The sequence below is a fragment of the Panthera leo genome, chromosome C1, assembly GCF_018350215.1.
Source record: "Panthera leo isolate Ple1 chromosome C1, P.leo_Ple1_pat1.1, whole genome shotgun sequence".
NCBI lineage: Eukaryota > Metazoa > Chordata > Mammalia > Carnivora > Felidae > Panthera > Panthera leo.
In genome coordinates, this window is record NC_056686.1 from 21410217 (window position 1) to 21527945 (window position 117729).

The 117729-nt window shown below is 42.0% G+C and overlaps 3 protein-coding genes and 2 long non-coding RNA genes across 12 annotated transcripts; 4 read left to right on the forward strand and 1 right to left on the reverse strand.

The window, feature by feature from the left end:
- The first annotated feature begins 7905 nt into the window (after positions 1 to 7905).
- Positions 7906 to 43596, forward strand: GMEB1 (glucocorticoid modulatory element binding protein 1). 5 transcript variants are annotated; one of them, XM_042954051.1, is made up of 11 exons: positions 8596 to 8953; positions 9799 to 9911; positions 15108 to 15261; positions 22604 to 22716; positions 23423 to 23547; positions 24601 to 24704; positions 30016 to 30173; positions 32760 to 32891; positions 34178 to 34315; positions 38335 to 38457; positions 41552 to 43596. In XM_042954051.1, exons 3-11 carry the CDS (start codon positions 15134 to 15136, stop codon positions 42250 to 42252), a joined length of 1722 nt encoding a protein of 573 aa, XP_042809985.1. In that variant the 5' UTR covers positions 8596 to 8953; positions 9799 to 9911; positions 15108 to 15133; the 3' UTR covers positions 42253 to 43596. The 5 variants fall into 5 exon arrangements, with proteins under 5 accessions (XP_042809984.1, XP_042809985.1, XP_042809986.1 ...); XM_042954052.1 differs by lacking the exon at positions 8596 to 8953 and adding an exon at positions 9206 to 9485; XM_042954050.1 differs by lacking the exons at positions 8596 to 8953; positions 9799 to 9911 and adding an exon at positions 7906 to 8012.
- Positions 43597 to 48582: 4986 nt separating this feature from the next.
- LOC122228762 lies at positions 48583 to 55963 on the reverse strand. Its single transcript, XR_006206740.1, has 2 exons — positions 55902 to 55963; positions 48583 to 48788 (listed from the first exon to the last, which is right to left on the reverse strand). It is a non-coding gene; the product is annotated as an uncharacterized LOC122228762 (long non-coding RNA).
- On the forward strand, positions 55332 to 55769 carry LOC122228761 (40S ribosomal protein S21-like). The gene is made up of 2 exons (XM_042954055.1): positions 55332 to 55477; positions 55685 to 55769. Exons 1-2 carry the CDS (start codon positions 55332 to 55334, stop codon positions 55767 to 55769), a joined length of 231 nt encoding a protein of 76 aa, XP_042809989.1.
- Positions 55964 to 57846: 1883 nt separating the features above from the next.
- YTHDF2 (YTH N6-methyladenosine RNA binding protein 2) lies at positions 57847 to 92454 on the forward strand. Of its 4 annotated transcripts, none has more exons than XM_042954046.1 (5): positions 57847 to 58174; positions 58682 to 58706; positions 59328 to 59398; positions 62392 to 63978; positions 91606 to 92454. In XM_042954046.1, exons 1-5 carry the CDS (start codon positions 58148 to 58150, stop codon positions 91627 to 91629), a joined length of 1734 nt encoding a protein of 577 aa, XP_042809980.1. In that variant the 5' UTR covers positions 57847 to 58147; the 3' UTR covers positions 91630 to 92454. The 4 variants fall into 4 exon arrangements, with proteins under 4 accessions (XP_042809980.1, XP_042809979.1, XP_042809982.1 ...); XM_042954045.1 differs by having other exon boundaries at positions 57849 to 58174; positions 59328 to 59407; XM_042954048.1 differs by lacking the exons at positions 57847 to 58174; positions 58682 to 58706 and adding an exon at positions 58806 to 58864 and having other exon boundaries at positions 59328 to 59407.
- A 14268-nt stretch (positions 92455 to 106722) lies between these two features.
- On the forward strand, positions 106723 to 109492 carry LOC122227630. The gene is made up of 3 exons (XR_006206161.1): positions 106723 to 106928; positions 107054 to 107151; positions 109172 to 109492. It is a non-coding gene; the product is annotated as an uncharacterized LOC122227630 (long non-coding RNA).
- The last annotated feature ends 8237 nt before the right edge of the window (positions 109493 to 117729 follow it).

The window sequence follows — 117729 nt, forward strand, 5'->3', positions numbered from 1 at the left end:
TGGCAGGACTTCCTCCTTTTCTCTCTTTGCCTCTTTTTCTGATTCACTCCCCATCTGTTAGTGGGTTCTGGCTTCTGCGAATGTGATGCAGAAGATAGGGTAAGCTGTGGGGGAGGGGAAGTAGATACAAAAGGGTAGGCAGTCCTTAATAAACAAATATTTTAAAAATTTTTTTCAATGTTTATTTATTTTTGAGAGAGAGGAGAGAGAAACAGGGAGACAGACACAGATGCATGCTCCAGGATCTGAGCTGTCAGCACAGATGTGGGGCTCGAACTCACAAACCTCGAGATCATGACCTGAGCCAAAGTTGGATGCTTAACCGACTGAGTCACCCAGGGGCCCCAACAAATATGTTTTGAGAGCTATCTGGTACCAGGCAATGTTCTAGAGGCTGAATAAAACAGACTTTGTCTCCGCCTTCAAGGAGATTCCATTACAGGGTTTATATGCATGTGAGTGACAGGTTAGGGCTAGAGAGGGGGATAGGGTAGAAAAGGAAGTGAGAGAGGGGAAGGAGAGTGGATACAGACAAGGAAGATGTGCCTGGTGTCAGTAAGGGCTATAAAGGGGATGTGAGAGTGACTGGGGAGCAGACACAACTGGAGACAGTGAGGACAGGGCAGGCCTGGCTCAGCGGAGATGAGACCTGGAGCACAGAAAGGAGCCAGCTGAAGATGTGGGAGAAGAGCATTATAGGATTCTGTGGGGAAACAGCACGGGCAAAGGTTATGAAACCCATGTGTCAGAGGCACTCGAGGAAGGCCAATGAAGCTGGAGAAGGGTGAGAGAGAGAAAAGGAGTCAAGCGGAGATCCCAGAGCCAGTTCATGAATGGTCTTGTAGACCATGATGAGGAGTTCAAGGTTAATTCTAAGGGGAAGAGAGGCCATTGGAGTAGTAAACAGTGAAGGCTGGGAGGCAGCATGGCAGGAAGTGGGGAGACCAATCAGGAGGTTCTGGCTGTAAGGCAGCAGAGGCAGGTGATGATGGTGGTGTGGACCAGGTGGGGTTCAGAGAGGAGGCGGTATCAGAGGGGTCTCTGGGAGGCGACTGAGTGATGGAAGTATCATTCTCTGAGGTGGAGGAGGTAAGAGGTGGGGGAAGGGAGGATCTAAGGTGAGATAGGGTAGAAATGAGTCAGGGTGGACATGCTGACTTTGCAGTCAGGCAGTTGGAGGCACTGTTCCAGGCTGGAAGCGGATGCCTGGGAGGCGAGACCAGACACTGCTACCTGGGACCCACAGGCCACACCTCTTTACAGATGGACAATGTAGAGCCCAGAAGAGGTCTGACATTTGGTTTTGTTTTCATTTTTTTTGAAATTGGTTATTGACACTTACATATCCAGAGACATCAAATAAAACTTAGGATTTCTACCTCCTCTTCCAAATTGGGCAAGCCACACTGGGTCCACATTCTGGTTCCACGGCAGACTGGTAGAGGAGCTGCTGCCCCTCCAGATCGGGCACAAACTCTCCAGCTGGTCCACCCCCAGCTTGCCTGCTCAACGTCTGGTCCTGGTGGCATTGATTTCAACCTCTGGTATGGGTAGGAGGTGACACCAGAGAAGGGGAAAAAGTTGTCCTGGCACACAGCCTGGACTTTGGATGGATTCACTGGAAGTGGCAGCTTTCCTGTGTCTCAGCCTCGCAATGCCAACTAATTTCACTGAGCCTGTCTTGCCTCTTCTGAAACATGGGGCTAACACTCGCTACCTAGAATTTCATCTCTGGGAAAGCTCCTAGCACATTGGCAGACACAGAGAAGGGGCTCAAGCAGTGTTTGCTCCTTTCAATCTGATGAGCAACTAGTCTCAGGAAATCAGAATGGCTGGGTCATAGCATAGGCTGAGGTAAAAAGTCCAGATTCTGGAGATGCTGAGTGGCTCAGTCCATTAAGCGTCTGACTTTTGATTTCAGCTCAGATATGATCTTGCAGTTGGTGGGTTCCAGACCCATGCTGGGCTCTGTGCTGACAGCGTGGAGTCTGCTTAGGATTCTCTCTCTCTCTCTGTCCTCCCCCAGCTCTCTCTTGAAAATAAATAAATAGGGGCACCTGGGTGGCTCAGTCGGTTGAGCGTCCGACTTCAGCTCAGGTCACGATCTCACGGTCCGTGAGTTCAAGCCCCGCGTCAGGCTCTGGGCTGATGGCTCAGAGCCTGGAGCCTGCTTCCGATTCTGTGTCTCCCTCTCTCTCTGCCCCTCCCCCATTCATGCTCTGTCTCTCTCTGTCTCAAAAATAAATAAACATTAAAAAAAAAAAAAGAAAATAAATAAATAAACATTAAAGAAAAACAAAAGTCCAGATTCTGGCTCTACCACTTACCAACTATGCAACCTTAGTTGTCCTATTTGTAAGATGGGGACACTACTCTTACCTACCTTCTGGGAATTAAACAAGTTAATACAAAGTGTTTAAAATGGCATGGCACTCAGCAAGGATTAGATTGGTTCTTACACCTGGATGGCCATTAAAGTCTTCTAGGGACATTTAAAAAAATATTTGGGGCACCTGGGTGGCTCAGTAGGTTGAGCGTCTGTCCGACTTTGGCTCAGGTCATGACTTCACGGTTCATGGGTTCAAGCCCCACGTTGGGCTCTGTGACGACGGCTCGGAGCCTGGAGCCTTCTTGGGATTCTGTGCCTCCCTCTCCCTCTCTGCCCCTCCCCAGCTCGTGCTCTTTCTCTCAAAAATAATAAACTCAAAAAACATTTTTTAAATAAAAAATATTCATATCTGGGCTCTATCCTCGGAGATCTCATCTGAATTCATGTGGGGTGGGGCCCTGGTACGGGTATTTTATAAAATCTCCACAAGTGATTCTACATGCAGCCAAGAATAGGAGCTCTACAGTAGAGAGATAATTAAGAGCATGGGCTCTGCAGCACAATTGCCTATGTTCAAATCCAACCAAGCCATTAAATAGATGTATAAATGTGGGCAAGTTCTTAACCTCTCATGTTAAACTGGGTTAATAAAAGGACCTGGGAGGTTGTATAGACCTTAAGTGCTTAGAGCAGTGTGTGGCAGCTAGCAAGCCCTTGGCAGGCCTGGATATCAGCACTCCTCAGTTGCCCTGCTATTTCCAAAATGAGTGCAAACACCGCAGGCCTACGTCCAGCTCACACTCATGGTCTCCCCACCCGGGCCTGGATACCTTGAACATCCCTCTCCTAACCCTGTTAGCTGACCCTCCCCCTGCCAAATTATTTTTATTTTTGTCCCTTCTATTGTTCAGCCTTTTTTATTCCCCCCCAAATTAACAGAATTATCCCCCCAACAAAATTGTCTGCTGAAAAATCAGAGAGACCCCCCCAAGGATGCTAGAGAGGAGGGCAGAGCTGAGTGGCCATTCAAGTGTCTCATATTAAAGAATAAGAAGAAGGAGAAGAAAAACCACCATCAATGTTTAGGAAACAATGTTTAGTGGGGGACAAAAGCACAACACGGAACTGTACATTGAAGATACTTCATCCAGGTAAAGAAAAAAAAATACATAGAAAAAAATTGAAAGGAAATATGCTAGATGCTAAAGAAACACTTTTTTCTCTGCTTCTCCATCCTCTTATGTACGTTACAATTTTGTATAGTGAATGTGTAATTCATAGGAAAAACAACTAAGTGAAAAAATAAAAAAGGAAAGCCTTCACATGCTTTCCTCTTAAAAAAAAATTATTTATTTATTTTGAGAGAGAGAGAGACAGCATGAGTGTGGGTGGGGCAGAGAGAGAGAGGGAGAGACAGAATCCCAAGCGGGCTCCATCCACACTGTCAGCACAGAGCCCAACGCAGCACTTGAACTCACGAACCATGGCTGAAACCAAGAGTTGGACACTTAACCAACTAAGCCACCCAGGCACCCTTTCTTTCCTCTTAATCTTCTAATTGCCTTATGTCTTAGTTCCTCCTATCAAAAATTTTTAATTTTCTTAAATTTTACTTATTTTTAAAAGATTTTAAATTTAAATCTTTTTAAAAGTAATCTCTACATCCAATGTGGGGCTTGAACTCACAATTCCAAGATCAAGAGTCACACGCTCTTACCAACTGAGCCAGCTAGGCACCCCCTCTATCGAAAAATTTTAAAGAATGGTCTCCACTGGCTGGTTCTTTCATTTCTCCCATTGACTACTTGATCCACTACAATCTGGCCTCCTCCTTAACTCTGGAGGTGACTCCACCCTGGAAGGATCAGCAATGAACTCTTAATTGCCAAATCCAGGGGCTTTTCCTTTTTCTTTGCCAGAGCTTTGTGCAGTATCAGACATGATTGGTGCTGTCCCCTTTCTGTAAGCTCCCTGCCTGCCATCTGGGCTTCCTTTCTCCCCTTTGTCCACGGACCTAATTTTCTGACCACTTCTGGTTGGTCCCTGCAGATTCCTTTCAGCTTAATGTTCCCTAGGTTTGGACATCTAGCCCCCTACCTCTCTGCACACTCTTCTTGGGTGGCCTCATCCACTCTTGGCCTGTATGATCCCATTTACATGACAGCTCCTATATCCCAGCCCTCGCCTCTTGCCTCGGGTAAGTCAATCCAAATTCCTTCTGAACACCTTCATTTGGATGTTCCTCAAACAACTCACATTGAACAAGTCCAAACCGACTCATCATTTCTACTTTCCCTCAACCCCAACCAACTCTTCCTGCTTTGTTCCTTCCCTGGAAGTCATCATTGTCTCATTCTTTCCCTCATTCTCCCCATGTCTAGTTGGTCACTAATACCTGTTGGTTCCAATTTGAAACTGTGTCTGGAACCCATCAGCTCCCTGCTGGTATGTTTTCCTCTGCCCTGCAGGAGGCCCCCTCTTTCCTGCCTGGATCATAGTAGTCTCCCTGAGATAGCTTCCATTTCCTGATCTTTCTCCTCCCCAGTCCATACCTTATAATTTTTCTGATTATTCATTCCTTCAGTCAGTCAACAAACACTTGCTATGCACAAACTCTGCTCCAAATACTATGAGGGGTAAATCATACAGATTGACCCAAAATAGGTAAATAATCTAGGGGATTTCTTTCTTTCTTCTTTAAAGATTTTATTTATTTTGTTATTTATTTATTTTTTGGAGAGAGAGAGCGCAAGCAGAGGGAGGAGTGGAGGGAGACGGTGAGAGAGAATCCCAAGCAGTCTCCATGCCCAGCATGAGCCCTACATGGGACTTGATCCCACAACCGCAAGATCATGACCTGAGCTGAAATCAAGAGTTGGACACACCGACTGAGCCACCAAAGTGCCTCAAAGTGCCTAAAATCACAAGCCACCAAAGTGCCTAAAACCACAAAAGATTTTATTTTTTTAAAGTAATCTCCATACCCAACATGGGGCTCAAACTTACAACCCCAAGATCAAGAGTCACGTGCTCTGCTGAATGAGCCAGCCAGGCACCCCTCTAGGGGATTTCAAATTATGGGGCTGCTACAAAAGTAAGCAGGGGGATTGAGAGAAAGTAGGGCATGGGGAGGGGAGTTCTCTCAGAGGTGGTCTTTGCCCTGGAATAGTCCCCCCAGATCAACATGACAGTTGTCCTGATGGAACTGGGGGCAGCGATGATAGAGAAGAATGTGGCTGGGACACAACTTCAGGTTGGGAGTCAGGAAAGGCCTGTGAGGAATGAAGGATGAGAATGAGCTCTGGAGACCTGAAAGAGGCACTTTCCAGGTAGAGGGAAGAGCTAGTGATAAGGCCCTGAGAGAGTTCCCAGCACACAAAGGAGCCCAGGATGTCTGGTCTGGGGCACAGTGAGGGGTGGAAGGAGGAGGGCAGGAAGATCATGCCTGGGGGCCCTGGTTAGGGGACTGGGTGTTATTCTAAGTGGAATGGGAGGCTATTAAAGAGTTTTTGGCAAGGAAGTCACATTTGACTTTGTCTCTTCAAAAGATTACTCTCTCTAGGTGCATAGGGTGGAGTGCATCTGGGGTTGAGGTGGACAGTGTGGTTGAGACTGCAGTGGCCTGGTCAAGCCCTGTGGGCTGGGTTGGGTGTTAGCAGTGCATTCGGAGAGAACATAAGCCTTCTTTGGGTCCCGAATACCTGCAGGCTGGCTTCGTACTCCTTATGACAACCATCTGGTTCTAGCCTCCCTCTTCAGCCCAGCTCCCATCATTTCTTGTCTTTGCACCTGCTGTACTTTTTGGAATGCTCTTCCTCACTTTCCCTTTGATGGACTAGTCATTCCTGAGGCCAGGCTCAAATACCCCCTCCTCTCTAAAGCTGTTCAGGAATTTTCCAGGGAGAGCTCTTTGAACTTTTTCAGTGCCTAGTTTGTATCTCTAGGATAACATCTAACACACTGTACTGTCTTGTATGTTTACAATTCTGTCTCTGAAGAAGGTGAACAAGAGCTTCTGGAAGGTAAGGACAGTTCAGTGAGTGTTCAGTGGGTGTTCAATGCATGATCAAAAGATATAGATGGTCCCACTATGGAATAGTTCACATAGGTCCAGACTCCAGTCATGACCAGCCCCCATTATATTCAAAATCATCTGATAATGTGTAAGTCCTTGATCATAAGAACAGATACCAATGTGGGCACTAAGTCTCCTTATTTTGATACTGGAAACAGCCCTGAGAGGTTGGCACAGTGGGAAAATCATCTCTATTTTACAGAAGAGTAAACCAAGGCTTAAGAGAGGTGAGACTTGGGGCGCCTGGGTGGCTTAGTGGGTTGAGCATCTGACTCTTGATATGGCTCAGGTCATGATCTCACCATTGGTGAGACTGAGCCCTGAGTGGGGCTCTGCACTGACAGATTCTCTCTCTCCCTCTCTGCCCCTCCCCCACTCAGGCTCTCTGTCTTTCTCACTCTCTCAAAGTAAATAAATAAACATTTTTTAAAAAAAGAGAGAGGTGAGACTTGGTCAACATCCCTGAGCCCCCAAATTCAGTTCTATCGTTGACCCCTGGGCATTCTTACCTGTCCTTGAATCAAGAACTTGTAAGACTTCCTGTTACCTCTTCCTGGTGGAGGGGACATGACAGGAGGAGGCAAGACGGGGAATCAATTCTCCTACCCCCTTAAAAAAAAGTGCCCATACCACCACCTCATTTGTTCCTAATAAGAGGAACCATCTCAGCGGTTACAACCAGGGACTCTGGAGAAGGAAGGGCCTGAATTGAGACCCTGCCTATGCCATTTAAGGTTATGTGACCTTGAGGAATTAACTAATTCTCTTACCCCCCTGTTTTGTTTTATCTGTAAAACGGGAGTGAAAAGAAGCTACTTAGTAGAGTCGCTGGGAATATTATAGGAGACAAAAGCATCTTCCCCAACGCTTGGCCATATAGAAAGGTTTTAATACTTGCTAATTACTGTTACTGGCTCCTAGAAATTTCCTAAGCACTTTTCACGTATCACCTCTTAACACTCACGACAACCTTATACCTTACGCGAAATACAGGTTTGGAGCTGTTAATAATACCCCTAAAGAAGTTAAGACTTGAATCCATAACCTCACTACCAGGCAAGGCTTGGCAAATGCGTGGGTCAGAGAATGCAAGCAGCTTGCTCAAGGACTCGTGACCAGTTACTGACTCTGTACTCAACCAGATCTTTGATTCCGAATTGATAGTGGGGCATTACTTCTGAAGGTCTGTAATAAAACTGGATTTGGGGAGGTGAAATGGGCAGTCCTCCAGAGGAGTCGAGAGACCTGCCTTTGCCCCTGATTGCGGATGAGATGAACCTTTAATTTAGACCTCCTTTTCCTCACCTTGACGTTGGGGAAGAAGAGTTATTAGGGTCCCCAGAGCCCTTCCCAATACTGACTCTCCAGAGCAAAAGACCCCTTCTCAGGTAAAGGTTCATTCAAATTCCTCCGGCTGAGATTCATCCTCCGCGGGGCCCGCAATAAGGACGCGTCCCCTTTAAGGCGCCAGCTCGCCGGCGGCGGCGGCCGGAAGTGTTGAAGCTCGGCCTGGCGGCGGCGGTGGCAGTAGCGGCCGTGGCGGCCTCTGCGCATGCTCCGTCGCCCGCCCGCCCTGGCCGCTCGCCGCCCGCCCGCCCGACGGAGACGGTGAGGAGGGGGAGGGGTGGGCGCGCGGGCGCGGGCGCGGGGTGGGGTGGGGGCGGGGGGGCGGGCGCGGGGGCCGCGCGGCGGCCGGCGAGGGCGGGCGGGCGCGCAGGGGGCGGGGGGCTGCTGCCTCCGCGGGCGCCTCCCCACGCCCTGTGCGTGCCGCCGCCGCCGCCGGGGAGCGAGCGGACGTCGCGGCGCCGCGGGGGGGTGGGGGGACGCTGCCGCTGGGTCCGCCCGAGCAGCCGGGCCGCCCCCAGCGCGGCCGGCCGCGCCGCCCGGGCTCGGCCCCTGGCCGAGGGCGGCGGGCGCCGGCGAGCGGGGCGCTGGGGGGGGGCCCAGCGCCCCCGGACCGAGGGCCCCGGAAGTCCTAGGCTGAGGGGCCCAGAGGGGCCGGAGCGACTCCGGACTGAGAGGCCCGGACGCCCAGGACCCCGACGAGGGGTCCGGGGATCCCGGGGTATCCCTAGAGGCGGGGCCCGGGGAGCAGCTGGCCCTTGGATACAGAGCTTGGGAGGGGCCTGGGTCGCGCTTGGCCGGGGGTGGGGTGGGGGAGGTGGGGGGAAGTAGGGGGTGGGTACGAAAGGTGAAGGAAGCCTGCACGCCCGCCCGGGAGGAGACCCTTGGAAGCTTGGCGGGGGAGAAAGAGCGGAGAGTGGGTTCTGCGGAGGGAAGGAGGCCCGAGTTTCACCCGAGGGGCGCATTAGAGGCCTCGGCCTTTCAGTCCAGGGGAAAAGTGGCAGGTGCTGTTCCGAAGGCGTGGTGACAGTATGGGTAGTGTGAGCAGGGGACGAGGAAGAAGAGCTCCAGGGGAAAGTGAACAGGCCCCTGCCTTTCCGGAGATGAGGGGGCGGTAGGAAGACGCCTCAGCCTCCTCAAGTAGGAAGGGGAAGGGTCCAAACCTGTGAGGGAATGAGAGACTGAGGATCTTCTGAAGTATATAGGTAGAGAACGGAACAGTCTGGGATGTCAGGGGGTGGGAAAACCCGTGTTTTGGGGACCGGAGAGAAGATAATTGAGGGGAAGAAATGACATTTCTACTTTCAGAAATGACAGGGGAATTGGCCAGCTGCCTCCTAATTGAGGGGCAGGAACGGTGAGAGCAGAATCTTACCTGAGAGTCCTGGAGAGTGATGATCCACCAGACCAGACTAAGGCGTGTCAAGCCTTGACCTAGTAGGGATGGGGGGGCGGGGGCGGTGCAGGGCTTGACCGTCCAAGGAACAGGAGGAGGTCTGAATTCTCTTAAGATGAGAGAAATGTCAAAAGCACTTCCTAACAGACACAGAAAGGGCCTTGTTTGGTGTCTATTTAGGAGAACCAAGAACTGGGTTTCCTCAACCTAGGGATTGGGGAAAGGGAGGATCAGATCGTTCTAGACTCTCAGAGGGATTCTTCTCCCTTGCCTCTGGTAATGTTACCGAAGTGCTTTTGGAGGACCTTTTCATTAAATGTTTGGACTGTCTTCCCTAATTCGTAAGCCTTTTATCAATTATGGATATTTAATATATACTTAGTATACACTGACTTGATGACTTTTTTCATTAGTCATGAGTCAACCATTCATATTTACCTCAACAAACCTATATCAAGTAGCTAATTTGTACTCAACTTCATTGGGTTAGCTTGGGCCCTAAATTGCTCTTGTCCTAGGCAGAAGTCCCCTAGAGTCTAGTGTGATGACGCTTCAAAGAACCCTTTGTCCCATCGCTTCCCCAAACACGTATATAGTAGTCTTCAAAATGTGACCTGTCCCAAACTTCATTTGCTTTGGCTCTGTCCCTCACAGTGGTCCTGTGTAGCCTTCTTGTCGGCTTTATTACATTTGATAGCACCCTGGATCACCTACCGAATGCGTGAGAAGGAATAAAGAAGGAAAAAATCAAGGAGTTTTGGCATCAAGTAATAATAAAGTTTTAATTTTATTGATTATATTGATGATTATATAATTTATTATAACTTGGGAATTTCTTAATAGACTACACAATCTACAAAAATTATAATACAGTATGGAATAAATACATTCTGGGGTTAGAAAGTTTCAGGGTATCTATTTCTTTTACCTTTTCCACTATCAACTCCGATGTCCCTGCAATCATGTGACACTCATGATTTTGCCACGTTTTAAACCTTAGTTTTCAGGGGTGCCTGGCTGGCTTAGTCGATGGAGCGTGGAGCTCTTGGTCTCAGGGTCATGAGGTTGAGCCCTGGGTTGGGTATAGAGATTACTTTAAAAAAAAAAAAAAAAAAAAGAAACCTTTGTTTTCAGAACACAAAAAATGAATTTAATCTCGAGTAGGTCAGATGTCATTTGTTTAGTTTTCCAATAGTTATGTCAATGGTCATGTGCTTACTCTTGATCAAGGTGTCTTTTTTTGTCTTTGAAAAGAACTACAAAATAATTCTTTTCACGTGGATGTGACATCTTTCCTTTATGTGTGTTCCCCTAGAATTACAGTGTCGTGTGATTACACAGTGAATACTCTAAGGCCCCTTCCATGAAATACCCAAAGGAGCAGCTCAGTCATCTTGCCTCAGGAGTTTTTGTTGCTATAAACAAGAGCCACTTTTCAGTTCATACTCACCTCAAAGAGATGACCTTTCAGTTAGCTAGTGTAGTCTGTAGAGTCTGGTTTCAGGTTACTTGTTAAGAATGTGGTATTTAGGGTAATGAGATATATTCAACCTAAACCTGCTTCTCTAAAGAATGTAAGAGTTGCCATGTTGGATCAGACCTGTGTCTCTTACTGACACTGAGAGACCTATTGTGGATGATTGTAATTATCTTCTCGGATAAACTCAGAAGGTTAGAGAACATTCCTCTTGGGTTCTAAGGAGTAGGAGAGCTAAGGAGTAAAATATGAGTTCCTATTGAGGAAAGTATTAATCAAGTAGTTAGTTAACCACTTATTCAGAGTATTGTAGAGAGGACTCAACCTTAGGGTAGAAGGTTAAAACTAGAAGCATCCTTCTAATTCTCCTCCTCTAACCCATTATTTACTTAAGCTACTTAAAAAATTTTAAACCACTGTTTTAATTTTTTTTTTTAACATTTGTTTATTTTTGAGAGACAGAGAGAGGCAGAGCATGAGCAGGGGAGGGGGAGAGAGAGAGAGGGAGACACAGAATCCGAAACAGGCTCCAGTCTCTGAGCTGTTTGTTAGCACAGAGCCCGACGCGGGGCTTGAACCCACGAACTGCGAGACTATGACCTGAGCTGAAGTTGGACGGTCAACTGAATGAGCCACCCAGGCACCCCTAAAACACTGTTTTAGAATAATAATTTCACAAGTTTGTTACATGCTAAAGTATTATATCTTTTAAATTCATTAAATATGTAATAATAACAGAATAGTGCTTGACAATAAATGTCCAACAAATGTTAGCTGTGATTATTTTAATTCAAGCTTTATTTATTTATTTATTTATTTATTTACTTATTTAGAGGGAGAAGCAGAGGGAGACAGAGAATCTTAAGGAGGCTCTGTGCTGTTGCAGATCAAGCTCCAAGCTTGATCCCAAGACCCTGGGATCATGACCTGAGTCAAAATTAAGAGTCGGATGTTCAACTGACTGAGCTACCCAGGCACTCCCAAGCTACATTTTAATGGTTCAAAATTTGAAGATACCTATTGGTTCAATTATTGTAGGATTTGATAGCATTTGTTATGCCTCATTGTATCCCTTTTTGTCTTTTTCTAGACTCTAAGGTCCTAATTGTTTTGATTCTACTGTTGGCAGCCAGCTGAACCAGTCCATTGATTTTGTTTTAAAACAGTTTTTTTAATGTTTATTTATTTTTGAGACAGAGAGAGACAGTGTGTGAGCAGGGGAGAGGCAGAGAGAGAGGGAGATACAGAATCTGAAACAGGGTCCAGGCTCTGAGCTGTCAGCACAGAATCTGATGCGGGACTCGAACCCACGAACTGCAAGATCATGACCTGAGCCGAAGTGGGGTGCCTAACCAACTGAGCCACCCAGGCGCCCCTCATTGATTCTGTTTTTTATCCCTAGTTTTAAACCTTTAAATTATAGAAGTTCAGATAGTGTACTGTAATATCTTACAATTAATTTTTTTCTCTAGTATGCATCTCTTTCCCTTGTTTAGTTCCTGAAGAGCAGGTACTCTCCCTTTTCATATCCGAAGTAGACAGTTTTGTAAATAGTAGTCTGATATTTGAAAACTGGTTATTGTACTCCTGTGTCATGGGTACTGAGCTAAGGGTAGGGGAGCCGTTGAAAAACAAAGGCAATCCTTGCTCTCCCAGGATATAGTCTGGTGGGGAGAGGTTGACAAAGTGGGATGATGGTTATGACAGGGGTGCTGTAGGTACTAAGAACACAATCTCACATCTAGTCAAGGAAGTCACAGGCCTCCCTAAGGAAGTTATTTATTTATTTAAAGTAAACTCAATGTGGGGCTTGAACTCACGATTCTGACATCCGGAGTCTCTTGCTCTAGCAACTGAGCCAGCCGGGTGCCCCAGGAAGTAATGTTTTAAATAAGTTATAAAAGTTTAGCAGTGACTAGCCAAAAAGGAAGGGAAAGAGAATTCTAGGTAGAGGAAACAAGCGTGAAGGCTCAGGTGAGGAAATATGGCATGTTTGAGAAATTGAAAAAAAAAGTGTGTGTGGGGGGGGGCATCTGCTCAGTCAGTTGAGTGTTCAACTTCGGCTCAGGTCATGATCTTGCAGTTCATGGGTTCGAGCCCCGCGTCGGGCTCTGTGCTAGCAAACAGCTCAGAGCCTGGAGCCTGCTTTGGATTCTGTGTCTTCCTCTCCCCCACTTGCACTCTGTCTCTCTCTCTCAAAAACAAATAAACATTAAAAAAAAAAAAAATTCAATGACAGGAGACCACAATGTGAGAGGAAGAACTATGAGAAATGAGGTTAGCAGCGTAGATGGGACAGATTTGGAGGATTCTATAAGCACTGTTAAGATGCTTGCACTTTAATAGCAAAGGGAATCCTCTGAAGGATTCTGAAATGGGGAAATGGCTTGTGGCCTTTAGTAAGATCACTTTGTCTGCTCTGTAGATCATAGAGTGGAGAGCAAGATCAGAGATAAGGATACTGATGCGAAGCAGCTGCAAAAATTCAAGTGGTAGTGTGTGGCTCAGAATATGGTGGCAGCACAGATGGAGAATGGGGGATGGTTAAAAGAGAAATAGATGATAGAATGGATAGGATTTGGTAGTTGATTAGATTTTATAAAGAGAAGAATGAAAAATAACTCCTTAGTTTCTGGCTTGAGAAAATGGGTGGAGGATAGTGCCATTTACTGAGGAGGGAAACAAGAGCAGGTTTGTGAGAGAACGTGAGTTCAGTTTAAGGTGCTTACAAGATAAATTATAAGAGGCTTTTGGGTACAGGTGGTAGAGAATTCAGGAATTTTTTGAATGTGAGAATCACAAAAGGCAGAAGCATAAGTCTGCTACGAGCAATTTTAACTAGATTATATACAAACAAAAATTGATTGAACCAACATGTCAGTGCCATGATGATCAGGGCTGTGGAGACCAGCTGTTTAGAGAAGCAGCACCAGCCCTCATAGAGAGTATAGTGCAGTTATGGAGATAGAGGTCTGTTCAATTAACGACAATACAGAGCACAGTGTGATAACCACTAGAGGAAAGCTACATGTGAAGTGTTGGGGGACTGTAGAAAAGAAAATGGCTTGGCAGGGCCTCTGTGGAGGAGCGGGCTTTGAACTGGGCCTTGAAGGGAGACTGAGATGAGGGAGAAGAGAGTTTGGGCTTAAGGAATAACAAAGGTCTAAAATCCTGAAGGTACATGTTGTCTGTTCAGAGCACGGGCAGAGGCTGGGTTGGCTGGCACTTCAGATTCTCAGGGAATTACAGTTGCAGATAAAACGGGAAGAATATTTTGGGGCCAAATGAGGGAGACTTTGCTTGCTGTGCTTAAGTATGCATATTATAGGCAAATATGAGCCACGATGTGGATTCAGTTGTCTGATTATCAGTCACATATTCAAATGTGTGTCCACCGTGTCCCTACACGTGAAAGTAAACACAGTGCTCTTACCTGTACTCTTTTTAGTGACTCCCTTCTTTACAACTGTGAGGACTAACTACTGCAGAATATTCTGGGGCCCTCTGAGTTTTCATTAAAATTGGGATGATGCTGGGACGCCTGGGTGGCTCGGTCGGTTAAGCGGCTGTCCCTTGATTTTTGGCTCAGGTCATGGTCTGCACAGGTCATGATCTCACAGTTTGTGAGATTGAGCTCCACATCGTGCTGACATTGAGGAGCCTGTTTAAGATTCTTTCTCTCTTCCTCTCTGCCCCTCCCCTACTTTCTCTATCTCAAAAATAAATAAACTTAAAAAAAATTGGGATGATGCTTTGAGTTATGGTAGAGTCGAGGAGCACATGGTGTTGGACACTGGTTTCCCCAACAAGTCTGCAAGGGAGATGTCAGGCAAGATCATCTCGTCATTCAGTCTGAGGCAAAGAGGTAGTAAGAAACTTCTAGAGGTCATACAGTTGGATTCAGTATTTATTAAACAACCATACAATGCAAGTCATTTTTCTTCCTGTACAGTTTCAGTTAGCAGATACTTATGAAGTGCTCACAAAGTACAGAGTGCTTGGTGAAGCACAATGGCTGGTTGCAAAGAAAAGGTGATTTCTAACTTTCTAGGAGTTTACTGATGGGGTTGGAACTAGTGGTGTGCTATAAATCAATTCTCCAGAAAAAAAAAAAAAAAACAAACCCTGATTTGTAGTGCTTGCCAATTTCTGTGGTGTATGTACTCCCAGCATCACTGATTTCAAGCTACCAACTTGCTGTCACTAAACTCAGATTTGGGAAGAGATGTGCACAATTGGTTCTCAGGAGCAGGCTCCAGCACAGCACTGGGTGAATCACATACACTAAGAAAACCTAAATCAGTAAGTGAGTACGAAAGTATGTCTGGAAAGATCAGAGCCTGTCAGCCCCTTCTCACAGTTCCCATCCTTTTCAGAGGACCGTGATCTTAGAATGGGTAGTCTTAATTATCCTGATGTTCCTTTCCTAGGGTTGCTATCTTTTCAAAACCAGACAGTCACTGATGCTTCTTGTTTCTGACAACAGCCCAGCTATCTGACTTCATGTGAAAGATGGCTAATGCAGAAGTAAGTGTTCCAGTGGGGGATGTGGTTGTGGTTCCCACTGAAGGAAATGAAGGGGAGAACCCTGAAGACACTAAAACCCAAGTGATCTTGCAGTTACAGCCTGTGCAGCAAGGGTAAGTAACCAAAGATTTGGGTAGTCTGAAAAATTTGGGAGGTTTAAAGAGTGGGGAAATTTTAACTTTATGGTAGCTTAGCACAATGGAACATTTAGCATCAATCTTTCAGAACGTATTTATAATGTATCGTGTGCTCTATTTGTTATTTTAATACTTATTACAACAGTAAACTGTGTCTTTGTCTCTCTCCCTCTTCTCCACTGTAAGCTCTTTGAGGGTAAGTTACATAGCTCCCTCTTCTTATTTATCCACACAGTTTAGCATAGGGACTTGATACATGTTTACCGAAAGACAGTGTAGTTAGAGTCTGAGGAGTTTAGGCAAGGCAACTGCAAACTTTTCCTACCAGAAGGGATCTGGACCCTAAAGGATGGACAGATTAATCAAGCTTAGTTAATCAAATAATACTTATCGACCACCTACTATTATACGATATATTACAAAGTGTTGGAAGAAATATAGCACATGGTTCCCACCATCATAGAGCTTGCAGTCTAGTTGTACAAACCAAAAATACATATATGTAAATAAAGAGATCACTTACATGGCAAAATCTAAGAAGTGCTGAGTGTCATGGTTAGAAAGTAGCTTGAATTCAGAGGATCACTATGAATTTGAAAGAAGAGATAAGATTTTTAAATGGTCTTGAAGGTTAAATAAGAATTAGATCTACAGAGAGAAGGGAGAGAGAGTTATTTTATCTTGAGGAATGTATAAAACATTCTTCATAGGATTAGAAATGTTCTTGGGGTGCCTAGCCAGCTCAGTCAGTGGCGTGTGCCACTCTTGATCTCAGGGTCTTGAGTTCAAGCCCAATGTTGGGTGTAGAGATTACTTACAAAAAGAAAAAGAAATGTTCTTGGGCAAACACATAATCCAATCCCAATCTACTAAGTAATGTACCTTGTCTTAAATACTTCTGGAGAAAGATAGTTAACCTCTCTCTTGGTAACATAAAAAACTTTTTAGTGTAAGAAATTTCATCAGGTGCCTGGGTGACCCAGTCAGTTAAGCGTCTGGCTTAGGCTCAGGTCATAGTCTTGAGGTTCATGAGTTCTAGTCCTGCATTGGGCTTTCTGCTGTCAGCAAACAGCCTGCTTTGGATCCTCTGTTTCCCTCTCTCTCTCTGCCCCTCCCCCACTAGCATGCACTCTCTCTCTTTCCCTCTCTCTCTTTCAAAAATAAACATTTAAATATATATATATATATATATCTCCATAGTTTGCTGACATTTCTGAATATTGAAGGAAATATTCTAAGATCTGTAAGGGAAAGTTGATATAAATAATTACTGACAGGGGCACCTGGCTGGCTTAGTAAGTGGAGCATGTGACTCTTTATGTCAGGGTTGTGAGTCCAAGCCCCACTTTGGGAGTAGAGCTTACTTAAAAAAATAAAATCTTTAAATAATAATAATAAGTATTGACATATAATGGATAAAGTCATTAAAAATTTTAATCAATTAAGTGGCACCAAAAGATTATGCATACTTATTCCAAATCACTTGTTTGGGATTTCATTTGTTACATACACACACATACTTGTAGTTGTTACCCTTTGAGGAATGGTAACATGAGGAAGATTCTTTTGTGCATGGCAGCTTTATTTTCTCCTGGAATCATTGTTTCTTCTATCTTTTCTAAAGTGCTCCAGTTGTCGCTTTCCTATCCCTTCTGGAGACAGAAAATGCTTCTCAGCTACTTAGAGACTTAATTATTTTGAAGATTAGTTCCACTTATTTTGTGTGTGTATATGTCTTTTTTAATTTTCCAAATGGCATTGTCTTTTCGGGAAAATTCTCGTTGCCTGATTAGACATCTTTGTACTACATATGGACTCCCCAACCTACTGGGTTTTTTTTTGTTTTGTTTTGTTTTAATTTTTTAAAAATGTTTATTTTTTTTTGAGACAGACAGAGACAGAATGCGAGTGGGTTGGGGCAGAGAGAGAGGGAGGCACAGAATCTGAAGCAGGCTCCAGGCTCCGAGCTGTCAACACAGAGCCTGACGCGGGGCTCGAACTCAGAAGCTGCGAGATCATGAACTGAGCTGAAGTTGGTCGGATACTCAACCGACTGAGCCACCCAGGCGCGCCCCCCCCCCCAACCTACTGTTTACACTGAATTTACCATATAAGCTAGTGCTACATTTTCAGGTTCTGCATTTTGAGATGCCTGCCAATCAATGTTTAATTGATTTCTCTAGTTATATTTTTAAAAATTAATTTATTTTTAAGTAATCTCTGAGCCCAATGTGGGGCTTGAACTCACAACCCCAAGATTGAGAGTCCTAGGTTCTACTGATTGAGTCAGCCAGGGGCCCTGTGTTTTTTAATTATTTGGATATTTTGTTGCATTTTAGCAGAGAACAGAAATGTTGATACTAGTGATAAGAAGTGCAGGTGTGAAATAGAGGTTTCCACTAGGGAATGAATAAGTCACATTATAAAAGGGACCGCATTAAGGAATATAGTCAGTGATAATTGTAACAGGGATGTATACGGACAGATGGTAGGTACATTTGTGGCAGGCAGCATAATGTATAAATTTGTCGAATCCATTTTGTTGTACACAGTGAAACTAGTGTAATACTATATGTCAGCTATACTCCCCACCCAAAAAAAAGGTATAAGCCTCATCAATTTAATACTGTTGAGACAAAGATAGAGATCATGAGGTCTTTAGCCTCAGTCACACATAACCTGATTGGCTACAGATTCAACCATGAGGGAAAGAAACGATCAAAGAACATGTATGAATTGCTGGGAATAAATTGGAAAAGATATTCAAAAGGCAAAAAATAGAGATTTTCTATAAATGTTTTTTACTGTTTATTTTTGAGAGAGAGAGGCAGAGCGCAAGCTGGGGAAGGGTAGAGAGAGAGGGAGACACAGAATCTCAGACAGGCTCTGAGCTCTGAGCTGTCAGTACAGAGCCCAATACAGGGCTCGAACTTTCGAACTGCAAGATCATGACCTGAGCCAAAATTGGTTACCTAATTGACTGAGCCACCCAGGCACCCCTCTATAAATATTTTTAGATTTCAGTATATAGAACTCCTCTTGTATGTCTTTTTTAACTTTTACATATATGATATTTTATACTTTTTCAAGTATGCAGTATATACATGTTTCCAGGAATACATTATCAAGCAAAAGTAGAGTGTCTGGTAATGTTCTCTTGATATAAATACATAGAATCTGACATACTGAATAAGATGACACTTTTTTTTATGACACTTTCATAATAACACTAGATTGGCTTTAAAATATGTCCATATTTAACTCTATTATTATTTTTTTAATATAGATACTAAGGTATCTAGAAGGCTTTTAATCCTAGGAGATTTTCAGCATAGAAGATTTGTTCAGCATGTGCTTTCTCTAAAAAAAATAAAATGGCTATTAACTTTTTCAAATATAATTTCTTACACTCAAAAAGTTGTGGGAGCAGGGGGTACCTGGCTGGCACAGTTGGTAGAGCACATAGTTCTTGGTCTCAGGGTTGTGAGTTCAAGCCCCACGTTGGGCATAGAGCTTAGTTTAAAAAAAAAAGTTATCAAGGGGAGTGAAGGTACTATGATTCCTTCATTGTTCTTGGCTGTCCAATTCATTTTGGATTCATAATAGTTTTTTTTTTTAATTTAATTTAATTTTTTAATTTACATCCAAGTTAGCATATAGTGCAACAATGATTTCAGGAGTAGAGTCCTTAGTGCCCCTTACCCATTTAGCCCATCCCCCCTCCCACAACCCCTCCAGTAACCCTCAGTTTATTCTCCATATTTAAGACTCTTTTATGTTTTGTCCCCCTCCCTGTTTTTATATTATTTTTGCTTCCCTTCCCTTATGTTCATCTGTTTTGTATGGATTCATAATAGTTTTTAACATCACCGGGGACTGGTGATTTTAGTGTACTAGGTAAATTTACTGAGCGTCCTGACTAGCTTTTTTTTTCTCCTGTAGAGGACATTCAATCCAAATGTATTGGAATAGTTCAGTTTGAAGAGTATTGGCCCTACTTTCCCTTTCATGCTCAGATCCCTCTCTCCCTCTCTAGCAGAAAGTTTAAAGCCTATATTATAAGCTCTTTCAAATCAATAAGGTACCACTTAGTTTATGTAATAATCTTAATCTAACGTTCAGTTAATCAGAATTTCTTCCCTTAACATTCTGGATAAAAAGAACTTAACTATAGGGGCGCCTGCATGGCTCAATTGGTTAAGCATCTGACTTTGGCACAGGTCGTGATTTCACAGTTTGTGGATTCGAGTTCCGCATTGTGCTCTGTGCTTACAGCTCGGAGCCTGGAGCCTGCTTTGGATTCTGTGTCTCCCTCTCTCTCTCTCTCTGCCCCTCCCCCGCCTGTGCTCTGTCTCTGTCTCTCAAAAATAAATAAACATTTAAAAAATTAAAAAAAAAAAAAGAACTTAACTATATGTGGGTTTTCAGAGAATTAGAATACAATGATGCAGACTTATTTTAAATCTCTAGTAAACATAATTTTACCTCCCTTTGGTGATTCACAAGGCATGTCACTATCTTACAGTCCCTTAACATTTCAACATATTTTATGATTTTTTACTATAGTTGTAGTAGATATAGAGAATTAAGCTAAATCCATTACTATTCTGAGTTGCTTTAGGAAATTTTTTCTTTTTCTTTTTTTTTTTAAAGTTTATTTTGAGAGAGAGAGTGTGTATGCATGCGAGCAAGATGGGGAGGGACAGAAAGAGAGAGAGAGAGAGAGAGAGAGAGAGAGAATCCCAAGCAGGCTCCATGCTGTCAGCACAAAGGCTGATGTGGGGCTCAGTCTCACACACTGTGAGATCATGACCTGAGCCAAAATCAAGAGTTAGACATTTAACCAACTGAGCCACTCAGGTGCCCTAGAAATTTTTTCTCGATAAAACCTTGTTTACTCATAAAAATATAGACTGTGCCCCTACTTCCCACTACAAGTGCAATTCACTGGTTGTTGAAATTATGTATAAATAAGAATTTCTTTTTTTTTTTTTTTAAGTTTATTTATTTTGAGGGAGAGAGAGAGAGCATGGCAGGGAAGAGGCAGAGAGAGGGAGAGAGTGACAATCCCAAGCAGGCTCCATGCCATCAGTGCAGAGCCTGATGTGGGTGTCCAAATCATGAACCATGAAATCATGACCTGAGCCGAAATCAAGAGTCAGCCACTTAACTGACTGAGCTACTCAGGCACCCCAAGAATTTCACCCTAAGGAAAAAAAAAAAAGGATTTTTGCACATATTGGTCAATTTAGAGTGTGTTTACTGAACTTATTTGAAGCAGTGATTATTCATGTTTATCATAATCCTCATTCACCAACCAACCACTTATTGGGTGCTTTGTCGTGTTCCAGTTAGTATTTGACACAGTAGACATACAAAATTGAATAAGTAAATAAGACATAATCTCTGCTCTCAGGGACCTCTTAGACCATGCCCAAGGGAAGGCAGACAGGTAAACAAACATATAATATGAAGTGTTATATGTGTTGTAACAAAGGAGTAAAGTACAGTTGGGTCAAAAGAAGGAAGTAGGTGATTATACTGGAGGGACTGATATGGAAGGAAAAGCATCATAGAGGCTACTGACTACAAAGCAAATAGATGGGCACCTTGCAGGCTCAGTGAGTAGAACATGCAATTCTTGATCTTAGGGTTGTAAGTTCAAGCCCCATGTTGGGTGTAGAGATTACTTAAAAATAAAATCTTGGGGCACCTAGGTGGCTCAGTCAGTTGAGCTTCTGACTCTTGATTTCGGCTCAAGTCATGATCTCACAGCTCACAGGATCGAGCCCTGTGTCGGCTCTGTGGTGACAGCATGTAGCCTACTTGGGATTTTCTCTACCCCTTTCCCCACTCATGTGTGCTCTCCTTATCTCTCACAATAAATAAAAATTAAAATAATAAATAAATAAATAAAATCTTTTTTAAAACCCCACAAATACACAAATAGATTGGGAAGCATGTTCTGGGGAAAGCAGGAAATAAGAACAAAGATAGAAGGTATAAAAGAACATGACAGTTCTGAAAACCACAAATAATTTGGTATGAGTAGGGCTTGGATTATAAGGTGAGGTTTAGGGAGAGCTGAAACCAGGGGCCAGATCTTAGAGCAACTTAAATATCCTATTAAGGATTTGGGGCTTTATTATAATAGCAAGTAGAGGGTTCTTGAAGGGTTTTCCGAAGGGATTTCTGTGATCACTCTGGTAGGAATATAGAAGATCAGGTGGATGCAAGGAGACTAGTTCAGACTAGAGATGATGCAGCCTAAATTAAGGCAGTAGAAGTGGAAAAAGAGACAGGGAAGCTGGCTGGTGTTAAGGAGATACATCTGGTAGGATTTGGTGGCTGAGTATGTGGGAGGTGAGGAGGAGGAGGAGGGAGAAATCTGATGAAATTCCCAGGCTTCTGTCTTAGGCTATAGAATGCTAGGAGGTGCCATTAAGAAAGATAGAGAATAGAAGAGTGGTTTGGGAGAGGAAAGAGAACTTGGTTATTTTAGACATAATGAATTCCACAAAGTCCTGTGGTACATCCAAATGTATTTATTCATTTAGCAGTTAATTATATCCTGGTGTGAAATTTAGAGGAGAGGTCTGTGCTAAAGGTGTCACCATGGGGGTGGGTGATCACTGATACAAGGGGTATTATTCAGGCAGTGCTTTCAAACAAGATGCAATAGTTAATGCATTAAGTTTATTATAAAAATTAAACAGAGGTCATCAGTGTATTTTATTAGGTTATTTGAGCACATTTCTTAGAAGGTAGAGACATTTAGAGACTTTCCCTGAGGTGGTATCTCTAATTAATGCTAGTTACTTTGGGCATAGTTTTTAACTGGGCTCTGCTCATGTCAATAGTTTGGTTATGAGTCTTTGAAAAATGCAGAAGTGCTAAAAAAGACTGAAGTGTCTAGATTCCAACAAAGGACATCAACTTGAGTAGGTCAATGGGTTCTTCCTGTCTTGAACTGTCCAACAGTATTACTTTTTAATCTTGCTAGGATAATTCTATAATATGACTTAGTCTTATAATTGAAGCAACATTTTATGTCAGCAGTGTTTAAATTTAGGAAGGGAAAAGTCTGATGACAGTAGCAAGAGGAACTTGGCTTTGAGGTGAGGAAAGTTGTTGATTCTTGTGCATGGTAGTGGCTGCTAAGCTGTCCTCGGCAGCTTGGAATGTAAATACAGTGGGGAACTAGTCAAAGCACTAACATAGTGTTGTAAAGCGTATTTATTTTATTCCTTTTGAGATAGATTATAAGAAATTTCTTAACTCCATGCTGTGAATATTAATTTTTTCATGATTTATGTAGTTTGTTTATCGATGGACACTTTTACAACAGGATTTATGAACCTGGGTCCGAGAACAACACAGCAGTCGTGGCAGTAGAAACTCACACGATTCACAAAATTGAAGAAGGGATTGGTAAGTCTTTCGTTACTTTCTCGCCTTTGACCCTAGCTTCCGTGGTTGAAATTTGTTGCCTTTTATGCCTTATGTCCCCCCTCCCATACCCAGTATGCCCCACCAATGCCGCAGCCATCGATTTGATGGCGCATCTAGAGATACCACTAAGATGCTAGGGCTGTCAGTTGATTGTTTAACATCAATTTGCTAGGGTGCTGAAAACATTTTTTTATCTACAAAAATTCCACAAAGAAATTGGAGCCTCAAGGTTGATCCTGTCATTAGAGAAGTTGCTGATGAGGATTTATCAGGTGTTGATTGGAAGGCAATCAGTGGAAAGAAACTGAAAAAACAAACAAACTTTGAAATTAGGCAAACCAGATTTTAAATCCTGTTTTCTCACTTCTTAGCTGTGTGTCCTTGGGAAGGTCACTTCACCTTTCCAAGTCCCACATGCCTACATAGGAAACAATCACTGCCTCACAGGTTTGTTGTAAGAACTAAATAAGATTAAGCATGTAGAAGCACATAGGACAGTGTCTGACACATAGTGTGAGCTTGGTAAGAAAGCTGGTATGCCAAACTTCTTGCAGAAGATTCCTAAACAATACCAGCCAATGTGAACTGTTAGCTCCTTAGAGGAACCAGGAAACTAGAGATTTTGAATTAAGCTTTTGGGGGAAAAGTGTTCAATAAATAATTGATATTTTTTTTCCGTTTTCAGATGCAAGCACTATAGAAGCAAATGAGGATATGGAAATTGCTTACCCCATAACTTGTGGGGAGAGCAAAGCCATTCTCCTCTGGAAGAAGTTTGTATGTCCAGGAATAAATGTGAAATGTGTCAAGGTAATTGTCTTTTCTCCTTGCTGGGGCCTGTTTTGGGGCCCCTTGTTTTCAAAGAGTATAGTTTCAGTACCTCTTCTCTCTCGTCTACCGTATCAGTGTTTTCAGTTTTGTGGCTGTAGTCCCGTGCTGTCACGGTAGAAAAAATTAAGGACTTTGGAGGGAAATTGACTTGGATTCAAGTTCCATGCAGAATACAAGATCTATAAGAGCTGAGAACTCGTTTGTCTTGTTTATCAGTGTATCCCCAGCACCTAGAATGATGTTTGGTATATTTATCAATAAATATTTGTTGAATGAATGAATAAATGAATGAAGTCCCATCTCTATGACTGACTAGCTAGGTGACCTTGAATAAGTTATTTAATATTTCAGAGGCTCGTATGTTAAAATACGAATAATCATACGCACAACACACACACATATTATAAGGTTGCTAGCACATGAAATGAGATAATATGTGTAAAATGCCTTACACAAGGGTGCATTATGGTAGAGGTTATTGAAATTTATCACTGATAAAAATAAATTTTCAGGAGAGCACAATGTGGAAATAATTGCTTATTCTGTCCCCAGTGGTAGTCACGACGGTACCCATAGATAGTAGTCACCCACCACCTTTGGTATCATCCTAGAATCATGAAGGATTGCAGAATTTTGAAGCTCTGCAGTGATAATGGTTTCTATGCTAGTCTTTCCACCATATCTTGAATCTTGTCATTAGGGCTAGGTAGGTTATTTCAGTTTATTTAAACAGCCTTTGCAACATTGAACCCAAGTACCTGATTTAGGGCATAAATGGATTTCAGATGTTAATCAGTATATTAATCTCTGATCATCCTCGTGTCTTCTGTAGCTTTGTACCAAGACAGGGCACTATGCCCAGGGAAGGGTCATCTTCTCTGGCACAACAGGGCAGAAGGCTGGAAGATACAAGGCTATGACTTAAGATGCCATCTGGGCACTTTTCGTATGTAACAAGTAGTTACCTTTCTTTCCCTCTTGGCCTGCGTCAGTTGACCTTGATTTATTTTGGATTTTTTCCTTTTCCTTTAGTTCAATGATCAGTTGATCAGCCCCAAGCATTTTGTTCATCTGGCTGGCAAGTCTACCCTAAAGGACTGGAAGAGAGCCATTCGTCTGGGTGGAATCATGCTCAGGTGAGCTTTTAACAAGCACACACCAGGGTGCCTGGCAGGCTCAGTCAGAAGAGTGTGCACCTCTTGATCTCAGAGCTTCACATTGAGTACAGAGATTACTTTTTGTTTGTTTGTTTGTTTGTTTTTTTAATTTACTAGATTACTTTAAAAAATTAAAAAATTAAAAAAAATAAGCACATACCTTTCAACTGACTTTGGGGCACTTAATCATGGTAGAATATAGATAATTCCATATTTTCTCTTCAGTTTGAAATTTTTATTTCTCTGAAGAATTGGCTTGAGCAACCCATGTATTGACTTTCATCAGTTTGTTCTTCAGTTTTTTTTAAGTTTATTTATGTATTTTGAAACAGAGAGAGTACAAGCAGGGGAGGGGCAGAGAGCAAAAGAGAGAGAGAGAGAGAGAGAGAGAGAGAATCCTAAGCAGGTTCCGCACTCTCAGCACAAAGCCTGATATGGGGCTTGAACCCATGAACCATGAGATAATGACCTGAACTGAAACCAACAGTTGGATGCTCAATCGACTAAGCCACCCAGGCACCCCAGCTTGTTCTTAAAATCCCTGTAAGAAAAGGAAGATTGAATTAAATTAATTCTTCCCAGCATTTAAGGCAAATTTTTTCTAATGTCAGGATGTTAGGATCCTTTCTGGACAGAGAAGTTTGGGAGTAGATGACAGTCCTACTTGAGATCACCAAGGGCAGGCAGAGCTAAGCCTGGTGCTGAGGAAGCATGATGACCATGGAAAAGTGTAGGCTGACAAGTTCTGGGATAATATGGTAAAATGGAGGGTGCTGTTGATAAGTAACAGTCATGCTTAGTGAATGCAATCTTTGCCATCATTGAACCACAGAAATAAACTTCAGACTGTGTAATGCCCTTGAGATGCCGGGGTGGCCCAGTCAGTTAAGCGTCCGATTCTTGATCTCTGCTCAGGTCTTGATCTTAGTGTGTGAGTTCACTCCCCATGTTGGGCTCCATGCTGGGCATGAAGCCTTATTTTTAAAAAATGGGGCACCTGTGTAGCTGAGTCACTTGAGTGTCTGACTCTTGATTTGAGCTCAGATCAGGATCTCATGGTTGGTGAGCTCAAGCCCCACATTGGGCTCTGTGCTGACAGCACAGAGCCTGCTTGAGATTTCTGAAATCTCTCTCTATCTCTCTCTACCTCGCCCCCATTCAGGTTCTTTTTCTCTTTCAAAATAAATAAATAAACATGAAAATAAAATTAGGAGCACCTGGGTGGCTCAGTCAGTTAAGCATTGGACTCTTGATCTCGGCTCAGGTCATGATCTCACAGTTTATGAGTTTGAGCCCCTTGTTGGGCTCTGTGCTGACAGCATGGAGCCTGCTTGGGATTCTCTCCTTTACTCTCTGCCCCTCCCCCGTGTGGGTGCTCTCTCTGTCTCTCCTCCCTCTCTCTCAAAATTAATAAGTAAACATTTAAAAAAAAGTAAAAAACAAAAAAAGGATGTGTAATACCATCACCCCCATCTCTTTATACAGCAAATTTATTATTGCAATCCCCCCACCCCCCGTGAAGATTAACATTATTTGGTAATTCTTGAGCACTCACTTACTGATAGGAAATTTTAAATTGTGGTCAAGAATGGAAAGTGCCCCACAGAACATGTATCAACAGCTTTGAGAACATCTTACTCTTTATCTTTAATTTTTTTTTAAATTAATGTTTATTTATTTTTGAGAGAGAGAGCTTGAGTGGAGGAGGGGCAGATAGTGTGACAGACAGAGGATCCAAAGCAAAGTGGGGTGGGCTCTATGCTGACAAGCAGAGAGCCCAATGCGGAGCTTGAACTCATGAACCATGAGATCATGACCTGAGCTGAAGTTGGTCACTCAACTGACTGAGCTGTCCAGGCGCCACTCAACTGACTGAGCCATCCAGGTGCCCCTGTCTTTAATTCTTTTTAAGGAATCTGTCCTAAGAAAAATCTATAGTGCTTGTAGAGATTCAGGCGTAAAAATGTTCATTGCAGGGGCCCATGGGTGACTCAGTTGGTTGAGCATCCGACTTCAGCTCAGGTCATATCTCACACTTTGTGCGTTCGAGCCCTGCATCGGGCTCTGTGCTGACAGCTCAGAGCCCGGAGCCTGCTTTGGATTCTGTGTCTCCTTCTGTCTGCCCCTCTCCTGCTCATGCTCTGTCTCTCTCTGTCACTAAAAATAAATAAAGGTCAAAAATATTTAAAAAAAATGTTCATTGCAACGTTATTTATTATGTTGAAAGTTATAGTCTGCTTTAATATATATTCAAGGTATATCTAAAGTAAACTTGTGGCTCATCTAAATATATATGAGTATATACTATGAGATATTATGATGTCATTAAAAAATGAGGTAATTAAAAAAAAATTTTTTTAATGTTCATTTCTGAGAACACGAGTGGGGGAGGGACAGAGAGAGAGAGAGAGGGAGACGCAGAATCTGAAGCAGGTTCCAGGCTCTGATTTGTCAGCACAGAGCCCGATGCGGGGCTCGAACCCATGAACTGCGAGATCATGACTTGAGCCGAAGTCAGTCGCTTAACCAACTGAGCCACCCAGGCACCCTGAGGTCATTTTTTAAAAGATTTTACTTTATTTGTTTATTTTTAAGTTTATTATTTATTTTGAGAGAGTGAGTGGGGGAGGGGCAGAGGGAAAGGGAGAAAGAGAATCCCAAGCAGGCTTTGCACTGTCGGTGTAGAGCCCAATGTGGGACTTGAACTCACGAAGCATGAAATCATGGCCTGAGCTGAAGTCAGGCACTTAACCAACTGAGCCATCCAGGTGCCCCAAAATTTTATTTATTTTTAAATTTAATTTAATTAAAAAAATTTTTTTAACGTTTATTTTTGAGAGAGAGACAGAGTTCAAGCAGGGGAGGGGCAGAGAGAGAGGGAGACACAGAATCCAAAGCAAGCTCTAGGTTCTGAGCTGTCAGCACAGAGCCTGATGTGCGGCTTGAACTCATGAACTGTGAGATCATGACCTGAGCCAAAGTTGGACGCTTAACCGACTGAGCCACCCAGGTGCCCCTAATTTTTTTTTTTTTTTTTTTTTTTTTTTTTGGAGAGCGAGTGAGCAAGTGGGGGTGGGGGAAGGGGCAGAGGTAGAGAGAATCCCAAGTAGGCTCTGCACTCAGTGCAGAACCCAGTGCGGGGCTCCATCCCCAGGAGCCAAAATCAAGAGTCTGCCACTCAACCAACTGAGCCACCCAGGCACCTCTTAATTTTTTTTTTTTTTTTTAATATTTATTTATTTTTGAGACAGAGAGAGAGAGCATTAGTGGGGGAGGAGCAGAGAGAGAGAGGAAGACACAGACTCCAAAGCAGGCTCCAGGCTCCAGGCTCCAAGCTGTCAACACAGAGCCTGACATGGGGCTTGAACCCACAAACTGTGAGATCATGACCTGAGCCAAAGTCAGATGTTTAACCAACTGAGCCACCCAGGCGCCCCCTAGGCACCTCTTAATTAAGATTTTACTTTTAAGTAATCTCCTCACCCAACCTGGGGCTCCAACTCACAACCCCCAAGATCAAGAGTTGCATGCTCCACTGACCCAGGTGCCCCTGGGTCATTAAAATATTTCTGAAGATGGGGCGCCTGGGTGGCTCAGTCGGTTGAGCGTCCGACTTCGGCTCAGGTCACGATCTCGCGGTTCGTGAGTTCGAGCCCCGCGTCGGGCTCTGGGCTGATGGCTTAGAGCCTGGAGCCTGCTTCCGATTCTGTGTCTCCCTCTCTCTCTGCCCCTCCCCCATTCATGCTCTGTCTCTCTCTGTCTCAAAAATAAATAAATATTAAAAAAAAAATTAAAAAAAATAAAATAAAATATTTCTGAAGAGTTTTTACATGGAAAACTGCTTATGATGTAATGAAAGAAAGAAAACAAAACATAGCATTGGGGGCACCTGGCTGGCTCAGTCAGTGGAACCTGTGACTCTTGATCTCAGGGTTGTGAGTTCAAGCCCCACCCTGGGTGTAGAGATTACTTAAAAAAGTGTGTGTGTGTATGTGTGTGTCTACACACACACGCAATTGATTAAACAATGTGATGACACATATGTGTGTTTAATCACAATTAATGTGATTTTAGTTGTGTTAAAAAACACACGTATGGGGACGCTCAGTTGGTCAAACGTCTGACTCTTGATTTCGGCTCAGGTCATGATCTCAGTTCATGGGATCAAGCCCCAGGTGGGGCTCCCTGCTGACAGTGTGGAGACTGCTTGAGGTTCTCTCTCTCCCTCTCTACCCTTTCCCTGCTCACATGCATGCTTACTCTCTCTCTCAATAAAAACAAAAACAAAAAAACCTAGACACCTATGTATGTAAACTTTAGTAGAAGAAAATATGCCAAAATGTTAGTTATCTCTGTGTTGTCGGATTCTTTAAATGGCAGTTGTTTTCTTTATAGTTTTCTGTATTTTCCACAGAAAATGTTAATTTTTTCTTCAAATATTATTTTAATAGAGACACATTAAAAAAATTTTCATTACAGATGATTTGTATGCAGAAATCAGTGGTTGAAGGAAATTGGGAAGGAATACTTTTAACTTTTATTTTTGTTGTTCTTGGCCAGTTCTTTTTTGCCCAAAAAAACAAGCACATGCCAACTTTCCCCAAATGTAAAAAGGAATTAGAATGCTTGAAAGATCTTTAGTGAAAGCCAAGTCATGTTATAACATAGAGTATACTATAAATAAAATACCCCATGGGTTTGTTCATAGCCTATAATAACAATCTCTTGTGAATCCAGTTATAAGGGCAATTTATAGTAGGATTTAGTATAATCAACTTTGCTCTGTATTTATAGGAGAGTTGCTATCCATCTTTGCTGTGTGTTTATAGGAGAGTTGCTACCTTTTTTTTTAAGGAAAGTAATTGCTGAAGTTTTATGTCTCCAAAAGTAGCAACAGATCTTGCTGGTCTAGGAATACTAATACATCAGAATCTCATCACAAAATTCTTATTCCCCTGTAGCATTTCTCAGTTGTGCTGGGATATGAACTAGTCTTTTCCCTTTTGGGTTTGGTTTCAATGAGATTCTATGGGGAAACTCGGCTGTTGTCAGGAGTGTGGACCTAAAGCTTGGTGATAATGGGAAATGAGAGAATACTCATAATGAGCAGACTAGGAATGTGGGTGGGACCAATGAAAATTATAATCCCAATTAGAATTTTTGCAACCTAATGACTTAATGCTAATCTATAGAGTAGACTCAGCAACTTTGTCCCTCTTTGTCCCAGAGGCCTAGTTCCATCTAGATGAAGTGCAGGCTGAACTGATACTTCTTGTCTCCCTTTGCACAGGAAAATGATGGACTCCGGACAGATTGATTTTTACCAACATGACAAGGTTTGCTCCAATACCTGCAGAAGCACCAAATTTGATCTTCTTATCAGCAGTGCAAGAGCTCCGGTGCCAGGACAGCAGACAAGTGTGGTGCAGACACCCACTTCGGCCGATGGTAGGGGGTAGGAAACCACCTGAAAACCCACTGTGTTTTTTAGTAACACTTTCCCCTTATTTCTCTTTTGTGTTTCCTAATTTCAATTCTCATGAGCATTGTTGTCCCTGTAAAGTATGCTAATCTTGGGTACACTTCCATGCTTTAGAAATAGATCTGTTTTCTCCTAGATGATTCCTGTTGTCCAGACCTCTTTCCGTGTTTCTTTCCTATAATGCATGGTGAACATTAGAAAGATGGTTCAGTGGTTATTATGCTTATTCAGTGGTTTCACTTTGGTGCTACTTGGCGGATCTTTGAAATTAGATTGTTTTGAAAATCCTTTGCTCTACTAGTGGTCAAGGCAGGAAGGTGGATTAAAATAGTGAATGGTTTTCAACTGTTGAGCTGAGATGTATCAAAGATAATGTATGGTTGGCTGGACCGGACTCTAGAGACTCTGATATAAGGATCAAAGAGCTCTGCCTGGAAGGGATCCATATAATCATGTTGAGGCTTCCTCACAAATGAGGCAGGATGGGCATACACTTAACTTTGGTATCACTGACCTTGGGATTAGAGCTCTCTATCTCCAGGGAAGATGGACTCATGTGAGATAATTATTAGGGATTCAGTTAGTCCCAGGGCACCTGGCTGGCTCAGTTGGAAGAGTGCACAACTCTTAATCTCAGGGTCATGAGTTTGAGCCCCACGCTGGGTGTAGAGATTACTTAAACAAACAAACAAATTTAGGGGAAAAAAAAAGGATTCAGTTAGTCCATCTGAAGACTTAGCACAGCTAAGATTCTTAGACTGTCTCAGCTACTTCCAGAAGACTTACATATGTGTTTCACAGAGTCACAAGGACACTAATGGATATAAGGGAAGTACATTTTTAAAAAATGACCTCTCAAGGTTTCTTGTGGTCAGCTCTAATATTCTGTGAGTAACTACTGGGTGAGTAGAAGCCAAATCTCTTGGAACTTAAGTTCCCTTTAGGAAAGTATAAAATGTCTAGCTGTTTGAATTTTTGGTCATGTGATTCTTCCACTTGGAAAGTAAAAACGATGAAATTATTTACTTCCTTTTTATTTGGCAAAAATTCCTTTAGTTTTGATTGTCCATATCAATATTACTTTTTTGCTTCATTATTGATATCCTCTAGCATGGGGAGTCCATACTTGTCCATATATCTACCTGGATCAGTTTGATTTTTCTCAATTGTCTTTGTTTAAAATCCTAATATATGAGGGGTGCCTGGCTGGCTCAGTTGGTAGAGCATGCAACTCCTGATCTTGGGGTTGTGAGTTTGAGCCCCATGTTGGGTGGAGAGATTGCTTAAAAAAATAAAAAATAAAAAAATAAGGGGTGCCTGGGTGGCTCAGTTGGTTAAGTGTCCGACTTCAGCTCAGGTCATGATCTCGCGGTTTGTGAGTTCGAGCCCCACGCTGGGCTCTGTGTGACAGCTCAGAGCCTGGAGCCTGCTTCAGATTCTGTGTCTCCCCCTCTCTTTGCCCCTCCCCTGCTCCCCTCCCCTGCTCATGCTGTCTCTCTCTGTCTCTCAAAAATAAGTAAATGTTTAAAAAATAAATAAATAAATAATAGGGGCACCTGGTGGCTCAGTCGGTTAACTCAGCCTCTGACTTAGGCTCAGGTCATGATCTCACAGTTCATGAGTTCAAGCCCCACGTTGGGTTCTCTGCTGTCAGCACAGAGCCTGCTTCGAATTCTTTGTCTCTCTCTCTGTCTCTCTCCCCCTTCCCCACTCTCTCTTGAAAATAAACGTTAAAAAATAAAATGTTATTATACAATATTAATAGCAAAATTTATTTTTATCTGTGAATCTGGTATTCATGGATCTCTTCTTTTCTGATTTGTTTTGGTCTCATTTCTCTTGCTTTCTCTTATATAGCCTGATAAATAAACGACAGCAACTTTTGATATTCTAGATGGTTAGTATCAAACATGCTTGTAGGAGGGCTCTTGGCTAAGCACCATACTTTTCTCTTAAATCATTTTAGATTCTTCTTATCCTCACTAAGTCTGGGGGAGACAGCCTGGCAATCGTGCTCTCTTTCAGTCTTTCAAAAACATACCTGCTCAGGGAGCAAATTGCTCTTTTGTGATTTTGTAAGTTATCTTTCACTTTCTATTCAGAGTAAGAAGAAAGCATTCTCTTTTGCAAGGCAGGTTTTCTTTAGAAAATTCAGCATTTGGGGCGCCTGGATGGCTCAGTTGTTTTAAGTGTCTGACTTTGGCTCAGGTCATGGTCTCACGGGTTCATGAGTTTGAGCCCCGCATCAGACTCTCTGCTCTTAGCACAGAGCCTGCTTCAGATACTCTGTCTTTCTCTCTCTCAGCCCCTCCCCTGCTTGCACATGTGCACGCATTCTCTCCCTCTCTCTCAAAAATAAATAAACATTAAAGAAAAAAATCCAATATTCATCCTTGCTTACAATTCTAGTTTTTAATATATGGACCTACAGGCAAAAGGCCAGAATGTTAAAATAACAGGTTTTTGGGGTTTTTTTTAGCTATATGAGATAAAGGATAGCTATGACTTTTTCATGAAATTCACTGACTTTACCTCTAATGGACTGCTTTTAGGTAGCATCACACAGATTGCCATCTCGGAAGAGAGCATGGAAGAGGCAGGGCTGGAATGGAACTCAGCTCTCACTGCTGCTGTCACCATGGCTACAGAGGAGGGTGTGAAGAAAGACTCAGAGGAAATTTCAGGTACTTTACTATGAGGCTGAGATATCTTGCAGGGTTTTGTGCCCCTTCTCACCATTATGATTATGGACACAGAAGGCCTCTTAATTACTTTTGCTGGTTTTTCTCATGCATATTAATACTAATTATAGCTGCAAACATTGTGTTTTAATGCATGCAACAACAGCCCTGCACAGTCACATTTTACATAGGAAGAAATTGAGATTCAGAAGGGTTCAGCAGCTTGCCTAAGACCTGTCACACCACCAGTAGTGTCAGAGCTGAATTCAGCTGTTTGACTCTGTAGTCCAATGCTTTTCATCCTGTCAGCCTCCAACTTTGGAACGTTTCTTAGATAAACCAAGCAGCAAGATGTTAGAAGAAAAAATTAGGTAGCAGGTGGTATAGAGGATGATGATTAATGATGATTCACTTACAGGGGACCAGGAGATGTTTCACATCATCCTCCATTCGTTAATTCACTTAAACAGTATTTATTGCTGCCTATTTTCAGTTGACACTGTTGCCAACATAGATGAAAACGCATAGCCTCTGCCCTCAGGGAGCTTATAATCCCCCCTATTCAGCTGTCTCATTTTATTTTTGCAAGTATAGTACTAGCGGGAGTATAGTTGACCTTTGAGCAACGTGGCAGTTAGGGACACCAACCCCCTGTGCAGTTGAAAATCTGTGTGTAAATTTTGACTCCTCCCCTGAGAACTTTACAAGCCTTACTGAAAACATAGTCAATTAGCATATGTTATATGTATTATATACTATATTCTTACAATAAAGTAAGATAGAGAAAAGAAAATGTTATTAAGAAAATCATAAGAAAAAATAAATTTACATCACTTGTACTGTATTATTAAAAAAAAATCCGTATATGAGTGAACGCTCACAGTTCAAACCGTGTTGTACAAGGCTTAACTGTATATCTTTAATTTAATATCTTTATTGTTTAACTTTTAAGATATTAAATACTATTTAATTTTAAATTATTTAAATAAATAATATTTAATATTTGTTTAATGTAATATCTTTATTAGAGGAAGATACCTGCCCCCTATAGCCAGAGCCATGACAAATTGAGACAATTATCTCAAGTCCCTATGTTGCCAAAGAGGCCAAATAACTGGGTGCCAACTCAAGGAGGCAGCCGGTACCCTAAAAGCTTCTTCCCTTTTCCGAGAAATGGCCCAGCAAGAAATTATTTCAAATTGAAGTAATTTCGAGTTTAACTTGTAGACATGTGCCTAGGTGTATGTAGCATCCCTTGTTTACCCTCTGTCTTATCCCTCTTGTGTCAGAGGACACTTTGATGTTCTGGAAAGGAATAGCTGATGTAGGACTGATGGAAGAGGTTGTCTGCAATATACAGAAGGAAATAGAGGAGCTACTCAGGGGAGTTCAGCAGCGGCTCATTCAGGCTCCCTTCCAGGTAACAGGTAAGTACACCAATTCTAGCAATAGTGATCATTTTATTAAATGTTAACAACTATAGACAGATCTTGTTAGCCTCATGAAAACACTGGCATATAGGCATTATGATCCTAATTTTACAGATTAGGAAACTAAGGCTCATAAAGGTTGTTTGTCCATAGTTCATAATGAGGTTTTGAACTCAAGTCTGGTCATGCTTTTTCCATAGGTAATTTTTGTCTTTATAAATGGTGCCAGAAAGCATGCTCTCTATTGCATATATATATATATATATATATATATATATATATATATGGAGAGAGGGAGAGTGTGAGTCAGTCTAAAAATTGGGAAAAATCTATCTGGTTTTAGACAAGTCTCATCTTCTATTAGTTTAAGGTTTCCAGAACTATTGTGTTCAGTTAATAGCTGTTTCTGAATACCCATAGGGTTCTTGCTGCTGTGCATAATGTAAAAGGATGTTCTAATCATCTGATACAAAAGGGTCATGATGATGGGGCACCTGGCTGGCTCAGTCAGTGGAGCATGTGACTCTTAATCTCGAGGTCTTGGGTTTGAGCCCTACATTGGGGGTAGAGTTTACTTAAAAGAGAGGGGGGTCATAATGATATCTCATAACCTTGTGTGTCAGTGAGATCTTAAAGTTGTTAGTTGTGTCTTATTATTATCTTATTGTGTCTTTATAATTCATACATTATATAAATACACTTAAACTTTACAGTAAAACTTTATGTGCTTGGAGTGTAAAAAAAAAAGGCAAGTAATATAGAAAGCAGGGATGACTCTTTTAGATAGGGTGGTCAAGGAAGGTCTCATGTGATGAGCTGGGAGAAGGAACATTCTAGGCAGAAGGAACAAAGACTTCGAAGTTGCAATAGGCCTGATATGTTTAAAGCATTATAGAAGCACTGATTGCACCACAGTGGAATAAGATACAAAAGTGATAGGTGATGAGGCTGGAGAGGAATAGGGAGCAAAGTTTAGATAAGCTTTGTTAGAACTTTGGTTTTATTTTAAGGTGATGCTAAGCTATCATACTGATTTTGAGCAGGAGAGTGATGTAATAAGATTTATATTCTTAAATTTTTATTAGTATTTTTTAATGTTTATTTAATTATTTTGAGAGAGAGGGAGAGAGAATGGGAGCAGGGGAGGGACAGAGAGAGGAAGAGAGAGAGACCCAAGTAAGCTCCACAATGTCAGCACAGAGCTCTACCCAGGACTGGATTCCACAAACTGTGAGATCATAACCTAAGTTGAGATCAAAAGCTGGACACTCAACCGACTGAGCCACCCAGGCGCCCCTATTTTTTATTTTTTAAGTAGGCTTCATGCCCAGCGCAGAGCCCAACATGGGGCTTGACTCACAACCTTGAGATCAAGACCTGAAGTAAGATCAAAAGTCACACACTTGGGGCACCTTGGTGGCTCAGTCGGTTAAGCATCTGAGTTTGGCTCAGGTCATGATCTCATGCTTCGTGGGTTGAAGCCCTATGTTGCGCTCTGCGCTGACAGCTCGGAGCCTGGAGCCTGCTTTGGATTCTATGTCTTCCTTGCTTTGTGCCCCTCCCCTGCTCACACTCTGCCTTTCTCTCTCTGTCTCTCTCTCTCTCAAAAATAAATAGGGGCGCCTGGGTGGCTCGGTTGGTTAAGTGTCCGACTTCGGCTCAGGTCATGATCTCACAGTCCATGGGGGTCGGTTAAGCGTCCGACTTCGGCTCAGGTCATGATCTCACAGTCCGTGGGTTCGAGCCCTGCGTCGGGCTCTGTGCTGACAGCTCAGAGCCTGGAGCCTGTTTCGGATTCTGTGTCTCCCTCTCTCTGTGACCCTCCCCCGTTCATGCTCTGTCTCTCTCTGTCTCAAAAATAAATAAACGTGAAAAAAAATAATAAAAATAAATAAACGTTAAAAAAAATTAAAAAAAAAAAAGAGTCACACACTTAACTGACTGAGCCACCCAGGTGCACCAGATTTATTTATTTATTTACATATATAAATTTACAAATATACAATTTACAAATATAAATTTTTTTAATGTTTATTTTTGAGAGAGAGAGAGAGAGTGTGCACAAGCGGGGGAGGGGCAAAAAGAGGGAGACACAGAATCTGAAGCAGGCTCCAGGCTTTGAGCTGTCAGCCCAGAGCTTGATGCAGGGCTTGAACCTACAAACTGTGAGGTCAAGACCTGAGCTGAAGACAGATGCTTAACTGCCTGAGCCACCCAGGTGCCCCTATTTATAATTTTTTATATATTTATATATTTTAGATTTTTAAAAGATCACTTTCGTTGCTATATGGAGAACAGACTGTATGGAGCAAGAAATCATTTGGGAGACTTCTGAAGGAATTGATCTAGACAAGAGATTATGGTGGCATGGATTAGGGTGAATAGTGGTAGATCTGGCAAGAAGTAATCATATCGGGGATATATTTTGAATGTGGAACTGACAGGTCTTGCTGATGGATTGGATATAGGGTAAAAGAGAAAGAAAGAAATCCAGGAGGACTCATACATTTTTGGCCTGAGCCATGAATGATGATACCATTTCCTGAGATGAAGATCAGTGGGAGAGGACATCAAGTTTTTGTTTTTGTTTTTAAATGTTTATTTTGAGAGAGAGAGAGAGAGAGAGAGCAAGTGAGTGTGGGGGAGGGACAGAGAGAGAAGGGGACAGAGTCTGTGGCAGGCTCCAGGCTCTGAGCTGTCAGCACAGAGCCTGATATGGGGCTTGAACTCACGAACTGTGAGATTATGACCTGAGTCAAAGTCAGATGCTTAACCAACTGAGTCACTCAGGCACCCCTGCTTTTTTTTTTTTTTTTTTTTTTTTTTTTTTTCCCCCAGTTAGGCTCCATGCCCATTGTGGGGCTTGAGCTCGTGACCCTAAGATCGGGAGTTACATTCTTTTCCAACTGAGCCAGCCGGGTGCCCCTCAAAATTTGTTTGTTTGTTTTTAAAACTTTTTAAGTTTATTTTGAGAGAGACAGAGAGACGGGCAGAGAGAGAGGGAGAGAAAGAATCCCAAGCAGGCTCTGCACTGTCAGTGTGGTACCCAACGCAGGGCTTGATCCCACGAACTGCGAGATGATGTCCTGAACTGAAATCAAGAGTTGGACACTTAACCAACTGAGCCACCCAGGTGCCCCTCAAAATTAGTTTTGAGTTGAGACATCTGGCTGGCTTAGTCACAGCATGTGACTTGTGATCTCAGGGTCATGAGTTCAAGCCCCATGTTAAGCATAGAACTTACTTAAAAAAAAAGAAAGAAAAAAATGAATTTTGACTTGCTAAATGCTTATGAGGCCTTCAAATGGAGATGTCACTGAGCTAGATGGAATTATGAATCTGGTATGCAGGAAAGAAGTCAGGGCTGGAGACCTGCATGTGGGAGTTCTCAGCATGCATGTGTTATTTAAAAGCATGGAACTGAATGAGATGACTGTGGAAAAGAGTTGTAGGTGGAGAAGTGATCTGAGTTAAGGAAGTAATGACCACAACTAGTGACAACTCTTTCAAGAAGTTTTGTATAAAAAGGAACAGAGATAATACTATGAATAACCTTGCATACTAGTTCCCATTCCACACTTAAAATATGATATTTCTAATCTTCGTATCTGTCTTGCCAAGTAGTATTATTAATCCCCTTTGTTTCTGATGAGAAAACTAAGGACCGAAATGACTTATCCAAGTTCATACAGATAGGAAGAAATTGTAAACCCACGATTCAAACTTAGTTCTATCTAGCACAGTCACCGTGTTTTCTAAACCAAAAGTCATAACTTACAGCCAGATACAGGATTTTTTTCTTATTTTTGTATTCATTTATATGGAAATATGTATAAATTTGTAACAATTAAATCAAAGTTAATTATACATGTGATAAATCTTGGCTAATTTTTTTTAGAAATGCAATTAGAATAGTCCCATCATTTCTGGGTTGTTTCATATTTATAAGCAGAACAACAGAAAGCTGGGGGAACACTTCTGTTTTGACTTGACAGGCATGTCTTTGTTTTAAATAGATGCTGCTGTTCTCAACAATGTAGCACATACATTTGGCCTGATGGACACAGTAAAGAAGGTTTTGGACAACAGGAGGAACCAAGTAGAGCAGGGAGAAGAGCAGTTTCTCTACACTCTGACAGGTGTGTATAACTTCTGTCTCTTCTTAATGATATTATACTAATATCCTTGAGTCTTGCCATTTCTTTTTGGACTTCTGTTGGGACTGGCTTCTTTCTTTCTTCCTCCTTCTGTATCTTTTGGAGGATTAAGATGTCTGCTCAATTGCTCCATTAATCCAATAACATTAGTGGCAGAAGAAACAAATTGGCCTTTGTCTTTGTTACATTATTGATACTACATCTTTTGATAAATATAAATTTAGCACCTTCTCCATTATTTGCAGTAATCAGAACTTATGAACACATAAATAATTTAACTCTTTTTATCAAGTAATTAATTTGTGCTAGTGCCAGACTAGGTTTTAGAAATATCATGTTGACTGAGACAGCCCCACTCTCCACATGGTCTTTAAGTAATTCAAGGAATTATCAGTAGTAACTGAGGCATATAGTGGGTATGGTAGAAGAAGAAAGGGAGCTGTCACTTATACCTGGAGACAATTAAGAAAAGGTTTTGGGGAGGTAAGGCAGGGGAAAAATATAAAACAAGTCAGAGGTATGGATTATCACCCTTTGAATGATGTAAGATATATTATAGTCATGAAAGCAAAAGGCAAAAGATTATTCAGCAAGAGAAGAACAATTTATGTTGTCTTAAATTTATTTTTGTATTATAAAATATACGTTAAATATTTTAAAGTTCATTTATTTTGAGAGAGGGAGAGAGAGAACGAGCATGTGCGTGCGCATGCGTAGGGAAGGGGCAGCGAAGGAGGGGTGGAGAGAGAGAATCCCAAGCAGGCTCCACAGGCTTAGTGTGGAGCTAGATGTGGGGCTTGAACCCATGAACCATGAGATCATCACCTAATCCGAAATCAAGATTTGGACACTTAACGGACTGAGCCACCCAGGTGCCTCTTTTTTATATTCTTTTAAACTACTTCCCAGGATTGGGGCGCCTGTGTGGCTTGGTTAAGCGACTGACTTTGACTCAGGTCATGATCTCATGGTTCATGGGTTCCAGCTCTGTGCTGGCAGCCTGGAGCCTGGAACCTGCCTTGGATTCTGTGTCTCCCTTTCTCTCTGCCCCTCCCCACCTCTCAAAAATGAATAAACATTAAAAAATTTTTTAGGGGCACCTGGGTGGCTCAGTTGGTTAAGCTTCCGACTTCGGCTCGGGTCATGATCTCACGGTTCTTGGGTTCGAGCCCCATGTCGGGCTCTGTGCTGACAGTTCAGAGCCTGGAGCCTGCTTCATATTCTGTGTCTCCCTGTCTCTTTGCCCCTCCCCCTGCTCACACTCTCTCTCTCTCTCTCTCTCTCAAAAATAAACATTAAAAAAATTAAAAAAAAATTTTTTTAAACTACTTCCCAGGACTAAGCTTCAGGTTAAATGGTATTAACTGTGTCTCTCTCTCTCTCTCTCAAAAATAAATAAACATTAAAAAAAAAGTTAAAAAAGAAATCGGGCACCTGGGTGGGTCAGTTGGCTAAGTGTCCAACTTGGGCTCAGGTCATGATCTCACGGTCTGTGAGTTCGAGCCCCGTGTCGGGCTCTGTGCTGACAGCTCAGAGTCTGGAGCCTGCTTCGGAGTCTGTATTTCTCTGTCTCTCTGCCCCTTCCCCACTCGTGCCCTGTCTCTCTCTCTCTCAAAAATAAATAAACATTAAAAAAAATTTTTTAAATGGTATTAAAAATTTTTTTATGCATTTTTGTGACCTGTTGCCAAATTTCCAAGATTATACCAATTTATGTCACCATTTTGAGCACACAAACATTGGATGCTGTTACTTAAAATATTCTCTGATTTAACTTTTTAAAAAATTATAGATGTAGTTGTTATCTTCTTGAGGTTCACATTTCTTTGCTTACTACTGACAATGGAAAAAATGCAGTATTGTGTAACTTATAAGGCAGTATTTAAAATTTTTTTAATGTTCTTGATTCCTACTTATTCCTTTTATTCCAAGCAAGGAATTAACTTGCTCTTGGTATTCCATAGGGAACAAAGTGCCCTACAGTTGTAACTGATTATTTGTTGAATGCTTCTCAGGTACTAAGCAATAGAGGAAGTTCTGGTATAGAACCAGACTCACCAGTGGTCACCAGGTTGGATTGTACATTGGGAGAGGGATAGTGATAGACATATTGTAGTGGGAAAGCACACCCACCACTTCTGTGGTTGGTCATCAGAAGACTTTTGCCTTGGCCCAAGTTCTGAGACCTTAAGTCACTTTACCTCTATGGATCCCTGTTAAAATTAATGTGTTAGAGGGGTGCCTGGTTGGCTCAGTTGATTAAGTGTCCAACTTAAGCTCAGGTCATGATTTCATGAGTTCAAGCCCTGTATTGGACTCACTGCTGTCAGCACAGAGCCCATTTCTGATCCTCTGTCCCTGTCTCTCTCTGTGCCCCATCACCTGCTTTCTCTCTCTCTCTCTCTCTCTCTCTCTCTCTCTCTCTCTCTCTCTCTCTCAAATAAACATTAAAAAAATAAACTCTAAGACCTCTTTTAGTTCTGTAATTCCTAGAGACTTCTGTAACTTTCTGTATACTTCTCTGGGTGCTAATGGTAGACTAAGTCCATTGGTAGACTAAGATTACCAGCAAGATGATCCTGTCTTGAAAAACAGTTTAGGAATCATTGTTTTGTTTTGTTTTGTTTTGTTTTGTTTTGTTTTGTTTTGTTTTTTTGGGTAGGGGGGAGCAGCCATTGTAGCTCCTCTGTAGGCCCATGTTAGTTCCAAAGGGATTGTGCAGATATTCCTTATTTTCACCTGTAGACCCAAGGTGGGTATCTATAAGCTGTAAAATCAACTGGAGGCTTGTTTTGCATTTTGGTGACAGGTGACAAAATGCCACAGGTGCTTCTAGGGTTGAGCTACAGTAGGATCACAGCCCGAGAAAGATTCTGAATCGTTGCCCTGCCTATAATCAAGCAATGAAATGCAATGGCTGCAAGGATTTTTTAAATCATCCAGTTTGGTTTCTTCTTTTGAGAACAATGAAGCTACACAGTGGCAAAACCAGAACAAGACCTCAGGTTTCCTGACTCCGTTTACTCTCTCCAAGACTATACTTCTCTCCATACAAAGTCTGTCTTTTTTTCCACAGAGTTGGAACGCCAGTTGGAAGAGCAGAAGAAGCAAGCTCAGGATCACAGGCTGAAATCCCAGACCGTTCAAAATGTGGTACTGATGCCTGTGAGCACTCCTAAGCCTCCAAAAAGGCCCCGGCTCCAGCGGCCAGCTTCTACCACAGTCCTGAGCCCTTCTCCTCCGGTCCAGCAGCCTCAGTTCACAGTCATCTCACCCATCACCATCACCCCAGTGGGCCAGTCATTTTCCATGGGCAATATTCCAGTGGCCACCCTCAGCCAGGGCTCCAGTCCTGTGACTGTTCACACACTGCCTTCTGGCCCTCAGCTCTTCCGCTATGCCACAGTGGTCTCGTCTGCCAAGAGCAGCTCACCAGACACAGTGACCATCCATCCTTCATCTAGCTTAGCACTGCTAAGCTCCACTGCCATGCAGGATGGGAGTACCCTGGGCAACATGACCACCATGGTGAGCCCCGTGGAGCTGGTGGCCATGGAGTCCGGCTTGACCTCGGCAATCCAGGCTGTTGAAAGCACCTCGGAAGATGGGCAGACCATCATTGAGATTGACCCAGCCCCAGACCCAGAGGCTGAGGATACTGAGGGCAAAGCAGTTATTTTGGAGACAGAGCTGAGGACTGAGGAGAAAGTTGTGGCTGAGATGGAAGACCACCAGCATCAAGTCCACAATGTGGAGATTGTGGTCTTAGAGGATTAACTGGGGATCTCAGGGCCAGGAGATATGCTTTGGTTTGGAATTTTAATTATTTGTTTATTTTTATCATTGTCCCACTCATTTCCACATAGGATCCTTTTTTTAAAACAAAATCTCATTGTTCTAACTGAAAATGTTGGGTCCCTCCCTCCCCCTCATTGAAAAACGGACAAAAACAAGCTGTCCTTCCGGAAGTTGAGAGTAGGTCACTCAATGTCTAAATCCTTTTATGCAAAGAAAGTTAGTTCTTTGAGGGGAGGCATCAAGACAACCAGAAACCCTGTCCGGAAAGCCCTTTCCAGGCTAGTCTGTCTGTGTACACGTGCGGTTTTATTTTTGTAAAGATGCATTGGCCAAACTCTGGAACGCAGATCTGACACTGGAAGGCAACCCACCTGCACATGGATGCAGAGGATACTTTATTTTGTATCCTGGAAAGGGCCCTCAGAGGCTAGTGCAAAACTCTGAAACAAAAGCGAGTTGAACTGTGCTGGGAGGGGAAGGTGGCATACCAGCAGCAGCTTGAAAAGGGAAGTGCTTTGGTCAAGATGGGGCAAGGAAATTATCTTACTTCCAGAAGTGCAACTGATGCCTTTTGATATCTCTAAGGGGTTACTACCATGGGTGCCATTTTGAGGAGAGGCCAGTAATAAGTGGAAGGGTACATCTCCGTGGAGCAAGTGGCATCAGGGGCCTGGGGCCTGTGACTTTGCAGAAATAGAAATCTGGGTTTCAAGCTCACTTTCCCCTCCTTCCCCAATTTTGTCAAAGCACTTAACCCCCCTAAACTAGGATCAATCCATTCATTTGCAAACTATGTGATGTGGTGTAAATTTCTCTGGTTCCTGGACTGTGGCTGTCATGGAGGTGGGGCTCCAAGGCCATAGTTTTTATTGCATGACTCCGGGTGTAGGGTAGTTCCTCATCCAGACCAGCTGCCCTTTTTGGTGGGGCCCTTTTTTGGCTTTGGAACCAAAAGCAGCCACCCATTTGGTGCTTCCTCTTGTTCTCCCTTCCATCCCTCAACTGTTAATGGCATCTGTCTCCTGGCTCCCACGCTCTTCAGCTTTTTGGCTGATTTGGAGAACAGTGACAGGTGTCTGCCTGCCTTCATCCTCTTTTAGATTCATTTATACCACAGATGTTTCTGTGAGATATTGAGCTCTTAAAAAAAAAAAAACAAAACAAAAAAAAACAAAAAAAAAAAACACCTTAGGCTTGGCAGAGAAGACTCAATAGCCCCAGCCTATCCTGAGGCAACAAATAGATGTCTCCTCCTGAGCGAGCTGGACTCCCTGGGAAAGAAGCATTGTCTGCAACATTATATTATAGGAAATGTACCAGGAATGTCAATAATAATATCTTTGGGGGGTGTTGTTATTATTTTTTTTTTATCTTGTTTGTATGTTTAGAGCTGGGCCATTTTCTGTGCTGTGATTCCTGCTCTTTGACCATTTTCAGTGTTTGGGGCAAGAGTGGACCCTGGTTTTTATTTCTTTGATTGCATTGTTTACTGCACTAGATAAAATATAGGGAAACTGCAGACAATTTAAAGGAAAAAGAGGTCAAAAGAAAGCACACACCTTAGGAGTGGGAGGTTTTTTTGTTTTTGTTTTTTAATTAAAAGCAAAACTTTGGCTTATACTTTCCTTTTTTTTTTTTTTTTTTAAGAGGGCACCCACTTGAAGCCATGTTTCTTCCAACAGATGTTGGAAACCTCGTTGTCAAGCAAGTGAAGACTGCATTCTGCCGTCTTTCAGATGGCTTTAATAGCTAAAGAAGCCCTCTAACTTGGGAGGGCAATCTTAAAAGCCTTAAGGGTGAGATTTCTTAACCCCATATAATTGTGGCTTTCAGCTTTAAAATTGTCTGGGGTTTTACTTTTCTCTTCAAAATGTTCAATAGATGTAGCAATCAGCTTAGAACAAACCTTTGGCCCTTTAGCGAGGGAAGTGGCTTTTATTATTGCTTCTTTAGGTTTTCTGATGGTACATAAACAAAACCAAAATTTCAGTTTAAGCCTAAAACTGCTATTGACCCTAGGAAGGCACATGTCACCCCTATCATGGTTTTTAGGGACACTTTTCTCTTTCCCAGAGATGCAGGGTCCGATTCAGGACAGAGGGGGAGCCCTGGAGAACACCCACACACTAGCTCAGGTTCCTTTCTTTCTTCTGTCAGCTGTTGTTGGTAGTGTTTTAAAGCAGTGTGAGCGTCATGCTTCCAAAGTCAAGAGATCTTTTCCTCCTAAAGACAGAGCCTGTTTACTTGCACTATCTGAATATTCCGGCTGGTGGAAATACACAAGCTTTGTTGTTTTCCTGGTCTTCCAATAGCCTGTCATTATTGCTAGCTGCTGTGGCACCTATTGTGTGGGGGTTTCCTCAGAGCCCTGGTCTAAATGATCTCAGACAGCGTGAGAAATATGCAAGCCATTGGTATGTGCACAAGCAGTTGCAATGAATCATTCCTCAGGCTGACTTGGCAGTAGCCATCTATATTTCTGTTCATTCATTAAATAAACATTTATAAGTACCATCTACGTGCCAGGCTTTGTGCTAGGCACTGGCAGTACAGAGATGAAGACAGAGTTCCTGCACTCAAGGACTTCATACTTCAGAGGTTGTCTGGAGTTAAGAACTGTATTTCAATTTAATTGGTTTCTTTTATAATCCTATGTATTTTATTCCATGCACTGAAAAACATTATTCTGCAAATTAGCCCATAGGTTTCGGCAGACTACGAGAGGCACAACAAAGTTAAGCCTTTTCTAGTGAGATACTGAAACATCATCATATTGGGGTAAGTGCAGCGACAGAGCTACTGGCTGGGAGCTGAGAAGAAAGGATCAGGGACCTGACCCAGCTTAGGGATAGGGGTCAGCAAATATGGGAGTACTTCCTGGAGAAGGCGTATACCTAAACTAATGTAGCAGAGACCATTTTTGGCTAGGTGTTTTTTTTTTTTCTTTTTTTGTACTCTATTTCAAGTAGTTGGTCTTATTTATACAAGAGGGGGAAAAATCCTTAGTCTTTTGCTGCCTCTGCCTCCAGAGCTAGGCAGAATCAGCAGCATGGGCTGTCTCCTGAGAGCATCCCACTGGGAAAAGCCGAGTCATGCGTCAGCTTCTCAGAATTTCCATCAGAGGAATCCAGTGCCAGACTGGAGGTTAGCTGGTAGAAGGTGAATGTCCCAAACCTTCCTGCCATGTGGTTTCCACAAAGGCCTTGGAGTCAACTGTACAACGGTCATACCTTAGTTATGTCCCTCCCTCATTCTTCTCCTTTCAGTTGCTAGGCTCCTTCCCTATTCCCACCCCCAAAACAAAACAACTCCCAGTTATTCTGAAGTAAAAAAATGGACAATATACTTGAATAATCAAGATTCAAAGCCACTTCACGTGAAGTTTCTTGCACGCTTCTGTCCACATTAGGGAAGGAAGACTAATGTTAATACAATTATCTTGGAAATTGATACTCAGTTCAGATGGTCTGCCACTGTGGTGGTGGCATTTTATCCCGTTTCATGAAAGGCCCTATGGTAAGTCTGTGTGGTGGGAAATACTAGCATTGGTAACATCTGATTATAAAGATAGTATAATCAAGCATGAGATACAGAATTACCAGTTCACTGAATTATAACTGGTCCAGGTTTTAGCACTATTAAGGAGGTGGAAAGGATAAAGAAAAGGCTGAATTCTGAAAATAGGCATGAGGTTGTGATTCACTTTGGGCAATACTCCTGAGGAAATAGTCCTCTCTGAGAAGAAAGTCGGATGCTAGGCTAGCCTGCATTTTCAGACAATTTCCCTAGTATAGTTGATTACGGATTCCCTCACCCCTAGGATACCTCTTGGGGAAATTCTTACCTAGTTTGTAATGTATTACAATAACAACCAAGGTTGTTACCCGAGACAATCAATTCTGCTAGATTTGGACTCTTTGCCCCTGGAATTTCTCTTCAGCAGCCCTAATTGAGACCTTTCTAGGGTTCCCTCCCAATCCCGGAACAACTTTCTTAGTCCTGATGTATGCAATTTAACTTCCTCTAGAAGGTTCTATTTTCCTCTAACTTCCATTCCCATACTACTACTTCCCTGGCCCTTGCTTTTGGGAGCCAAAGGTGAGTTAGTTCCTAAATTCTGCCATGTCAGTAATTCAACTTGAGACCATCGTTTTTGTCAAGGTACCTCCAAGAGCCAAACCTCAGTATACACCAATCATAGTCTGGGTCTTCTCTACTTAAAACAGCTTCCCTGACTCAATCAGGCACCTGAATTGAAGAACCTTGGGGATGTTCTTATGCAGTGACTATAGGTAAGTTCTCCAGAACACATAGATTCTAAAACCTGTGTTTATTTTTTTAAAAGGTTTTATTTCTTAGTAATCTCTATACCCAACATGGGTCTTGAACCCACAACCTCAACATCAGGAGTCACATGCTCCACCCACTCAGCCAGCCAGGTGCCCCTAAAACCTATCTTTTATACCCAATTGATTCTGTATCTATGGCTCATGGTCCAGGCTAAGACATGCCTGTTTCCTGGATAGATTATTTCAGCCAAGTATGATTCCTACTGCCTCTTCACAACTACTTGAAATTTCTGTTACGTTTTACGAGCCTCTCAGCCTAAAAGTAGACTACAACCTGCTTTGAAATTGCCTCTGGGTTCTCCTCTTGCATCTGTGGTTTCCAATTCTGTATTCTTTACTGATAGTTATGGCTTATAATATGGTATATATGGATTTATTTTTCTAGTTTTGAGAACAAAAATGAACAATAGTATTGAATCACATCTAAGGATAAACATGAAGCTGGGTAATGACCCAGAGGAAAGACAAATTCCTTAACGGGCTTTGTAGGAGCTTCCAAAGAAAGCCTACAGAGAGGGTTACTTGCATTTTGAAGTATAAGTTTGTTTTTTAAGAATTTCTCTGCTGTTTTCTTTAAAGAAATCTATGTATTATAGAGCAGACTGGAAGCCCAGAGCCCTGATTCAGCCTGAGACTTTGTTTGGTCCACATTTTTGTTTTAACTTTTTGTGAAATATAAATGCATATAGGAAAGTGCACAAATGACTGTACAATTTGAAAAGGTTAAACTACACACACCCATGAAATCAGCTACTAAATCAAGAAGGAAAAAAAAAAAAAAGTTACCAGCATCTTACCCAGCCAGGATAACCAACATCTAGCTCTCAACACCACAGCTCAGTTTTACCTGTTTTTGAATTGTTTTGTGACTGGTGTTTTCTCACTCAGCATGATGTTGTAAGATTCACCCTTGATGTTGTGTGAAGTTGTAATTGGTTCCTTCTCATTGCTCTGTAAAAACTAACTGTGCCATAGCTGATCCATTCTAATGATGGGTGCTTGGGTAGTTTCCAGTTTGGGGGTATTATAGATAATGCCTCTGAACATTCTTGTACATGAGTTTTGATGAACATATATATGCATTTATGCCTACATAGTCTTTCAAACATTAGGCCAGTTCACATGTAAAATTCAAAATTCAAGATACACCTCTTTAAAAAACAAAAACAAAAAATATAATAAAAAAAAAAAAAACCCAGAAGAACTGACAACACTGGGTCCATATTTCCTCACAGCAACACTTGACTGGAACTGATTCCTGTTTCTGGTGGGGCATGGTTTCTTCACCATGTGACCCTGTTCCTATTATGGACCTAGACTTTCTTATTTGGTAGCCTGTTTTTTTGATTCAGTAATCTCTTAGGACACTCTTCCCCCAGATAATTGCAAAGCTTATTTCCTCACTTCCTTCAAGTCTCTGGTCACATGTTACCTTATCAGAGAGGACTTCCTTGACCACCCACCCTATTAAAAAATGGCAACTTCCCCTGCACTATGCTTTCTAGTTTTCTTTACCCTATTTTATTTTCCTCCATTTTACTTATCTGACATACTTTTTTTTTTTTTTCCCTCCCCAAACTAGAATGGAAGCTCCGTGAGAGCAGGGGATCTTTCCGGTCTCTTACTCACTGCTGTTTCTACAGTCCCTGGAACAGTGCCTGGCATGTGGTAGAAGCTGAATAGATATTTGATGCATGAATACTAAATAGCCAATACTCATTGAAGGGGAACTATGTACCAAGCATTGTTCTAAGCACTTTACATTTGTTAACCCATTTGGTCCTCACAACAATCCTATGTGGTGGATAACATTATTTACTTCATTTTACAATGAAGAAACATATTTACATTCTACTCTAAACAATAGATACATTGGAAGCATTGTAACTCATGAAATTTATTAAACAGAGTCTTTAAATGTCCTACAGAACTTAATACCTAAAAGGAGCCCTTCAATGAATCATTTTATAATAATGGTGTTTTATTTGAAGACATGTTTAGTTACTACCGAAGTTAAAATTTTCAGTTGTAGGACTGAGTCTTGATCAGGCTGCAGCTTGGCTAGGATTGCAGAGATCTGGGGCAGTGGTAGCTGATAAGATTTTGTGATCTGTGCTAGGCAGCAAGTCCCCTGTGCCATCTCTCCAGAGTTCCAGGGAGGAAGTACTAGTGGGAGGGAAAGTTCACTTAATGAAGGATTTTAGAACCCAGATCATCTGTCAGTCACAGGAAGTACTGACTTACCACACTTATATTTCTATGTATCTGTGTAATCTCTATGCCCAATATGGGGCTCAAACTCATGACCTGAAGATGTAGTTGCACACTCTACTGACTGAGCCAACCAGGTGCCTCTGACTTATCACTTTGTTAATGGCCCTGTTTGAGATGTTGCCCGTGTCAGGGTCCCTGCTTAGAACTCCTTTCTTTCTTTGTTAAGGTCCTCCTCTGTGGAGCCCAACCCCTTGTGCCAGTCGTTACATAGGATCCCTACTCCATAGAACATCGATAGCACTGTAAAGCCTTTGCTAACTGAGCAAAAAGCAAATATTCCCTTGGTCCAGGAACAAAATGGAACTTTTATGCCACAGAAGTGCTAGGTTCACACTGCTTTTGACTGAGACACTCCGGTTAGCCTTTCTGAGCAAACTGGACTCATATTCTTGCCTTGTTTAAATTCTCTGTAGTTCCCGCCCAAGGACTAAGGAAGGATTTATCTGTAAAACATTGTCACAAATAGTTCAGACACAGTCATTGGTTTAATTATTTTTTCTTGGCACAAACTTAAAATTGAACCAGCCCTCCCTGGCTTCATTTCCCCTTGGCATTATCTCCAGAAATCTCATTTGCCCTCCATTTTTCTCTCTGATTATCAGATTGAGACTGTAGCTGTTCCCTGGTACACTGCTACTCAGACTTTTAGGTCTTATGTATCAATAAAAGAGGGGAAAAAATGGGGAGCCTGGGTGGCTCAGTTGGCTAAGCGACTGACTCTTGATTTCTGCTCAGGTCATGATCTCACAGTCATGAGATCAAGCTCTGCATTGGGCTCTTTGCTGAGAGCGGAGCCTGCTTTGGATTCTCTCTCTCTCTCTCTCTCTCTCTCACTCTCAAAATAAATAAACTTAAAAAGAGAGAGAGAAAAAAGTCTGAGGAACCAACCTGGAGTTCACGACATTACATTTTACCAAATAAAGATTTTTTTTTTAATTTTTTTAATGTTTTATTTATTTTTGACAGAGAGAGAGAGACAGAGCATGAGCAGGGGAGGGTCAGAGAGAGAGGGAGACACAGAATCCGAAGCAGGCTCCAGGCTCTGAGCCGTCAGCACAGAGCCCGATGCGGGGCTCGAACTCACAGACCGCGAGATCATGACCTGAGCCGAAGTCGGACACTCAACCGACTGAGCCACCCAGGCGCCCCTAAAGATTTTTTTTTAAGTTTATTTATTTATTTTGAGAGAGAGAGAGAGAGAGAGAGAGAGAGTGAGTGAGCAGGGGAGGGGAAGAGGGAGGAGAATGAGAATCCCAAGCAGGCTCTGCATCCTCAGCACAGAGCCTGATGTGGGGCTTAAACTCACAAACCCTGAGATCATGACCTGAGCCTATATCAAGAGTCAGATGTTTAACCAACCAAGCCACCCAGGAGCCCCTTTAAAAAATCCTTATTTTAGGGATTTAATAAAATAAAAAACTTAAAAGATATATCCTTTCTGTGTCCACATTTTATTTTTTATTTAAAAAAAATTTTTAATGTTTATTTTTCAGAGAGAGAGACACACACACAGAGTATGAGCAGGGGAGGGGCAGAAAGAGAGGGAGACACAGAATCTGAAGCAGGCTCCAGACTCCACGCTGTCCGCACAGAGCCCATTGCAGGGCTCGAAATCGCAAATAGTGAGATCATGACCTGAGCTGAAGTCTGACACTTAACTGGATGAACCACCCAGGTGCCCCTTATTTTATTTTTTAATACATGCTTCTTTTTTAATTTTAAAAAACATTTTTATTTGTTTTTTGAGGGGAGGGAGGACCAGAGAGAGGGAGGCAGAGGATCCAAAGCAGGTTCCGCACCGATAGCAGAGAGCCTCATGCAGGGCTGACTCATGAACCATGAGATCATGACCTAAACTGATGTCAGATGCTTAACCCATTGAGCCACCCAAGTGCTCCTTGTCTCCACATTTTATTTTTTATTATTTTTTTTAATGTTGTTATTTTTATTTTTGAGACAGAGACAGAGCGTGAGCAGGGGAGGGGCAGGGAGAGAGAGGGAGACACAGAATCTGAAGCAGGCTACAGGCTCTGAGCTGTCAGCACAGAGCACGATGTGGGGCTCGAACCCACAGAATGTGAGATCGTGACCTGTGAGATCATGAGCTAAAGTCGGACGCTTAACTGACTGGGCCACCCAGGTGCCCACCTCCCCCCTGCCGAACATTTCAAAAGGTATACTGACTCAGCATATTTCAATTTAGAATTACAAAAAAGAAAGAAAGAAAGGAAGGAAGGAAAAAGAAAGAAAGAAAGAGAAAGAAAGAAAGAAAGAAAGAAAGAAAGAAAGAAAGAAAGAAAGAAAGAAAAAGAAAAAGGAAGGAAGGAAGGGAGGAAGGAAGGTAAATGGCCAACTCTTATTGGCATAATTTGAAAAGAAAGGGCATTTTTACATCAAAAAGAGAAATAATCTCAGAATAAGGAACAGTCCTCTGCATTGAATACATTTAGCTTTATGAAAAACTCATCACATGACCATTACTTTTCTTCCTGGAGGACTGGTGAAAATTTCCTCTAGACTCTGAATTGAATTTTCAAGGCATTTTTACTGCTGGCTCTTTCTTGGTGCTTGTTCTTTTCTGCCCTTGATGTCTCTAACAGCTGCCTTTGGATATACACAGCTGTGAATAGTGTCCGAAGGCCACCTGGCCCAGCTGCAGGTCTTTTCTTCCTTTAGCCATGTTCTCACATTGCTCTTTCCATGCTTCCAGCCAGCCAGTCATAACCCACACCTGCACATAACGAAGCCAATCATCCACTTACCTTGGGATTTCCAAAGTGCCTTTCTTTTAACATTCACTTGAGCTAGTTAAGTCTGTACATTTAACTTTTTTTTTAAGTTTATTTATTAGTATTTTTTTTTTTAGTAATCTCTACACCCAATGTGGGGCTCAAACTCACAACCCAGAGATCAAGAGTCATATGCTCTTCTGACTGAGCCAGCCAGGCACCCCTGCACATTTCACTTTTTAACATGTGTTGGTCCCACCAGACTTTCATTGATAAAATGGGGATTGACATTACTAGGGAGAATTCTGAAAATAACAAATTAATTCAACAAATATTTACTTAGCTTTGGAATATAAAGATCAATAATAAAAATACTCCTTGTCCTATAAGAAGTCATACGTTTATTGAAGAAACAGTATGTAAGCTAGGGGTTGGTTCTCTTAACCTGGGGTCCATGGGATAGGTGGCTTGGGGATGGGACTGCTTAATGAGATTGTTGGCAAAAATTTGGGTGCATGTACCTTTTCCTAAGGAGAAAATTCATTATTCCCATTAGAGTCTCAACTGAATCCAAGACTTCCAAAAGAAAAATAAATTTTGAAGTAAGCAGTTTTAATACACTAAAATGTTACAGTAAGGAAATATGACTAATATTATGGGTGAACAAAGAATAGAGCACCCTTCTCCTTGGGGGAAGAAATAAGGCATCATTTGATGAGGGTCTTGAAAGACAGGAGCTGGGTAGGGGAGATGACAAGGGTATTTGAGGCAGAAAAAACTGCATGTGCAGAATTGTGGGTTCCAGGAAAAAAAAAAAAGTGTATTTGAGAAAAAGTTCAGTGTGGCTGGGGCACAAGTACACAGTGAGAAATAGAGCCAGAGAGCGGCAAGCTTTGTATACGTTGAGTAGACTATAGAAAACCAGCAGAAATCTTCAAAAATAAGCTCTTACACGGTCAGTTGTGTGTAAACATTTCTCTATTCCTGCCTTACTAAGGGGGTGACTTGGGCAGTGAGGTCTACTGCTCCTGAAGGCTAGAAAGTTTTGAGAACTAGAGCTCTAGGACCCAGCCCCAGCCCATGGCAAAATTCTGGAGTATGTACAATCTGTCCTCTTTTTCACTTTTTTTCTGTCTTATCCCCACTCCTCACTTCAAATATAAGGAAGGATTGCTTAGGTTTCTACCTTCTAGACATCTAAAGTGGTGGAACCAGAAGGGACCTTAGAATTTATTTTGATCCAACTTCCTTATTTTATAGTCTTGGAAGTAGATTCCAAGTGAGGGAATGGTTTACTCTCCTCGTCTCCCCTTCTGTCTCTCTGGTAAGGTACTGGGCCATTTGCTATTCTCTCTCTCTCTTCTGAGGAAATTGCATGGATTCCTTTGACTTCCACTAACATCTCTACACCAAAGATTCCAAGATTTGTATTCCCAGCTATGTTTCTCTATGTCCTCTGCCCTTTGTTTACAGAACATCTCTATCTGATGTTTTATGTTCTCCTGAAAACTATGTCTAAAGATAAACTTATGATCTTTCTCCACTCCCACAAATGTCCCCACATTAAAAAATGCCACCTCTGGGTGCCTGGGTGGCTTAGTCGGTTAAGCATCTGACTCTTGATTTCAGCTTGGGTCATGATCTCATGGTTCATAGGATCGAACCCCGAGTTGGGCTCTGCACTGACTGCACATGGAGCCTGCTTGAGATTCTCACCCTCTCTCTCTGCCCCTCCCCTACTCACACACACACTCTCTCTGTCAAAATAAATAAATAGGCTTAAAAAATGCTACCTCATCCATCCAACTACTCAAATAAAATCGGGTATCATCTTTGATAACTCCTTCACCTTTAGTGCCCTTCCCCCAATCTAATCCATCACCAAGACCTCTCATTTTACCTCCTAAAATGTTCATTTAGTCCATTTCTGTCTTCATTGCCACTATGTTAGACCATTATCTTTTGCCCGGACTTACTACAATCTTCTTCTAACTCCTAATTTACTCTCTTCTCCCTAGGTTTATTTTCCACACTGCAACCAGAAGGAACTTCTTAAAACACAAAACTCACACTGATCATTATTTGCAGCTAATGACTAAAGTCCCTGTTTTTCTCCTTTCTCCAGTCTCATCTGGTGCCACCCTCGCTCTCATTATGTGCCAGGCATGCTGGCCTTCTTTCAGTTCCTCACCAGTGTTAAGCTCCTTCCCCACATAGGGCCTTTGCACATACTGTTCCCAACTTCCCTTCCCTCCTTGTGTGGTCAATTTCTGGTCACCCTTCAGGTTTTAGCTGAAGCTTATGAGCTCAGGGAAAAATTCCTTAGCTCCTTGACTAGGCTAGGTCCATCTGTGCCTTCTCATTGCACTTTGCACAACTGTAACTGAATAACTATTTGCTCCCTGTCATCTCCCCTGACGTATAAGCTCCAGGGGTAAGTGAACTCTTAAGACTCTCTCTCCAGCACATTGTCTGGACCTCAATAAATACTTGCTAGAAGAGGGATTGAGGGGTGCCTGGGTGGCTCAGTCAGTTAAGCATCCAACTCTTTAAAAAAAAATTTTTTTTTACATTTATTTATTTTTGATAGAGAGAGACAGAGCACAAGTGAGGGAGGGGCAGAGAGAGAAGGAGACACAGAATCCGAAGCAGGCTCCAGGCTCTGAGCTGTCAGCACAGAGCCTGACACGGACGGGGCTCACACTCATAAACTTCGAGATCATGACCTAAGCCGAAGTCGGACCGACTTAACCGACTGAGTTGGACCGACTTAACCGACTGAGTTGGACCGGCTTAACTGACTGAAACACCCAGGTGCCCCAAGCATCCAACTCTTGATTTCAGCTCATTGTTAGATTGAGTCCTGCGCTGGGCTCTGTGCAGGGCAGGGAGCCTGCTTAAGATTCTCTCTCTCCCTCTCCCCCTGCCCCTCCACCCAATGGCAGAACTGGAATTAGAACCTAAATCCATTTCCAGTACAGTATTCTTTTCTCAAACCATGAAGGGTCTGTCCCTGTAAGATGATACGCCGCTCTCCAGACTTCCTCTTCCTTTCCCAGTGATTAAATTATCCCTCTTCTGTTCAGGGGCCAGTTATAGCCAATTTGGTGAACTAATCCAGGTTTAGAGTTTACCCTTCTTTCAAGGATATTTGCATTTTAACTGGGAAATCCTGGAGGACAGAAAATAACCCCAAAGGAACTACAGAAGTCCCCTTTTATCCACAGGGGATATGTTCCAAGACCTCCCTATGGGTGTCTGAAACTGCAGATAGTATTGAACCCTATATATACTGTTTTTCTTTCTATATATACATACCTATGATAAAGTTTAATTTACAAATTAGGCACAAGAGATTAACGATAATAATAAAACAATTGTAACAATATACTGTAATAAAAGTTATGTGGATGTGGTCTCTTAAGAATATCTTATTGTAGCTGGAGGTGCCTAGGTGGCTCAGTCAGTTAAGTGTCTGAGTCTGGATTTTGCCTCAGGTCATGATCTCATGGTTCGCGAGATCAAGCCGTGTGGCAGGCTCTGTCCTGAGAGTGCAAACCCTGCTTGGGATTCTCTTTTCCTCTCTCTCTGCCCCTCCCCCACTCAAAACGAGTAACTAAACACTTAAAAAACAAAAAACAAAAAATATCTTATTGTAGCTTTCTGCATTCGTGCTTGTGGCAGTGGCAGCAAGGGTGCCCTTGACATGTATAACAATGCTGGCAAGTTCATGGACCTGTATGTGCAGCAGAAATGCTCCGCCAGCAACCACATCATCAGTGCCAAGGACCACAGGTCCATCCAGATGAACACAGCCAAGATTGACAAGGTGACAGGTAAGTTCAATGGTGTGTTTATTTTTTTTAAGTTTATTTATTTATTTTGAGAGAGAGAGTGTGCACGAGTGCAAGCAGGGGTGGGGAAAAGAGTGAGGGGGAGAGAGAATCCCAAGCAGACTCTGCATTGTCAGCACGGAGCCTGAAGTGGGGCTCGATCCCCCGAACTGTGAAATCATGACCTGAGCTGAGGTCGAGTTGGATGCTTAACTGAGCCACCCAGGCATCCCCTCAATGGTCAGTTTGAAACCTTTGCTATCTGTGGGGCCATTTGCAGGATGGGTGAGTCAGATGACTCCATTCTCTGACTGGCCAAGATCCACAGCATCATTTCAAAGAATTTCTGACTGGAGAGGATGAAGGACGTGGGATATGTGTCATAAATAAGTAGCACCTCCCTCCCCCCCCCCCCACCACCATTCTTATTACAATATACTCACCCTTCTTGTGATGATGTGAGATGATAAAATGCCTGCATGATGAGATGATGTGAGGTAAAAGATGTAGGCATTGTGACCTAGCATTAGCCTATTATTGATCTTCTGACACATGTCAAAAGAATCATCTGGTCTGGACCACAGTGGACCGTGGGTAACTGAACCCGTGGAAAGTGAAACCTCAGATAAGGGAGAACTACTGTAAGAAAAATTTCAGGCACCACAAAAGTCATTGGAAGGAGGGAATTTTCACTACTATCCCTTAATCGGATTATAGGAAAGGAATCTTCAATGTACCAGATTTGCTTCTGTGTATGTGTGTGTGTTTTAAACTTTACCTTCACAACAAACCTGTTAGGTAGATGTTATTATCCCTTTTATCAAATGAGGGAATCTCTGAAAGTTCTAGTAATTTACCTAATATTGCAAATCTGGTGGTGAAGCCTCCCCTTCCCAGGACGTGACTTTTGGTCAATCCTCTATTGATCATATCGTGCTGCTTTCAAGTATAGGCAACTGCTTACAATTTATACAAAAGTCTGGGCTATGAGGTTAACTGGCTGAATATCTTAAAAAAGAAAAAAAAAAGGATTACTAGGTTTCTCTTATTTCCTTGGTGGGATCTATGCTCTGAGACTTGACATTTTATGGTTTCTGTCAGAAGTCCATCACATATTGATGCCTGGCCTTATTCATTCCAACCATAAATGTGATGGTGTGCAGAAAAAATGCTTTGAGCACTTTGAGCAAAATTATAATGCAAAATCCAAGGTGCTGTGTTATCATTTATTTTACTACTGAGTCCACCAAAGCCTCCTATTTCCAGAGAGTGAATGGTATCAAGTTGACACGGAATAGTGCATTATTTATCTGTTTACTACTATTTGCAATAACAAAAGCTATTAGGAGATGGGTGCCCTAGGATCAAATATCCCTACATGAATTAGGTTTGCTGCTGATTACAAATGTCTTTGCCCATATTTTGGATCTCCTCTGGATTATGATTCCTGAAAACAGGATTTCTTTTGAGGGTGGAAGTACACTATTGTGTTTCTCTTAGTGTCAGATACACATGATTATTTAATAGCTTTGTGACCTTGGGCACATTACTTAACCTCTCTGTTTCTCCAGTTGTAAAACAGACTGACAACTATTTTGAAGCTGCTGCTAGCTTTTAAATGTTTTAAAGAACCTATCAACAATACCTAACCTACAGCAGGTATTCAGTTAGAATTGATCTCCCTCCTTTCCCAGAGTAAGGACATTCTCTCTTGGAAGTCCATAGTTTTATAGATTCTCTGGACTTGTTGAACATACATGGAAAATTTTGTGTAGATGAGTGAGGTCTGCTTTTCCTGAAAATAAAGGCACTCTTTAACAGAGTATCCTGGCAGGCCAATGACTTCCCTAAAAAGGAGCTGTAGATGATCTCTGCAATGCCAAATATCCTTTGCAGGGGACCAGATTTTTTGTGGACGTTTTAGTCTTTGGGCACTCTTTTTGAAGTCCAACAGAGGAGGATAATCAGGTCCCTGGTGGTAGTGGTGGCGGCGTGTCTTTCTCTGGGCAGGGCCCCCATTAAGTTTCCCTGGGGGCTGTGACCCCTCTCAGGGTTCCCTCCCACATGGGGGTGGGGTGCCATTTGCAGCTGGGAGGCTGGTTTATTTTGAGGTCTCTGGCGCTCCGGGGGTCGCTTTTTGAGAAAACAGGCTTTTGTGGGTTTTCTCAAGCTAAAAACTACTCTATCCAGGTGTTAGTCAAAACCTCGCGGCACGACCCTGGCCGCCCCCACCTTCCTACAGGCCCCAATCCTGAGGCGGTGGGGGCGGGGAGGCCGCACTCGCCGCTTCCGCTCCTCCAGATCACCAGGGGGCGCTGCACCCCCGCCTCTTCCTTCCCGGGGTGCTTCGCGCCGGGCCCCTTCCGCGTGGGTGAGTGAATGTGAGAGTCAGCGTCGCGCCGCGCGCGCCGTTCGCCTCCGCCGCTCGGCGCCCTTATTTCGGCTGCGAGGGGCGGGCGCGCGCGTAAAGGCATAGAGACGGGCGTTGAGTTCTCGGGCTAGAGCGTCGCCGAGTCGGAGCCGGAGCCCGAGCCGCGCGCTGTGTCTCCGCTGCGTCCGCCGAGGCCCCCGAGTGTCAGGGACAAAAGCCGCCGCCGCGCCGCCTGCTCCCGTCGCCAGGGCTCATCCGCCGCCGCCGCCGCCCTGACGAGAGTCCACAGCTGTCGCCACCCGTGAGGATCCGAGAGCCATGTCGGCCAGCAGCCTCTTGGAGCAGGTACAGGCCCGGCCCGCATGCCTCGGCCATTGTGTGAGGCGAGAGGTAGTCCGACTAGGCCCGGGCCCGCCGCCCCCGGTCGGGCCGAGCAGAGGCGGCGCCTCTCGCGGGCCGGGTTTCGGGCCTCTCAGGCCGGCCGCACCCAGCGCCTCGCCCTCGGCCCGTACTCCCCGCTTCTCCCGCTTCTCCCTGGGCCTCGGAGCCCACCGGCCGCGCCGCCTTCGCTCTTCTCAGCAGGCCTCTTTTCTTCCTTGTTTCCTTCCCCTTCCTTGAAGCCCTAGTCCGCTCGCGTTGTTTCTGGCGCGTCCCCCGCTTTCTCTCCGCGGGCCCCGCCGGCCTGCGCTTTTCCCCGCCTCCCGTTTTCAGCCTCCCCCTCACCACCATTCTTGACGCCTCCCCTCAGGCCTGCTCCTTTATTCCCTTCTCGGGCCCGGCTTTAATTTGTCTTTTCTTTTCCATTTCTTCCTCGGACGACTTGCTGCTCGGCGACGTTTCCTTCGCCCGCAGAGACCAAAAGGTCAAGGAAACAAAGGTGAGCCCAGCTCTGCCGGTAGCCCTGGGCTGGGGGGTGGGGGTGGGGGGGTGGGGGTGGGGGGTAGGGGTTGGGGGGGGGGGACGCTGAGCAGTGGGGGCGGGGTCTCCGGGAGGCGCCCCAGGGAGAGGACCTTTCGGAAGCCGCTTAGTCCGCAGGTGCCTCACACTTAAGTATTTGACCCTTTCGGTGTGTTCTTGCAGCTGGCGAACAGCTTCTCAGTGAACAAGGAGTAATTCATTAAGGGTGGGGGTGGATTCGGTTTTGAAATGTCCCAGGTCCTTAGTTTCCTGTAGGTCTTAGAAGGCCTTTGTTTTTCATCCTCGTGGATCACACTCTGGAAGTACTCACATGTGGTGGGGGAGGGGAAGCGGGAGGGAATTGAAATCTAGAGGAGCCAATAAAATGACCTTTTTAGATCAACTTGCTCTGGGTGGAGGGAGACATTTTCATTGATTATTATTGCTCAGCAGTCACTCTCGTCTTTATCCGTTTGAAATTCACACTTACTTGCTCTGTTTAGTAAGGTTTTTCTCTGGTTAGAATATATTTGACTAATTTGGGAGGTAGGTGGTACGACTAAGACATTCCTGTAATTTACTTGAATTTTTTTCCCTTTAGTACAAAATGGATCTGTACATCAAAAGGATGGATTAAATGATGATGATTTTGAACCTTACTTGAGTCCACAGGCAAGGCCCGTGAGTAGTTAACCATTTACATGCCTGATCAAAGGGTGTAGTAAACCATATTCTTTCTCTGCCCTATTAGTAAATCTGATTTTCAGGGGTTGGCTTTCTTAATACCACTCAGTGTGTTGTAAGAAGAGTTATTACAAATGTTGCAGACAGTGTTAAGATTCTTATTTCTGTTGCCAGCAAACATTCTGAGATGAGACTGACTGATAACACTTCAGGGTATACTGACAGCACTGTTAGTAGTTCTCCTTACCAAAAATGTAACAGTGGAAAACTGAAGAATACTTTCCAGTTTAAATATTCTGACTTTTTACCCCCAAAACCTTTTTCTTTTAGGAAAACTGGATTCATATGTGATGGGAAAAACTAATGTAAAATCACCTGAACTTTATTCAGTGCTGCAGAACTGGTCTCTTCCCTTTCATCTGGTCACTAGTTAGTGGGTTCTTAGATTATCCTAACTTTTAGACTTAGGTATTCGTTTTTCAAGTTGAAATGTATCTGTAGAGATCAACTTTGTACACCGCTGGTTTCTCGCTTATGGGAGCTATAGGATTTCTAAAATGGAGTTAAAGGAAGATAAAACACTTTGGCACACACAAATGAAGATCGAGAATGATTAAGGTTTTTGACATGTTATCTGTCTTCTGATGTTTTAGATGTAATCTGTTTTTATGTCTTCTAGCTCCATGTAAGTTCATACATTGACAAGACTTGTGCATATAGAAACTGCTTTGATTTGTCAGTTCTTTTAAATTAATATTTTGGGTTGTAGGTAATGTTTATAAATCCACAGATTAATAAGCCAAAAGGAAAACTGACAGCAACCCATCTAAAATACCCTAAAAGATGAAAAAGCTTATGGGGCATTTAACAGATGCTGTACGATAGATGCAAGTCTTGAGTAACTTGAGATATTGGTGCATGCCCGTATTTGGGCCTAATTCTTACATAAAACTTTTAGATCTCTTATGTAAAATTTTCTGCATTGAGAGTGTAGAAACCACTTAAGCAAGGGATTGGGAAAAGTTTTCAAAAATCAACCAGTTAATCAGGAAAAATGGGAAAGGAAGTAGAGGAATGAACTATTAATAGATTCCTGCTATTGAAGTAGTTTCCTTACATAATCATTATAACAGGGAGAGTGGGAGCATTTGGAAACATAATTCTAGGTAGTTCTTGTGAAATAATGTGTAGTTCAGATTTTTGAGCTCAGGGACATGTGGGAACCTGCCAGTTCAGGTGTAGGCATTCAGCTATATAATGGCATAACCTGTGATATTAAGTGCATGCTTTTTATTTCTCAAGTAAGCTAAAGCTTAAATGTCTTAAAACAATTTTGGGGAGGAGGGGAATAGAAATCATAGTTAAATAGATGGATAACCTGAGAATCTTTGTCCTTTGTAGTTAATCGTCAAGAGTAATTCATCTGCTTTTTAACCATTATTCATCGCCTTAATGTTGGAATAATCCTTCAGGCTTAATCCATTGGTTATAGACTGAATTTCTTACTCATAATGGATTTGAGTCTGTTAAATTTTAATACTGTCTTCAAGAAAAATAGACTTCTCTTAAACTTGAGGGTATGTGTGAAAAGGCTTAGCTTCCTTTCCTTTTTTTTTTTTTTTTTTTTTTTAAGGAAAATTTTGGCAGAGAAAAGCATCATTTTATCAGGCCGCATTAGTCGAAACATTTAATTTTAAAGAGATACGTTTGGCTAGGAGAAGTACTTTTGGCTTTGGGAATAGAAACTTAAGGCCTAACATAGTTATGGTCATCCAAGTCTCTTGAGAGTAAAATTCTCTATTCACTAGTTAATGGATTCTTATGTACCAGAGCTATTATTTTAATTCTAGTGTAGTTAACATACAGTGTTCTATTAGTATCAGGTATATAATACAGTGGTTCGACAATTTTATAAATTTCTCCGTGCTCATCAAGATAAGTGTACTCTTGTACTAGAGTTATTTTCAAGTTAGGGTAAAGTACTCTATTTTGAATTGAGCTGTATGTATATTTACAGAGACCAATTTTTTGTATCTCCAGCTTCTCACAGGACTATTCTGTGAATTCTAGCATTTATAGAAAAGTTAAGATACTGTTCATAAACTAAAGTAAGATCAAGAATGATGTCTTTACAGTGTAATCTGTCTTCCAGTGTGGAGACTAATTGAATGTAAGTTTATATTTCTGGGAAATTCTTTAGGATAATTCTTTTTTTTTTAAAGAGTCGAACTTTACCATGTTTTTGGAATTCTGTTTTTAATGGAAAAGTTAGGTGTGCATTTGAGCTTACAGCCAATAATTTTATAGGTGAAGTACAACAGGTAGCAAGGTTTTTCTAGTTTTAAACTCTGGAATCCATTGTACATTTTCTTTCCAGGTTATAATTAAATAGTGGCATTTGTTGATGTTCCCAAATGGTTTGCCAAGAGGCTGGCAATGTAAACTAGGTGTAATGAACCTTGGATTATGGTTGAGGAATGGCAACACAGATTTTTGGGATAGAACTTGTAATTTCCAGTTCTTTTTGTGTTGTTTTATCTATTGTATGGTTTTGATAGAAAACTCTTAGGAACACTCCTGATGTGTCAAAATTCCCACTCCTGAAATCCAGAGATAACGGGTTTTAGTAGAAGCATCATCTCAACAGTTCTGTAGAACTGTTATTAATACTGTCGTTAATACTGTTGATGAGATGCTGGGTTTTCCCTTCACTGAATGATAGTGCTTAAGTTAAGGTCCACATCACTGTATGTCACTTTAACTTGAAGTGTTTAAACATTTCACTTGTTAAACCAAAATCTCTTACAGTGTAAAAATTCCAGCAAGTTTGTGGGAAGAGACCACCTGAGGTGGTCATTTGCTTTTTTAGTTGAATTTGAGTTGTGTGAATAATTGGAAGAGGAAATGTCTTGATTGTTGTTTTATTAATTTTTGTGTTTAGTTGTGATTTGCCTGTTTGTTTTGTTTTTTTCCTTCCACAGAATAATGCATACACTGCCATGTCAGATTCCTACTTACCCAGTTACTACAGTCCCTCCATTGGCTTCTCCTATTCATTGGGTGAAGCTGCTTGGTCTACTGGGGGTGATACAGCCATGCCCTATCTAACTTCTTATGGACAGCTGAGCAACGGAGAGCCTCACTTCCTACCAGATGCAATGTTTGGACAACCAGGAGCCCTAGGTAGCACTCCATTTCTTGGTCAACATGGTTTTAATTTCTTTCCCAGTGGGATTGACTTCTCAGCTTGGGGAAATAACAGTTCTCAGGGACAGTCTACTCAAAGCTCTGGATATAGTAGCAATTATGCTTATGCACCTAGCTCCTTAGGTGGAGCCATGATTGATGGACAGTCAGCTTTTGCCAGTGAGACCCTCAATAAGGCTCCTGGCATGAATACTATAGACCAAGGGATGGCAGCGCTGAAGTTGGGTAGCACAGAAGTTGCAAGCAATGTTCCAAAAGTTGTAGGCTCTGCAGTTGGTAGTGGGTCCATTACTGGTAACATCGTGGCTTCCAATAGTTTGCCTCCAGCTACTATTGCTCCTCCAAAACCAGCGTCTTGGGCTGATATTGCTAGCAAGCCTGCGAAACAGCAGCCTAAGTTGAAGACCAAGAATGGCATTGCAGGGTCAAGTCTTCCACCACCCCCAATAAAGCATAACATGGATATTGGAACTTGGGATAACAAGGGTCCTGTGGCAAAAGCCCCCTCACAGGCTTTGGTTCAGAATTTAGGTCAACAGCCAACCCAGGGGTCTCCCCAGCCTGTAGGTCAGCAGGCTAACAATAGCCCACCAGTGGCTCAGGCATCAGTTGGGCAACAGACACAGCCATTGCCCCCACCTCCACCTCAGCCTGCCCAGCTCTCAGTCCAGCAACAAGCAACTCAGCCAACCCGCTGGGTAGCACCTCGGAACCGTGGCAGTGGGTTCGGTCATAATGGGGTGGATGGTAATGGAGTAGGACCGTCTCAGGCTGGATCTGGATCTACTCCTTCAGAACCTCACCCAGTGTTGGAGAAGCTGCGGTCTATTAATAACTATAACCCCAAGGATTTTGACTGGAATCTGAAACATGGCCGGGTTTTCATCATTAAGAGCTACTCTGAGGACGATATCCACCGTTCCATTAAGTATAATATCTGGTGCAGCACAGAGCACGGTAACAAGAGACTGGATGCCGCTTATCGCTCCATGAACGGGAAAGGCCCCGTTTACTTACTTTTCAGTGTCAACGGCAGTGGACACTTCTGTGGCGTTGCAGAAATGAAATCTGCTGTGGACTACAACACATGTGCAGGTGTGTGGTCCCAGGACAAATGGAAGGGTCGTTTTGACGTCAGGTGGATTTTTGTGAAGGACGTTCCCAATAGCCAACTGCGACACATTCGCCTAGAGAACAACGAGAATAAACCAGTGACCAACTCCAGGGACACTCAGGAAGTGCCTCTGGAAAAGGCTAAGCAGGTGTTGAAAATCATAGCCAGCTACAAGCACACCACTTCGATTTTTGATGACTTCTCACACTATGAGAAACGCCAAGAGGAAGAAGAAAGTGTTAAAAAGGTAACCGGTTTACCATTATTAAGACTTTTAGAGAAGGAAAAATGTACAAGAGGGAACAGGAGAGTTATTATACTGAAGGGTTAATAAAAGCTCTGTAAGTAACAAGCGTATCACTTAACAGTTCAAGCCTTTGTGGAAGTATAATTGGTGTTACTGTTTGACTTAGTGTATAGAAATGTGGGCTTAAATTAACGGAAAGCAGAAACTGTAGAGAAACTGAATTTAAATGATGCAAAAGAGGTGAATAAGGCCAAAAGAAATGCAGAGAGCATAATTGAAGTGATAGAACCATGGAAATGAAAGTAGGAAAAGATTGAGGCTGTAATATGGCAGAGAAAAGGTAAAAGTTATGTTGTAATTAACTTTTGGCCTAACTTGGGTACAGTGGTTAAATCAGAGTTAGTGTGTCACCAGCCCTGACATCACTTTCTGCTTGCCTTTGACAATTGGCAGTATTAGTGTATTTTTCAGAACTTTCTTCCTTATTCCTATCCTTAGTGTTCTACTTTATTGTTTTTTCCCAAACCTTTTTCCCATTGGAAAAGTAATGTTTATTATATAAAACTTCAAAAACATGATTAGAAAAAGCTGGTCTTCTGCTCTTAAAATTCTCCTGTATTCCTGAGGAGTAACCTTCTCTTGTTCCTCTGTAACAAGTGAGTCTTGGGCAGAATCATGGAGAATAGGTCCAAACTAAAATGTTGGAATTTACTGGAAAGTGTTGGTAATGCTTGGTCTGTGTGTTTTGAGTGAATGTAAACTTTAAGACGGTAGAGAATGATAAAGTACTGGTTGGGGCAGAGCATACGTTATCTAGGATTTAGACATATTTAAATGTTGGAAGTAGGTGAAAAGATTATTGTGGGTAAAGAGAAGGTTCTTTTTCAAGATTATTAATGATTGGGAGAATTCTAAGTGGTCAGGTTTAAATGTAAAATAAAACCTAATAAACTTATGTAATATATTTTTCTTATGTTTGTGATGAATTCCTAGGGATTTTATATATTTGATCTAGGATCTGAGGTACTTGTTATATCTCTGTAAAAACTTTTGAGCACTGGGAGGATGGCTCTTTGGTTAGATTCTCCTTCTCCATAACACCTAAGAATCAGGGGCATGGTTGTTCAACTGAAGTAGGATGGTTGCCATTCTAGTGTGTGCAGTTGAATAAAAAATGGAGATATGCTTGTCAGTGATGCTAAAAGTATTGGGGATACAGAACCACATTACTGAAAAGTTGCCTGTCAGAAAAAAAAAACACTCCTTTTTTTGTCCTTTAAATTCTCTTCCCTTCCCCAAACTTTAACAGTGTAACTTAAAACCTGCCCTCATCTTGTAGAAAGATAGTTTACTGATTAGTTTTGCTAGGGCATGTGAAAGGCTCAAAAGATGTTTTAACTGACTTCTGAATCTAGAGGAACAAGGAAGGGAGGCCTTTTAAGCATCATGTATTGACACAGCAGATTATTATTGTTTGTGAGGGCCATTCAGGTGCTTAGTTTAACCACTCAAAACATGCATAGTATCAATCCCGTATTATAAATCTGCTTGCATATATCTGCACGTTCTGTCTACATCTTGTGATTAAAAATAGGAAGGCAGGGGCACCTACATGGCTCAGTCGGTTAAGTGTCCAACTTCAGGTCAGGATATGATCTCACGGTTTGTGAGAGAGCCCCACATCAGGCTCTCCACTGTCAGCAGAGAGCCGGCTTCAGATCCTCTGTCCCCCTTGCGCTCTGCCCCTCCCCCACTCATGTGTATGCGCTCTCTCAAAAAAAATATATTTTAAAAAGTAGGAAAGCAAAGATTTCAATGTTTTCAGGAATGTACAGCATAGATAATAAGATCAACCTGTAGGTGTTAGAACTAGTGGAGAAGCTTGGGTTTAAAAATGAAGTAGCAGGGGTGCCTGGGTGACCCCAGTCAGTTGAGCATCTGACTCAAGTCATGATCTTGAGGATTGTGGGGGTGGTGTTGAGCCCCAGGTCAGGCTCTGCACTGATCGTGTGGAGCCTGCTTGGCATTCTCTCTCTCCCTCTCTTTGCCCCTCTCCTTGCTTGCACATGCTTTTTCTTTCTTAAAATAAACATTAAAAAAAAAAAAATGAAGTAGCAAATTTAAGGGCTGTTAATTTATGTAAACTTTCAATCAGGTTTGTATTTGTATTAAATTCACTTGAGTGGTTCAGTGAATAATAATTGAACTTCATAAGGAGGTGTAAGATTCACAAATTGGAATTGACCAGTGTTGGGATGTTTTCACAGTGAGTAATAATAATCAAGGTTTAGCGTCTTTGTTTAGCCGATTAATGGATCAGTCTTAAAGCTATTCCATAAAGACTTTTGATGAATGAGTATACTAATTGTTCTCAGGTTAGTGAACAAACCACCAAAAGTAAAAACAAACAAAAAAAAGCTTCGATTATACTTGCGTGAGATTACTTTTTAGTTTACCTTTTGTGAGAAGAGATTGCTGGGGTTTCAGGAAGGTCCCTATGATTGCTTCTAAACCCAGTTACCGTTTCAGTCAGTATTGCCTTCTCTTGCCCGCTGTTATCCTTAACATCCTTACATAACTGACTCTAAAGCCAGTCTTTATTAGGCTTCCAATACAAAACAAGTTTCATGAGAGTGAAACTGATAGCTCATTGAGGCAGTAGACTCCTTTAGTTAGGGTGTTTGTATGTGCACCTTTGTGTTATTTACAAGATTGCAAAAAATTGTGCCAGATGGGCATGGTAACTCAATAAGTAGAGAAATACTTAAGCTTCATCCTGAAGATGATGTCACAGCTATTCTAAAGTTCCATGATTGGGCATGTATCTTGGCAGAACACACTGAAGCAGAACCATAGCCATTTTTGCCTAGTATTACTGACTTGTTCTGTTCCATGATCTACTTCAGTAGTATAGAAACTTCAAGCACTGGATCTATGGCTTGAAACTTGAGCAGCTTTTAGTGACATTTTCCATGTGTTGTTTATTTTGTATACTTCAGATACTATTTCGTAACCTGCTTTCTGCAATTATTTAGAACTTTTCCTTAATTGTTAAATATTCTTCTGTGACATCACTTTTGATGGCTTCATAATATTCTATCATAGATTTATTATAATTTTCCAATCCTTAATTGTTAGGTTTGTCAGCGTCTTTATATTTTTTTCCAGCTGAAATAACACTGCAGTGAACATCCATGATATAAATACTGATTTACACTTGTCCTTTAGTGTTATTGTTGGGTCAAAGGGTGTATGCTCTTGAAGGTCTTGGCTGTGCTGTATATTGCCATATGGGGCTTTTTCTTTTTGAAAATTTTGAAAGAATCACTGTCAAAAGAAGACAGTGAGTTAACTTCTTTATTTCAACTTTAGAATAGTCTGGCATAAAGGGAGAGTTACTCCTTGCATAAGCGATAATGTTTTTTTATAAGCTTCATAATAGTTTAATATTTGTCTTGTATGTCTAGTCTTTCAACTGTAGGTAAAAGTAGGAAGAGTAGAGGGGAACAAGGACTGCATAATTTTCTTAAAGCCTAGCCCCTGGGGTGCCTAGGTGGCTCAGTCTGTTAAGCGTCTGACTCTTGACTTCAGCTCAGGTCATAATCTCACAGTTCTTGAGTTCAAGCCCAGTATCAAGCTCTGTGCTGATAGCACGGAGCCTGCTTGGGATTCTCTGTCTTCGTTTTGTCTCAAAAATAAATAAACTTAAAAAAAAAAAAAAGTTTTAAAGCCTGGCCTCGTGTTAGATTTAATCAGGCACTTGGGTAAATGATTTTTCTGAATAATTGGAAAGCTAATGGGAGAGAAATAGATCTAGAGAAGATGTGATTATAGTGACAATGGCTCAAGGTATGTATTTTTAAAAATTTCGTTGTTATTAAATAAAAATAGCAGGATTTCTTAAATACTTCTAGAGTTATTCCTATTTTCAAGCAGAAGACCTAAAAATAGTGACTTGGAATGTGTTTGGATATATTTAAGATTCATTATGCTGTTTAAGAATTGAGATGAAGCTATTTGCCTTTTCTTTGAACAATTTTTTACTCTGTGCTAGATATTACTGAGAAAGCAGGAGTGTGTTGTCAGGGAGCCTTATACTCATGACAGGTAACTGTACAAAACAGTATTTTTCTCAAGATATGCACAGAATGCCAATTTGGAAGCTTGACGATTGTCTAACCCAGCCTGGGGTATATAGGTGGATTGGTCCCAGAAGAATCCTGGAAGAGGTGACTTTTGAGCTGAGCCTTCAAAGATGTATAGAAGGTTGCCAGAGATGTTTGGGGAAGAATGAACACAGATTCAGGACAGCTCACGTCTATGACACTGTATAGATAATAACTTGGAACAAGAAGTCCTGTACAGTCCAAGAGCTAGTCTAATTGGTATTTGTGGAGTGGGTTTCCCTACAATGGAAGTTTGTTGGAGATGAGGAGAAGGAAGTTGAATGAAATGTTTATGCAGTTAGTTTGATATAGAAGGAACTTACTGAGTCAGGTACAAAGTTGGCTTAAATTCTAGAGTTTAAAAGAAAGAATAAGACCTAATTTGAATCAGAAACTCATTGATGTTACTTTTTTCTTAAGTTTTTATTTTAATTCCAGTTCATGTACAGTGTTGTATTAGTTTCAGGTGTACAGCATAGTGATGCAACAATTCCATATACCAGCCCATGCTCTCCTTGATGTTAGCTTTGCATGGAAGGCAATGGGGAGCTTGTAGAAGTAAAGGTGAACGAGTATATGGTAATAGATGCCATTACTAAATACTAGCAGCTTACTTTTTCCAGTGATGTGTTTCATACACATTATCGTATTTCTCATCAGATGCCTTAGTGTGCTTAGAAGAGATGATTTGGAAGGGGAATAGGATAAGTGTAATCAAATACTTTTTTTTTTTTTTTAATTTTTTTTTTCAACGTTTTTTTATTTATTTTTGGGACAGAAAGAGACAGAGCATGAACGGGGGAGGGGCAGAGAGAGAGGGAGACACAGAATCGGAAACAGGCTCCAGGCTCCGAGCCATCAGCCCAGAGCCTGACGCGGGGCTCGAACTCACAGACCGCTCACAGACCGCGAGATCGTGACCTGGCTGAAGTCGGACGCTTAACCGACTGCGCCACCCAGGCGCCCCATATACTTTTAAGACCAGTAGGTTTAGGGGTGCCTGGCTCAGTTGGTAGAGCATGTGACTCCTCATCTTAGGGTCATGAGTTCAAGGCTTATGTTGCTTACTTAAACAAACAAACAGACAAAATCCCACAACTTTGTAGGTTTATTCTCCAAGCCAGAAAACAGCACCAGAACCAATGGATAGAGGTTATGGGAAGAGTTTTGTAAATAAAAGGGAGAACTTTCTAAAAATGGAGTTCTTAGTCACAAGAGGGTTTCAAGAAGGGACCAAAAGAACTTTAATTAGATACATTGTAAAGAAAGTTTATATGTGGAATAGTCTAACCAGATAAACCCAGGGTAAGGTTAGCCAGCCCAAGATAACGTGTGAAATTCACGGAGAGGAATTGATGCTCCTAAACAGGTCTTTTTAGGAAGGTTATTTCTGTTCTATAATTTTTGACCTAAATATTTATTACTTATAAAAAGAATAAAGGTCTTAAGGCTAGAAGGACATGAATGACAGAAAAGATTGGTAGATTTCCAGTAAATCTTAGCACAGATAAGGTATGTGGATGGTTATCTTTAATATAGTTACTGTATTAGTATTAATGAAAAAGTTATCTAAAACAATACTAAAGGTTTATTTTTTATAAACTTTTTTTAATGTTTATTTTTTTTATTAAAAAAATTTTTTTATGTTTAATTTTGAGAGAGAGAGAGAGAGACCGCACGAGCAGGGGAGGGGCAGGGAGAGAGGGGGAGACAGAATCTGAAGCAGGCTCCAGGCTCTGAGCTGTTAGCACAGAGCCCAGCGCGGGGCGAGAACTCATGAACCACGAGATCATGACCTGAGCTGAGGTTTGACACTAAACTTACTGACCTATCCAGGTGCCCCTAATGTTTGTTTTTTAGAGAGAGTGAGGGAGGGGCAGAGAGAAAGAGGGAGGCAGCATCAGAAGCATGCTCTGCACTGTCAGCAGAGCCTGATGCGGGGCTTAAACCCATGAACCACGGTGAGATGACTTGAGCCTAACGCAGACACTTAATCGATTGAACCGCCCAGGCACTCCAGGACCTTTTTTTTTTTTTTTTTTTAAGTTTTTGGGTTTTTTTAGAGTGTTCATATGTGTGTGTGAGGGGGAGGGGCAGTCAGAGAGGGAGAGGGAATCTTAAAGAGGCTCCACGCCCAGAATGGAAAACATGGGGCTCGATCTCACCACCATGAACTGAAATCAAGAGTGGGACACTTAACCGACAGAGCCACCCAGGTGCCCCTAAAACATACTAAAGCCTTTTTTTTTTTTTTTTTTTTTGAATTTTAAGTTTATTTTTACTTTTTTGAGAGAGAGTGTGTATGTGCTGGGGAGGAGCAGAGAGAAAGGGAGTGAGAGAATCCTAATCAGGCCTCACACACAGTGCAGAGCCCCAAGTGGGGCTCGAACCCACAACCGTGAAATCATGACCTAAGCTGAAATCAAGAATCGGACGCTTAGCCTACTGAGTCACCCAGGCGCCCACATACTGAAGACTTACTAAAAAAATATAGAAGTGATTATTTAAGAGACATGTTTCTTTCTTTTTTTTTTTTTTTAATATTATTTTTTGAAGGGTGCAAGCAGGGGAGGGGCAGAGAGAGGGAGACAGAAGTGGGCTCTGTGCTGACAGGCCGACAGCAGCGAGCCTGATGTGGGGCTCAAACCCGTGAACCATGAGATCATGACCTGAGCCGAAGTTGGTCGCTCAACCAACTGAGCCACCCAGATGCCCCTGTTTCCTTTTTCTTAAAAGTAGTTTTCCTGTGGTGTTGGTGCAAGTAATGCTTGTCTTTATAAGGAAGTTTTTTTTTTTTTTCTTTGTGGCCATCTTTTTCCTCCCTAATTCTTTGATTTGGGCATTTAATCCCTTGGGAAATATTTGAAGCAAGCAACCTTGGCTCCAAATTCTTTTCTTTTTATTTTTTTAAAAAATTTTTTTAAAGTTATTTTTTTAAGTAATCTCTGCACCCCACGTGGGACTCAGACTCATGACCCTGAGATCAAGAGTCATGTGCTCCACCTACTGAGCCAGCCAGGCACCCTGCTCCATTTTTAACTTATTTTATTATTATTTATTTAAATGTTTATTTTTGTGAGAGAGAGCACGCGCGCGTGCACAAGTTGGGGAGGGACAAAGGGAAAGAGAGGCACTGAATCAGAAACAGGCTCCATGCTCTGAGCTATCTGTCAGCACAGAGCCCGCCATGGGACTTGAACTCCTGAACCCAAGAGGTCATGCGTGACCTGAGCTGAAGTCATATGCTTAACCGACTGAGCCACCCAGGCGCCCCTCCATTTTTAACTTTAGAAAAAAATTTAAAATATGTAAGTAAAACTTGTGACATAAAAGAAAGAAAATATCACTTTAGCCAAATATGTTTTCGTATTAAATAAATATGAATAAATACCCATGGTGTATTGGTCCTTTCCATTTAGTATTTCTCTGCTCCACCACTGGCTTAAATCGCCTCTTCAGATGCCAGGCACCCTGTTTTAATGGGGTAGCAAACCTGAACTTTTTGTAAAATTCTAAGGCCATTTATATCTACTTCTGTTTTGCAGATAAGTTTATCTGTCTTTGCCGAAAGGGTTGAAGAAATTCTGTTTGTGTTACTCATCACCTTCCTTACTTTGTGGATAGATAAAATGCCTTTCCGCAGCTTTCTTTTTTTTTCTTTTTTTTTTTTTTTTCAACGTTTTTTATTTATTTTTGGGACAGAGAGAGACAGAGCATGAACGGGGGAGGGGCAGAGAGAGAGGGAGACACAGAATTGGAAACAGGCTCCAGGCTCCGAGCCATCAGCCCAGAGCCTGACGCGGGGCTCGAACTCACGGACCGCGAGATCGTGACCTGGCTGAAGTCGGACGCTTAACCGACTGCGCCACCCAGGCGCCCCTCCGCAGCTTTCTTAAAGGAGCACTAGAAGAGAATAGATGACACTGAATTTGGATCTCTTTGAGCAAATATTTGTGTTAATTGATAAACAAGGCACCATCTTTGCTTTAGGACCAGACAGTGTTGTTAGGAGGACAACAGAATGGATAAAATATGGGATATTAGCTATAGTAGAGGAATGAAAAAATAGCTTTCTGAAGAGAGTGATAAATGAGGGAAATTAAAGAAGGCTTCATAGAGAAAATAACTTTTTTAGATAGAGCATGATAGAGTATGAGTGGGGGAGTGGGGCATAGGGGGAGAGAATCTCAAGCAGCTCCATGCCCAGTGCAGAACTCAACGTGGGGCTTTATCTCACAAATGTGAGATCATGACTTGAGCCGAAATCAAGAGTTGGATGCTTAACTGAGCCACCTAGGTGTTTGGAAATAGCATTTGAACCATGTCAAATAGAATGAGTAATAAGCACTCAGATGATAGCACAGTTCTTGGCACATAGTGCACATAAAAGTTTAGTATATTCTCATTTTAGATGAAGAGGCTCAAAGAGGTTATTTATGTAAGGTCTCATAGCTTAATAAGTGGTGGAATTGATATTTCAGTTAGGTCAGTGATGTGCTGGGGCTGGCTAATTGTAAGTTAAATTTAGCTTTCAAGAATTTTAGTAAGCTGGCTGTTAAACATTAGTTTTTAAAAAGTCATTATTAAATGACATAAAATTTTAAATACATTGTATTAAAAGATTAAATGCCTTTGTATTAAAAAATTTTTTTTAATGTTTATTTTTGAGAGAGAGTGCGAGTGGGTTGGGGCAGAGAGAGAGGGAGGCACAGAATCCGAAGCAGGTTCCAGGCTCTGAGCTGTCAGCACAGAGCCCAACGTGGGGCTCGAACTCACGAGCCGTGAGATCATAACCTGAGCTGAAGTCGGATGCTCAACCAACTGAGCCACCCAGGCGCCCCTTAATATTTTTTTTTTTTTTTTCAACGTTTTTTATTTATTTTTGGGACAGAGAGAGACAGAGCATGAACGGGGGAGGGGCAGAGAGAGAGGGAGACACAGAATCGGAAACAGGCTCCAGGCTCCAAGCCATCAGCCCAGAGCCTGACGCGGGGCTCGAACTCACGGACCGCGAGATCGTGACCTGGCTGAAGTCGGACGCTTAACCGACTGCGCCACCCAGGTGCCCCTTTTAATATTTATTTTTGAAAGAGAGAGAGAGTGAGCGCGCACAAGCAGGGAAGGGGCAGAGAGAGAGAGAGGGAGACACAGAATCCGAAGCAGGCTCCAAGCTCTGAGCTGTCAGCATAGAGCCCGACACGGGGCTCGAACTCACGAGCCGTGAGATCATGACCTGAGCCGGAGTCAGATGCTTAACCGACTGAGCCACCCAGGCGCCCCTAAATGCCTTTGTATTTACATTAAATGCATTATAAACTGGTTTATAATAAAAATTAAAATTAAACAACATAAACTTAGAATGCCACTGTTACTATTCAAACTAATACTCAAATCTATAACCAAATTCTTGAGGTTATTTACATCTGTTGTATCAATATATGATACTGTGCAATTGCACATCTCTTCTCAACCCCACATTCAGGGGTGTCAACATTGGTAGCTTGAAATATGCCATGTTACTTACACCATGAAAATTGGGAAATGCTATATATACATATCAGGGCTTGTTTTTTTTAAGTTGTCTAGCCTTACAGTGATAGAGAAAATATGAATACAGATTAAATTAAGCATGTCATGTCTGTAGCTCTGACATATTTCGAATAACACAAAGAATTTGAGGAAATACTCTTCCAGAATTTGAAAATTATTATCCAGTTTGGCAGAGAAGTTACTCAAATCATTGATGAACTAGTGAAGTTCTGACATGTTTTTGTTTCATTTTTTTCTTTTTAATGTTCATTTTTAAGAGAGCATGAGTGAGGGAGGGGCAGAAAGAGAAGGAGACACAGAAATTGAAGCAGGCTCCAGGCTCTGAGCTGTCAGCACAGAGCCTGATGTGGGGCTCGAACTCACGAACCATGAGATCATGACCTGAGCTGAAGTTGGACGCTTAACTGACTGAGCTGCCCAGGCACCCCTGTTTTTGTTTCATTTTTGTCTTAATGATAAATGAAAATGTTGGAACTACACTTGAATAGACACAGAAGCCTCTATCCCCCAAAGACCATGACCATTATGTGGTATATGGAGTTTGCCAGGTAGAGAAGTAGGAAGAAAGACATTCTAGGAAAAGGAGACATCGTGTTTATAAACATGATCTCATGAATGCTTAGGTTATGTTCTCAGAGTAATGAGAAGTCTAATGTGGAAAAGAATGATAAGTGATAAAGCTGGAGAGGTTGGTTGAGCCCAATAGTATATTGGAAGGGCTTTGGATTTTTATTTTATAGTTAGTTGGATTGTAAGGGATGATAGTTAATGTGGAGTTAGTTTGGATCAGAAGGGTGAACTACTTATTGAGTACTGCTTTTGTTAGCCACTTTCATAGTCTTCTAATGCTCATGCCAACCCTGGAAGGCAATATCCTATATGTACAAATAGAGAAATGGAAACTTAGTTTAGCACCTTATGTAAACTCATCTATTATATGATAGGTGTAGGTGACTCAAAGACCAAATCAGAGGCTTTTATAATAGTTTGGAAGAAAAAGACCCAATAAGGATGGAAAGGTGGATTTGAAGAATGTTGACCTGTTTGCTGAGTAGTTACTGCAAAAAAAAAAAAAAAAAAAAAAAAATAGAGAATATAGGATGAGCACCAGGTTAAGGTTAGGGGTTTGGAGATGTGTTGGTTGTTGGAAATAGTGTTTGGGGTACCTGTGGGGGACAATAAGGTAATGGTAGGGTCTGGAGCTCAGGAGAGAAAACTGTTGATGGAAATTTGTATTTATAGACCTCAGTATAGCTAAAGGCATGAAAGAGTTTAAGATTATTTAAGAATATTGGTAATAAAAACAATGGCTGAAATTGAACACTATACAATATCAAGCATACATCTGTCCTGATTAATTTACATATTTGTAAGTTTTCATTTAATTATTATGAGGTAGGTACAACTATCTGATTCTGCAGATAAAGACACTGAAGCACAAAAAAGAATAACTTTGGAGACACCTGGGTGGCTCAATTGGTTAACCGTCCGACTTAAGCCCAGGTCATGGTCTCATGGTTTGTGGGTTTGAGCCCTGCATTGGGCTCTGTGCTGACAGCTCAGAGCCTGGAGCCTGCTTCAGATTCTTTTGTCTCTTTGCCCCTCCCCTGCTTGTGCACGTGCTCTCTCTCTCAAAAATAAACATTAAAAAGAAAAATAATATTAAGAATAACTTTGTGAAGTCAGGTAAGCCGAGAAAGCAGAGCTGTTGTACTTGTTTCTGCAGTCCGGTTCTAGAGCCAACACACAGTAAGAGAAGAGGGCCAGAGAAAGAACCCCCATAACCCAGTTTGCAGGATGGGTTAAATAGAGCAGTGGAGTATAATCGACTTATTCAGAGACTGCAGAGAGGTAACTGATGATTGGGAATGCCAATGGCTCTCTTGAATATCAGTAACATGAGAGCTCTTTGTTGTTAGGTGTTTCAAGGTTTTGGTGTCTATATATCATTCAACAGACTTTGTTTTTGTTTTTTTCTGTATTGTTTCCTTTCCACCCACAAAGTGTTCCAAGCCTTAAAGAGATTTAGTGAAGTTTGAGCTGCTGGAAGTAAGACCTTTTTTTTTTTTTTTTTTTTTTTTTTTTAGTTTATTTATTTATTTAGAGAGAGTATGTGCACAAGTCGCGGAGGAGCACAGGGAGAGAATCCCAAGCAGGCTCTGCACTGCCAGCAAAGAGCCTGACATGGGGCTGGAACTTGCAGACTGTGAGATCATGACCTGAGCCAAAGTTGGACGCTTAACTGAGCCACCGGGTGCCCCAAGACCAGTTTTTATATAGTTAGTATGGGCTCTTATGATAAATTAGACCATATAAAAATGTCTGAAATTCAATTAGGTATTAAAAATGATAGTATTCTGGTTTTTGTTTGTTTTTGTTTTTGTTTTTTGATATGGCTAAAGATTGATCCAGAGGGGACTGTTGTTTTTCCAAACATCACCATTTTGGGATAAGGTTAGTTAGCAACTCTATAATCATTTACTATCTACTCTGAATAGTGTAAACCAAGAATTACTCAGATGCAAGCCTTGTGCTTACCTGCCAGGAGTAAAGATTAGTCCCATAACAATTTTTAACCTTTTTAGCTGTGAATTTTTCTTTTCCTCCCAAACAAAACCTTACTCAAAACCCCATGAATTGCTAACTTTTGGTGCTCCCCCACCCCTCGCCCCCGGAGATCTCCAAAACATCTCCCCTATGAAGCATAATTTGGAACCTATTGGACGATATGAATTCTTTTAAATGAAGGGATGGTACATGGAAGTTGGGGTGGATCTGTTTTGAAATTGAAGAAATGTAAATTTCTGCAGCTTCAGCATCATTTAGGTGTGTTGGTTTGTTTAGTCTGGGGGGAGGGAGATATGAGGAAGACTACATCTCCTAAGAAGTGAGTAGGCTGCAGCATTGGTTTTGACTGCCCTAGTATGACTACCCTATTACCTGCAGACTGTTCAGGAGTTTCATGCAGAAGAGGAGGAAAAAGCTCTATTCCCTGAATTAGGGCAAACAAAAGTGATCTTTTTCTTCACCATTGAATCCTGCAAGTCTGCACATGAGCAAGGAGAAAAGCCTTGAGTGTATCAACTCAGATCATCTCTCCTGCCTTTCTCCACAGAAGCAAGTAATTCAGTTTAAATTTGCTTGCTGCTGCCACCTCTTGTGGACCAACATCTTCTCTCTATAACATAACTAGTTCAGTAAATAGTGCCCTAATGTTTTTCATCTGTTGTTGAATAAATAGTTCCTAATTGAACTGATTTAACTCCAGTTAGCTATAGGGAGAAGAAAAGAAGCACTACAGGACAGTGTATATTAAAAAGTTAATTTTACAATATGAGACCAAATGTAGAAGAGAAGAATAACAAGACTAGTTAGGGCTAGAGTCAAGACATATTAATGGAACACTGGATTTGAGTTGGGTGTGAAGAATGGATAGGAAAGATAGTGGAAAAACGAAGGAAGAAAATGTCTAAACCCCAAGTTTCAGCTGTTATATAAGGTAGGTGGTGAAAGGGAAGAGGCAGGCAGTTAATCTTTCCGACTCCTTTGCACTGCTATTATAAGGTCTGATGGTTCTTATGCGATATTTACTTTTGTACTATATATGTCAAAGTTAAAAATTTGGCCATATCACTTATGTAATACACATTAGATTTACTAATAAGTTTTTTGACTTTATGTGAACTTTTTTGGTAAACAGAGTATGGGTAGCATATAGAACTTTTAAAATGTTTGTATGTGAAAAATTTGCAGTGTGCAAGTTTTATATTAATAATCGCAAATTTTGCCTTTACATTTATCTCTTGTAAAATAGAACCAAATTATAAAACATATAGAAAATGGAAAAAGTCACCTGTGATTTCTTTACTCTGACGAAACCACTTATTGTTTTGACATTTTTCCTTGTCTTTATTTTATTCAAGTGGTTTATACGATAATAATCATATTCTGTATAGTATTTTGTCTTGCCTTTTCCTCTTAATACTTTAGTAGGTATATACCCATATTTAGCCATATTTTAGACATCTGTGTATTAGGCACTTTTCATATATTGTCTCTGATCCCTTGTAATAATCTTTATAAGATTATCTTCATTTTACAGTTAGGGAACTTGTAATTTAGAAGGTATAACTTCCTGGGCACCTGGCTGGCTTATTCAGTAGATCAGGTCTTGACCTAGTAGGGGTTGTCGGTCCAACCCCCACGTTGGGTAGAGATTACTTAAAAAGAAGTTTCTTAAAAAAAAAAAAAAAAAAAGGAAGGTGTAAGTTCCTCAAGATCACCAGCTAAGTTGTAGATGAGCTAGAATTTATTTTGCCCTAGCGCTTTTATTGTTCTGCTTTGCTGCATCTTTACATTTATCATTTTTTTATGTTTATTTTTTATTTTTAGATATGAAAATTTTTTTTAATCTTTTTTATTTTTGAGAGAGAGAGAGAGAGAGAGAGAGAGTGCAAGTGGGGGGGAGGGTCAGACAGAGAGAGAGACACAGAATTCGAAGCAGGTTCCAAGCAGTGAGTGCAGAGCCCAGCGCTGGGCTCAAATCCACAAACTGCAAGATCACGACCTGAACTGAAGTCTGAGGCTTAACTGACTGAGCTACCCAGGTCCCTCTGTTTATTTTTGAGAGAATGAGAGAGCGCATGCTTGCGCATGGGTGTGCACAGGGGGAGGAGCAGATAGAGGGATTCAGAGTATCCAAAGCAGGTTCTGCACTGACAGCAGAGAGCCCAATGTGGGGTTTGAACACAGGAACCAAACCGTAAGATCATGACCTGAACCAAAGCCAGACACTTAACAGACTGAGCCACTCAGGCACTCCTTCATTTGTCTTTTTTTTTTTTTTTAATATGGGGTTCCAGCTCACAACCCTGAGATCAAGAGTTGCATGCTCTACCAACTGAGCCAGCCAGGTGCCCCCACATTTATCATTTAAAAGCTAACAAGGATGTTCTGTTACCTACTGATGCCATTCACCTCTCTGTGGGTATATGAGGCAAGCATAATTAATTGAAACTTAAACCTTTGTTTAAGCGCTCAGGCTGTACTTCCCTGATCACTAGCATCAAAATGGAGCTAATTAGATCTACTCTAACCTTGTTTAAGTTGCTGCTAATGACAGGCATCGGGAATAAGGAGGAACACAAGTAGCTCTGGCTATAATGTACACTGAAAAGCTTATAAAGTTGAATTGGAAGGTTTTGTTCTACCCCACTCTTTATTTTGTACATGAACTTGCAAGATTATCTCTATGTTTATTTTTGAGAGAGCATGAGTGGGAGGGGCTGAGTGAGACAGAATCTGAAGCATGCTCTGAGCTGTCAGTGCACAAAGCCCACGAACTGTGAGATCATGACCTGAGCCAAAGTTGGGACACTCAAATGACTGAGCCACTGAGGTGCCACAAGATTATTTCTGTTTAGTGGGAGAGGCAGAACAAGCACCTAGACAAGTTCTTGGGTAATTCAAGTCATTTATGATAAATGTTACTTTACTTGGAATCCATAAGCCTGTAGAAGGATGAGGAGGGGAGCAGGGTGGACCTATGTGAGTGCTTCAGAGAATACACACAAAGATGGTAATAATTACTTACAGTCAAATTTGAGTCATCTGGAAAGTATTTGTAAAAATACTAATAACTGGGCTCTGCACCCAGACTTACTAAAGTAGAAATTTAATTTAGTAAGCTTCCTGGGCATTTTTTATGGGATTAAAAGTTGATGGAAGAGAAGTTTCTCAATTTACATAAATTACCATCTGTGAATACTTAAACTGCAGATTCTTGTTCTCTCTCACCTACTCAATAAGCATCTTTGGAGCCAAGGCCTTGGAATCTGCATTTTACCAGTTCTGTAGGTGACTCTCATATTTTTAAAGTTTGAGAACTTGTAGATTATGTATATCATTAGTCAGTGGTTTGTGTGCCTCTTACCTCAAGTTCCTCATGCATTTTTTTCTGCCAAGTTTGGTTTCTAAAGTTTCTTTGTATTGTAGTCCTGTCTTCCCCCTCAAAAGTCTCTGTCTCAAGACTTTATCTTTAAAAGCAATGTTAGAATTCACCTGTGTCTGATAAGCCTGGCTGTGCCTTTCAGTACTGGGGTTGGGGTCTGTCTTAAGGCTGAAAGGATGATCTTTTGAGCAGTTTGCCCATTTTTTTTTTTAATTGAATTTTTTTTTTTTTTTTTTTTTTTTTGGAGAGCCTGTGAGAGCTGGGGAGAGGTTCAGAGGGAGAAAGAGAATCTTAAGCAGGCTCCATGCTCAGCACAGAGCCCAATATAGGGCTTAATCCCATGACTCTGGAATCATGACCTGAGCTGAAATAAGAGTCACTCAACTGACTGAGCCACTCAGGCACCCCAGTTTGCCTTCCCCCCTTTTTTTTTTTTTTTTTTAAGTTTATTTTGAGAGAGAGCCTGTGTGTGTGAGTGTAGAGGAAGAGAGAGAATCTGAAGCAGGCTCTGTGCTGTCAGTGCTTAACCAACTGAGCCACCCAGTCACCCCTGCCCATTTTTAATTTTTTTTTTTAAGTTTTATTTATTTTAGAGAGAGAGATTCAGCAGGGGAAGGGCAGAGAGAGAGGGAGACACAGAATCCAAAGCAGGCTCCAGGCTCTGAGCTGTCAGCACAGAGCCCGACAACGGGACTTGAACTTGTGGACCACGAGATCATGCCCTGAGCTAAAGTCGGATGCTCAACCAACTGAGCCACCCAGGTGCCCCTATCCCTGCCCTTTTTAAATCAGCTATCAATATTATGAGTCTCTAGTGAGTTGCCTATTTTTTTTTTTTTGTTCATTAAAAGGTGGCAGTCTCTTTGGCTTAATATCCTACATCTGTAACTTGATGCTATAATCCACTTTTTAGAGGCATTATGGCTCTAAGGGGCATTAACTTTTTTTTAATGAAACTTTTTTTTTTAAGTTTATTTTGGGAGTGAGCGCAAGCGGTAGGACAGCGAGAGAGGGAGAGAATCCCAAGCAGGCTTTGCACTCGATCTCACAAACTGCAAGATCATGACCTGAGTTGAAACTAAGAGTAGTTGGATGCTCAACTGACTGAGCCACCCAGGCGCCCTGAAACTTTTTTTTTTTTTTTTAAATGTTTGTTTATATATTTATTTTGAGAGCCAAGAGAGCAGGGGAGCCCAACTCAGGGCCAGACTCACTAACCGTGTGATCATGACTCTGGCCGAAATCAAGAGTTAGACACTCAACCGACTGAGCTACCTAGGTGCCCTGGCACATTAATTTTTTAGAGAGTTGTTAGATAAGATTTAACTACAAGATTTTGTGGCCACCAGCCATCTTGAAGTTGCCCAAAGTAAGATGTTTCAAGGCTGATTTTTAAAGGTGATCAGTTTTTTTCTTCAGATGGGGGAAGGGATTCTATAAAGTATGTTACATATTGTGGGCCTTAAATTATTTAGGTGTGTATATTAGGTTGATACTATTTATAGAGAGCATGAACCCTAGATTCTGTGGTCTTGTTAATGTATCAAATGTATAGTAGCAGAAAGGCTAAGGACTCTAGAAGAAGATCTGATACCGTATCTACCACTACGATTAGAGCAAGTAAACTCTGAGTCTTAGTATTTTTTAAAAATCAGAAAAATACCATAATACTATTGTGTTGTTAAGATTAAATTATATATGAATTGTTTGCATATAGGTCTTCTATGAATGATTGTGATTTGTGGTATTAGGCATATACACATGTATGTATATATGCACATACTTTTGTTTATTTTAGATCATTCATTAAATTCTTCAACAACTTTTAGCATGGTACTTAATAGTGCTGAGTTTCTATTTTAGGGTCCAACCCTTAGAATACATGAAGAAGGCATGAGAGTAAAAGGGAGGTCAGTTAAGAGTTTGGCAAATTCCAGGTGAGAGATGACCATAGCTTGGACTAGAGAGGTATAAATGGAGGTGTTGAGGATGGTTACAGGAAATTTTTGGAGGTGGAGCTGGGGAATATCATCAGAATGCTGGAAGCATATTCTAATGACTACTTCATTCTGAATTTATCTGTCGAATGCAAAATATACTTGTACTGGGAACAGGAGGGGATTTGACAAGCTATTAAAAACTTATTTGTTTAATTGTATTCTGAAGTGTTTTGAGAAATTGGTTTTATTGTGAAATTAGTTTCGGTTCAAATATAGGTTTTACTGGAAAGCCAAGGAGTGGTTCAGAGAGTATCAAGCCTGTCAAACCATTTCATTTGATTTGGAGCTAGTGTTTGCTAATTTTACTTTCAGTTAAGCTAAAAAATGTTAATGTATCATTTCTTTTACCCTTTGTTCTGTTATTAGTCAGCTTTATTATTCAGGTACTGAATATAGTGGATTATCTAGGCTTTTTACTTCTAACCCTTTTGGTAAAATGTGGATAGGAGTTCAGCTTCTAATTAGCAGTCTTGAAAAAATTTGATAGTAGGAAATGTTAAGGCATTAACTTCATCTTGTTGCTCATTTCCCAGAAATTCATTCCAAATAAGTATACATTTCTGTACCTGTAAAAACTTAACAGGGGTTGAGAAGGTAGAAGGTAAATATTTTTGGTAGAATAAGATTTATCTATCTTTAAAAATACATATGTTTTTTAAAGACTTTATTTTTAAGTGATGTCTACACCCAATGTGGGGCTCAGACTTACAACCCTGAGATCAAGAGTCTCATGCTCTACCAACTGAACCATCCAGCAGTGCCCAGTAGAAAATATTCTTAATAAAATACTATAGCTCAGCTTTAAATTGGAAAATTGATGGAAAATATTTTTATTCCCTCCACCTATAGATGGTGGAATATTGTATATAACTGTCATTAGGCTCGTTTAACTCATTCACAGCACCACAGACTACAAAGGTTGATTTCATAAGCCACATAAAGCCGTGAAAGTGATTTTTTTTTAACTTTTTGTTTTCTTATCAAATTTTTTTTTTTTTTTAATTTTTTTTTTAACGTTTATTTATTTTTGAGACAGAGAGAGACAGAGCATGAACGGGGGAGGGGCAGAGAGAGAGGGAGACACAGAATCGGAAACAGGCTCCAGGCTCTGAGCCGTCAGCTCAGAGCCCGACGCGGGGCTCGAACTCACGGACGGCGAGATCGTGACCTGAGCCGAAGTCGGATGCTTAACCGACTGAGCCACCCAGGCGCCCCTCTTATCAAATTTTTAAAATTTAGGTCTAATTGACACACAGTGTTACATTAGTGCAACATAGTGATTTGACTAGACAAGTCTATATGTTACACTCTGCTCACCACAAATGTGGCTACCACCTGTCACCATACAAGACTATTATAGTACCATTTGACTGTATTCCTTTTGCCATACATTTTATCCTCTTACTCATTCCATAACTGGAAGACTATCAGTCTCCTTCACTTATTTGCCTACTCCTCCCACCTCCCCTCTGGCAACCATCAGTTTGTTGTCTGTATTTATGGGTCTGTTTCTGCTTTTTGTCTTTTTATTCATTTGTTTTGTTTTTTTAGATTTTACATATAAGTGAATAAATCATATGGTATATGTCTCTGTAAAAGTGATTTTAGTATAGGGGCACCGAGGTGGCCCAGTCATTAAGCATCTGACTTTGGCTCAGGTCACGATCTCGCGGTTTAGTGAGTTCGAGCCCCTCATCGGGCTCTGTGCTGACAGCTCAGAGCCTGGAGCCTGCTTTGAATTCTGTATCTCCCTCTCTTTCTGTCCCTCCCCCACATGCACACTCTCTCTCTGTCTCTCAAAAACAAACATTAAAAAATTTTTTAAAAAGTCATTTTAGTACAATCACATTTTTTTCATGTTAGCCTATCAGCATTTTTTAATTTTCAGCCAGAGACACTGAAATTTCTGTTCTATCAAGGCCCCTGGGGACATAGGAAAATCAGTTGAGGGCTTATAAGTAAATTTAATTTGGGGGGTGAACATCAGATTTTAAAGTTAATAAAATCATAACCAACAAATAAATATATGCCTCAGTTGTGTTTCATGGCTTCTTAAAAGTGTAGGGAGTGGGGTGGTAGAAACATGAGAGAAGGGTATTAAGCTAAATGGAGGAAAAAAGATCTATATGTATTCTAGGAAGAGTTTTCAAACGTGCAGATTTTAAGTAACATTGCCACCTTGTGGCTTTTAGGATATTTTTAGGAAATTTTGTGTTTTACAATAGTAGATGTAAAATGGGGAGGGGCTCAGGAGGGATGCGTGGTTACTTCTATTTAAGTGGCAGGCCAGATACTGAGGGCTAGAAACTTCTTCCCTTGGTTTACACTTTCTTACTATATTTAAATTTATTTCTTAAGACTGTTTCTTTAGTCTCTTCATTGTTCTTGTTGAGATGGTGGATTGATTCAGAGATTAGAATGAATGTCCTAATGGGGATTTTGGGGATGGGTGTGAATTCAGTAAGATCTTGCTCTACGATTTTCCTCTATTCTTTGTTTATTAGCAGCATAATATCCTAAAGCTCTAGGAATGCATGTATCTGCCCTTCTAGCATTTGGGCTGTTTTCTGGTTTAACTGGGACTTTATAATTAATTTTGTGTTTGTGCTTGAGGATCTTAGGTTTACCTCTCTGTGGACAGCAAATCCATGGCAAGAGCTTAACCTCGACTGACCGCTTCAGCCTGTTCTTAACACGGATATCCTTGTAACTGTCTAGCCTGTGGCTCTAGGAGCAGTAGGTTAAAAAAAGGGGTAGGCAGGTTCCACATGACAGTACCATGGGTGAAAAACAACTTGACTTACCACTTTCCCTGCTGCAGTGAGTCAGTAGCATCTTTATGTTAAAAGTTTGAGTGTTCCAACAAGACAAATGTATGTTTTGCTCATGGCAATTCTGGCTGGGAGTTGGACCCTTTTGCTTTTATGTGCTCTTCTCTCTTCCTTTTATTATATATCCACCATCACTTCCCTAGTTCCCCCATCCTTTGCTTTTTATTTTTACTAGGGTAGGATTGGTTGATTAGAAATGTCAATAAATACAGCTGATTTACAAGTGAAGCCCTTTGACCATAAATTGTCAAAGCATTTAGTGGAATTGTTCTCAGCGGTAATAGGAAATAGTCATAAAAGTGAAAGCTGCTGTAAGAGAAGTCTTCTGTTTTTAATGTTTACTTATTTTTGAGAGAGAGCACAAGTGGAGGAGGGGCAGAGAGATAGGGAGACACACACTCCAAAGCAAGCTCCAGGCTCTGAGCTGTCAGCACAGAGCCCGATGTGGGGCTTGAACTCACAAGCTGTGGAGATCATGACCTCAGCTGAAGTTGGAAGCTTAACAAACTGAGCCACCCAGGTGCCCCGGAGAGTAAAAGAGAAGTCTTCTATAGAAACCTAAAGGGTTTTATTTTATTTATTTTTATTTTTTAAAGTTTATTTTATTTGTTTATTTTGAGAGAGAGTACAGGGAAGGGGGGGGGAGAGAAAGAGAATATCCCAAGCAGGCTCCCAAGACAGTGCACTGTCACTGCTGAGCCCGACGTGGGGCTGGAACTGAGAAACCACGAGATCATGACCTGAGCTGAAATTAAGAGTCAGACACTTAATCAACTGAGCTGCCCAGGTGCCCTGAAGCCTAAAAGGTTTTAATGTCCAAAAGCGTATAGAAATATGATGGTCTTTGTGTTAGAACCTTCTCTGTCTTCTTTTCTCATTCTAAAAGACTTGTAAAAAGCTGCTAGGTGTAAACTTTTTGGTTTTAAAAAATTATTATTATTATTTTTAAGTGATTTCTACACCCAGGGTGGGGCTTGAATTCACAACCCTGAGATCAAGAGTTGCATGCTCTGTTGACTGAGCCAGCCAGGCACCCCTATTTTAATTTTTGCTAAAATACCCTGTGTTTAATGACTCAATGTAGGTCTCAGGAAAAACTCATTTCAAAGTTTTGTGAATTATTAAACATAACTTTTAGGGTAGTCACTCTTTGCAGAAGAATAAATGAAGACTGTCATTTTCTTCCCATTTTTATTAACTTTACTTTGAAATAATTTCAAACTTCGAGAAATTTCAAGAATAGTACACAAATGCCTGTATACTCTTCACCCAGATTTGCCAGTGTATTGTTTTGCCCCATTTACTTTATTGTTCTCTTTGGAGATACATGTGTAATTTTCTGACCATTTGAGAGTAAATTGCAGCTAGATCCATTTCTTCTGAATATTTTGCTGTTTAATTGCTAAAAACAACATGCACTTAAAACCACAGCACAGTTATCAACATCAGGAAGTTTAACATTGACACACAATACCGTTATCTACAGATCTTATTTATATTTTACCAGTAAATCTTAATGTCCTTGATAGCCATTTTTTAGTGGTCCAGATTCCAGTCCAGAATCTTCTAGTTTTCATGTCTTTTTGGTCTTTTTTTTTTTTTTTTTTTTAACATTTATTTTTGAGACAGAGACAGAGCATGAATGGGGGAGGGTCAGAGAGAGAGGGAGACACAGAATCCGAAGCAGGCTCCAGGCTCTGAGTTGTCAGCACAGAGCCTGACGCGGGGCTCGAACCCAACAAACAGTGAGATCGTGACCTGAGGTGAGATTATGACCTCAGCTGAAGTCAGACGCCTAACTGACTGAGCCACCCAGGTGCCCCTATGGTGTTTATTTTTGCAGGATGTCCTTCAGTTTGTCTAAGGTTTCCTCATTATGGACATCGTGATTGTGGTTCTGGCAGGAATTACAGAAGTGATTTCGTGTCCTCAGTGCCTCACATTAGAAGACAGTTTATTCCATCACTGGGAATGTTAATTTTGATCACTTATTTAAAATGTCATCAAGTTCTCGAGGATAAAGCTATTTTTCTTTTAATTGGGAAAATAGTTTGAGATTGTAAACATCTTATTCCTCATCAAATTTTCACTCTTTAGTTTTAGCATCCATTGCTGATCGTTGCCTAATTCAGATATTACTATGATAGTTTACTTATTATATTAAGGTTATGTAATGCTCTAATTGTCACAGATTTGGGCAGTGGGAAGCCCTTCAAGCAAGATTCCACTGCTTCTGTTTCCAATCTATAATTTTTTAATGAAAATATTTAATTTTGATTTATTATTATTTTTTTTTATTTTTAAGTAATCTCTACACCCAGCATGGGGTTCAAACTCACAACCCCAAGATCAAAAATTGCAAAGTTGCATACTCTACGGACTGAGCCAGCAAGGCACCCTAATGAAAATGTGTTTAAAATCTAGTATTTAAAATCCTGTGAATTGTTTTTTTATTGGTGCTAAATTTATTTTACTTTCAAGGTAGTGTGATGTGAATGCTTAAATATCTTTATAATCTCTGAGAAGATGGATGTTATCTTTATTATTTGTAAATATATAAGCTTAATTTTCTTGTATACATCAAAGCTGTATTTGGAAGTAGAACACCAGTTAATTCAGCTTGCTGAATTGTATCAGTGTGATGTTTTCTTGATGTTGATCAGGAGATTAAGACCACTAATGTCATGTATTTGTATGTAATTTGTGTAATTTAAAATAAACCTGGCATACAGGTTTACGTTAGGACAGAAGTTTGTACTTGCCTTCTTGGTATCATTGTGTAGTTAAGATTCAGGAATAGTTTTATATTGTATTTGGCAAAACTGAGCAGATATTTGTGGGACTTAGCACATTATGAAGAAGAAAAGACTTACTAGTTTTAAAAATCTGATGATGCAGTAAGTGCAATTGCAAAATGCTGGTTTGAGTTTCTTCTGACTAAATACTGTAAATGCTGTTACTAAGCATGCTGATAAACTTACATATAACTGTATTAGGAAAAAACAGATTTAGCAATGTCTAGGTTTTTTTTTGATGATTACATGATATGTATACACACACAAATATATATATCTTTTTTTGTTGTTGTTTAAGTCCAAGTTAGTTAACATATAGTGTAATAATGATTTCAGGAATAGAATTTAGTGATTCATCACTTACTTGTAACACCCAGTGCTCATCCCAGCAAGTGTCCTCCTTATGTCCCTTGCCCATTTAGCCCATACCCCCACCCAGTACCCCTTCAGCAACCTTCAGTATGTTCTCTGTATTTGAGTCTCTTACGTTTTGTCTCCCTCTGTTTTTATATTATTTTTGCTTCCTTTCCTTTATATTTATCCATTCTGTATCTTAAATTCCACATGAGTGAAATCATATGATATTTGTCTTTTTCTGACTTATTTCGCTTAGCATGATACACCCTAGCTCTATCCATGTTGTTGCAAATGTCAAGATTTCATTCCTTTTGATCACCAAGTAATGTTTCATTGTGTATATGTACCATATCTTTATCCATTCATTCATTCGTCGCTGGACATTTGGGCTCTTGCCATAGTTTGGTTATTGTCAGTCGTGCTGCTATAAACATTGGGGTGCATGTGCCCCTTCCAAACAGCACTTCTGTATCCTTTGGATAAATACCTAGCAGTGTAATTGCTGGCTCATAGGGTAAGTCTATTTTTAATTTTTTGAGGAACCTTCCTACTGTTTTCCAAAGTGGCTGTACCAGTTTGCATTCCTAGCAAATTCTAGTTTTTCTAATTTAGCAGTACAGTTTGGGGTACATACGTTTATTTGTATTCCTAGGGGTTACATTATATTAAAATAAGAGATAGTAGGCAGAATTTCTTTTTCCTGGTTTTATTGAGATGTAATTGACATAACAACATTGTATTAGTTTAAAGGTATACAGTGTAATGATTAGATATAAATGATTGCCACAATAAGTTAACATCTGTCACTTGACGTAGTTAATGATTTGTTTTCTTGTGATGAGCACCAGAATTTTATTTAAAAGTCATCTGTAGCGAAGGTGCTTGGGTGGCTCTGTCAGTTAAGCATTGGACTTTGGCTCAGGTTATGATCTCATGGTTCGTGGGTTCGGGCCCCGCCTTGGGCTCTGTGCTGAGTCAGTTCAGAGCTGGAGTCTGTTTCAGATCCTGTGTCTCCTTCTCTCTCTGCCACCCCCCCCCCCCCCCCCCCCCGCTCATGCTCTGTTTTTCTCTTCTCTCAAAAATGAATAAATATTAAAAATAAATAAATGTCAGCTGTAGCCTGTTACCTATTGCTAAATTCATAAGTAGTTTGTGAGTGAGGTTAGTTGAAGACCTATTATTTGCTTTTGTAGGAGCTCTTGATTGAGTTGGGACTAATTTTACATAAAACAATAATGCAATTTAATTTTTTAATTGTGGGTGCAGATTTTACAAGGATAGTGCAAGCTGTGGTAGTTAAGTATCAAGGAAGGAAGGGGTTCATGGGTTCAAGCCCCACGTTGGGCTCTGTGCTGACAGCTTGGAACCTGGAGCCTGCTTCAGATTCTGTGTCTCCCTCTGCCCTTCCCCTGCTCGTGTGCAGTATCTCTGTCTCTCTCTAAAATAAACATTAAAAAACAAAAACAAAAGAAAAATCCAGATTTTCTGAAGCCCAAGGGTAGATTTTGGTCCATAATAGAAGACAGGTTATTAGGTAAATCGTATCCATCCAAATTATGAAGGATAAAACCAGGTAGATGAGCTTAAAATTAATGAGAAGTGAAGTGCTGTTTAAAGTTTGACTTACGGGGCGCCTGGGTGGCTCAGTCAGTTGAGCGTCCAACTTTGGCTCAGGTCATGATCTCACAGTCCGTGAGTTTGAGCCCTGTGTCAGGCTCTGTGCTGACATGACAGCTCGGAGCCTGGAGCCTGCTTTGGATTCTGTATCTCCCTCTCTCTCTGCCCCTCCCCCGCTTATGCTCTGTCTCTTTCTCTCTGTGTCAAAAATAAATAAACAATAAAGCTTGACTTTGGTCAACTGCAGAGATTTTTTTTTAAATTGCAATTTCCTATTATAACCAGTATGTTTATTACCAAAACTTTGGAAGATTATACAGGAAGGGCAAGAAAATGAGGGGAATCAAAACTTTTGAGGTCTTTTTTGTGTTGGACTGAATTTCTTATTCTTTTTTTTTTTTTTTTTAATTTTTTTTTAATGTTTTATTTATGAGACAGAGAGAGACAGAGCATGAACGGGGGTGGGTCAGAGAGAGAGGGAGACACAGAATCCGAAACAAGCTCCAGGCTCTGAGCTGTCAGCACAGAGCCCGACGTGGGGCTCGAACCCATGGACCGTGAGATCATGACCTGAGCCGAAGTCGGACGCTCAACTGACTGAGCCACCCAGGCGCCCCCTGAATTTCTTATTCTTGAATTGGGTTTAATTTCAAGAGATAGGAGTGTATGGGTGAGTTATTTTATTAAATTTGAAATGTCACAATGTCTTAAATAATATCCCAGGAGCACCTGGGTGGTTCAGTCAGTTAGTTAAGCCTCTGACTTTGACTCAGTTCATAATCTCACAGTTTGTGAGTTTGAGCCCCGCACGAGGCTCCGCACTGACAGTGACAGCCTGGTTGGTATTCTCTCTCTGCCCCTGCCCTACCCTGCGCACTCTGTCTCTCAAAATAAATAAATAAAACTTATATAATCTCCATCCATCCATCCATCCATCCATCCATCCATCCATCCATCCATCCCACATCTTGGTATGTTGGTGAGTTTATCCCTGAATTCCAGATATGTGAAATGGAACATCAGAAATAGGTAACTTGGTACCTGGGTGGCTCAGTGGGTTAAGTGTCCCAACTCATAATCTCTGCTCAGGTCTTGATCTCAGCATTGTGAGTTCAAGCCCTGCATTGGGCTCTATGCTGAGTGTCTATTTAAAGAAAAAGATAACTGCTCTTAATACTGTTTTTATATCTATGGGTTAATTTAGTGGTGGGGGTAGTCTGTTCATCACAAAGCTTCACTTTGTTGATTTTTATATAAATATTTGTAATAACTTGTTGTAGAGAAAGAGTCTATATAGTCGTATATAGCCCTAGGTTTGAATCTTGGTTCTTATTAGGTAATCCTGGTCAAGTAAATTTTTTGAACTTTAGTTTTCTTATCTCAGGAATAATAGCCTTTACAGGGTGGTTATGAAGATCATTATTACGTACAGTGTCTGGAACATGGAATCCCATAAGTGATAGTTGCTGTTCTTAGTAGGAATCGTATTTACCATGGGGTAGATGGGAGCAGATGATTGATTCTACTCCAACAGATTGATGAATCAAGTAATAAGTTCAGGCCTTGTGCTTCTTAATGTTTTTGCTTTTAAAAGGCACATGGATTGAATCATAGTTTAAAAAATTCTAATACATGAGGTAGTGTGTGAAATGGGAGGCTGTTTAGGATAAATTTATGAAAGGCACATAAAGAATGATTTTTACTAAGAAATGAGCATGTAGATTTTTTTCAGGGAAAACTTAAGTATTGCAGTCAATTTTCAAAATTCTGTCTCTAAGTGGATTTTAAACTGTCCCTAGGGGTTAAGAGGATAATTTTCTTTCTTGCTATGGACTAAGAGCTTTCTGTATGTCAGTCCATTAATTCGTCCACAGTCTTGTGAGATATGTATCCTCATTTCATAAAAGAAGGAAATTGAAACCTGTGAATATGCCTAGAGCCTTAGGACTAGTATAGGATGACTCTAGTACTGTTAGGTGTTCTTTTTTTTTTTTTTTTTTTTTAAGTATTCCTTATATGCTGCTTTCCTTCTTTAGGCTTTTGATTATGTTTGAATTACTTCCAGTGGTTCATATTTTGGGGAAATGACAAGTATTAGCCTAAACCAACTATAGTTGGAAAACAAATCTGCTCAGTCATGTCAGAAATTTTAAAGTCAAAAACATTTTTTTTTATTAATTGGTGTGATTGAGTGTTACTACTTTGGTTTAAAATACAGGAAATAAAAGTTTTTATTTGTAAGGAATATTCTATCTAGCACAAATAACTAAATTTCTATTGAATTGTTTATAAAGTTCTAATTTTTAAGCATGTTCAGATAAGTTTTAACTAATGATTTCAATTTTTTTTTAACCTCTGTAGGAACGTCAAGGTCGTGGCAAATAAAAGGCAGTTCTCCACAGACTGCAGCAACGGTTGCATCTGCATATCCTAAGAGGAAAAAAATGACCTTCAAGAGAATTAGGACTTTTTTCTTAATCTCATTGACTTCAGAGACGATTGCAGACTTGCAGTTTAAGTATTGGAATTTCACAAAAGACATAGGACTTAACTGGAAAATGAAAAAAAAAAGAAAAAGAAAAAACTAAACAAAAAATCCCTCTAGGTAGTTTAGGTGAAAAATGTCCCTTTTATTTTGGCTTTGGTTGTGATTTCAGAGCATAATGCTTTGTTTTTTTGTCTTTTTACTATGTTTTTCGGATTTTAAAGTCCGTAAGTGCATACAGTTTTCTCTAATTTTTAAACCCTTTCCTCTCCCCATTTTGACATTTGCACTTGGAGAACACTTGAGTTTCGAAGATTTTGGGCCTCCACCCCAGAAAGTGGGAATTTGGTTTTTCCCCTTCCGAACTGGAAGAACATTTTTATGAAGAATTTTTGTCTTGGAGAATTTAACAGTGTTACCCAAGGTTGTGTCTTTAAGGGTGGTTCATTTTCTCTGACCCTTTGTTACTCAAAGTAAACTACTAGGAGTCCTAAGAAATTTTCTGTTCTTGTACATTATACTGATTAAGTCAGGATTAATTTGATTTCAAAGCTAAGAACAGTGGTAAAAATTTGTTTACAGAAATGCATTTTGGAAGAGAAAAATATTGTAAAACGTGTAGTGAATGTTTCTTCAGTTTCTTGTTCAGCCAATGAGGAAAGGGCATTGCCTTTCTTTTTACCATTAATCACTTCTCAATAAACGTGAGATCCTGTTGAGCATCACTTCTAGTACCATTTATTAGTATGATTTGAGTCTACTATCTTTAATGAAAGATTTGGAATGTAAGGACTTTTAAGAGGTGAGATGGCAACTATGTTTAGAAAGTTTGCTGAAATGAAATAGTTCAGGTTTGCTTTTGTATCCGGGACCTCTGTAAAGAAAAACGTGGGCCAGAATTCATAATGCTTCCCAGAGAAGGTAGAGCCATTGGGAAATCATTCAGCAAATATTTGTGAGTGCTTATTAGGTGCCAGGCACTTGTCTAACCCTGTAGAAATCTGGCCAGATAGCTTATAATTTTATTTGCAAAGTAGGTAGAGTCCAGTATCAAGGATTCTAAGTGTTTAATTTGAAATGTGGCTTATCTAAAGAGTAATTCATGTGGATGCAGGTCCAAGCATAAATCCCAGTAAGGCTTGGGTCTTTGTGAACCATAAAAACATAATGGTATTTGGTTCATCTTTATTTCCCAAGGTTTGGGGCTTCTCTGCCTTAAAGAGTTTAAGCCCTTGGGGTGCCTGGCTGGCTCAGTTGGTAGAACATGGGACTCTTGATCTCCAGGTCGTGAGTTTGAGCTCTACGTTGGGTGTAGAAATTACTTTAAAAAATGAAATAAATAAGTAAAAGATTTTTAGTTCCTAAGATGTCCCAGTTGTGCTAAATGTGTGTTAAATGTGTGAAAACTCATGTAATAAGAAAAGGTACTGAAAATGGGTTTTAATGATGTTGGACAGTGTTTTGTCCTCAAATGACTTACTCATTTGGCTATTCTACACAGCCCAGGCTGCTAAATATAGGATGTGATAAAAGTAATAATGCTAATTAGCGACTAGCGTTATAGTTGTCACTTCGAGTTGAGAACTTTTCTCTGCTTGAGGCACAGTACAGTATACGTAGGTATTCCTGTTTGCCAAACTTTTTCTAAAATACATTTCACCCAAAATTGGGGAGTCCTTTGCTCAGTTTGAAGATGCCCAATTTCTGAATTTAGAAATTTAACATTCATTGTTTACAGTTTTAGTTCAAACTTCTGTGACATGTAGAGCACTACCATGGGCTTAATTGTCCAGTATTTCACCTTCAAAAGGGGAAATATCCTGAGAAAAGCAAATTCAAAAGCAATTTTACTTTCATTTTTCTACCTTGTGTTCAAGTTGGATATGAGATTATTCAGGATGTTGTTTTTGCAATTTGAAATGTAAGTTTAAGCCAGTGCTTCCCAGTTTTTCTTTTCACGTCATAGGAAATACTGGAATGATTTTGGGGGCAAACTGAAAGGAATTTGGAGCCTCTCTAAAGGCTGCTCACCTAGGTCTCCCTGAGGGTTGAGAAGGTCCACATGTTGGATTTGTGTATTTAAAAAACCACACACACACACACACACACACACACACACACACACACACAGGCTTTCTTTTGTAGTATAAAAAACGAGATTATGTTCACTCTATAAGTTTGGCCCAAAAGTTGGTTTGATGAAGAACCCCCAGTGCAGCTAAAATGAATTATCTTACTTGCCAATGACCACTTTGCCAGTGGAAATTGTTGACTTTTGATAATTGCCCTCAGTGGTTTATTTTGTTCTGTCATTTGTGTATGTAAGATTTTGGATAGCCATGTTGTTTCTCCTTTGTTGAGGGGGAACTGAACAGTCTTTTTATGTTTATTTTTGAGAGGGAAAGGGAGAGATACACAGTATGTGAGCGGGGGAAGGGCAGAGAGACACAGAATCTGTAGCGGGCTCCAAGCTCTGAGCTGTCAGCACAGAGCCCAAAATGGGGCTCAAACTTACGTACTGTGAGATCATGACCAGAGCCGAAGTTGGACACTTAACCGACTGAGCCACCCAGGCGCCCCGGGAACTGAACAATCTTACCACACATACCAGTGTTGATTCAAAGCATTCTGACTTTTAAGATGAACAAAATGCATAAATCTTAAATTCACTCAATTTAATCTTAGTCACATTTGATTGGCTACTTTCCCCTAACATAATTCCATTAAAAAAAAAAAAAAAACAACAAAACACTTACTTTGGAATAATTTTAGACTTTTGTCAAAATAGTACCAAGAGTTCTCGTACACCCTTCACTCGACTTTCCCCAAACTGTCAACGTTTTACATAACCATAGTACAATTATCAAAAAACTAAATACTGATAGAGTACTATTAACCTATGGATTGTGCCAGTTGTCCAAGGAATGTCCCTTTTTCTCTGGCTCAGCATCCAGTCCATGATTCCATATTACATTAGTTGTCTTTAGGCCTCTAGCCTGTGAGTTCTTCAATCTTACCTTTTATGATTGACACTGGAGAGAACTGGCCAAGTATTTTATAGAATACCCCTTGCGTTGGATTTGTCTGATATTTTCTTACTATTAGATTGAGGGTTTTTTGGGCAAGAATACCAAAAGAGTTCTGTGCCCTTCTCACTGCATTGTATTAACAAACATGATGTCCGTATGTCTTACTACTGTTGACTTTGATCACTTAGTGTTTAAGGTAGTGTCTGCCATACTGTTCCACTGTAGTTACTGATTTCCCCTTTGTAATTAATAAGTAACTTGAGTATACTTTAAAACTATCAGTCTTGGGTTCACTGATTTTGACATCTGGATTGTTACTGCCTGTATTACTGTGGCATTTGCCACATGTTTATTCACTATGCGTATTTTACATTTATACCAACTAGAATCCTATAAGGAGGAGCTGTCTTCCCCATTTTTTAAAAATTGTATCAGTGTGGACTCAGGGGTATTTAATTCCATGGGTCAGTGCTGTCATTTACTCTGTTGCACAAATTGTCCCAGCTTTGGCAATTGGGAGCTCCTTTATTATTTTTTAAATACTTATTTTGAAGACAGCATGCATGCAAGCAGGGGAGGGGCAGAGAGAGGGAGAAAGAATCCCAAGCGGGTTCTGCACTGTCAGTGCAGAGTGTGATGCTGGGCTCAATCTCATAAATCATGAGACCATGACCTGAGCCCAAATCAAGAGTAGGATGCTTAACCAACTGAGCCACCCAGGCTCCCCTTTTCTATCCTTTTCATAGCAATGTATAAATCTTCTGGAGTTATGGAGAGAACTTTCACTTGGCATCATGGTTCACCCAGAGTGAGGCCCAGTAAATGGGGGTTGGTTTGTGGCCTTCCATAATTTTTACTTTTGGCCTTGTAAATAGAGACCCCAAATGTTGGAAGAACTATTTTCCACCCCACCTAACTTATTTTTCAGAGATTTTTCTACCTGCATGAAAATAAATGAGTACTAAAATTTTCTGTATTTCATGAGTTAATATGGCATTTGGATACTGCCAATTCTTTTGACTCTTGTTTGAAAAATGATTTATAGACAGTCCCTGACTTAGGATGTTTTGACTTAAGGTTTTTCAACTTTACACTGGTGCACAAGTGATAGGCATTCAGTAGAAATCATACTTTGAATTTTGATATTTTCCTAGGCTAGCATTATGCCGGAAGAAAGATACTTTCTCCTGGTGCTGGGCAGCACAGCTGGTGTGACTGCCAGTCCCATCACATGATCAGGAGGGTAAACAACTGATATACACTTAAACCATTTAGCGCCCACACAACCGTTTTGTTTTTCACTTTCTGTAAAGTATTCAGTAAATTATATGAGGTATCCAACACTTTAAGATAGGCTTTATGTTAGATGATTTTGCTCAACTATAGGCTAATGGAAGTGTTCTCAGCACATTTAAGGTATGCTAGGTAGAACTATCATAGGTTAAGTGTATTAAATGTACTTTTAAGGATATTTCCAACTTGATGGATTTATCAGGAGGATCTAACCCCATCAGAAGTTGAGGAAGATGTGTATTTGAAATGTTTGTGTCATGAAGGTAGGACCCTTCTGATAAAGAGTAATAGTGTCCCTAGGATTCTGATAGGTTTTTTTTTTTTTTTTTTGCCTTGGAAAGTAATGCCACTTTGAATGAATAACTGTGTCATTCATCTTTAGTGGTTTCTAGGCAGCTGGTGACACTCCTTACTTCTGAGAAGCCTTCCTTTAGAACCGTTATGTTACAGTAGCTGCTGGGCTTGCGTGTGGAACGCTGACGTCATTGTGGGGTAAGATACCACAGCGAGATTAACTGAATTGGAGAAGGTCTCACAAACCTGCAGGGCACTGCCTTCACGTTTCCGGGACTGGCTCTGCAGCCCCCCTGCGGCGGAGCTTAGGGCGGACCTTCCGCCCCGCCCCGCCCCGCCCCGCCCCGCCCCGCCCAGCGGTCGGGCGGGCGAGCCTGCGTCCTGCTAACCTGATTCTCCATATTACTGCGACCTGGCTTGCAGTAGGCCGCCGCAGCCTAAGGGGCTGTTCTGCATACCTTCGTTTTTGTATGCCTTTCCCCTGCCCTGACGGAATGGCTATTTTACCTCCAGAAACTGGGCTCAAGATGGGGTCTCTCCCCCTGTGCCAAACCCCTTACCTTCACAGGTAAGCCAGGTAGCCTGAGGGACGGGCAAATGGGATTTCGCACTAACGGGGCAGAGATGTCATTAGTGTCATGCATGGTTTATTGCTTTTTAATACCTTTTCAAATAATGCTCATGGGGCGCCTGGCTGTCTCAGCCGGTTAAGCGTCGTGGGACTTAGGCTCAGGTCCTGAGCTAGCGGTTAGTGGGTTGGAGCCCTGCCGCGGGCTCTGTGCCGACAGTTCCGAGCCTGGATCCTGCTTCGGATTCTGTGTCTCCCTCTCTCTCTGCCCCTCCCCTGCTCGCGCCCTCTCTCTCTCTCAAAAAAAATTAAAAAAAAAATTTTTTTTTTTTTAAGTTTAAAATAATGTTCAAATATGTGGCTGGCTAGCAGAAGTTTGGAAAGCTGTTACCCTGAACCCACCTGCTGGCCACAGGAGCAGTTCGTGTGCTCAAAAAAGAAAAAGTTACTTAAAAATTGCCCTTTAAGGGGAAGCTCCTTGAAGAAACTCTCAGTTTTACTGTTTGTCCAGTTTGCCGTGTGAGTGTACTCCTGGTTTATCCGTCTATTTGGCCTGTATTTTGTGAGCCCCTGTGGGTGCTATTGTTGGGCACCGGAGAGAGGGAAGTAGGAGGTTCCCGTCCTCTCAGACTTCAGTTTAAGGATTCCTCTGTAATACCGTTTGATGCTGGGGGAGATACAGGATGCTGCGAGAAGAGAAAAGGGGCATCTATCCAGAAGATAGCCTTTTCTGTGTTGCATTTTCCTTCCTCGCCTTTTTTCACTCAGCGGAAACTGCATGCGCCCCTTGCCTCTTCATCCTCCTCCACAGCTTCAGCTCAGTCCTAGGCACTCTGCTCCATGATGAAGGCGCTGTGTGATGTTTGGCAAGTCAGGGAATTGCTCTGCACACGTTTCCTCACTGGAAAAAGGAAGTGACCTCTGAAGCTCGTTGATGTATGATTTTTGAGAGATTTGAATTCATTTTAACTAGGAGTGCTTTTCTGATGAAAGAAGTGAAATAACCAGTTCAGACAGTTACATATATAGAATAAAAAGGTGTATATCTTGGTATAGCAGTTTTCTATATATCCTTCTAAACTTAAATTTTTTTTTTGCTTTATGACACATACAAAATCAGTGTATACATATAGCATGTGTGTATTCCTAAATATACGTAACCCACATAAGTTATTTTATAAAAATAGAACAACACCAAACCATCTGCAGGGTCCTCCTCCCTCACCACTCCCAGTCACAATTCCATGAATTTTTTTATTTTGGTTTGCTAAAGAAGGACACATGTCTTCTATGACCATCTAATATGGATGGTCTTCTAGCATCCTGGGGTGAGCAGCACTCCAAGGGCCTAGGTCTCTGTCATCAAAAGCAACTTGGCAGAAGCCTGTCCTTCTAAGCTTGTTCCTCTGAAGCATTGGAATCCAAATTTTTCCCAATTTCTTATTCCCCAAAGCCTTTCAACTTGAAGAGTGAGGCACTCCCATTTTTTACAAAAAAATTTTTTTTAACGTTTATTTATTATTGAGAGACAGAGAGAGACTGAGCATGAGCAGGAGAGGGAGACACAGAATCTGAAGCAGGCTCCAGGCTCTAAGCTGTCAGCACAGAGCCCGATGCGGGGCTCGAACTCACGGACCTGAGTCGAAGTCGGACGCCAAACTGACTGAGCCACCCAGGCGCCCCTCCCATTTTTATTTTTAATGTTTATTTTTGAGAAAGAGAGAAAGTGCATGCAAGGGAGGGGCAGAGAGGAGGGAGACAGGATCCGAAGCGGGCTCTGTGCTGACAGCAGACAACCTAATGTGGAGCTCGAACTCACAAACTGTGAGATCATGACCTGAGCGGAAGTCGGACGCTTAACTGACTGAGCCACCCAGGCACCTCTCACTTCATTGATTTTAACTGACAAACTTACAATCTACGTTACATACAACTCTTCACTACCTGTACCTGTGCCATTTAGAGTGGTTGGAGAAAAACATGCAAGCAGTGTCCTATTTTAATTTCTTGATTATCAGTTTCAGAAGGGGAATCACTGACATTTTCTCCTCTATTCACGTTCCTACTCACGAGACAACCATTTCATACCTTCTCCCTTTTCTCAAACCTTCAACACCTCAGATCCCACTTTTACTCTCAGTTACTGTTTTTACTTCCTACTTGACTGAGGAAGCTGAAGCAATCAAAATGAAACACCACAGACTCCCTCCACTACATCTACTCACTTACATCACTGTAGATCAATGTTTCTTGAAGCCTGGTCTCCAGGCCAGCAGCATCAGCACCATCAGGGAACTTGTCAGAGGGCAAATTATTGGACCCTAGACCTACAGAATCAGAAGTTCAGAGGGTGGGGTCCAGCAAGCTGTGCTTTAATAAGTGCTCCAGGTGATTCTAATGAACCTTCTAGTTTGAGAAGCAATGCCCTTGGGCTATGCATGTTTCTGCCTAGAAAATCCCTCTGGCTGTGCACTAGACCCCAGTTTCTCACCAACTCAACATGGTTCCACCACATCTCCCCTCTTCCACATCCCAGTTTTACTTGTTTCTATTGGATCATTCCTATCAGCATGCAAACATGCTGTTGTTTCCCCCCTTTCTTCCTGCCAGTTACCACCCATTTCTCTATTTGCAGCAAACCCCCAAAGAGGAAGCTGTTACTCTCTGGCTCTATTTCTCCTTCCATTCTTTCTAACCCACTCCAGTCAGGCTTTCATCCTCTTCATCCCAGTGGAACTGGTCTTGTCAAGGTCATGAGGGACCTCACATTGTTAATTTTCAGTCCTCATCTTATTCGACCTATAAACAGCATGTGGCATTGTTACTGTTTCCTCCTTGGTAAACTTTCTTCCTTTGGATTCTAGCACAGCATACCTCCTCTGATTTTCATCTGGTTTCACTGGTTGTCCCTACTTAGTCTCCTTGGCTGGTTCCTCCTCTGCTTTTTTGTCCTCTCGATACTGGAGTGACCCAGGGCTCAGTCCTTGACCCTGTACACTCACTGGATTTCATCCAGTCCTGTGACTTTAAACACCATCCATGTGCCAATACCTCCCAAATAGAACTAGTTTATTTTTTATTTAAATTAAAAAAAAATTAAGTTTATTTATTTTGAGAGAGACAGAGACAGTGCAAGTTGCAGAAGGGCAGAGAGAGGGGAAGAGAGAGAATCCCAAGCAGCCTCCATGCTGTCAGCACAGAGCCTGATGTGGGGCTTGAACCCACGAAACTGTGAGATCATGACCTGAGCTGAAACCAAGAGTCATGTGCTTAACCAGGTGCCCTAGAACCAGTTTAAATGTGTCTCCTGAACTCTGGTATGTTCGGCTGCTAGCCCAGCCACTCCACTGGATGACTTACCAACAGTTCAAACGTAACACTCCCAAACCCAAACCCCTTCCTTCCTCATCTGCCCCATCTGATTTAATGTTTGTTTATTTTATTTTTGAGAGAGAGCAAGTGAGCATGCATGAGTGGGGGAGGGGCAGAGAGAGAGAGAGAGAGAGCAGAAGAGAGAGAATCCCAAGCATGATCCACACTGTCAGTGCAGAGACAGACTCAGGGCTCCATCTCATGAATCGTGAGATCATGACCTGAGCCGAGATCAAAAGTCAGACACTTAACCGACTGAACCACCCCAGTGCCCCTACCACATCTCGTTTGGTAACAAATTCATCTCTCCCATTTCTCCTGGGAGTAATGTTTGACTCCCTTTCTCACATATTGCATCATATTTGTCAGCAGATCTTATTGGCTGACCACTTGTTGCCACATCCTATGGGCCAAGTCACTCTCCTCTCTCACTTTGATGACTGCCACAATCTCGTAGTGGGTTTCCACTTCTACTTTTGCTTCCTACAGTCTGTGCTCCACACGGCAGCATGGAGCTCCTGTGAACATGCACGTCATATCATGCCACTTCTTAGCCTACACCCTCTCATGGCTCCCGTCTCACTCAGAATAAAGGCCAAAGCCTTCCATGGCTCACAAGGCCTTATGGCATCTGACCCTGCATTCCCACATTTCATCCCACTCTTCTCCATGCTTATTTGTGTACTGCTCTCAAGTGTTCCACTCACCTTGGCCTCCCCGAGACCCTCAAACATACCAGGTTCCTGTCAGAGGGTCTTTGCTCAGCTGTGTCTGCCACCTGGAATACCTTTCTTCATATATCTGGGAGGCCCACTCACTCCTTCATGTCCTTCCGGTTTTTCAGCAGGGTTGTCTTTATCAGCGAGGTCTCTTCTGACTACCCTGTTTACATTCATTGTCCCCATCTCACACCCTGTGTCGCCATAGCCAGCAGTGGACCTGAAATTGCACCCACCCCGGATCTGTCTCTTTCTACTCTGAGGCAGGGAGACCAGGAAGCTAATAAGAAGTTGTCAAGCAAGTTTAAAAGTTTTAAAAGTTGAATCCGAAATTTCTGGTTAACAATTAAAAAACAAAACAAAACAAAACGATTTCTAACCTTAAATCCCAACTCCTGCTTTCCTAGAGTGATAGAGCACTGCTGGGAGCCAGAAACCTTGGGAACTAGGCCTGGATCTGTCACTAAGCAGCTCTGTGACCTGTGGCAAGCCAGTCATTAGGCTTGGTGAGCTTGGGAAGGGCAGGAGCTGGGCCCAGTGACCTATGAGGTTCACTCACCTCCAATCCTGCCAACTCTACTTCCAGAATCCACCCAGCGCTGTCAGTGATTCTCATCCCCCTGCCATCACCCTCTCTCCGTGCTGTTGTTCTCTACTGTTTGGGCTACTGCCTCAGCTCCTTACTGATCTCCCTAGTTCACTTCCGTCCTTTATTCCACTTTTCACATAGCTGCCCAAGTAAAGTGTTTTTACAAATATAAATGCCCATTTCTCTCTTGAACCCTCCACTGGCTTCCTGTTGCACTTGGAACCTCCCCCGTGCTGCGCCCTCTGGCCTACAAGGCCCCTCACCATCTGGTTCTGTGCTTCCTCTCTCCCATCTGGTTCCAGCCATAGTTCCAGCCCCTCCAGTATGCCAAGCTCAGTCCTGCCTTGGCAATCCTTTGTTTTGCGTGCATGTTCTTCCTCCTTGTGTTCCCCTGGTGGATTCCCTCTTATATTTTAGGACTCGGTTTCAGTGTCATTTCCTAAGTGCAAACTTCCTTTCCTGACAACCTTATCTAAAGCCAGATCTCCCTTGTTATTTTAAAATTCAGCTCACTACTTACTTTCTGTTTGCATCCTAACATTGATCACAATGTAACATTATTTTCAGTCATGCAACACACAGTGGGATACCATGCCACTGTAAAAAAGATAGGAATCTATGTGTTGATATAGAATGTCTTAAGATAAACTGTTAAGTGGAAAAAAAAAAAACCCAAAGTGCAGTACAGAGTGTATAGCATACCACCATTTGTATAATAAGGGTGGGGGGAAAATACACTTACTTGTATATACATATGTTATCTCTGGATTGGTACAGAAGAAATTGGTAACATTGCTTGCCTCTATGGAGGGGACTAGGTGGCTAGGGGAGGAGTGGGGGGCTTTTCACTGTGCATCTTTTTGTATTTTGAATCACATAAAGTACCACCTATTAAAAATCAGTAAATATTTAAAAGTTGTGTACTTTCTCTGTTTCCTATCTCCTTAAAGAGAATATAAACGTTATGAGAGTGTATACCATGACTTTCCTTGTTCACTTTTATATCCTCAGCACTTAAAACCATGTCTGGCACCTACTAGTACTCAGCAAGTATTTACAGAAATAATGGAAGAAAGAATGAAGGTCTCTTCCAGCTCTAACACTGTGGTTCTAATCTTAGGGCTTCAAGAATGTAAGACATGGAAGGGTGCCTGGGTGGCTCAGTCGGTTAAGGGTCCGACTTCGGCTCAGGTCATTGTCTCACAGTCCGTGAGTTTGAGCCCCACGTTGGGCTCTGTGCAGAGCCTGCTTCAGATCCTCTGTATCCCCCTCTCTCTGCCCCTCCCCCCTTACTCTCTCAAATAAATAAACATTAAAAAAAAAAAAGAAAAGAAAAAAAGAATATGAGACGTGAATCCCAGGACCTAGCCATTCAGAGGCACCAAGAGAGATACCAGAATGTTCTGTGGTGTGGTGTACTGTTTTTCTTTGTTGTGATCAATAAGCTAAAAAAAAAAAAAAAAGTGTGTGGAGGAGTGTGTGGAGTGTGGAATGGAGTGTGTGGAGAACCTGCCTGGCACAGATATACTTCCCAAGTGAGAGCTCAGGTAGCCACAGGAGGGCCATGTCCTGTTTCGGTCATGCTCTAGTCATGGCCTCTGGGGATGGCAGCCTCAGGGACTGGCAAAGCAGCCCCTTTCCTGCCGCCTCAAAACATTCAGGATCACAGATTGTAGTAGCACGCTCCAGTTATGAGACTTCTGCACTAGATTCGGAACTCCCTGAGCTCAGGAACTGACTTTGTCTTGCTCACTAGTACACTCAGAGCCTGGCATAGAAAGAACAAAAGAGTGAATGAATGGAAGAATAAAAGCTGAAGGAGAGGGCACCAAGAACAAGGAGAGAAAGCCTGGAATCAGGAGCTATCATACCCCATCTAGCCAGGAGGTGGCGCTGGAGGAGTGTTTTCTGAGTTGTTGGCTGAGCCTGAGCTTTTCAGTCTGGAACACAGCCCTATTTTGACCAAGGAAGAGAGGGTAGTTGATTTTTGACAAATTTAAGTGCTCTGCTAGGCAGCAGGGATTGTGAAGAGGCACAACTGGAACAGGGAAATAGAAGCCCCACACAGAGATCAACACTGCGTAGGAAGACAAGTGCTGTTCTGACCCTTAGGACCCCCAAGAAAAACCTTTTAAATTTGTTTGAGGCATTTGGGGGAAGTTCACAGAGGAAGTGACATCCAAACTGGGCCTTCAAATTGAGGATTTACGCAGTTGGAGGGCATTCTAGGTGGAGGGAGTAGACTCCTGGGAAATTGGGAGAATGGCGAATTGACAAGGATTGCTGGGTTTTCCCCATTTGTTGGGAGATAAAAGGGTAAAGAAAAAGTTCTGCTCTGAGAGTTTACTTTTTTCTTTTAAGTCAACTCTATGCCCACCATGGAGCTCAAAATCATGACCCCGAGATCAAGAGTCACACACTCTACCAATTGAGCCAGTCAGGTGCCCCAAGAGTTTACATTTTTGATTAAATAACAAAAGACTTATAGATTGATTAATGCATACAGTAAGGGCTCAAGAAATAGTCAATGGATTGAGATTTACGTATCAGGTAAATAGTAGAGGCTGGATAAACGTGTTGTTGAGGGAATGAATCATGGAACTTCAGGTGGTTTCTTTGCTAAATCACATGTCCTTACTGATGTTTTAAGAGCAGGTTTTCCAAGAATCTTTCCTTCTGTGTCCAAAGCTCTTCACAGGCAGCTTTTCTTTCCACCAAAGACAAGAAATCCTGACCCCAAGGGGGAGTCCGGGTTCCAATAACCTGGCATCCAGAGCCTTATAGAGGATTTTCAAGTCCTGTGCCTAGAACACAGTCTCCTTCCTTAGGACTAGATAGCAGTAATCATTAGTTATATTTTATAGCTGATGTTATCCATCGCTTCCATATTGCTAAATCCACTGGAAACACTTCAGTCTGCATCTTTCTCCAAACCTTCTTCCCACCTGTGTGACCCTTGTGCTCTCCAGTTTACCACCTGTGTCTCTCTTCTTGGTTTCATCTGCCAGCTTCTCCAGTTCCTCTCTGTAGCCATTAAAGGTTGAGTTCTGGGCCCTAGCTTCCTCTGCTTTATTCTCTTCCTGGGCTAATTCTTCCTGAGGTTTCAATTACTATTCAGATGTCAACAGTCCTCAGAGCTCTCTCCGGAGCTCTCTCTCTCTGAGCACCAGCCCACACATCTAACAGCCAGCCCACTTGACTTTTTCACTTGGGTGTTTCTTAGGCATCTGAATCTCAACATGTATAAAAACTCCTCATCTTCCCCACCTGCTCCCCCTCCAGGGTCCCTATCATGGTGCATGGTCGCATCACACAGCTGTCACTGCAGCCAGAAGCCTGTGTGAGTCATCCTTGACTCAAATCCTGATCGTCCCACCCCCTTGATAACTCCTGAGTCCTTCTACTGCTCTCCATCCCCACCACTGCCATTATCTCGAGCTGCCCCCTCTGGGGGCCATTCTCTTCTCAGTAGCCAAGGTGAGTTTTTAGAAATTCAAATAAGATCATGTCTCAAAATTCTTCAAATACTCTCCCATTTCCCTTATATAAAATCCAAGCCCTTTAACCATGACCTTCAAGACCTTGTATGATCTGGACCACCTCTCAGCCTCCATCTCCTGCTGCTCCGTTCTCAGCTCCAGCCAGTTTGAATTTCATTCATTCATTCATTCATTCATTCATCCATCCACCCACCCATCCATTCATTAATTCATTCCGGTAACCAGGAATTTATAGTGCCTAATTTATGCCAATAGTGTGTGAACCATTGTGAACAAGGAGAAAGACTTCATTCTCATGAAGTATCTGGTGTTTTCTCTTCCTGCTTCAGGCTCTTCTCACATGTGGCTCCCTCTGCCTGAACTTTCTTCTCCAACATACACACTTTACTGCCTTAGCCTCTAGCTCCAGTTCATCATTCAGACCAAAATTAAATGTCATTTCCTCTCTGAAGCTTTCCTTAACTCAGGCTTAGTTAGGAACGCCTATTGTGGATTGCCACAGTCCTGAACTTGCCCTTCATTACTCATGTCTGTTTCCCCTTCGGGACCAGAGGCCCCAAGAGACTGAAAACCAGGCCTTCCGTGTTCACCAGTACCTGGAACTATGCTGGGCTCTTATCATGAACTCAGTACATAAGGCTTGAATGAAAGCACATGTCCTTTTCATTTGGATCTGCTTTTTTCTTTTCTTTTCTTTTCTTTTCTTTTCTTTTCTTTTCTTTTCTCTTCTTTTCAAGTTTATTTATTTATTTTTGAGAGAGGGAGAGGGAGAGAGATGGGCAGGGGATGGGCAGAGAGAGAGGGAGAGAGAGGATCCCAAGCAGGCTCTGCACTGACAGTGCAGAGCCTGACACGGGGCTCGAACTCATGAACTATGAGATCATGACTTGAGCCATGAAATCAAGAGTCGGACACTTAACGAACTGAGCTACCCAGGCGCCCCTTCATTTGGATCTGCTTTTTAAAAATATTTGAGGATAGGGCACCTGGGTGGCTCAGTTAAGCATCCAACTTTGGCTCAGGTTATGATCTCATGGTTCTTGAGTTTGAGCCCCGCGTTGGGCTCTCTGCTGTCAGCACAGAACCTGCTTCAGATCCTCTGCCTTCCTTTCTCTCTGCCCTTCCTCCACTCTCTCTCAAAAATAAATAAACATTGAAAACTTTTTTTTCCATATTTGAGTATATCTTAAATGTTGCCATAGACACAGTCACCCTAGTCGGCCTTGCACAGTCAAGTCAGCCAGTCAGTTCCGAATGCTGTGCTTTAAAGGAGACTATTGATCCTGACATCAACCTGAGTCAAGAAAACAAATACCCAGCCCACACAGAGATGTGCTGCTAAGGCCCTTTCATTCAGTTAGCTTGTCTCACAGAAAGGAGGCTCATGAATGTCAAAGAGCACAGGCCTACCCTGAGAGGGATTCTGGTCTTCAGCCATGGCTACTTGCTTATATGAACAGGTCATTCAACCTTTCTGACCCTCAGCCTTCCTACCTGTGAAGATGGGCATAATAATATGCACATTGCAGGGCTGATGGGAGGGGTTCACAAGCTGTCACAAAGGACAGGCAGACCATTCATGTTAGCTTTTTTCCCAACCACAAGACAGTGTGGGTTAGTGGTTAGCAGTCTGGGTACTGGGTCAGAGACAGCAGGGTCTGAGCTTGGCTCTGTCACTTCTTAGGAAGTTGGCCATGGAGGAAGTATTATAACATCTTAGTCTCAGTTTCCTCATGTAGAAAATGGGGACAAAGTCATACCTGCATCTGGGGGTATGGTGGGCACTTATATGAAGTTAATGTGTATGAAGGACTCAGCCCAGAGCCTGGCACATGGTAAGTACCCAATACATGTGCACAGCATCATGACAGAGATGGTAAGGGGGACAGAGAAATGGTGTCCACAGTTCTGATCTTCACTGGTGAAATCATCTGGGGACTGTTTATCATCTAATTTGCAGGGGCTTCTGAAGGGACTGCCATCTGACACAGACCCCACTCCCAGGTCTAGTAGAAGAGAGAAAACATGTCTATAAGTGAGGAAGATTTCATGTGCAAGGTGATAAATTTTATTTAAAAAAAAAGCCAGGAGACTAAAACACTTATTGAATGAAAAAAGCTAGAAGTAAGAGCATATATTACATGATTCCATTAAAGAAAAAAAATTTTTAATGTTTATTTTTGAGAGAGAGAGTGTGAGCAGGGGAGGGGCAGAGAGAGAGAGAGAGAGAGAGAGAGAGAGAGAGAGAGAAAGAGGGAGGGAGACACAGAATCTGAAACAGGCTCCAGGCTCTGAGCTGCCAGCACAGAGCCTGATGCGGGGCTCGAACTCAGGAACAGTGAGATCCTGACCTGAGCCAAAGTTGAGCACTCAACTGACTGAGCCACACAGGTGCTCCTACGTGATTCCATTTTTATGAAGTTCTAGAACTGGCAAAACAATCTATGGTGATAGAGGTCAGAGGTTCATATTAGGGTACTGGCTGGGAGAAAGCATGAAGGAACCTTCTGGAAATGTTCTGTGTCTTCATCTGAGTAGTGGAATCCTGGGCATATGCAAAATATGTGAAAATTTAACCAAAGGTCCACTTAAGATTTGTGCACTTTACTGTATGTAAATGATATTTGGAAGAAAATTGTGTCAGAGGAGTTTAGAAAAGGGAGTGATTTCTTCTAGCGTAAGTGGACAGTGAAGGCCGCATGGCCTGGAGAGGAACTGCAGGGGGGAAATAGCCACTTTCTCTCTCTTGGTGGCTCAGTAACAGGGGATCTAAACAAAGCACTTAAACTTACCTTAATGGAGTCAGGAATCATCAGTAAGTGGTTTTGGAGATTATTTGCTATCTGTTTACAATGCAAAAAAAAAAAAAGTTTAGGATTATATAATTGCAAAAGTCATATTCAGGGAGGTAATTATCAAGTGTAACATGAGTGTTCTATTTTGGGCTTCATCGCTAGCTCTTCTGGCCCTTCATTCCCTTTGGCTAATGTGATTGCTAGTTGTTTTGCTGGTTCTCTTCTGTCAGAGGCAGCGGGATGATGGGAGGCCATGGATGGGGAATAGAGAGTGGAATGATAAATCACATTTCTGCTGGGCTTCACTCTTCACAAAGCACCTGTGCACACAGCATCTCACTCGATAGCAATCTAGGAGGGAGGCAGGGGTATCAGTCATGGTTATTGATTGCAAGCAACAGAAACCAATTCTGAATAGCTTAAGCAGAGAAGGAGTTTATTAGAAGGTTATCAAATGGCTCACAGAAACAAAAGAAAAACTGGAGAATGAGGGTCAGAGAACAGGCAGGAATCAGGGAGGGCCTACTCAAACCCGTGTATTTTAGGGTGTTTGTTTCAGCAGCCTAGCTAATACAGTTACATTTGGAAATGATCAAGACAGGTTTTCCAGGGGTGCCTGGCTGGCTTAGCTAGAAGAGCATGCAACTCTTGATCTCAGCGTTGTGAGTTTGAGTCCTGTGTTGCGTGCAGAGACTATTAAACAAAACAAAACAAACCAAACGCACAAAAAAACCCTGGGGCACCCGGGTGGCTTTGTCCGTTGAGTGTCAGACTTTGGCTCAGGCCATGATCTTGTGGTTCGTGAGTTCAAGCTCTGCATCAGGATCACTGCTGTCAGGGCAGAGTATGCTTTGGATCCTCTGTCCCCCTTTCTCTCTGCCCCCCCCCCTTCTCTCTCTCTCAAAAATAAAGAAAATATTTAACAACAACAACAAATAAAAAACCTTAAAAAAAGACCTCCATTAGAAAAGAAAAGGCAGATTTTCCAGGAGGCAGTGGCACGGACAGGGATGATGAAAGGTAATTTGACCAGCAGAGAAAGGAGATTCCAGGTGGGAATCACTGCACGCCCAAGGTAGGGAGGTAGGAGAGGATGGTGAGGAGGAGCTTGGGGTACACAACTCATGCAAGGGAACAGGGAGAGGAAAAGCTGGGAGGGCAGGTTGAGGTATTGTGGAGAGCTTTGCATGCCTGGGTGATGAGTTTGTACTTAGACTGGTGGGCGAAAGGACCCACTGGAGGTTTTTGAGCAAGGGAATGAGATTTTTCTATTCGTAATTTAGGAAGAATAACCTGGTACCCAGCAGAGGACCGTGTGGAGCAGGAAGCTGGGACCAAAGCCAGCTAACAGTAAGCACCAGTGTCAACTGCTCCTGAGAGACTGAGGAGGAGGACCAAGAAAGGGCTCTGGGCCTGGGTCACTGGGAAGCAGGAAGAAAGCAGTTTCAGGAGTGTGCTGGGGCCAGGCTGGTTTGCAGAGAGCCAAGGACTCAGTGGGTGCCGAGGATGTGGAGTTTCAGGAGGATGAGAACAAAGGGCTCCAGTTCAAGCTCTCTACCTCCTGCTCTGGCCTGTTACTGCCCTTGGCCGCTTCTGGGCTTCCCATTCCCTTCCTCAGTTACCCCCTGCCTAAGAGCTGAGCTTTCTCTCTGGAACTCTCTCCTCCCGTCTGTTCCCTCAGTCGGACATAGAATCTTAGCATCGGAGGAGACCTTAGATGGGAAAGCAGAGGCTTGTGGGAAAGGAAGGGACTTGCCAAGGACACAGCCAGGAGGAGGCAGAGCCAATAGCAAAAGTCCGTCTCGTCTGCCCCACCCAGGGCCCTTCTCTCCAACCTGGCGTAGACATGTCTCTTCTGAGAAGCCCTTTCACTGGTTTATTTTGTAGCCCCGTGGTTTGCATGCATTCCGTTGTAGCGCATATTTCACAGGTGATTTAGAATTCCTTGTTTGGTGTCTTCCAATGAGAGCAATAGCTCATTGTCCTTGGCATCTCTTCCAGAACCTAGTCCAGGGCTCTGCATGAGGCCGCGTCATGTAGGTCAGGAGTCCAGGGTTATCCACCTGGCTCTGCCTCTCAGCCTGGGGAGGGTGCTGAGTGTAGTCCCAGCCCCAGGGGCAAGGCTGGCATGAAAGCACGAAGACGAAGAACGACCCAGACAGAAGGTGTTGAGCCAGCCTTCTGCTGCTTGGAAGTCCCCCTAGGGATCCCTCCACCTCTGAGGAGAGTTTGAGCACTGCCCCTGGGCTATACAAGCCTGGGTTGAACATGAGTTTCTCTGGAGCAGGCTTATGGTCCAGGACACGTGTTAGGTTAATTCTTCAGTTGTGATTCCCAGACATGTGAGTAGTGTAAAGTCGAACTCCAAACCTGAGCTTGGATTGTAAATTCCCCAGGAAATACCCACCCTCACACTCCCACTCAGGCTTCTCCATGTACATTTTTTTGTTTCCCTGTGCCAGAGGAGAGTTCCTTCATCTTTTTCACTGACGGCACAGTCCTTTGAGGGTCCTGGTTCACATGAGGGTTTCAGTTCTATCACTTTACCCTATACCGCTAGAACCCGGACTCACCTGCCCCTCTGCCATCTCCTGACTCATCTCCCCACCCTGGAAATCTTCCCCTGCCTTTCTTTTCTTTTCTTTTTTTTTTTTTTCTCTTCTTTTCTTTTTCCTTTTCCTTCCTTCCTTCCTTCCTTCCTTCCTTCCTTCCTTCCTTCCTTTCTTTTCTTTCTATAATCTCTGCCCAATGTGGAGCTTGAGCTCATGACCCTGATATCAAGAGTCATATACTCTACCGACTAAACCATCCAGCCCCCCTCCGCCCCCAGCCTCTCATGCTATTCTTTACCCTCATACTAGATGAATCTTAGTAAAGTGTAGCTCTGATAATGCTCAGGAACTTTCAATGGCTCCCCATGGATTAAAAAAGTAACGTTTCATGCCTCGACAACAGAGCTTCAATACAACTTTGCAGTCTCCTCATTGGCCACTCTTAGCAGCAAAGCTACCAGGTAGGTAGGCAGTAACTCGGGGCGGGGGGGGGGGGGTACCTGGGAGAAGTGCATGCCACCTGCTGGGCACCTGGGGCCACTTGCTGGGCAAAATGATATCCCCCCCCCCCCGCCCATCATTCACATTCTTCTCAGACTTCATTTGCCCATTTTATTCATAACATAGCAGGGAAGAGGAAAAATGCTATTTTAAAAAGCTGCCTGGAATGGTAAATTTTATGTTATGTATATTTAACTACGAAAAAAAAGTGTTGCCTGACAGCATTTTCTATACTAAGCCAGACTTCATCTTGGTGAAAGACTGCCTTTTTTGGGACAACATACCTACTTGGCCTTTCAGTTACGCAAAGCAAGTTTTGGAATGAATGTGCAGGGAGAAGTGAAGCTGAGACCAAAAGAAATAACTGAACACGGTGCACCAGGAGATAAAGAGTGGGAAGGTTGTTAGGTTGTTGCTTCTGTTTGGTTATAAATGCTGTCCTTTTTTTCTTCCTTGGAGGACCCAGGAAATGAGTTTGGACACTGAGAAGAAAGGGCAGGGACAGAGGACTTTGATCTGAGCTGAGAAGTCCCCACTAACGTGCAGGGAGTGGGGGTGGGGAGGGAGGCGGAGGGACCTTAAGATGTCTTTTTTCTTTTAATTATTATTAAGTAGGCTCTATGCCCAATGTGGGGCTTGAACTCATGACCCCAACATCAAACAATGTGTGCTTTACCACCTGAGCCAGCCAGGTGCCTCTCTCCAAATGCCATTTGCAACCAAATTTTACCTGAACTGTAATTTGAGGAGGAGGCTGGTCCTGTGGAGGCAGGTGAGGAGGAATCTTATGTAACTTGGGCTGTGGAAAAGAAAGGAAATGCTGCCAGGGTCAGGCAGAAGGGAAGTAGAAGGTAGGCTTGGCTTCCTCTGAGGCCTGTGGCTCCCTCTGACATCAAGGTCTGTGGGCCACAAAGTGCTGGGGGCTTCAGGAGGGTGCTGGAGATCTCTAGAACCCAGGCCTGACTATGGAACTGGGAGGAAAAGTAATGGAAACAAAATCCCGCCTCAAACCTTGTCTGGCTTTGAGGGCTAGTGGGAGGCAGGTGTGCCTGACTGTCAAATGGCCGGGAATTAGCTGTCCCGGGAGAAGAGCAGGACAGGTTCCTCTCATTGTCACTGTGGAAAGGGAGGAGAGAGAGAGAGAGAGAGAGAGAGAGAGACGGGCAGTTTGCAAGTCTCTCTGGGAGCTCTCTTCACTTTCATAGAAAGAAGCCTGACTGAGTGGGATGGGTCATGTTTCCAAATGCAATGGAGGAAGGAGACCCAGCTTCTCCCTGTGTTCCCTCCTGGTGTGGAGAGACCTGATGTCTCGGCCACTTGGGCAGGGTTGGCAGCAGGAGGACATTTATTAATTTGTACAAAAATAAGGATAGATTTGGATATTTTCTGCTTATTGTAAAAGGTTTAGGGTGTTGCACATATATAACAAAATCCTGTCATTCCATCATCCAGAGATAGACCCTGTTAGCATTTGGTGTCAAGTTTTCCACACTTTGTTTTCTTTTATGCGTGTTTTCTTATGCATTCATGACCCAGAAGACGGCTGGGCTCTTAAGATTGAGATAAGATGGGGGGGCACCTGGGTGGCTCAGTCTGTTAAGCGTTTGACTTTGGGTCAGGTCATGATCTCGCGGTTTGTGGGTTTGAGCCCCACGTCAGGCTCTGAGCAGCCTGGAGCCTGCTTGGGATTCTGTGTCTCCCTCTCTCTCTCTGCCCCTCCCCCTACTCGTTCTCCGTCTGTCTCTGTCTCTCAAAAATAAATATTCAAGGGGCGCCTGGGTGGTTCAGTCAGTTAAGCGGCCGACTTCGGCTCAGGTCATGATCTCATGGTTTGTGAGTTCGAGCCCCGCGTCGGGCTCTGTGCTGACAGCTCAGAGCCTGGAGCCTGTTTCAGATTCTGTGTCTCCCTCTCTCTGACCCTCCCCCGTTCATGCTCTGTCTTTCTCTGTCTCAAAAATAAATAAACGTTAAAAAAAAATTAAAAAAAAAGTGGATACTAAAAAATAAATAAATATTAAAAAATTTTATTAAAAAAAATTAAATATTCAAAAAATTTTTAAAGACTGAGGTTAAAAAAAAGGAATGAGATAAAATGGGCTTGAACTCTTTATTCTGTACCCAGTGGAAATTCCACTCTCTTTTCAACACAGCTTTTTGAGCATAATTGGGTGCGTCACCTGTGGCTCCTATTTATTAACTGCCAAATTTTTTTCTTTTTTCTCTCGCTCTCTTTTTTTTAGAATTCTAAAACTCTTTTTTTTTTTCCAGTTGTGTACCTTCTTTTAAAAATTTTTATTTATTTTTTTATTTGCATCTAAGTTACCATATGGTGCAACAATGATTTCAGGAGTAGATTCCTTAATGCCCCTTACCCATTTAGCCCATCCCCCCCTCCCACAACCCCTCCAGGAACCCTCTGTTTGTTCTCCACATTTTTTTTATTTATTATTTTAACATTTGTTTATTTTTGAGACAGAGAGAGACGGAGCATGAGCAGGGGAGGGTCAGAGAGAGAGGGAAACACAGAATCCGAAACAGGCTCCAGGCTCTGAGCTGTCAGCCCAGAGCCCGACGCGGGGCTCGAACTCGCGGACCGCGAGATCATGACCTGAGCTGAAGTCGGACGCCCAACTGACTGAGCCACCCAGGCACCCCTGTTTGTTCTCCATATTTAAGAATCTCTTATGTTTTGTCCTCCTCCCTGTTTTTATATTATTTTTGCTTCCCATCCCTTATGTTCATCTGTTTTGTATCTTAAAGTCCTCATATGAGTGAAGTCATATGATATTTGTCTTTCTGTGACCGACTAATTTCATTTAGCATAATACCCTCTAGTTCCATCCACGTAGTTGTGAATGGCAAGATTTCATTCTTTTTGATTGCCGACTAATACTCCATTGTGTATATATACATCTTCTTTATCCATTCATCTGTTGATGGACATTTGGGCTCTTTCCATACTTTGGCTATTGTTCATAGTGCTGCTATAAACTTTGGGGTGCATGTGTCCCTTCGGAACAGCACACCTGTCTCCCTTGGATAAATACCTAGTAGTGCAATTGCTGGGTTTAGGGTAGTTCTATTTTTAATTTTTCGAGGAACCTCCATACTGTTTTCCAGAGTGGTTGCACCAGCTTGCATTCCCACCAACAATGCAAAAGAGATCCTCTTTCTCCACATCCTCGCCAACATCTGTTGTTGCCTGAGCTGTTAATGTTAGCCATTCTGACAGGTATAAGGTGGTATCTCATTGTGGTTTTGTTTTATGTTTCCCTGATGATGAGTGATGTTGAGCATTTTTTCATGTGTCGGTTGGCCATCTGGATGTCTTCTTTGGAGAAATGTCTATTCATGTCTTTTGCCCATTTCTTCATTGGATTATTTGTTTTTTGGGTGTTGAGCTTGATAAGTTCTTTATAGACTTTGAATGCTAATCCTTTATCTGATATGTTGTTTGCAAATATCTTCTCCCATTCTGTCAGTTGCCTTTTAGTTTTGCTGATTGTTTCCTTCACTGTGCAGAAGCTTGCTATTTTGAGAAGGTCCCAATAATTCATTTTTGCTTTTGTTTCCCTTGCTTCTGGAGACGTGTTGAGTAAGAAGTTGCTGTGGCCAAGGTCAAAGAGGTTTTTGCGTGCTTTCTCCTCGAGGATTCTGATGGACTCCTCTCTTACATTTAGGTCTTTCATCCATTTTGAGTTTATTTTTGTGTATGGTGTAAGAAAGTGGTCCAGGTTCATTTTTCTGCATGTTGCATTCCAGTTTTCCCAGCACCACTTGCTGAAGAGACTGTCTTTATTCCATTGGATATTCTTTCCCGCTTTGTCAAAGATTAGTTGGCTATATGTTTGTGGGCCTATTTCCAGGTTCTCTATTCTGTTCCATTGATCTGAGCATCTGTTCTTGCACCAGTACCATAATGTCTTGATGATTACAGCTTTGTAAAACAGCTTGAAGTCCGTGAATTTTTTCCATTTTATTTATTTTAGACAGAGAAAGAGAGAGAGAGCATGAGTGGGGGGGGGGGGGAGGGCAGAGGGAAAGAGAGAGAGAGAGAGAGAGAGAGAGAGAGAATCTTAAGGAGGCACCATGCTCAGCATGGAGCCTGACTTGGGGCTCCATCCCATGACCCTGGGATCATGACCTGAGCCGAAATCAAGAGGGGGATGCTCAACCAACTGAGCCACTGCAGCACCCCTAACCACTCAATTCTTTGTCTCTGCATCCTTTTGGCTGTCCTGGTGTCTAACTTCTAGGACAACAAGGTCTGGTAGTAGCTGAGACCAGGAATTTTAGCACCTTTCTTCCATTTCCAGGAGAATTCCCATTCACAAGAAGCCACATAAGTATTGCAAACCTTCTTAAGGTCAGAGGGACAAAGAGTGAGGTTACACTGCAGAAATACACACCATTTAAAATTGACGTTGACTTGGGGCACCTGGCTGGCTTGCTGGGTAGAGCGGGAGACTTTTGATCTTGGGGTTGTGAGTTTGAGCCCCATGTTGGGTGTAGAGATTACTTTAATAAATAAAACTTTAAATAAAGAGAAATAAATAAAACTGAGGTTGACCTGCTGTTGGGAAAAGCCCCTGGGCCCTCTGACAGGGCCTGCCCTGCTGCCCTCCTTCCCTTCCTCTCCTCCTTGCAGGTCCTGCCCGAGAGCATACTGTTTCTAGTGCACCTTTTAAGCTGATCTGACTGAGAGCTAATGCTCTTGGGTGCATAGCGCTTCTCCCTTCAAGTGGTTTATCAAAGTGTTATCCTAAAGAGAGACAATTCTTTCTCTAAGGAGCCTGCTGCCATCTGCTAAGGCGATAATTCCTTCCATCCTGCTAGACATGTCTTTTTTTTTTTTTTTAAACAAAAATGAGCTCATTCTAAACATTCTCTATGACAACAGAGCTGATCTTCTTTTCTCCATTTTACAAAAGAGGAGCTGAAATGAAGCCTCGGCCTTTGCCGAAGATCTGCCCAGCTCTTTACCTGTCTAGGTCTCCCAGCCAGTCAGATCTGTTCCCTGGGTTCTACACACTTGCAAACAGCTCGAAATAGCATGCTTCATGTTTCTTATTTATTGTTTACTCCTCCCACTAGAATGTAAACTCAGTGAGGTCACAGACTGGATCTGTTTTGCTCACTGCTCCCTTTTTGGAATTAATCACTTAGTAAACTGTATTATTCAGGGTTCTCCAAAGACACAGAGGCATGAAGAGGTGTGTATAAATATATATAGAGAGAAAGACTTATTTTAAGGAATTAGCTCATGAGATTATGGAGGTTGGCAAGTCCAGGGTCTGTAGGGTGGGCTGGCAGGCTAGACACACAGGGAAGACTTGATGTTGCAGTTCAAGTCTGAAGGTTGTCACCCTGGAGAATTCCCTCTTGCTCGGGGGAGGTCAAGTCTTTTGTTCTATTCGAGTCTTTAACTGATTGGATGAGGCCCACCTCCCTTATGGAGGGCAATCTGCTTTACCCAAAGTCCAACAATTGAAATATTAACTCATCCAAAATGCCCTCACAGAAACATCCTGAATAATGTTTGGCCAAATAACTTTGCAGTGTGGCCCAGTCAAGCTGACACATAAAATTAACCATCACAAAGGCACATGTTAACTATTTTGTTGAATGAGTGGCTGAATAAATAGATGAATGAATGAGCTTTAGGAGGGTGAGAGTCCTGCCTGGGTCACACAGCCGGCAAAAAGTAGGTGCAAGTCTTCTTTTTTTGCTTTTTTATATTTGTTTGTTTGGAGAGAGAGAGGGAGAGAGAGAGAGAATGCACAAAAGTGAGGGGAGGGACAGAGAGAAGGAGAGACAGAATCCCAGGCAGGCTCCATACCATCGGCACAGAGCCTGATGTGGGATTTAAACCCAGAGACTGTGAGATCATGACCTAAGCTGAGATCAAGAGTCGGACGCTTAACAACTGCACCACCCAGGTGCCCCTAGTAGGTGCAGGTCTTCTGAACTTGAGGCAGGCAGCTGTTCTCACCACCCCACCACACGGCTTTTCTGAACAGTGACCAGAACCGGACTTGTATGGTTCCTACTTTCTCCTGCAAGCTCTTGACATTCCACAAAGGTTTATGCTCACATCTCACATCATTACAAAACACTCCTGTTTAGAATTATTACAAAGTAGGCCTTTTGATACAAATTTTCACCTGTGTTACCTGAAGCAACTGAAAAATTATTTTACTAAAGGGAGAGCCTTTCCTAAAATCTCCTGCCACATAAATCAGCAATGAGCTAGGCACTGTGGTGCAAAGATCTGGCCCTAACTCACTAACCTGGCCCTAACATTGTTGCCCACTTCCCTTTGTGCTCTTTACCTTCCAGCCAAACTAAGCTACTTCCTGCTCCCTGTGCAGACCCTGCAATTAATTTCCCTCTTCCTGTTTCATCTGGTATTGTTACCACACCTGGAATGCACCTCCCCCTATATTTCATCCATTTATTTATTTATTCAATAAATATTTTGTAAGCACCTAAGGGGGTCAGGTACTATCTTTGCACTGGGCATACAGTGATGAACGAGAGAGATAAGGTGCTGGCCCTTCCAGAACTCACATTCTAGTACTGGGAAAACAGACACAACTCAAGCTGTACAAGATGATTCCAGGTGGTGATTAGCACTGGGAAGAAAGCCAGGAAGTAATAACAGGTTGCAACAAGCTGAAAGATAGTGCTAGGGTGGGGGAGAGATGAACTCAAAGCTGGTGTTTGAGGAGACCCTCCAGCCACCTGCGGACTGGGGGAAGAACGTTTTAGGTAGAGGGGACAGCAAG

Coding starts and splice junctions, on each gene's coding strand:
- LOC122228761 (XM_042954055.1), top strand. CDS start 55,332: ATGTATAACAATGCTGGCAAGTTCATGGACCTGTATGTGCAGCAGAAA. Junction 55,478..55,684: donor ACAGGTAAGTTCAATGGTGT/GTTTATTTTTTT, acceptor TGAGCCACCCAG/GCATCCCCTCAATGGTCAGT.
- GMEB1 (XM_042954050.1), top strand. CDS start 15,134: ATGGCTAATGCAGAAGTAAGTGTTCCAGTGGGGGATGTGGTTGTGGTT. Junction 24,705..30,015: donor CTGGGTGGAATCATGCTCAG/GTGAGCTTTTAA, acceptor CCCTTTGCACAG/GAAAATGATGGACTCCGGAC. Junction 30,174..32,759: donor GACACCCACTTCGGCCGATG/GTAGGGGGTAGG, acceptor GACTGCTTTTAG/GTAGCATCACACAGATTGCC.
- YTHDF2 (XM_042954045.1), top strand. CDS start 58,148: ATGTCGGCCAGCAGCCTCTTGGAGCAG. Junction 58,175..58,681: donor CCAGCAGCCTCTTGGAGCAG/GTACAGGCCCGG, acceptor CTTCGCCCGCAG/AGACCAAAAGGTCAAGGAAA. Junction 59,408..62,391: donor TGAGTCCACAGGCAAGGCCC/GTGAGTAGTTAA, acceptor TTCCTTCCACAG/AATAATGCATACACTGCCAT.